The 104,479-nt window shown below is 39.9% G+C and overlaps 5 protein-coding genes across 6 annotated transcripts; all 5 read right to left on the bottom strand.

The window, feature by feature from the left end:
- Positions 1-1,071: 1,071 nt before the first annotated feature.
- On the bottom strand, positions 1,072-31,735 carry plpp2a (phospholipid phosphatase 2a). Its single transcript, XM_033643490.2, has 6 exons — positions 31,402-31,735; positions 7,730-7,881; positions 7,339-7,601; positions 7,102-7,159; positions 5,631-5,807; positions 1,072-3,121 (listed from the first exon to the last, which is right to left on the bottom strand). The coding sequence occupies exons 1-6, from the start codon at positions 31,460-31,462 to the stop codon at positions 2,972-2,974; spliced, it is 861 nt and encodes a 286-aa protein (XP_033499381.1). The 5' UTR covers positions 31,463-31,735; the 3' UTR covers positions 1,072-2,971.
- Positions 31,736-35,249: 3,514 nt separating this feature from the next.
- LOC117266832 (interleukin-6 receptor subunit beta) lies at positions 35,250-66,996 on the bottom strand. Of its 2 annotated transcripts, XM_033642206.2 has the most exons (15): positions 66,871-66,996; positions 61,282-61,428; positions 56,853-57,000; positions 53,878-54,044; positions 53,627-53,790; positions 51,622-51,787; positions 51,143-51,225; positions 50,607-50,838; positions 48,146-48,334; positions 47,560-47,664; positions 43,982-44,128; positions 42,149-42,280; positions 41,959-42,055; positions 41,762-41,843; positions 35,250-39,343 (listed from the first exon to the last, which is right to left on the bottom strand). In XM_033642206.2, exons 2-15 carry the CDS (start codon positions 61,337-61,339, stop codon positions 38,639-38,641), a joined length of 2,475 nt encoding a protein of 824 aa, XP_033498097.2. In that variant the 5' UTR covers positions 61,340-61,428; positions 66,871-66,996; the 3' UTR covers positions 35,250-38,638. The 2 variants fall into 2 exon arrangements, with proteins under 2 accessions (XP_033498097.2, XP_033498098.2); XM_033642207.2 differs by lacking the exons at positions 61,282-61,428; positions 66,871-66,996 and adding an exon at positions 60,874-60,945.
- Positions 66,997-69,865: 2,869 nt separating this feature from the next.
- spmap2 (sperm microtubule associated protein 2) lies at positions 69,866-77,684 on the bottom strand. The gene is made up of 7 exons (XM_033643478.2): positions 77,655-77,684; positions 74,864-74,939; positions 74,719-74,780; positions 74,583-74,640; positions 72,191-72,317; positions 70,258-70,417; positions 69,866-70,183 (listed from the first exon to the last, which is right to left on the bottom strand). Exons 2-7 carry the CDS (start codon positions 74,923-74,925, stop codon positions 69,909-69,911), a joined length of 744 nt encoding a protein of 247 aa, XP_033499369.1. The 5' UTR covers positions 74,926-74,939; positions 77,655-77,684; the 3' UTR covers positions 69,866-69,908.
- A 3,820-nt stretch (positions 77,685-81,504) lies between these two features.
- Positions 81,505-93,422, bottom strand: shda (Src homology 2 domain containing transforming protein D, a). The gene is made up of 8 exons (XM_033643048.2): positions 93,215-93,422; positions 90,665-90,911; positions 90,370-90,471; positions 90,036-90,198; positions 89,263-89,520; positions 87,944-88,109; positions 85,322-85,441; positions 81,505-82,679 (listed from the first exon to the last, which is right to left on the bottom strand). Exons 2-8 carry the CDS (start codon positions 90,905-90,907, stop codon positions 82,493-82,495), a joined length of 1,239 nt encoding a protein of 412 aa, XP_033498939.1. The 5' UTR covers positions 90,908-90,911; positions 93,215-93,422; the 3' UTR covers positions 81,505-82,492.
- Positions 93,423-95,911: 2,489 nt separating this feature from the next.
- yju2 (YJU2 splicing factor homolog) lies at positions 95,912-102,152 on the bottom strand. The gene is made up of 8 exons (XM_033643049.2): positions 102,013-102,152; positions 101,261-101,361; positions 99,312-99,456; positions 99,060-99,194; positions 98,795-98,976; positions 98,266-98,416; positions 96,632-96,803; positions 95,912-96,438 (listed from the first exon to the last, which is right to left on the bottom strand). Exons 1-8 carry the CDS (start codon positions 102,034-102,036, stop codon positions 96,317-96,319), a joined length of 1,032 nt encoding a protein of 343 aa, XP_033498940.1. The 5' UTR covers positions 102,037-102,152; the 3' UTR covers positions 95,912-96,316.
- Between the last annotated feature and the right edge of the window lie 2,327 nt (positions 102,153-104,479).

Raw genomic sequence — 104,479 nt, forward strand, 5'->3', positions numbered from 1 at the left:
CTGTTTGAACAAACTGAACTCAGTCCTCTTAGGGTGTTTTCACACTTGGTCCTTTTTGGCCTTCAAAGAGGACTCAGAGCGTTGACTCAGCATTTTTTGCCCAAATGTGAACACTCAAAGACAGCTCAGCCCCCTTTGAAGTGAACCAGTTCGCTTCAAGTCCGCAGTGCGGTTCACTTAACCTGTGCCTTGTGAACACAAAAAGCTGCGGGTCCGCTTTGCTTTTTGCTATTGTATTGTAGCCCTCCAGGCTTGCCGTAGACAGATCAAACGCTATTCCAGTGGGGCACATAATAAACACAATGGAATCATGGCCACAGGTAACGACCAGTGGATGAGGAGTACTTTGGTGTGATGATGAAACACCTGCACTTCTCTAGATATTGAACAAGGAAAACACTGATACATATCGTATATAGGTTATAGTGTGAACAGAAAGAGGACTGAGGCCCCATCAGAGCTGAGGTGGACCAGAGAGAGAACTGAGTCCTCTTTCAAATTAACTGACAATGTGAATGCATGAAGAACGAACAAGAGTCCCGTTCCTGTTGGTCCACTTTTTGGTCCACTTCAAGAGGACTGAGATCGGTTCATTTAAAAAGGACCAAGTGTGAAAACACCCTTAAAGTGCACCAAAAAGCGTATCAGAAAAAATACAGAAAAAGGACTCAGATCTTTTTGTGTTCACATTGTCAGTTCATTTAAAAGAGGACTCAGTTCTCTTTCTGGTCCACTTCAGCTCTGATGGGGCCTCAGTCCTCTTTCTTCACACTATAGCCTATATATAATATATATAGATATAGTTTTGTTTTTACTTTGACGTGGCACTGCAGTGCAGTTATGAACTTAGAATTGGAGGAAAACCTTAGTGTTTCTGTGCATTGTGGACAGTTGCTGTTTGATGTTTTCCTTGTTCCGTATCTGAAGGAGCGCAGTTGTTTCATCGTCAGACCAAAGTACTCCTCATCCGCTAGTCGTGCTGTCGGTTCCGTTGTGTTTATTATGTGTCCCACTCAAATAGTGTGTGATCTGTCTATGGCAAGCCTGGAGGGCTACAATACAATAGCAAAAGGCAAAGTGGACCCAGAGCGTTTTGTCTTCACAAGTGAACCGCACCATGGACTTGAGGCAAACCGAACTCAGACCATCTCCTGAGGTGACCTGAGTTCGGTTCGGTTCGCTTCAGAAGGGTCTGAGTTCTCTTGGTGTTCACATATGTGCAAAAAATTCTGAGTCATCGCTCTGAGTCCACTTAGAGGGCTAAAAAGGACCAAGTGTGAAAACTCCCTTAGTGACAAGAGAGTCACAAAATAATTGGGTTTTTTTTGCTCACTGTTTTTGTAAGATGTGGCTTCATATTGAGCTTTGTTGATCTTGTTGTTTTGGAGGGAATAGGTTGTGATATTCATGCTAAATTAAAAACTTAAAATACATTAAAAAAAAATAGTTCACCTCTGCTATTTTGAGGTGGAGGTGCATATTTCAAAACCTGACTGAATAAAACCGAAAGTATTTTCATAACTAGATAGTAGTAGGGGCATGTGGCAGAGTGATTTATATCAGTAAATCCCCCCATTGTGAAGCTCACACCTATGACGAGAAAGTAAAATATTCACAACACTCTGATCTAGCTAGTGTGATTACTTTGAACCAATTAAACTTTAAAAAAAAACAAAACTGATGACATTAAAAAAACACCCACCTCTGACGTGGCTGCACAGCCCCATTCCTTTGGCACTGAGGAATCCCACAGCCATCAGCAGCAGGTCCAGACATGAACCCTGTGTCAGTGTGTTTCAGCAAGAACACAGCAAAGAAAACCAAACAAAATAAAATTGAAAGTATTTCCTTGCTTTACCACAAATAGACTTCTTTGCATGTCTTTTTCTTGCTGTAAAAGTAAACACTCGTAGACGACATGCTGGCTAATATTTATAGAGAAAACTACACAGAACAACCGACAGGCTGAAGGAAAGAAATGATTACATTAGGTTACACATGTTATAAAGAGGAAAGGAAGATGTCCAGATTGTTCTTCTACCAACACTAAAGACTAAAAAAAAAAGATGGTTTATGGGATAAAATTGCCTCAGCTTGTCTTTTCTGTCATTTAAGTGAAGTTCGTCTATAAAAAAAAAAAGAAGAAACATTCAGAATGGTGTTGCCAGCTCAGAAAGTTGCACTGTAAAGTAGTGATAATGCATTCTTAAAAAGCTACACATTTATTAGATACAGTAGTAATAAACAAAATAAAAATGTTAGCACTATACAAAATCACGTATATAGTTGCGGCAATCCATTACACATGCATATCTTAAAAACATAAAATACAGATGTCTGCAGATAAAAATGACAAGTGGCTGGAACAGGCAGATACAATCTAACTCCAGTGTAGGTAAAAATAGTCTTCTCTGACTGCAACAAGGTGAAAAACATTCAGCCTCTGATGTTTTGTGACTGTACTCAAGGACAGATGGAAATCTTTGGCTGGTGTTTTTTAAATTTACATATCTCGATCAGTCTTTGCTCACTTTTCCATTAAACTCACAGCATCAGTTCTCCCCCACAAATCTGAAACGTTTCTCTCAAATGCAGCACAGAGTGAAGAAAAACAAAAACATCATAAAAATATACATCATTGCACACTTTCAAACACAACAACACGCTCCACATGAACACAAAATCACAATCAATCACACATATTTTCACAGCACACACACCCTAACTTAAAGACACAGACGGCGGAGCTTCTGTTCCAACAGGTCGAGGGAATCTCTGAGTTTTTATAGCTGTAAAAATGTTGGGAAGCCGTCTCAGAGTGGAGCAGGTCTGGTCTGGATTTCTAGGTAGTGGTTACTGCGTTTTCCTGTACAGGTCACAGGTCCTTTGGTAACGGAGCTGCTGTTAGAGAGCATGTGGGCCCAGGTTAGTAAGAGTAGCTGCTGCTGCTGCTGCTGCTGCTGTGAAGAGCTCATACAGGTCCGGAGTAGTTGTAGTGGTTTCCGTGCTGCGAGTTGTGAGGCTGCGGGTTCGGTTTGCGTTCAAGGTTTTCGATCTCTGGTGGGTCTGCGTGTGTGCAGCGAGGGGGGCGCTGCTTGAAGAAGTCGGACACGTATCGGACCTGAAAGAACAGAAGAAGAGTCCATGAGTATTTTAAGTTAAAATAATGTGCGTGTAGTCATACGTTTTTTGTTGTTCAATCAATCAAACTTCATTTATACAGCACTTTACAAACAAACAGAATGCAACACAAAGTGCTACATGCAGTTTTGGTTATTATTTGTCGTTTGTTTGGATTTATGTTATTTACTTCCCCTTTTGTGCCAGGGAAACAAATAAATCTACATTATTAAAAAATACCTGAACAGTTTTAAATACATTCATTACACTATCTGAGTATGAGCACAAATTCAGTTACACAAATTTATGAAACAACCTCTATCATAACCTTTCATGTGAAGACAATGTTTTAAAAAAATTAACTGCTTCAAAAGCCTTTTAACTATATTTAATCATCATAATTGCCTCTCTAATATCTTTAACATTGCTTTTGAAAACATGCGCTAATTTTTCCTGGATTTATTCAAGTTTCTCGCCATAAACTACATTTTACAAGATTTCATTTGAACACAATAACCAGTTCCTCCAGGATCTCTCGCAAAAAACACCCTCAAATTTGCGGCCAATTTTGTCAAAAATTGCAATAAAAATTGTCGCATTTTTATGTGATTTTTTTGTGGGAAATTTCAGCAAATGACAAAAATTGTGGCTAGTGACAAAAGGAGAAAAAAAGAGATTTTTTTTAAACTACTACCTCCAAAAAATAAGTCATGTAATCACTTGCTATAATAATCATACTGAATATCAGTCCCTCCAGGATCTTGCGACAAAAAAACCTTGAATTTGTGGCCAATTTTGTTAAAAATTGAAAACAAAAATTGTGGCTAGTGACAAAAGGAGGAAAAAAATTGACTTTTTTTAAACTACTACCTCCAAAAAAAATAAGTCATATAATCACTTGCTATGATAATCATACTGAATATTACAAAAATAGCTGCAAGTGTTTTTTATAGTTCTCTTTAGTTTTATTGAATTAGTTTCAAAACATGGACTCCAATAATGCTGCAAAAAATCCTGAGTGAATATTGTAGCTCTCAAACCAGACAATGTGACTGTAAAACAACATGTAAGCTACATCTTCTATAAACATAACATTTTAATACATTCAACACATATTGTATGCATTTAAACAGTGCAAATTCTTATGTCAATACAGAGCGTTTCTCCATACTGTAATGCCATTAGCGCAATTTGATGACGCGTTTGATGACGTTTCAAATGACATCGCATGCGCGACGACTTCCAGTCAGCCGGAAAATGCGGAAAAAATGCAGAAAAGTCGTGGGACTTTTGAAAAATTGCAAGCCCCTGCAAATATTGCGGACTTTCGTTGAGTTTGCGTTAATTATTGCGATTGCAAGATTGCGATTATCTGGAGGGACTGGATAATGTTATAATTTACTTTCAACCAATAATCATTTTTACCCAACAGAGCTTGAACACATCATAACGTCACTCAATGAAACGTCCGTTGTCAGCTCTGGCCACTGTCTGCTAACAGCTAAAGGGAACAAGCTCTCCTCCTGCCAATGTTACCCAGATATGACGCAATAGAAAACATCAGCCACTGCCATCGGCGAATGTCATCTTATTTGCTATTGGCAGTCAACGAGGTGAATATCAGTCAATACCGATGTTTGGCCGATAGATCTGTGCATCCCTACTACTTTCATTGTTCAATAGTCATCTTTTATAAAAAGATGCTAATCTGTTTTTCTGTCTGTTACAGGTTATAACACAGATTCAAAAGCTAAAACATAAAGCTCATTAAAACTTTTTATAGTTGCAGCTCTCAAGTGTTAGGTTGATGTAAGAATTTTCAAATCGGTTTGATATTAAGCCAAACACTGGACCAGAGCAGTATACTGAGTTTTACCACTAGTACCTTTTCTTCCACATTAGTTTCGGTTCTTGAACTGGTTCCTTTTAGGACTCTTGGAACCTTGGTGCTATCTAGCAAATCACCCCGCGTATCCACCAGTTTCACCCACTGATTTTGTCACAGTTCGCTCTTTATGTCAAGAAAAACCTGCTTTTTTTGGTTTCAACTAGTAACCAACATTCCAGGTTTCAAATCAGTTTCTCTTTGGTCAGAGTGCTCTGAATGGTTCAATATTAGGTGCGGGAAACGGAACAGAACCTTTCCCATGTTGGTGAAAAAGGGGAACAGGAGTCACATGACGAAGCTCTATTACTGCCTCCACTGCCAGCTTAGCGGTGAAACAAGGCTCCTCCATTCCATGTTTGTTCACTTTATACAGAATGGTGAGGCGGAATTACTGCACAACATTGAGAGCAGCCTCCTGCTACTAAAGTAGGAAATTTTAGACTTATGGAGTTGACCAAAAAATGCCTTGAGATTCACAATTTGGAGTTTTCTGAGCATGCTGTGAAATCATAGAAACATCCTGCACTTGGGGGCTTTAAGCAGCTGCCACCTTTACCACTCTGAACGTTTGAAATCAGTTTCCTTCTGTACAAATGACACAGAAACACATTATTGTACTCACAGTGAGCACGGCGATGAGAACTCCCTGCAGCAGCCCCACCAGCACGTCACTCCAGTGATGTTTGTAGTCAGACACACGTGTGTATGCTACATACACAGCAAATGCCACCAGGAAGAACTGGATAGTTGGTCGAACCAGTCGCGTCCACTTCCCCTGCATTCGGGCCTGGATGTAGAGCTGCACACAGAAATGCACATTGTTTTTGTTTTGTTTTTTGATGTCAGAAATCTAACCTTTTTGTTTCTGAATTCTGGTGTTTATATGCATCAGCCATTTTTTGAGGCAGGAGTCCCATGTAAAAACATTTTTGGTCTATACCTAAAATGGACACTAGATAATGACATTACATTCTGATGTCATACCATACTACGACTTTTTTGAAAATAGATTTTTATGCCATACTGTACTAAGACTTTTTATGTTATAATATGCTATTTTTTGTCTTTTGTGCCAAACTGTACCATGACATTTTTATGCCATACAATACTATGACATTTTTATGCTGTAATATACAATGACATTTTTATACCATACTATACTATGACTTTAAAAAAAAAACCTAACTTTTTATGCCATACTATGACATTTCTATGCCATAGTATACTATGACATTTCTATGCCATACTATACTATGACATTTCTATGCCATACTATACTATGACATTTTTTTTTATCACATTTTTTTGGACATTTTTTGACATTTTTATACCATACTATACTATGACTTTAAAAAAAAAACTAACTTTTTATGCCATACAATGACATTTCTATGCCATACTATACTATGACATTTTTTTTATCAAATTTTTTGGAACAAGATTGTGTTTCGAGCATTCTCTTGTGCCTTGTTCCCACCTTTTTTCATCTGAATGATATTGCATTATTACAATGGTCTAACAATTTATCACAAACCAAGACTATTAAGTGGTGAAAGTCAAAGAGTGTTGCTGGTGCAACATAACCACTGATGTTAGATCTTAAAGTGGCAGTAAGATCTTACAATGTATGGAAAGGGTCTTATAAAGGTCTTAAAGGTATTAAATTTAACTACAGGACCTCTGATTATTCCCTGACATTTGTGCTATTTGTGGCGAATAACAAATTATGAGGTATTCAAAATATTTTTTTAAAGTAGAGATTTTGTTTTGGCCCCCTCAGTGAACATGCCTCCAAAGAAAGGTCAGAGCTCAGCTACAGAGCAGTGCTATATTTAAAACTGTTAATGTAATGTCTTTGTAAAGTCTTTCAGTGACTCACTCCTGACAAGGATTAAACCGTTAATTCTGTCAACTTCCGGCCATTGTGCAGTGTGTGGTCTTCAAACAATGATGTTTCTAAAGATCTGTCATGCATCTGAGTTGACCATTCTCTGCTGTTTTGAGTCACTTGTGGTTGTCTTTGGTAAGCAGACATTTCACAGCTACAAAAAGTCTTGTGAAAAACAAAACAAAAACGGTGACGACAAACTCACCGACAGAAAAAGCATGCAGTACATCCCAAAGGACGAGTGGCCGGAGTAGAACGACAACCTGAGGAGCAAAACAGAAACAAAGCTCAATTTATGTGCAAAATTCACTTTTCTTTTTTTTTTCTTTTTTTTGGATTTTCAATTAATATGATAATGGAGTGACAAAGAAATGAATTGCATGTTTATGATAGAGCCAATACACCAGTTCTTAAAGACAGTGTGAGAGGCAGTTTGTTTCACCTGGATTCAGTCACATTTCGATGGGAGCCAGTACAGTTGATCTGCAGCATGTACCCATTACAGGTGGCCGGGGCACACACGGCTAAGAAGTTTGGACGAGGACGACCTATAGTAAACTTGGCTATGTCGGTCAATGACTGGCTGACAGCTGCTCCAAACAGGAAGGTGCCCACCACCTTGTAGAGAGCTGACAGGTACTGGTTGAACTGGGAGTTGGAGTGCAGACGATTTGTGTGCACAAGGTACGCCTCTCCTGTGGTGATCTGTGGAGTGGGCAGAGGAGACATAATGAAGGGTTTTCTTGTAGTTTGGGAAAAAAATATTTGGTAAATGTATCTTTTTTATTGCTGTGTAACAACACTACTTAGATAAACAAAATGTTGAAACTAACAATGACGATGGAGCAGGTGATGGTGACTGCAGCCATGCCTCCATGGGAGATGGTGTCTTTCCTGTAGGGATAGTTGATACTCTTATCATCACAGTAGATTCCTCTTTGGTACGGAGTGAACATCAGCGTCAGGATGGCTGAGGGCAAAGCCGCTGGAGGAAGAAAAGATGACTGTATTATGAAGACAAAATCCACTCTATTTCCAAAGAAAGCATAAAAATAATACAATGACCTAATAAAAACTTTCTGACATCATGAACTACAAAACAGTCAGCGAGCCTCAACCTTCACCAAAGCTGTGCAAACAAGCACATATGTGCAGACCTAGATATCCATAAGTATACTGTTTGTTACAGACATTGATGACATGCATGTGCCTGATATTTTACATCCAAGTGAATGTGGAAAGTGATTAAAAGTCTGACTTTGTGGAAATGAGTTTGTGTCTCTTTTTTTTTTAAACATCCAAATTAAAGCATAGTATAATTTTTTTTTTTTTGATAAAAATATCATAAAAGGTCATAGTATAGTGTGTCAAAAAAAAAGTGCTAAAAAAGTCTGAGAATAGTGTGGCGAAAAAATGCGAAAAAGGTCATAGTGATGTGTCAAAAAAGTACAAAAAAAAGTCATAGTATAGTATGTCGAAAAAAGTGCAAAAATATTAATGGTATAGTATGTCAAAAAATCTGCTAAAAAAGTCATAGTATAACATGTCAAAAAGTCATAGTATAGTATGTGGGAAAAAAGTGCAAAAAAAGTAATATCGAAAAAACTGCTAAAAAAGTGTCATAGTATAGTATGTTGAAAAATGGGCTAAAAAACTCAAAGTACTGTATGTCAAAGAAACTGCTAAAAAAGTCATAGCATAGCATGTCGAAAAAAGTCATAGTATGGCATGTCGAAAAAGTGCGAAAAAGGTCATAGTATAGCATGTCAAAAAAAGTCATAGTATAGTATGTTGAAAAAAATGCAAAAAAAAGTCAAAGTATAGTATGTTGAAAAAAAGTGCTAAAAAAAGTCATGGTATAGTATGTTGAAAAAAATGCAAAAAAAAGTCAAAGTATAGCATGTCGAAAAAAAGTCATAGTATTGCATGTCAAAAAAGTGCTAAAAAAAGTCATGGTATAGGGTGTCAAAAAAAGTCATAGTATAGTATGTTGAAAAAATGCAAAAAAAAAGTCAAAGTATAGTATGTCGAAAAAAAGTGCTAAAAAAAGTCATGGTATAGGGTGTCAAAAAAAATATATAGTATGTCGAAAAAGTGTGAAAAAAGTCATACTATAGTATGTCGAAAAATGCAAAAAAAAAAAAAGTCATAGTATAGCATGTTGAAAAAAGTCATAGTACAGCATGTTGAAAAAGTGCTAAAAAAAGTCACAGTATAGCGTGTCAAAAAAAGAAATAGTATAATATGTCGAAAAATGGGCTAAAAAAGTCATGGTATAGTATGTCAAAAAAATGCTAAAAAAGTCATACTTTAGCATGTGGAAAAAAGTCATACTATAGTATGTCGAAAAATGGGCCGAAAAAGTCATGGTATAGCATGTCGGAAAAAGTCATGGTATAGCATGTCGAAAAAAGCCATAGTATAGCATGTCAAAAAAGTCATAGTTTAGATTGTGGAAAAATGGGCTGAAAAAGTCATAGTACAACATGTCGAAAAAAGCCATAGTATAGCATGTCAAAAAAGTGTGAAAAAGTCATAGTTTAGTATGTGGAAAAAGTCATACTATAGTATGTTGAAAAAGTGCGAAAAAAGTCATAGTATAGCATGTCAAAAAAAAGCAATAGTATACTATATCGATAAAGTGCTAAAAAAGTTATAGTATAGTATGTCGAAAAAAGTCATAGTATAGCATGTCGATAAAGTGCTAAAAAAGTAATAGTATAGTATGTCAAAAAAACGGCTCAAAAAAGTCATAGTATGTCAAAAAAACTGCTAAAAAAGTCATAGTATAGTATGTCGAAAAAGGTTATAGTATGACATGTCAAAAAAGTGCGAAAAAAGTCATAGTATAGTATGTTGAAAAAATGCAACAAAAGGTCAAAGTATAGTATGTCGAAAAAACTGCTAAAAAAGTCATAGTATATAGCATGTCGAAAAAAGTCATAGTATAGTATATCAAAAAAGTGCTAAAAAAGTCAAAGTATAGTAAATCAAAAAAAAGTCATAGCATAGCATGTCGAAAAAGTGCTAAAAAAAAAAGTCATAGTATAGCGTGTCAAAAAAAGAAATAGTATAGCATGTCGAAAAATTGGCTAAAAAAGTCATAGTATAGTATGTGGAAAAAGTCATAGTATAGAATGTCGAAAAAGTACGAAAAAAGTCATAATATAGTGTCGAAAAAACTGCTAAAAAAGTCAAAGTATAGTATGTCAAAAAAAAGTGCTAAAAAAGTCATAGTATAGGGTGTCGAAAAAATGCAAAAAAAAGTCAAAGTATAGTATGTCAAAAAAAGTCATAGTATAGCATGTCGAAAAAGTGCTAAAAAAAGGTCACAGTATAGCATGTCAAAAGAAGAAATAGTATAGTATGTCGAAAAAAGGGCTGAAAAAGTCATACTATAGCATGTTGAAAAAAGCCATAGTATAGTATGTCGAAAAAGTGCAAAAAAAGGCATAGTATAGCATGTCGAAAAAAGTCATAGTACAGTATCTCGAAAAAAGTGCTAAAAAAGTCATAGTATAGTATGTTGAAAAAAGTCATAGTATAGCATGTCAAAAAAGTGCAAAAAAAAAGTCATAGTATAGTATGTTGAAAAAAGTGCTAAAAAAGTCATACTATAGTATGTAAGAAAACTGCAAAAAAAGTCATAGTATAGCATGTCGAAAAAAGTCATACTATAGTATGTCGAAAAATGGGCTAAAAAAGTAATGGTATAGTATGTCGAAAAAACTGCTAAAAAAAAGTCAAAGTATAGTATGTCGAAAAAGTGCGAAAAAAGTCATAGTATAGTATGTCGAAAAAACGGCTAAAAAAGTGATAATATTGTGTCGAAAAAAGTCATAGTATAGCATGTTGAAAAAGTGCAAAAAAAAATAGTATAATATGTCGGAAAAAAGTGCTAAAAAAGTCATACTATAGTATGTAAGAAAACTGCTAAAAAAAAGTCAAAGTATAGTATGTCGAAAAGTGCGAAAAAAGTCATAGTATAGTATGTCGAAAAAAGTCATAGTATAGCATGTCGAAAAAAGTCATACTATAGCATGTCGAAAAAATGCAAAAAAAAAGTCATAGTATAGTATGTCGAAAAAAGTCATAGTATAGCATGTTGAAAAAGTGCAAAAAAAGTCATAGTATAGTATGTGGAAAAAAGTGCTAAAAAGTCATACTATAGTATGTAAGAAAACTGCTAAAAAAGTCATAGTATAGTATGTCGAAAAAAGTCATAGTATAGCATGTTGAAAACGTGCGAAAAATAGTCATAGTATATTATATCGAAAAAAGTGCTAAAAAAGTCATACTATAGCATGTAAGAAAACTGCCAAAAAAGTCACAGTATAGCATGTCGAAAAAAGTCATACTATAGTATGTGGGAAAATAGGCTAAAAAAGTAATGGTATAGTATGTTGAAAAAATTGCTAAAAAAATCAAAGTATAGTATGTCGAAAAAAGTCATAGTATAGCATGTCGAAAAAGTGCAAAAAAAGTCATAGTATAGTATGTCGAAAAAAGTGCTAAAAAAGGTGAAAGTATAGTATGTGGAAAATGTCACAGTATAGCATGTCGAAAAATGGGCTAAAAAACTCATACTTTAGTATGTCGAAAAATGGGCCGAAAAAGTCATAGTATAGCATGTCGAAAAAAGTGCTAAAAAAGTCATGGTATATCATGTCGAAAGAAGCTATAGTATAGTATGTCAGAAAACTGCTAAAAAAGTCATAGTACAGTACGTCGAAAAAAGTCATAGTATGGCATGCTGAAAAAGTGCGAAAAAAAGTCACAGTATAGTATGCCAGAACACTGTTAAAAAAGTCATAGTATAGCATGTCGCAAAAAATCATGGTATAGCATGTTGAAAGAACTGCTGAAAAAGTCATAGTATAGCATGTAGAAGAAATGGCAAAAAAGTCATTATAGAATGTCAAAAAAGCTGCAAAAAAAAGTCAAAGGATAGTACGCACAAAAAGTCAGTATTGTATGTCGAAATAAGTGCAGAAAACCCTCATAGTATAGTATATCAAAAGAACTGCTAAAAATGTCATAGCACAGCATGTCAAAAAAAGTCAAAGTATAGTGTGTCAAAAAAAGTTTAGTTGCTCAGAAAACAAAGTTTATTGTCCTCACACAAGTACCTTGGTATATTGATAAATGACAAGCTTTCATCTAAAGTACATATTTGTACTCTAGTTTGGAAGCTTAAAGTGAAGATTGGCTTTCAGTGCTAGGAAAAAACTTTCTGTCTGTGATTGATTACAGTGACATATTGTATATACATTCAACCTCCTCCATTTTACGTAGCCTTAATTCAGTATACCATGAATCTCTACGTTTTATTACAAACGCAAAGTCCCTTACTCATCACTGCATTCTTTATGGTTTGGTGCCTTGGACGTCACTGACCACTCACAGACAGCAGCACTAGTATATTTTTATCTATAAAGCAATATTGAGTAAACGTCCAGCCTGCCTCTGCACCCTCCTGTGTGTCAGCTCTGGTAGTTACCAGCTACGGTCCTCCAGGTGATTGCTTTTCAATGTACCCCAGGTTCTGGGGGAAACTGCATTCTCCTACTATGCATTTTAAATGTGTTTTGATTGGCTGCTACCTCGGCCAGGTTTCTCTTGTAAAAGAGATTTTTTATCTCAATGGGACCTCCTTGTTAAATAAGGGTTAAATTTAAAAAAATGCTTAAAAAGTCATTGTATAGTATGTCGAAAACATTTTGAAAAACGTCATCGTTTAGGATGCCTGACTAGAGTCACTTGTAACAATGTCATAAAAGTCATCGAGTATACTGTCATAAAGTTTTTAAAAATGATAAAATGGTTAAATCTCATAGTAGCCTATCATACTCCATAAGAAATTTCAGAATATTCAATTGAGTCATAATAGAGTATATTGTTTCTGAACATCCAGCCCTAATGATGCCTTCAGAAACATTCTGTACAGACCCTGTACATGACATGAAATGCATGCATTATATTGCAATCATCCATGATCAATCACAATACTTTCACTTTCAATAGCTTACATTTACTACACAACTGCGCTTCTGCATCTGGAAATTCCTCCCAGACCCCTCTGGAGGGTTGGGCCACAGAAGGCGTACATTGAAAATGGTTCCCTCCAACATTAAGCCAGTGATTATGGCTCTGATTTAAGAGCTTTGAAACCTCTGATAAAGGCATTGAAACTGTGATACTGTAGTCTTTAGGAGCCACGCTGTACCAAGTTAAGAGCTGCAGATCCATCCTGAGAATAACTTGAACCTTTCAGTTGTGTGTTGAGAAGTGAACTGTAACACAATGTGGTGCAGCTCAGGAAACAGCTAAGAACACACTGGTGCACTAATCTTTCAGCTTTGGGCAGAAGGCCCAACTCCGCCAAGTAAATTAATTTGTCATCGTAGAGCTCAGTGGCAACAACTTCACCCCCACGCGCTGCGTGTCACTTTATGGAGTGTCGCCATGGAAACGCGCGGGACAGGACGGCCATGACCTTTGACACCGAGGCACCGTTTACACAACGAAGGGCATGGGAGCTGAGGATTGAAGCAGGACACACACTCACATGCATGCAAAGATGTGCAGCCATGCTCATACACACACTGCTGACAGATAAAAGGGGGTCTGTAAGCTACAGAGGTTTAAATAAACCTATGATGACAAATAGTTTGTGTCCTTGTTAAATTTGGTTTAAGAGTTTCTCTGCAAGAGTAAACAAAAGACTCAGAGTTAAGAGCAGAAACACATAAACCTGTCTCTTAAATCTGAGCAGGGACAATAGTCCAATCTACAGGAACCTTTCAGACGACAGCTCTTAAATAGTTTTCCTGTTTTTAAGAGTTCCTTGCCGAACTCCTGAAACTAGCGAGAAATGTTTGTTTTCACAAGCGGGTGCTATACTGTAAATTCACTGGGCAATGCCATAAGAGTGGCTCTCCAAAAACACACTCTTCCTTCCTCCGGATTGTGTGACAGACAGGGCTCAAAGAAACCACATGAGGAGGCACATATACAGAATGGGAAACATGTTCCAGACAGGTAATTTCGGGAAGGTAATTTTAACATGATGCCATGTGTACATATGTGGATGTCTCCTGGTCAAGAACCTGAAGTCTGGAGCGACACTGTGGCATCCTGTCAGGTTTGAACATTTACAGCCAGTGTTGATTTCTCTTCTCTGCTTCCTACTTCTAATGGGGTGGTACATATATAGCTTACTATATGTAGGAGACATCTGGATATTGGGCCGTCGCAGATTGGCATTCTGTTGACCATGGCAGCAAAATCCAACATGGCCGCCACCTGAAAACCATTTAGGCCACAGCTCCACCCAGTTGCTCACCACCTGTTTTGGCCTGGGCCCCCTACTTAGGTCATAAAGACATAGGCAGGCTACGGTGACGAACCTTTAGCCATCAGGTTCACTGAGGCTGGTTCGATGTTATGTTGTGACAGGGTATTCACTCATTGGGCTCCATCCACTGTACCCAAAAAGTCTAGTAGAGGGCTGAGACTGTTGGTGTGTCTCAAATCACATACTTCCGTTAGTATACTTATATGCAGTATACTGTGTGCACTATGTACTCATTGGCGTGGTGCACAAATTTCAACAGGGTAGTGTTGTCTCAAACCAAACACGGCCGTTGTGCACTCACCGGAAATGGCGACCGCATATTAGCTAATCAGCAAACTAGCATTAGCAATTGCATTATCGTTCGTGGTACCAAATCATTACAGACTGCTAAATTAACCCAACAAACATACTGCTGGCTTATACCCGACAAAAGTAAAGTGGTGCTTAGTGCAAAAAACACATGTATTTGTACAATGCAGCGACGTTCACGGTCGCACAGTCCTCGGCTGCTTTTTCCAGTTTGAAAAGTGGTCCCTCCCCTTCCACTACGTAGCCAAGATGGCGACCATTGAGGGCGAGAAGTGTCCATCGTTCCACACTCAACTTCTTGACCGTTTTGAGTGCGCCATCTGGGTACTCATAGTGCACTGCATTTTTCCATACCTCTCAGTGTGAACACACTTATGCACTCAAAATAGCAAGTGTAAGAACAGAAGTACGTGATTTTAGACACAGCATGTGTGATATCGAATGAAGGTTACGATATTGTAACCCCTGTTCTATTTGCCCAGGTGGAGTCCTCTACCTAGGGGCCCTGTCACTCCTACGACACTCACTGAAGAAGGTGTAGGATGTCAGACGCAGGAATCCGCCTCCTTATATACTGTGGAGTCCACACGTATTTTAATCAATCAATCAATCAATCAATTTTATTTATAAAGCCCAATATCACAAATCACAATTTGCCTCACAGGGCTTTACTGCATACGACATCCCTCTGTCCTTTGGACCCTCACAGCAGATAAGGAAAAACGTCCTGATTGGCCGGCTACATTTATGCTTTTCTGAGTGTGCGCATGTGTGCCCACGGTTAGAGGAGTACTACCCAGGATTCTTACTTCACTGGGCATACAATGGCACTCTGGACATGGAGTCACAACATGACAAAAGCTCATCCCTACAACTCAATCTGTGTAAATTAAATTTTTGGGATAGTGGGCAAATTGGTAATATGCAAATTAGAGAGCATAATAAAAATATAATACGATTTAAATGTAAATCATTAATCTGAGTATTCCTATGTGTTTCTAATGCTTAAAAATATGAAACAGAGTTTGCCAAAAGAGGAAAAAAAAAACAAACAAACCCACAACGTAATTTATGGAGTTGCCATGTTGGAAATATGCAAATTAGGGGTCCAGATGCATCCAATCATAACAATAAGCATCCCAGCATAAAACAGACACCAGACTTGCATTTGTAGCTCATCTGGTTCAAAAGTTATGGACAAAACAGTATTCGGGTGGCGGCCATATTGGATTTTGCTGCCATAGTTATCAGAATGCCAATCTGCAACGATCAGGGCTGGACTGATAAACAAACTAAAACTCAGGATAAACCTCCATAAAGCAACACCTGCACAATCTAATGCAGTCCAATTCGAAAACCTTACAACAGCATTATATTTTACAGTTGTCTGTGTTATTGTGCGAAGACTCTTACATTACTTTATTTTTCTATTGACCATCTCTTTAAGCACCCATCAGCCTGCCCCACCCACCCACCACACACTGCCTCAGGAACAGGCTGCAGTACCTACTAAGTGGTATTTATTCCATTTTCTGAACAAGTGCCACTAATGATCTTTGATGACAAGCAGTTTCCTCATTGAGGAGGATTTATTTTCATGAAAGGAAGCCAACCCTTTGCTCTTCACATCTCAGAGTTCATTATTCCAGCAGGTCAAGCGTGCTCTCAGCATCTCTTTGAAGTGAGGCCCAACCATTGTTTATTCTGCAGGGTGCAAGGATAACATTTAGATAAGAGACTGCTGCTTGTTTGACACAAGTCTCTGGTGGCTACACACTGCCAGGGTGGAGATGTGAGTGGATGGAGTTTAGCAAAAAGCCCCTAAACACACACATACATAAATAGGGTAATCATTGCTACGCTTTTTTAACAACAGAATCAGTGAGGAAGTCGAGTCCCCTTCGTATCAAACATGCTCCAACAGCCTCTGGGAGTGGAGCTCATGGAGAGTTCCTATTATCTGAGTGGGACTGACTGTTTTTATCTGCTCTATTATTCCAGAAGGCCTGGTATGTTTTTATAGGCCTGTGCTGGTAGGGCGTCCTCCCCTCCCAGAGGCTGGGTCAAGCTGAGGGGAGAGAGGATCATTCCCCAAATTCATTAAAAAAAAGTCTCTCTTTTCCTTGCCTTACTTTAACTGGTTCTTCCATCTACTGCATACTAGTACTGTTTATTTAAAGTATTTATCATATGTATGTTTGTGTACATGCTTCGGCAACATGTTTTCTGATAAGAGTTCGTAATAAGTCTCACCAATCTGAGATGCATTAGTGTGAAATAACTGATGACATTTTTACTCATTGACTGTATTACTTAGAGAAAACAAAGAACAATGAAGAGAAACAGCTGCCACCAGTAGAAACTGACCAGCAGGAATATGATGAATATGGCTCTGATCACAGAGAAAGTGTTTTAGCAGCTGGAGGCGGCATTTTGTGATTGTTTTTAATGAGAATGAAGCTTTTTGCCAGCAGTTTTTGTGTTGCAATGCGCCTCACGTTTCTGTGCTTGAGGTGCCTGGCGTTTTTGCCAGAGTGGTCTGAACTCTAGTTGAAAAAACATCATCTTTTTTTGTCATCTTTTTTTCCCATTGTCAAATCGGATGATTTAAGAGGCGGCGGGCCTTCTGTGGTTACGATAACAAGTTTACAGTTGGTAAACAATGGAGGAGAAACTGGTGGTAGCCGTTGCTGGATACCCAGAGCTATACGGCCCAATGATAGACAGCAGCTTGTCAAACTGCCTCCGAGTCATCCCTAAAATATGCCTGGAAACGGCCATCGAGGAAGCAAAGCTCCTGGACCAACTGGTAGTACTCCCTGTGATCCAGCCTCTTAAGGTCTCATGTACCCACACAGATCTCTGTTTCCCTGTGCCCAACAAACTATTACAAAACAGGAGATTGATTACATGGGAAGGTTAGTGTAAGGATATGATGGGGTGTTTGCCTGGCAAGAATAAAAAGACGTAGCAAGGTTGTTGTTTTTTATTTGCAGCATTTTTTTGCAGTCTGCAAAACCCTTTCTGTGTGAATGGGGCCTATGAAGCTTACAGAGGGGTGGGAGATGGTGTTAATGCTGGGGTAAGAAGTTTTTTTCGGTGTCACTGGGCAAACATCCCTTTATAAACTGAGCATATAATGATCTAAGAGAAAACTAGACTCCTGCACCTCCTGTTGGTGATGTGTTCCAGATATTAGAAAATCTAGCCCGTGACAAGAGACTTTGGCCAATCACAGGTCATTGCAGACAGAGGGCGTTCCTATTTCCTAAATGCAGATGCTTGTGCTGATTCAATGGTGGACAATCCTGCAGCGAAAGTTGCTATTCCAGCATTGCCAACAACTGTCTATAAAGCAACCGAAAAAAGGAAGACAGACGTTTAAACGAAAGAGTCTAAAAGACAGTCTGACAAACTGAGCATTGCATTAGTTCAGGCAGGACACAATGTCAAGCTCAGCTCACATCCCAGCTACATCAGCTGATCTCAAACAGCCCAATCAACTGATGGAGCAGCTGACGGATGGAAGGGAGTCAGCTGATAGTTCAGAAGAGCCATCAAGGCTTCACCACTACATCAAAGACCCCAAAGATGTTCCCAGCCAGCACCTGCCCCGAAACCATTGGTCAACCCTCAATTGCCTGAGGGCAGGCGTAGGACAGTTCGGGCAGCAATGCAAAAATGGGGTCTCATGGACAGCCCACTGTGAAGGCGGGGATCCACTACGAACTGAGGGACAATAATAACCAGCTGCCCCAAACACCGGCCACCAAACAGTGATCATGGTCTCCTTGAACGATGAAACACTGGACTGGCTTATCTCAACAGAGCTGAAGGTCTAAGGACATACACCAGAAGAGGAAGAAGCTTATAGCTAATCGATTCCTTTCTATGCAACCAATTGAAGAATCTCATTCAGGGCGCCCTATTTAAACTGCTCTGGCCTGCCTACTGTTGCTGCTTCCTCTGCAAACTGCTTTGCAACCCGCCTCCACCCCAGCTCCTCCTTTTCATGCTGTGTCTGACTTATCATGTCATTTCTGTTTGTCACTGATGCTGCTCTGTTCTGTTCCTGGGGGGTCTTTGCTGCTGCTCTCCCTGCCTTAGGCTTTCCATGTAGGCGCATGGAAGGGCAGAGAGGTTTGCTCTCTCTGCCTCAGACTTTCATCGTTTGCACGTGGAAGGGCAGACAGGTGCGCTCTCCTCGCCTTAGGCTTTCTACATAGGCTCGTAGAAGAGGATTTCTGCGTAGGCGTAGGAAAGGCAGAGAGGCCCCAGAACAGAGCCACACCACCAAATATAATACTGCAAATGGAAATAAATTTTTCTTTGACTGAAGTGTTCCTAACTGAAATGCAATAAAATGTGTCAGCAAAGCGATTCAGAGATGGAGAAAAATGCTGCTTATACTTTTCCTAATGATTTCCTCTATAATTGCCTGCTTCCTTCTACCTTTCCTTCCTCCTTTCCTTTCTTCCTCAGATCTGTTCTTACCTTCTTTAACTCATCAGAAAATTCCACCTGAGAGATTTCTACCGAAAAGGAAAACTAAACTTATCTTCTGCACCACCTATATTTCCACTCCTTAGCACATTTCACCCCGAATACCTGTTGTACTATAGGTTCACTTTGACAGGAAGACATTTGTGGTTAAGGGGTGTTTTTATTCTGTGGTTTTGTTACTTTTAAAACAGTACAGAACTGTAACAGCTTGTATCATCCTTATCTGACATTTTACATGTAGCTGTTGAGTTTTTCCCACTATGAACTTTTACAGCTGCAAACAATGTACAAAAGAGTTCAAACATCTCTTTCAAAAGAAGCACACACACACTCTCTCTCACACACACGTGCACACACACAGTTTCTGCTGAGTTTCTGTCTTCAGAAACAAAACGTCCACAGGAGAGATAAAAAAGGAAGAAGGGAAAGTATTGTTTTACGCTTTCACAATCTCTGGCAGAAGCGCACCCCTGATTCCACTTTGAGAAAATAAACATGATGGAATTTGGGATCAGACACAAGTACAACTTCCCCTTGACCTCTGACCCAGCGGGAAGAGGGAAGTGTTCCTGTTATTCAGGCCTCAAGATGAGTCTTCATCTCAATGACTGAGACGTTGATAGGAAACAGGTAACTGTGTTGGGGGGTGGGGGGTGTTTGTTTGAGGTCAAATCTGAGCAGGCGACTGTGAGATTTGTGCGTCTGCAGTTTGTTAGCTAACGCAGATTCGCAACTGGTGTTCCACATCACACCAAGGTGCTCCGAAAACCAATATTTAACTCCTTTTTCTGTTTATTTTGGCTTTATCTTTGGTGCTCATTGCTGTGGGATCTTATCACTGCACCTCCCAGTTTCTGGGATTTTGTTTTAGTTCTGTCAATAATGGCCGTCATTGTTCTCCATTTTTGGGGGATAATCTTCTACTAAAAGAAAAAACTGTTGATGGGAAGAAGGCACATCATTTCCTGTAGAGCTGGGGATTTTTCCTGGGAAAGTCCTACACAACACTGGATCATAAAAAAAGCTTTTCTCTTGGCATAATCATGCTTTGCACTGGGAATCCTGTTTTGTATGAAAAAGCTGAGCGTAACTTCTTTCACCCCTTCTGACCCGCCTTTTGTCTACTCAAGTTGTTTTCTTTTTCTGTATCTCATGTCTTCTGTCTTGGCCTTTCCCATGACTGTTTTGTTATGCCTTAACTATGCACATGGGTACACCTACAATATGCTGCTTTTACTCAAAGTTTGTTATATCAAACTTGTAATTAATTCCAAAGAAAAGGTTGACAAATTGCATCCTGACGTATTTGAAGTCCGTGACAGATGTAACTTTGCAAAAGGTACTCCAGGTCACACCTTTTGGGTTTGTCCTAAGATCGTCTCTTTTTGGCCAGATTTTTCTTGGTATTGTAAAATTCATGATATTCAGATTGAACTTGACCCATTAATTGTCCTGTTTGGTTGTTCTGACGCTTCTCTAGAACTCCACATACTGTACAGAAGACCCTGACGCCTTGTTTCCACTTACGAATGTGACTGGTATCTGTAGGTCCGTAAATATACGGATGATGCCTCTAGTGTCCAAAGCAAGGAGGTGCATTTCTTCACGGATGAACAGAAACTACCTGTAGCCATGGGGTAGAGGCAAATTTTGTCCGTATTTTGCCATCCAGTAGTTTGGAGTATGCCCTTCGAACATTACTGGGACAAAAACAGGACCTGCCAGGTGTTCTGTGAAATATTCAATTGAAAATATATATGAACGGCTGAACGAATCATAATGACGATCTGATTGTATATGTATAACCATATTTTAGCAGAATAACATTACTCAAATTCACAATGTGTTGAAACTAGATAAACAGGTTCTTTTTAATCATACAAACTCACTTGATGATCAACACAGGCAACTGAATTAAAGAAAATAGCCTGTTAGCCAGTTTGCAGCCTGTTAGCTAAGATAGCACACTGTCATACGGTCTCTCCAAAATCTTTTGAGAGTACTTGGGGCCAAATAATAGCGCAGCCTAATTTACAATCTATTAGCTGATTCGCTGCTGTGAGCAGGGGTGTAAATATAGACAGTGCAGGCAGTGTGATTGCACTGGGGCTGCTGAGGTGGAGGGGCCCATAGAGAGAGCAGGCACTTGTAAGTGATTCAGATTGCCACCTTGGAAAAAAAAGACAATGGTGCCATTTGCTATGGATGCCCTCAAAAAGGCAAACCCATCTGTGTCACTGGTCACTAGTCAGTAACTCTCGAAAACAAAATATATGCCTCAATATACTATAAAAACTATTCAGTTAAATGATTAATTTTATTGTCTTTGATATTTTTGTCAGATATGCAGTGATGATTGCTGGGTAATATGTATGTTGATATTATATAATGTCAAGACAAAACATGCACAATAGTGTGCACTAGGGCCCGTCATAACTTTCTTACGTCACTGGCTGTGAGTCACTGTGTTTTGTAATTCTTGGTCATTTTCCTTTTTGTGAATTGAATAGGCCTTTGGTGGTTTTATTTTGTTTGTGTTTTTTTTTGTCTGTGGATCATGTATGTTTGTAAGTTTGTTCGTATACATCATTCTTTGTCATTAAAATGAAATCCATGGAAACTTGTAGTAAGCGATTCTTGAGTATTTGGGGGAACCAGAAACAAGCTATAAATACAACACAGGCGCGCTTTTCGTAGGCATTAGTGTTTTAAATTAAAAGATGTTAGGGAAAATGTATGTTTTTGTGAAGTACTGAGCATATGACTGGATCAATGAGACCTGGATTATACTGCACGAGTTGTGTGAGAGTTTGTAAAAGGATGTTTTGATACAATTTTGCTGTTTTTAAACGTGGACCCCAATGACTTCAATTCATCAGGAATTTTCTCTGTTGTTTGATTATCCGTTCACTGTGGAGGCATGTGAGAAAAACAAAGTTTTCCTCGTGTATTCAACATAACACGGGGTGAGTAACTGATAAATGAATGATCACGTTGTGGGTGAGGTGTTCCTTTAAACGCTAATACTAACTTCTATTGGTTGTGTTGGATTGTACTCCAGCTCGACTGAACCATCTTGCCAAGAACAGGAAATGTCATGTCAAACGTGTTTGTAACTAGATTCCAGTGAATTTGTTGGTGTGCGTCCAGGATCCTTGTCTTTTTATTTTTAAAAACAGCTTATCCAACATTGTGAGTCATGTTCCAAAATTTCCTGTTTCTTATTAAAGTACTGTGCACGCAGGCACGCAGGTCCGATGATTATCTTTCACTTAGTGGTTAATGCAGGTTCTACATTTCTAAACACTTTACACTATTAATGTACTTAAAAGGATTGTGTGGTCGTCTTTGGCGGAGGTATGTTCTCACTGGAGATTTTCTAGTTGGCATTATGCTCCAGCAGTCCACAGTTCAAACAATAAATCCTGCAGAAGCTCACATCGCACTCAAGTGTGCCAACAGTCAAAAATCTGACTTTGACCTTTATTTAAAGAAAACAGAAATACGTCTTCCTCTCTCACATGAAACCACTACAGTACTGAAAAGAGCTTCTGAAACCACGCACACAATAAATTTAACTCCACAGTGCCGTATTCTACAAGAAGCTTAGCCCACAAAAATACACACATGCAACATCTCTCTTTCATTTTCACACAGGAATGTCAGGGAGCAGAAGTCAACAATTCCCACTTGACTTTGACACACATTTGACAGAGGGGATACTGTGTGTGTGTGTGTACACAAGTGTGTGTGTGCGAGACAATAAAACAGTTAGAGGAGCATCTCAAACATGTCAGCAAAATGTTAAACTGGCACATAACTAACATTCAGCAGAGGCAAACAACAACAGCTGTTTTCAGTCACTCGCTGCGTCGCCTCTGCGTCCAAACAGATCGGTTACAAAACTCCGCAGACGTGTCAGTCGAATCCTGAAGCTTGTGTCGACTTGTACGAGTGTGGCTGTATTCATGACTCCACAAGCAACAAACACTTTCATTTCCTCACTGCTGACTCTCACCTAAACAAAGACATGTATTAAGTGTTGTCACTGATCATTGTCAAGTCATTCTATAGATCCAGAACGTGATGTGATTAATTCATAAATCCATAAGATGATCAAAAGGAAACTGAGCTGCAACTTTTTGGATAACTGGTTTGATAATGACTTAAAATCTGTCCTCTGCACTTTTGCTTGGTTTTAACTATGTGCTCTATTTATCACAGGCTTTTAGTTAATCTAATCATTTATCATAGAATCTATCTTAAAATGTTATTTATTCTGTACGCTGCTGCACCTGGGTGATGAAATTCATGTTTTTAACATGTTTCAATGACAATAAACTGACCCTGGAACCTTGATTAATCATGTAAGTCATTTTTAAAATGCAAAAACAGCATAAAATCTCTGGATCTAGCTGTTTTTTGTCTTTGATGATAGTAAACTGACATATTTTTGGATTTTGTTTTGAAAACATTTTAAGATGTCTGCTTGGTCTCTGGAAACTTGTAATGGGCATTTTGCGATTTGCTGGCTACATATAAACTAAAAAATGAATCCATTAATTAAGAAGCTAAACAGTTGATTAACTGAAGCAACCCCTTCATCTGGATTGCACTAACTTTTTTTGGCATTGTTGCAGCCTACAATGCTTGAGTTCATGGCAACATTTTGGAAAAAAAAAAAAAAAAAAATTCATGTTGCTGTGTTTTTATCCACGTTTGGTCGTTTTATAATGCAGAAAATAAAATTGCTAAAAATCTATATTAGGTGAAAAATACATTATTTCTCTAATGCTTAGACAGATGCTGATAACGCTTTAAAGTGGAGACAGTAAATGCTCCATGTGTTAGACTGCAGATTCTAAGAATAAAACTCTACAGTTAACTCTGAGTTCTGTATGTATATGTGGAAGTGAGTCGTCCAAGCTCATCATCTGACTGACGTGAATTTTCAGAATGACTGGTATCTGCTTTAAGTTTTAGGAAGTTACTGACATGCACCTCCCGTATTCCTGACTACAGCTAACAGGAGTTTGGCCCCTGACACGCAGCCTGTGACTTAATATATTTGGAAAGACATTATGTGAATCATTTTTCCTGCTAGATGAGTTTGACCGCAAAACAAAAAGGAGTTACCAGAGTCATAATTAAAAGTGAACAGTGACACTGAAACTGTGATCCGGTGACCTTGAGTGCAGCAGCAGCAGCTGGACTCAGTCTTGCAGACAGGCAGCCAGAAGGACAACAGCTCTTTATTGTCTCGAAATGTACAAACATCAATAAAACGGAGACATACAGCATTTAAACTGTCAAAGTTCAATAGTTTGACATTTTGAAAAATACACTTAAATGCTTTCTAAACAATACCACTCTCATCTCTGTGAGCTGAGCATGAAGCTACTGCTAAGACAAAGTTAACTTTCCATAAAGACTAGAAATGGGGGGGAACAGTTAGCTTAATGATTTCTAAAGCAGGGCTGCTCCCTAATAGTCGACCAAACGTTTTTTGACCAGAACAATGGTCAAAAATAATAATTGTCAAAATAAATCAAAACCTATATGACTGGACCATGTTACGTTACAAACCAATCACAGCCAACAGATATCTTTCCGTAAATATTCAGTCTGATAAACATGGAAAAATTGATAATAGCCCCTAATTTCCAGGGCTGGTACCTGTGGTTATTCCACAGGCTAGTTAATAACATGTCGGGCAGGAAATCCAAAGTGTGGGATCATTTTGAGAAGGTGAAGGACGAACCCAAGGTGATATGTAAACTCATCTTCATTGGTCGACTACAAACATGACGTATCATCTGAAACATGGAAGTAGCTACATGCCCATTAGCCCACAGCGTCATTAACAGGCGGCTCGCTCAGTGTGTGACGTGCACTTGTAGATAAAATATAGCCCTATATTAATGAAGGTTCATTAGTACGGTTTTGTATTTCTCTGTAATGTAGCACAGTGTTAACAATGTTACTGATACTATTCTTTCTCACACCTTCAACTCAAACCAGTAGCCCCTTTTACACTGCCAGATTTTCCGCGAATGTTGGGCCATTTTGCCGGCAAGCTGCAAGCATTTAGACACACAGAGCCGGATTGGCGAGTTGATCCGAGGTGCCCAATTTTCCACCTCGTAGGGTAGTCATATTGGCGGAACCTTTCTAGTTTAAACAGACCGAGGCGGCCTTCCGCAACAGTAGGAGCTGTTGATGACTTGTGGGAGGAGCTGTTGATGACACCGCACGGGCGACCCACTGGCGGTGGATAAACAGGAAACAGCTGATAGCAGGAATTAGCGCGCAGCTAGTAGCAAGAGGGAAACGCAAACCTGACAGACACTGTAAAGATGAGCTTACGAGAGAAATGCTGAAGGACTGACCAGCCGCGGCTTCTCTTCCACATCAGCGTTTACGTCACATGCTGAGCTACACGTTTTGTTACTTGCTCACGCCCCCCATTGCTCCGAAAAAGGCACATTCTGTATAAACAAAAGTAGGTAGGCGGCATTTTGCTGCATTCCCCGATTTTGTTTTTATACTGCCAATGCTGAAGAAGACTGATTGGGCTTTCCTGCAAATTTGCACAATTCCTTTTTAAAAAGGGCTATTGTGTTGTCCCGCCCAAAATATATCATTTAATAATTAAATTAACATCGCAAACATGCTGCGACTAGTCAACTAATGGCCCGAAATGACGACTATTGGTCGACTAGGAACATTCTTATTCGGGGGCAGCCCTAGAGATAGCCCACATGTAGGGAACATTTAAGAAAAGGAGGAGACTGGAGGAGAGTGAACGGAGCAGCCTGTTCTCTTAAAAGTATATTTTTTTACAGTCTTGATAATTTGACTGTGAAATGAAATTGTAGCCCGTATTTCATAACAGTGTAACGACAGACATTCTGCTGGGTGGCATCTGCCTGTTTCAACGTGAGATGTGGGTGTGCAGTCGTGTGTGTGTGTGTGTGTATGTGTGTGTGTGTGTGTGTGTGTCTACACTTGAGACTCCTGTTGTATCTATTGTGTACAGTGATAACAAATAATGGCAGGATGGAGGTTTGACTGCGGAGGGGAAGAGGGAGAAATAAAACACTGAGCAGAATCACGGAATCAGATACAAACTGGACACTCAGCACATTCCTGCCATATCTCTCACACACACGCACACACACACACCTTTTTTAAATGAGCTGGGATCAAACCTGATGACAGTTTACCCTCTACACTCTCAACATGAAAACAAACAAAAAGCAACAGATGAGTAGAAAAATAAAGATGCAGTTATTAACAGAAGGAAATTAAAAAATGATGAAGTGTTAGTTTGTACAGCGAGATTGGTCCGTTATCACACACCTGGTTATGAAAACACACGCAGGCGAGGCAGAAACAGCTTGTGATAAAAATGACACCAGAGCTGGGAAAACAAATAACATGTCGATATGGTGACAAAAGATTAATTTGGTTTATGCAATATGGATAAATTTGTTTTCTAAAGAGTATTTTCCAGGTCTTTTATCATCAACTTATCAGTTAATATTTATTTTCCAAGGAAAACTGTCAAATATTACGTGACTGCAGCCTCTCCGATTAAAAAGATTTGTTGCTTTTTCTTGTTTAAATGACAGTAAACTGGATATCTTTGGGGTTTTGTGTGTGTTTATAGTGTCTGTTGCTTGTATTTTTTCTTTCATCTCTTTGTTTGCACTGGAACTGAGCTACCACGCCGTACCAAAACAATTACCAACAAATATGCTGCGTGGCAATATGATAAAGTATCAAGCATCAACTTTGGTCTTTGTGAAACTGCGACAGAGATTTTCACTATTTTCTGACATTTGTTGCATATCTACTTACAACAATTCCAGACAAACAAACCTTGAATTACTCTACTAGTTGTTCTTGTCCTGCAACTAATGATTATTTTCATTATCAATTAATCTGCAGATTATTTTCGCTATGGTCTGTAAATCAGCAGAAAAATGTGAAAAATGTCCATTGCAGTTTTCTACAGCTTGAGACAGTCTCAGACAAGGAAAAGCAGAAAATTCCAACATTTGAGAGGCAGAAATCATCAAATATTTGACATTGTTGCTTGAAAATTGATGTTAATGAAATAAAAAATGTTGCTTGTTTAGTCGAATTTGGTCACATTCACATTACAAATCATCTTTAGTGTTTCATTAAAACATTAATATGGCAGCAAACCACTATTTGCTATGTAAAGATACAGTGGAGTAAGGCATCCTGAGCAAAGAGAGAAGTCACGCTCCCTCTGTGTGTGTTGTAATCTGAGCTTCTCTGTGGTTTGTTGTGGTAAGCTGGTCCACGTGTGCACTTGCTAGCTCATCGCTGCTGCTTTGCACTGCGCTTACACAGCTCAGTTGGGCTGCTGTGGCTCAGAAGATGGAGTGGGCAGTCCACCAATTGGAAGATCAGGGGTTCAATCTTGAGCTGAGTACTTGAAGTCCGGCTCCTCCAGTCTGGTTCACTCCCTGGACTAGAGGACCCAGAGCTAAAGCATCCTGTTCCAGCTGTGTGTGAGTGTGTTATAAATTGAGTAGCAGGTGTCACCTTGCATGTTACCAGTGTATGTGTGTGAATGGGTGACTTGTAGTGTTAAAAGCGCTTTGAGTGGTCAGAAGACTAAAAAGGATCTGTACAAGTGCAGGTCCAGGTCCAGTTGCTGCTGATGATATCACATTGTACAATGTGACTGTTCAATATCTTACTATATAATGACGAAACTCTGTCTGCCTGTCTGTGTGTCTGTTCCACGTTTTTCTCCTCACTGACTTGGTCAATCCATGTGAAATTTGGCACAGTGGTAGAGGGTCATGGGAGGATGCGAATGAAGCAATATTACATCAATTGGCCAAAGGGGGGCGCTATAGCAACCGATTGAAATTGCAAACTTTGAATGGGCATATCTCATGCCCCGTATGTCATAGAGACATGAAACTTTGCACAGAGATGCCTCTCCTCATGAGGAACAAATTTGCCTCAAGAACCCATAACTTCTGGTTATATACGTAGATTTTCCGCCATTTTGAATTTTTTGACAAACACTTAAAATGGATCTTTTCCTAGGAAGTTTGACCGATCTGCATGAAACTTGGTGAACATAATCTAGGGACCAATATCTAAAGTTCCCTCTTGGCAGAAGTTGGAAAACTTACTAAAACTGAGCTTCTATAAGGCAATGAATATTGCCGAGGGCGTGGCTCATCACATAAAGGTGTATAACATCTCAAGGGTTTCACCGATCACCACGCAACTTTGTAGACATATGACCACACATAATCTGAGGGGACCCCTCCATTATTGACCTGATCAGACAAAATGGGGGCGCTAGAGAGCTAATTTCTTATCTAGGCCTAACCGCCATATTGATTTTTACTAAACTTGGTAGATATGTAGAACAGGACGCCTCAAGGTGACTGGAGAAATTTAACTCTAATTGGCAACTGGGTGGCGCTATTACAACAGAAAAATGCTTAAAAATGGCTAAAATGCGACAGATCGCTGTGGCTCCCCCTGTGGCCAAATGTTTTTTTTTTTTTTTTTTCTAATTTTTGGTATGACTAAGTCATGGTATGGTATGCTGTACATAATCATGGAAACTGTCAGTGTGTCATTCTGTCTGTCCCACGCTTATCCACTCACTGACGTGGTCAATCTATGTGAAACTGCACATAGGCATTGAGGATTGGCATAGGTAGAAGTTGACAAAGCTACCAATCGGTATGGACTAGTTATATTAAATTTGATACTTTAGTTAAATGATCCTGTTATTAATCTGTGTTTTATGGCTGTTGGGAGAAGCTTGCCTTCAGGGCTTAAAGCCAGATAGACCTGAAGTTTTAGAGAAAGGTGATAATTTGGGTTCAAATAAAAAGAATATTTATGTGTTGTTTTTATCTTTCAAGGCCAAAAGTTAAAAAAAGAGGTGGCAACTTCTTCTGTAACTGACTGTGTTAAATGGGCAGATAGTATTGTTTCATATTTTTCACATCGAACTGAAATTGTATCGTGGCATCATTGTACAAAGAATCGATATGATATTGTATTGTGATGAAACTTGTGGTTTACACCCCTAGTACGAGGTGATATACATAAGAATTAATAAATATTTAGAATTACAAAGCCTTCATTGTCATTGTATTGTGCAGGATACAACAAAATTGAGAGTACCACTCCTGGCTGGTGCATATGAATTAAAAAAGACACACTGCATGCAATGTTAAAAACACTGTACTGTCACACTACATCTGACTTTCGGTGCAGATTTGTGGTCCTGTGTGTTCATGTTGTGACACTCTGAACCATCCAAACTTTTCTTGAGGTGAAGCTTTCCATTTTCTGAGCTTGTTATCATGTTTAAAGTTAGCACAGTGGTTTCAGAGCTATGAACAATCCCCACACCAGCTGATCTCGGCTGTGTTCACCTTCACCAAGCTCTTCGCATGTTGTGCTGCTGCAGGTGGTGCGCATGGAGATGTAAAATATTTCTCAGGAAAACGCAAAAGTTTCTCAGGGGACATGTTAACCTTTCTTTGACCTATGTATTTTTCTTTTCTTTCCCATATCCCCTGAGAGGATTTGCACTAACTTCCCCCTATGACTGACTAATATCTTACGGTTCACTTTCACACCCCTGATGCACCTAGATCACAAGGTGATAAATGCATAAACTTGGAACTTAGTCAGCCAGAGAAAGAGTCGACCGAGAAATCTTCAGCTGACAAATCGTTAATCATCACATCTCTGATTTCACAACAGTAATGTTGAACAGTCACTTCATTTTAAGCATTATATCCTGATCAACTAGGAAGAACATGATTTTTTTTTAAAAGTAAATCAGCTAATCACGTCTGAGACATCCTTACCTGACCTTACTGCCAGCTTTAGCCTCAGCAAGGCCAATTATTTCTTTCACTGAGTTCAACCGTAAAGCTTAAAACTCAGTTTTTCATCTCAAAATGGACACACAGGGCGACGACAGTGGACTCGTCATGAGGTGCGCACACTCATGAACAAACACTTTGAGCTTAGAGGGGGTTAAACAGCAGGATGGTCATTATCATTCCTCCCTGTCAGTCACCAGATGGGTCCATAACCTGATGCACACCCACACACACACAACCTTCAGTGTGTCTTTCTGCCCTCACAGCGACTCCACTGCAGGCGATATTTCCATATTTCACTAAAAACCTTTACAGAAAATAAACCCAGTGGGACATGAACATCCCTGACACCCTCCCTTCCTTCTTTATCTCAACCTCTTGGTTTCAAAAGTTGTGAAAAGATGTGACACAAACAGCTGGAAGATGTCAATTCTGTTAATGGTCTTTGTGTCGTCCCCGGAGTCCAGGGGCAAGTCGCGACAAGCTGTTCTGTACAGTAGTCTCACACACATACACACACACAGATAAAGAGACCCCTCTCAGCACACCCACACCTGGTGTCCAGTTTCCAAAACAGGATTTTAGCTGTCTCACACAGAGAGATTCATTGACAATGATCTCTGCTCTTCCTCCCAACTCCATGTTTAAAGAAGAGAGGGGCCACGGGGTGCAGCAGGAAGAAAAATATGCAGAGAAGGCATGAGTGCATCGCAGAGCTTGGAAATTATTCATCGAAAGAAACAAAAGAGACAGCCAGAGATGCGCACACACACACACACACAGCCGAAGTGCGTTCTGTGGCTACTTCCCAACAACAAATTCAGATTGTGGGTACATCATTGCCTCTGCACACCAGAACTGTGAGAGCCAGATAGTGAGGTAAGACAGGAGGTGTCCTATCTCAGCCCCAAATGATTTCAGAGAAGAAGTCAGTGACAGCCAGAGACAAACAGCAGCATTCTTACTCACTGCTGGGAGAGACTGGCCTGTTTGAACAAGATACAGACACATGATGACTTGCAGAGTGTAATCGCACTGCAGAGTGCACAATCACTGCAACTTTGTGCAACACAATAGTATTGTGCAATTTCCCTTTTATAACAGGAGTCAGTAACTTTTATAATCTGGAAGAAAGCGCATGAGGCAACAAGTGGATTATCTGTAATAGATTTATAATCGTGCGTGTGCGCATGTGTGCGTGTGTGTGTGTGTGTGTGTGTGTGTGTGTGTGTGTGTGTGTGTGTTGGGCAATCCCATGCGTCAAAGCTGGGTTTTTTTTAATATCATTTTAGAGTCTTATTTCATATTCAGCCCCACCAAAAATCACACATTAACGCACACCAGATGAGCCCCACAGCCTGAAACTAATCAGATTTTTCAGCCATGTTGTGAGGAAGAGGAGAGAACAAGGTTAGTCACTCACCAACAAAGACACAAAGAATATCCACCACGACCAGGATCAGCTTCTTTCCTTGCTCTGTCATGTTTCCTCCGGTGCCGATTCTCTTTCATAAATAAATCGCGCTTTTTTAAAAAGCAGCAGAGGGCTAAGGTGTGATCTCAGGAGTTACTACAGAGAAGGAAACTATGAGGACAAGCTGACCTGCTTGCTCTTCCGGCTCCGCTCCTCTGTGTACCTGCCTGCCTGTCCGCCTGTCTGTGCGCTGTTTCAGGTGAGCAGCGTTGCGTGGAGCTGCGTCCTGTCTGTCCTGCCCTTTTTACGCACAGGGGGCGCGTCTATCCGCACACACACACACACACACACACACACACAGCGCACTGAAAGAACAGGCTCACAGAGGATTTGGATTCCCGAAATCCTCTCCTTGGACTGGAAGAAAAATCCCCACTTTCTCTCAGCTCCCTCTTTCTGTGCTTCTCCCTCTGAAGTTGGGTAATCAATTCCAAGCTGTGATAAGAAACACGTGGTTAACCTGTGCAAGATGTATAAACATTCACCAGAATACGGAAAATTAAATTGCGTAAAATTTCCTGGCAGAGGACATTTTTGTCATTTATATGGAAACCTCTCTCTGCCTAGAAAAGTTAAAAAACAAAAAAAAAAAAAAAAAAAAAAAAGCAGGTCAGGTTAGGCATTAAGGTAAGGTAAAGGTTGGAAGCACTCATGCTATGTAAAAAAAAAAGATGAATAAATGAAAAAAATATATACATATATACATATAAAAGACCAGATAAAATTAAATAAAAAGATAAATAAATACATAAACAATAATAATAACATGTTAAAAAAAACAAGGCAGAGGCAGTTTTAGAAAATTTTAGACTCACAATCTCAAATTTTTATTTAAAATGATAAACCTTTGGTTTGACTTAGAAAGGTATGAAACTCAGGGGTTTGACATAATATGTTATCTTACTTAAGTATTTTCTTCCTTTCTTTCTTTTTTAAAAAACATTTTTCATTTTTGGAGCTTCTATTATGTGAGCATAAAAAGTGACTAAAGATGCATGCCATTTATCAGTGGAGGTAAAAAACAAAACAACCCCCACTTTCTCCACTTTTTCTTTCTCTGCTTCCCTTTCTAGAGTTGGATAATTTTGACAAATTGGTGCAAAAACGCCAAAATTTATGTAAAGACATTTACCTGAATGCAGAAAACTAAATTGCTTAAAAGTTAGTGGCGTAGAACCTCCACTATGACTTTTTTTGGCCTTTAAATGGAGGCCTTTTTCTGCCTAGAAAAGTAAAAAAAAACAGCTCAAGTTAGGAATTATATGGTAAAGGTAAAAACACTCACAGTATGTAGAAATGAAAAAAGAAAACAGAGAGAGTTAGGTCAAAATTTTAGACTTAAAATAGCTTTGTATCTAAAGGGGCATGCCATTCATCAGTGGAGGCAACTTTATTTTTCTCTGCTTCGCTATAGATTTGGGTAATCAAATCCAGGCAGTCTGTGATCCATCCATCCATCTTTGTCTGGATCAAGGACTTCCTCACTGACCACCCACAAACCGTCAAAATTGCCCCCGCTGCTCCTCCACCCTCACATTCAGCACTGGCTCCCCACAGGGCTGTGTGCTGGGCCCACTCCTCTATGCCTGGTACACTTATAACTGTACACCCAACCACCCCAGCAACACAATCATCAAGTTTACTGACGACACCGTGTTTGGCGTCATGACCAGAGGAGATGAGTCTGCATACAGGGATGAGGTGCTGTCAGTGTGGTGCTCCAGGAAAAACCTCTCACTCAACACCCATAGAACAAAGGAGATGATCATTGATTTTAGGAGGCACAGAGTGGAACCGGTCCCACTTTACATCAACAGGGACCTGGTCAACGGAGACCTCACCGCCCTCCTTGGAGGACATCTCCCGTTCCTAGTGCCTCTGTAGAACCAGGAAAATCATAAAGGACCCCTCCCACCCTAGCCACTCACTGGTCACCAGGAGCATTAAAAGCATAACTAACAGACTTACACACAGTTTCTTCCCCTGGGCCATCAGAGCCCTAAACTCCCATACTTCAAACTGTCCTAATTTTAATTTCCAGTCTGGGTGGCATTAAATACATTAAGTGCAATAACAACATCTGCCTCTTATTATTATTTATTATTGACAAACTGATGCAGGAAAGACAAACATGCATGCATAAACATTCACCAGAATACGGAAAAATGAATTGCTTAACATTTCTGGTGTAGAACCTCCGCTGTATATTATTTTTGTCCTTTATGGAGTGAAAAAACAAATCAAGTTAGCAATTATATGGTAAAGATGAAAACACTCACGGTAGGTTAAAAAAAGAGTGCATGTGTGTGAGAGAGAGAGATATTATGTCAGAATTTTAGATTTAAATTTTTATTTAAAATGTTACACCATTGGTCATTGTATGATTCTTAGACTCACAGTTTTGACTTAGAACATTATCAAAACACTGAAAAACTCAGGAGTTTGACTTAATATGTCATAACTTTATCATACTTAAGTGTTGTCTTTCTTTCTCTTTTCCTTTAAATTTAAGGAAAACTTTAATAAGTTTCCATTATATGGGCATAAAAAAGTGACAGCTCCAAATGTACAGAGGCACATCATTCATCAGGTGAGATAGAAAAAAAATTCCCACTTTCTTTTCACTTTCTCTTTCACTGCTTCACTCTGTAGATTTGGGTAATCAGATCCAACCAGTAAAAAATGACTCACGTGGTTACCTTGTTGGGTAAAGGCATGGCACCACCCATCGGGGAATATGGGCATGAGATAAACCCTCTTGACATACCTCACACCACAGGACAATCTGGAAAGATGATCTTTACGATCACAAAAAAATCTGGGCTTTGTTGGTGATTGTCAGGTGGAGGAATCAGGTGTAGTGTGCACTCGGCATTAGAGAGTAAAAACAGTGTGATAAAAAAGTCCTGAGTTTGACTTATTGGCTATGTTATAATTTTGTCTCACTATGAGTATTTTCATTTTTCATAATCCTAAAGAGGCGTAGTGTTCATGAGCTGAGGAAAAAGTTATTCCAAAATCATACAGTATACGTTGCCTTCAGATTCTCCCCAACAGGAATCAAACTCTTTAACCTGATGGAGTTTTTACCACCAAGTTTTAACTCCATACCAATTTTTTATTTTTTATTTTTTACTTTGAGTGCATCTATTTGTCTTTTTAATGATAGAAACATTATTTCCTCAGGAGCAGCTATCTCAATTTGCATTTATCGATGAGTTGTATGAACCTACAGTAGGCCTGACTGTGTGTCACTCAGGAAACAGCCAGCCAATCAGAAGAGATGCTCATGAATATTAATGAGACAGCCTCAAAATGTCCTGTTCTTGCTAAAGCTCCAGAGAGAAGTGTCGGAGAGGGGATGGAAAACTATATTTAGATGGTTTCTGGTACTTAAAACCACAAATATATCTTATTATGGATATCAGAAACTCAAATAGCACTCCTGAAAAGTGTCAGATGTGGGACCCTTAAATGTTTTTTTCCAGAGAGGACTTGTTGACACGTCACAGCAGGCAAAGCACAAGTGTAAATAACAAAATGAACAGTGGCTGAATTCCATTTATCTGCTTCAGGATCAGGTTCCTGGTATTGTGCGTGCTGGCTCACTGTCACACTGTCTTACCAGGACACGTGAATAGAGTGGAGCCATTGTTAATGTTATTAGCAGCATTTCTGCTTTGTCCTGCAAGTCAAAATGGCTGCCGTGAAAAAGGGCAACCAACATATTGAGTAAACTTTCCAGTCTAAAACACAAGTTATTCAGGACGAATAAGTCACGAATCCAAACATCCACACACAGCATATGTTCTGTTTTATTGTTGAAATGATGGCTCATGCACAGCTTTAAATGCTCTAACACATTGTACAAACTGAGAAGAACTTGAAGTAATCACAGTTACAGCAAACACTGCTACAGAAGTGGCTCATTGTGAGATTAAATTCCAGTCAGCAGCTCTAAACTATAAAACAGGTCTGAATATGAGGTATGTGAGTTTTCAAAACAACATGAGATAACCGACAGAACTCTGAAAAGGTCCAACTGCGAGTGCATAACAGACAAAATATGTAATATGTCGAGGGGAAGTGTTGGGACAAACTGCATAAACAAAGAGAAACAGCTGCCACCAGGAGAAACTGGCCAGCAGGGATATGATGGATAGAAAGAAGATGCACATAACTGGCTCAAATCTAGCAACTCTTTGTTTCCAGTGTTAAATTAGTCACTTCAAAGTTTAAGTTTTCTTTTCACAAAATGATTTGGGGTTTTTTCCTGCACTTAAAATTCATAACCCCATATTTCAACCCCAAAAATGAACCTTTTCAAACATCTTAAAGGAGCAGTTCAGCCGCAAAATGATCATTTGTATATCAATAACTCACCCTGCGTTACACTGAATTTGTGAAGAATACTTTGTTTTTCTCACATGCCTCCACAGTGAACGAAGAATCCAAAAACAGAGGAAATTCTTGATGAATTGGAGTAAATGGGGGCCACGTTTAACAACAGTAAAACTACATGAAAATATGTGTTCACACAACTCCTGCAGTATAATCCAAGTCTCATTTATCCAGTAGTATGCTCAGGACTTCCCTAACAAATGCATTTTGGCTAAAACGTTATCATTTTAGGTCCTGTGTCCAGCTGTAAATGCCCAGCTGGTATTTGTCCCTCCTCCACTGTGATTTAATGGCTTAAGTGACAATGACGAGCATATGGGTGCCCCCGCCTAAGAATTTTCCTAGTCGACCAATAGTCATCATTTAGGGCCATTAGTCGACTAGTCGCCCCCATGTTTACGATATTAATTTCAGTATTAAATTATATATTTTGGGCGGGGCAACACAATGGTTTGAGTTGAAGGTGTGAGAAAGAATAGTATCAGTAATATTGTTAACACTGTGCTACATTACAGAGAAATACAAAACCGTACTAATGAACCTTCATTAACATAGGCCTATATTTTATCTACAAGTGCACGTCACACACTGAGCGAGCCGCCTGTTAATGACGCTGTCAGCAAAGCAGTAAAGTTTTTAAAAGGACTCCTGTCTGACTGCTGAGCGTGGCCTCTTCCTGTGTCTGTCCTTTCAAATTAAATTCCTACATGGTCCAGTCATTTAGGTTTTGATTTTTTTTTTTTTTGGACAAGGTGTAGCTTCTAATAGTTTAGACTAAGCAACCAATGAAATCTTGCCGATTAATGACCTTTCTGGTTGACTAACGTTTGGTCGACTGTTAGGGGGCAGCCATAGACGAGCGCAGTGTTTTTATCCAAAATTTCAACTCTCGATGCTCAGATAAAAACACCTAACCGGCAATGCTTAGTGCAGAATTTACGCCCAGTGCCTAGTCAGGCTGCTGGCGCTTGTAGCACAGCATAAATACATGGTGTTCCCATCGTGACAAATTAAAAATATATGCTGGCCCCAGAAAAAACACTTTGGTTGACATAGCCCCCAAAACACTTCTTCATATGAGTGGCGCACCCGCCAGTGCATAGTTTTGCTGTTGTTAATCAAGTTCCCCCTTTCCTTCAATTCATCAAGAGTTTTTTTTTGTTTTTGGATTTTTCATTCACTGTGGAGGCATGTGAGAAACATTATTTTTTCTTCACAAACTCAAGGTAACACGGGGCGAGTAGCTGATTTACAAATGATCACTTTGTGGGTGAAATATTCTGTTAAATTATTTTTTTTTCTGTATATTAGCACATTCATAAATAAAGGTTCACTGGATAGAAAAATAGAACAGGCATTCCCAAACATCAGTATATATAGTATGTACAGAAGCATTTTAGGTTATTTACATTTCTCAGTATTCAAGTAAAGGCCTAAGCATACTAAACAGTACATGTATCAGCTGCGTAAAGTAGTACAGTGTCAAAAACACATTATAAATTCATCACAATGCATCAAGCATACAAAAATATATCAACCACAAATAATACAGTGTTCGATCAAACATATTCACCCCCCCATTGTAAAGCTTTGTCAAATTCAAACAAAGTGAATGTAATTAATAATTTGATTATTTTGAGAAACATATTGGTATTCTTGCCTAGAGTTTCATGAACAGATTGATACCACTGTCATGGCTGAAGGGAAAATATGGAGCTACAGCCCACAGCTGATTAGCCTAGCTTAGCATAAACACTGGAAGCAAGGGGAAACAGCTATATGAAGGTCAGCTAAAGGCCAGTTCAGACCAAAGACTCACAACGAGACGAGTTGAAACAGGCAACGTCGTTCTGCAACCGGTTCACACCAATGCAACTAGATGAGATGGTGTATCATCTCTATGCAACAACTCTCTGTAACTCCGCTCTGTTTGCAGCTTTTCAGGCTTATTTTGTGGCTGAATATAATTTGTAGCTTCTTAAAATATGAATGCGAATAGTGATAGTGACATACTGGCTACAGCTGCATTTGTAGTTGTGATGGAACAGCGAAAAACAGAAACAAAAAGAGCATGCAAGCGAACACGCCGCCTGCGGTCATTTTGACTTGACCAGAGGACTTCACTACAAGCCGATTGCCTTTTGAAATAGCTGACGTGCTTTGCCCTCGAAAACCACCTGCCGGCGATTTGACCAGCTGAGTTGCAGGTGACACCATCAGTCGGCTTGAGTCGAGCTCAGAATGGCCAGGTCAAACCGCTGCGACTTTTCTCTGCAACATTCTGAAAGGGTTTTGTCTCATGGCGAATCTGTGGTCTGAGCTGGGCTAAATTAGCCCCCGTACCACACTTTAGATTATGTACCACTTTTGATTATTTTTAGCTTCTGACAAAGCCAGGTTAGCTGTTTCTCAGTGTTTCCAGTCTTATGCTACGTTAAGCTAAGCTAAGCTAAGCTATACTAAGCTAAGCAAAGCAAAGCAAAATGGCTGCTGGATCCAGCTCTATACCAAACAGACAGACATAATATTGGTATCGAGCTTCTTGTATATCATTCAGCAAATAAGTGTATTTCTTAAAATGTCCGACTATTCCTTCATTTTTTTGGGGTGGGACACTAAACATTAAAAAAAAGTCAGAAAAAAACCTCTTGATCAAACTGATTTAAAATAATTCTAAAATTTTAGTATGATAGTCAATTTAAAGTTTTGATTAAAAGTCAAAGGGGTGCGCATATTTTCATGGACACTAATAAAACGAATCCAAGTTTTATTTTCCTGCATCAGATTAAACAGAAGGGGAGATGTAAGGATCACACTCCACGGGACAGTAGGAGAAATCCACTAACGCAGAGTGGAGGTAAGGTGAAATCGGTGTCGTAAAAGCGTCACTGGGGCAAGCGAAAGGGTTGTGCTGCAGCGACGGGACGGAGTTACAGAGGCTTTGAGAAAAAGGGTGTTGAGGTGATGTGACCTCAGCTGGGTGAAACAGCGGGGCGGACGACAAATGGGAGAACACAGGACTTTGATGCTGTCTCAGAAAAACATGGAGGGTTTTTAGATCATCTCTTTGGGACAGAGGTGAATCAGATCTGGTGGTGCTCCTGCCCTGCAGAGACACACACGGCTCACTGTTGCCACCTAGCTGCAGCTTATTGTCACTAACAGTGCTGTGCTGCCAGTCATTGGATTGGAGATAGTAGGGGCACAGGTAGGGTGAAGGGACACCATTGAGCGCCTGAGAGAAGACGACATTGGAGTAGATAGAGGAGCAGGAGGCAGTTGAGGCTCTGACATACTTGTTCTCAGATCTTCTAGTATTTTGAGCTGTCTGAGCGCCTGAATCAGGAAGCAGAGACTCGTGGGGAGAGGAATATGTTTCATAACTGAGGTCCTGGTCTGGGTCGAAGTTCTGCAGCTCACTTTCACCAAGCAAAATAACTTCAGAGCATTTGATGTTGGTCTTCTCTATCATTGCAGGCTGCTTCATACTCTGAGGTGGAAAACAAAAATGAAATGTTTAAATTTAGTTTGAGGATATTTTTTGAAGTAGGCTAACACACAGTTTTCCACTTTTCCCCCTTTTAAACATGTAATTACTTATTTTTTTGCCCATTTGGAGGCAGCAGAAATGAGTCGACAACACTGACATATACCTTGTAGTTTTAAGTTTTCACATGCAGGAGATACAGAGAAACATTTTTATTAATTTAGAGTTGTGTCTCTGGCCACCTGGCGAGTCCAGGACACTCTGTTTTAGCTCTGTTTTTGGTCTCTACCAACCCCTGAGGAACATGTCTGTCTCTTTAGCTGCTAAATGCTTCACTGTGTTCACCAGCTAGTTGCTGTGTCTTTCATCTTTCTTTCTGCTGAGCAGGTGGTGTGCATCCATCAAATGTAAATGTGGATTTTATTCAGATTTCCCCAAAATGTTGTTATTTTTGTAAACTGCAAAGTCTTAGGGCTGCTGTGAAGCTGCGCCTACTTAGGGCAACAAAAGAGTTTGTCTTGGGTGCATTAGCGTTCACTTGTTATTATTTTTTGCACTTTGAGCACCCTTCTGTCTGTGCACTGACGTGTGACGTTTTTTATTTTTGCATTGATCACAGTCTGTGGACCTTTTTATGGCTTTCTAGCCCAGTGACATTAGTGTGCGGGTATCTCCTCTACTGTCCTTATCTTTGTAAACTGCCATCAGCAGCTGGTTTCAGTTGAGTGTACTGTTGCCACTTGCAACCCCTACTGATAGATAGATATTTATTGTCATTGCATATAAAAAACACAACAAAATTTTGTTTGCAGCACCAAAAATCAGTATAAAAAGGGCCCGTACACATGCCACCTTTGTGTCCCCAAATCCATAGTTGTCAATGCAAACGTGTGGACGGTATTTAAGGCATGATACACACTTAAAAAAATAACGCTAGGAAGATTATTAGTTTCCAACTCAGGATTCATGGTAAGTCGGCTATGATACAGTGCTGATTATGGTCACTTTGCAAAGTCTGCCTCTGCTCCCTTAAAAGATGGAACAGAGCAGGCACAAGAGAAGCACCCAGTGCCCGATCTTGCATTTTCCAAGCGGTAAAGATGTGGCATGTGTCCCACCCCTCACAGTTCCATAACAGTTGCAGCTTAACTGACATTAGTCGGGTTTCCGTCCAAATGTAGCACAAATTGAACAGATTTTTCAGAAAATTGGCAAAGGAAAATGCAAGCTTATGCGCTTTTCCATCCACTACTATTGTGCGCATATTGGGAGTTGGTTCATTGAGATAAGTAGTGGGTGGTGCTGATTATCCTGTCAGGTGCCACTGCAGAATAAGTGGGTGCAACATGATTACAATATCAAAAGATTGCTGGTCAAACCCAAAACAAAGGAAAACAATAGATGTATAATAACGGAAGGCTCAGTGGACAATAAAAGTAGATAGTTTTAAACAGTTAATATCACAGTTATGTGCTCTTGGATGAGTTTTGGTAACAGCCCTGTGTGCACACATAAGTATGTTAAAAAGTAATTCAGAGACGATGATGAGAGCTTGCAGTGGTCTATGTAATGATGGCACGTCATGACTGTGTGTCATCATTCATTCAGTTGCATTTATGTTTATCGATACTCCTGCTTTTCTGCCTCCAAGTATAAAAATCTTTTTCCAATATTTTGAGTTTTTTTTTTTTGGTGTTTCCACTCAGGTTTTTTTTTAATGTGCAAATTGAATTAATTGTTTTCAGGGTCTTTTGCCTTCGTTACAGGACAACTGGAAAGAGACAGGAAACAGGAAGAGGGAATGGGAATAACACACAGCAAAGGGCTACAGGTTGGAATCAAACCCTGGCTGTTGCAAAGGACTCAGCCTACATAGGGCGCACTTTCTACCTGCTGAGCTAGAAGTCGCCTCCTGCCAGCAGTTTCCTGCTAGAAGAAAAAAGCCCATTGTGGACACTCCGCCTTGTGAAGATGCATGTTTTCTAGATTAATTACTGCGCTTTACTTCGTGTGGGGGCTTAATGTAGATCTTTAATTGGTGATACTTCTTGTCTCTTCTTGTGTAAGGGACAGTGTAACACAATTACCAGTTAGTAATACGTAAACTGGACTGACAAAGGTAAAGACAAAGGTTAAGCAATTTTTACTGTTATTTATAGTATCTCATCTTTTTGTGATTTGATATCACTTTCACCGAATTTGCTGTGTTTTATCTCATAATGTTTTCAGCTGCAGCGGGCTGTAGACTAGTATGAGACGTTTAAGGGCTGAAACTGTGCTTTTGCTGCCATCTAGTGGTGTAAATTTGAACCTTGCTGATTATGGAATTGCCTGATACATGATTGTAACAAGTGTCACTGTTACTGTTAAGTGATAGCCAATGTTTGATTAAGGAGAAAGGTGTGAGGGGTTAAAGGTTACCTCCAGAGTGATTTTTGGGGTCCAGTGTGCCAAGGTGCTGTTAGAAGGATCAGGGACGTTCTGACACAGCGTCTGTTTCACCCTGCGAGGTCATTTACAGAGTGAGGAAAAAAACAGATGTGTAAAAGTAAAATAGTAAAAGCAGGACAGTGAAGTCAGTTTCAATATTTTCACTTGTCACTGATGCAAGATCTTACCTCTTATTCTGGGCAAGGCAGACCATCAGCACCAGCGCCAGTGACGTCAGGATGAGAGGAAGGACGGCATACATCACTATCTTGATTTCCTCGGAGCCTTCACACACAAACGCGCATACACACACATAAAAGTTAAGTCAAAGATATAGCAATATGTTGTTGTGTGTGAGTTTGTGTGTCCTGTCTTCACCTATGTGAACATTAGCGATGGGCCCAGCAGCTCCAGCTCCAGCGTCAGTGTTGGCCTTCATGAAGATGTCGTAGTTACCAGATGGCAGATGTTCCAGAGAGTGACGGAGAGCGTGACCAGGCACAGTCACCCCTGAGTACACGAGAAAAGGCACAACATGGACAAAATGTGATAACGTTTTGTGTCTCGTTATAGTCGTTTTGTGTCTTTTTTGGTCGTTTTGTGTCTTTTTTGGTCATGTTGTGTCTCCTTGTAGTCATTTTGTGTCCTTTATGGTTGTTTCGTGTCTCCTCATTGTCAGTCTGTGTCTTTTTTTGGTTATTTTGTGTTTCCTCCTCGTCATTTTGAATCTTCTTTGGTCATTTTGTGTCTTTTTTGGTCTTTTTGTGTATTTTTTGGTCGTTTTGTGCCTTCTCGTAGTATTTTGTGTCCTTTCTTTGGTCATTTTGTGTCTCCTCGTTGTCAATCTGTATCTATTTTTGGTCATTTTGTGGCTCCTCGTAGTCACTTGGTGTCTTCTTTTGGTCATTTTGTGTCTCCTCGTTGTCAATCTCTGTCTTTTTTTGGTCATTTTGTGTCTTTTTTGGTCGTTTTGTGTCTCCTTGTAGTCATTTTGTGTCCTTTATGGTTGTTTTGTGTGTCATTGTGGTCATTTTGTGTCCTTAATGGTTGTTTTGTGTCTCCTCATTGTCAATCTGTGTCTTTTTTTGGTTATTTTGTGTCTCCTCGTCGTCATTTTGAATCTTCTTTGGTCAATCTGTATCTATTTTTGGTCATTTTTTGTCTCCTTGTAGTCATTTTGTGTCCTTTTTGGTCATTTTGTGTCTCCTCGTTGTCAATCTCTGTCTTTTTTTGGTCATTTTGTGTCTTTTTTTGGTCATTTTGTGTCTCCTCGTAGTCACTTGGTGTCTTCTTTTGGTCATTTTGTGTTCTTTTTGGTCATTTTGTGTCCTTTCTGGTTGTTTTGTGTCTCCTCGCTGTCAATCTGTATCTATTTATGGTCAGTTTGTGTCCTTTTTGGTCATTTCGTATCTCCTCATTGTCAATCTGTCTTTTTTTGGTCATTTTGTGTCTTTTTTTGGTCATTTTGTGGCTCCTCGTAGTCACTTTGTGTCTTCTTTTGGTTGTTTTGTGTCTCCTCGTTGTCAATCTGTGTCTTTTTTGGTCATTTTGTGTCTCCTCGTAGTCATTTTGTGTCTTTTTGTGTTTGTTTTGCCCCTTTTTGTAGTTGTGTCTTTTTGCAGTTCCTTTACATCTCTTTGTGGGTTTTTTGTTTCTTCCTGTTAATTCGAGTGACAATTTGCAGGTGAGAGCACATTTTGGGCCCCTGTGACGGTGCCTATCCACGAACTTACTAGTGCTTTTGACAACCTTTAAAGAGAGTACAGTATGTGTGTATATAAACATTTTTGAAGTAATTTGTGATTGATTTCTGTTTCTGTGGGGTTTTTTTTAACACATTTTTGTATCTCCTTGTGGGCTAGAATTGGTTATTAGATTGAGATTAGGATTTATAAAACAAATGGGAGAGGTTTTATTTTAAGATCAATGTAATGTATTAAATGCATCACAAACATACCAATACATGTGTATGTAACAGGCAAATCAAGGGTGAAGTATCTTTAAAGTCATCTTCAGAGGGAAGTGAAGCAAACAACAGACTCATTCTCACAGACCTAAAATTTAAGTGTCAAGAAAAATGAATAGCTGACAGTAGTTTTTCTCATCATGGCACCTTGAACAGGCCTGTTACAATACAGTGTTTCTTTTTACACATCTGGATTGATATTTGTTTTTGCAGCAGGCTTAAATGTGTGTGCGTGTGTCACTCACTCCTGGCTGGTCGGTTTGCTGTTGTGTAGTAGATTGTGTAGTTGCGGATGAAACCATGAAGCTGCTCTACAGGTACAGGACTCCACTTGAGCTCCACTCTGCTGCCGGAGATCTGCTGCACCACCACTTTAGGACCAGCTGAGGGCGCTATAAAGGAGCAGGGAGGGTGATGAGGATCAACCACAGGATGTGTTGTGAGAAGGAGGCTGACTGTCTGGCAGCATTTCACAAAAACTAATCTGATAAAGTTGTGTTTGCACCATTGTCTGGTCTGGCAAAAGAAGAAAGGAACAATGTTGGCTCACACTTAAACAAAATTAATATCCTTTTCTCACAAACAAGCTGGATCACTGTCATAACTTAATCACCACCGGAGACACAAATCAATAAAATTAAAATTACAGCAGCACCTGGAAATGATTTTCAACCATATGTTTTTGTTTTCTTCCTCTGATGCATGCTTGTTTTAATGTTTTAAAAAGTTTACAGCCACAGTCACATCTGACCGACTTTTGGCACATAATCCGTCGCATTTTGGCAGATGCTCTCATGCATTCTTGGTATCCTTGATTGACACAACACCATCATCAGTCCAAAACTCATCTGAGGCACTCTGACTGTAATTAAAAATGCTTTATTAATACATGGATGAATGAGTTTTGAATAAAATCTTCATCATATATGTAAAATGCATTGGAAAGAGAAGTGCTATTAAAGAGTTCATGTGAGGGTCATGTGACGCAGGTCATATGATAAACTGGTATAGCTCTACTAGACAAAAATACCACACTGACAGAAATTGAAATGAAACAAATTAAGTAATTAACACATTTGGTAACAAGGAAAAAGTTTAAATGCCAAATAAACAACAGTGAAATAAAAGAATAGTTATATATTGTGACACATAAAGTGGCAGAAAATGAAATATATATATATATATACATATATATATATATATATATATATATATATATAAACATGTCATCAGTAATATTGATACTTAAAAGAGGGTGTATAAAAAACCCCAACCTCACCGATACTCACCGTTAGAAACCATGACAACAATACTGCGAGGAAAGTATGATGTAAGAAAAACCCCTCATAAATCACCCTCAATGATACATGTCCAAAAAATATGACAAACAGGCAGTAATATAAGAAGTTAAAAGTTTGCACAACGTGATTTCGCCAAGTAGGGCGTGCTCCTGGATCAACATCCCTCATCGCATTCCTGGACCAACATTGCGGTCAACCAATCACAGCCCTGTGACATCATCAGTGTGCTGCTCCCGTGCTTTTTTCAAAATTTCTTTGTGCTTCCTCTGAGCTAAGCAAGTTTTCCAAATTGGTACAATTGAACAAAAACCTCAATTACACCAAGCGAAATCCATACGAGCTACTGCTGGGTTAGAGAGTTAGCTTGTTAACTAGATAGGCTATGCTAACAAGTATGCTACCATGCTATGCTAACAAGTAAGCTTGACAATAGGCTAGATTATTGTTAAAGACAGATAAAGGATTATATAATTTTTTAGCTGCAAATAGCTGCGATTAAAGCATTTTCTCTCCTTTTTATAGCACATTATGAAAGTTTTTGTTTTGTTTTGTTTCTTCTAAACACTGGATTGTTTGTTTACGTCAGCAATAATGTAGCAGTGATGCTCCTGGATCGGCACAAGGACTGCAGTCCAAGGTTACAGATATGGGGAGAGGTGAGCACAGTGGAGCCATCGATGGAGAGGGAGAAGTTATGGGTGGATATGATAAGAGATTTGGAACTAATGATGACGACTTCTGATTTGTCACAGTTAAGTTTGAGGAATTGGTTTGCAGCTGGGATTTTATTTCAGTGATGCAGTTGGTAAGGGTAGAGTGAACGGCAGGAGTGATGGCTTTAGTGGAGATGTGGAGCTGAATGTCGTCGGCGAAGCAGTGGAATTGAAGTCCATGACGGCGGATTAACTGACCGAGGGGGAGAATGTACAGAATGAAGAGGAGGGGGCCATGAACTGAACCTTGGGGAACACCTTGGCAGAGGGAAGCAGTGGGGGATTTGCAGTTGTTGATGGTAATGTAATGTAATAATGATATCTGTCAGAGAGGGAGGATTTGAGCCAGGATAGAGCAGTGCCGGTGATGTTGAAAGCAGTTTCAAGGCGGGAGAGAAGGATGGAATGGTTAATGGTGTCAAATGCTGCGCTCAGGTCAAGTAGAATGAGCATGTTGAGGTGGCTGGCATCAGAGGAGAGGAGAAGGTAATTTGTGCTAATATTCTAGTCTATTGGCAAGCTTACTTGTTAGGATAGCTACCTAGTTTGCACACTAATTTGCTAATATTCTTGTCTATTGGCAGATTTACTCATTAGTGTAGCCAAAGTAGTTAGCAAGCTAACTTGCTAACCCTGCAGTAGCTCATTAGGTTTTTGTTCAGTGTTTCTGAGGATTTTGTTTTATTGCACTAACTTAAATTTGGAAAACTAGCTTAGCTCAGAAGAAGCACAAAGAAATTTTAAAAGAAGTGCAGGAGCAGCACATTGATGATGGTTGGTTGATTACAATGCGGGTCAAGGAACGCAATGTGGGATGTTGATCCAGGAGCATGTCCTACTTGGCAAAATCACATCGTGCAGCAGTTTGATGGTGTATCAGGTGACATCATTTCAAGTGTTCCTCATGCAATTCAGAGCTGGGATAATCACAACAATGCATTTAAAGATTTACCAAAAAGGAGAGAAATCAGTCTCCTCGTTGAGGCCTGGAGAGGTGGTGGCCCTAAGAGTGATAATCCAAACGGTCTCCCGCTGGAGGAGGCGTTTGAGTCTGCCACCACCCCTTACATGTTTTGGAATAACTCCAATGGCCATGGCTTTCAAAGTGTCTAGGTTAGTATGGGCAGCAGTCTTATAGTGCAGTGCCATGGGGTAGCTGGGAGTCTGAGTCCTGATAGCATTGTTTGTGATAGACAGATGGATCACCTCATGATCACATCATTGGACGAGGTACAACATGAAGTCATTCGCTTTTATTTTAAATCAATAAGCTCCATCGATTGTTCCATTTAAAATCAGCTTTCATTTATCATGTACACATATCAAGAGCCTCTGATGGTGCACTCTGTACAAGCTGCTGCACGGGAGAAGAGATGTTCCTACTCTGGAGGTTATAAGAACAAAGAAGTACAGCAAGAACCAAAGTTATAACAGAGGAAAATAGTATAGCTCACTGATACTATTTCAGACTGTTTTATTTGTTTCGTTTTGATTGATATTGTTTTCTCTGTGTAACAGACCACCGCTGTCCAAAAATTATGAATTGCTCTGGGTGACATGTTCTCATCATCAACAGCAAAAAACAGTCCTTAAGATAACGCACAATTTACTCCTGTGTGAATAACGTTTACCAAAACTACAGTCCCCAGCTATGTTAGGGAAACTACAGAGCCTTTTCGAAAAATAAAAGTATATATTTGTGACATGTCGTTCTTACAGTATGTCTTCAGTAAGAATGCAGCTGTCCTGGTCTGAATCTACTTTTACAACTTGGCATGACACAATGCATATCATACATAGATCACATACCTCCTTGGCGTGTGTAAATTTGCACTGTACTGCTCTGCCCCGTCCCGCGTTCATTGTACAGTGCTTTGACAGTAACAGCATAGCGCTCCATCGGCTTCACTCCCTCTAGAACAACACAAAGATGAAAGTACTTATCAGTATTGGTAATTCTAATTGATTAATCAACATACTGATTGATCACTTCATCGTTTCAGCTCTAAATAGGCAAACAAAGATAATATTTGATATAATAAAGGGGAGCTAATATGCCCATTTTGATGTTCATGTATTCTGGGTTTGCACTGGAACATGTTTACATGCTTAACTGTTTTTAGAAATATTTCATTTTCCTCACACTGTGAAGAAGATGATCATATAACGAAATCCATTACGAACTAACGTCAACTTGTCTTGGAAGTAAAAAAACAGATATTGGAATTGTGTTAGAATGGTCTGAAGCCTGAGGTTTTTGCCTGTTTACATTTATGTTTATCATTTGAAACTTTGGCCATGCTGAAGTTCTGGCATTGCAACATCAAAAATATGAGAGAAAATAAGAAAATGCATAATTAGTCCCTTTAAGCTGTGGCAAGTATTGTTTGATTACCGGTGATGACCAGCCCTGTGCAGGAACTATTCAGCTTTTCCCAGTGTAGGATGCCGCTGTTCTTCTCTCTGACAGCAAACCATTCCACCACAAAGCCACTCGTTGACCAATTGACTGAGGTTGTCCAATTAACATCCAAGCGCGAGTCACCCAGTGGACTTACAGTGATATGACTCGGTGGTGGTGGCTCTGAGGAGAAATGAGGGAGAAAAGGACAAAGAGGAATAAGTTTGTAGGCATGGGATTTGAGAAGTTTAATATTCTGATTTCACTATCTTACTATATAACGACGAAAACTCAGTCTGCCTGTGTGTGTGTCTGTTCCACGTTTTTCTCCTCACTGACTTGGTCAATCCATGTGAAATTTGGCACAGTGGTAGAGGGTCATGGGAGGATGCGAATGAAGCAATATTACATCAATTGGCCAAAGGGGGGCGCTATAGCAACCGACTGAAATTGCAAACTTTGAATGGGCATATGTCATGCCCCGTATGTCATAGAGACATGAAACTTTGCACAGAGATGCCTCTCCTCATGAGGAACAAATTTGCCTCAAGAACCCATAACTTCCGGTTATATAGATTTTAAGCCATTTTGAATTTTTTGACAAACACTTAAAATCGATCTCTTCCTAGGAAGTTTGACCGATCTGCATGAAACTGGGTGAACATAATCTAGGGACCAATATCTAAAGTTCCCTCTTGGCAAAAGTTGGAAAACTTACTAAAACTGAGCTTCTATAAGGCAATGAATATTGCGGAGGGCGTGGCTCATCACATAAAGGTGTATAACATCTCAAGGGTTTCACCGATCACCACGCAACTTTGTTGGCATATGACCACACATAATCTGAGGGGACCCCTCCATTACTGACCCGATCAAACAAAATGGGGGCGCTAGAGAGCTAATTTCTTATCTAGGCCTAACCGCCATATTGATTTTTACTAAACTTGATAGATATGTAGAACAGGACGCCTCAAGGTGACTGGAGGAATTTAACTCTAATTGGCAACAACAGAAAAATGGTTAAAAATGGCTAAAATGCAACCGATCGCTGTGGCTCCCCTTGTGGCCCGATGTTTTTTTGTTTTTTTTTTCTTCTAATTTTTGGTATGACTAAGTTATGGTATGGTGTGCTGTACATAATCACGGAAACTGTCAGTGTGTCATTCTACCAGTGCGCCCCACTTTTAAGTCAATACAACATATAAACACTTTAACTATCTGCCTTTCAACATGTTACCTCAACTACTAATGTACAGTTTTACCCCACTAACTATCCCACTACTGGCAATGGTACTGGTGTACCCTCAATAAAGCAATCGTTTTATCTAATTCACAAAAACAGTCATTGCTCTTCTTAATGGGTTCAGTTGACTATTTAATCTGCAATTTCCTATGACCTGTATCCCAAACACACACCATGTGAAACTGTACATGGGCAACTGTGCACTCAATGGGTATGGACTAGTTTCTTCTATTTAATGCAATAGAAGAAATTATTCATCCCTCTAGTAGAGTCCCAGAGACTTGGAGAGTCCATGCGAAGGAACACTTAAACTATTCGGGTGACTTGAGTTTGAACAAAACCTCATTGAGACACTTTATTGGGTTTCCCTCACTTTGTCACCCACCTGTAAATTGCAGTGAAAACCTGCTTTAAACTGATCAAAGTAACAAAGTTTAGGTGCAGAATTTGAGTCTTAGGTGATGATGTGGCCAAACATTGCTGACTCCACCTTGATGACATCATCTATGGAAGAATTTAAAGGAACAGTGTGTAAGATTTAGGGGAATTTGGTGGCCTCTAGTGGTGAGGATTGCAGATTGCAACCAGCTGAAACTTCTCCCAGTTAGAATTCCTTCTGTGTTGGGGTTTTTACTAGGAGCCTAATTATCTGCAGATGTCTCCTCCTCGCCAAATCAAACAGACCCGGTAATTTAAAGCGATAAAAAACCCAGCATAAAGCAGTTTCAAGTTACAAATCAGTGTTTCTCTGACGCTGTATGGCATGTCGGAGACAACTTGTAGCCTAGCGCCTTCTACTATGTGCTCATCTTTTTTCTTTGGTGACTTAAGATCCAGACGTTCAGGAAGTTTTTACTGGTAGCCGAATTGTCCGCAGAGGTCTCTTCCTCTCCAAGCAAATGGACCATGTGATTTAAACTGGTTAAAACACTGAATAAAGCAGTTTCACGTACATTTTTTTGTTTTTTTTTCTAACAGGGGCAGGAGCATCTAATTACAGTAGCAGATGCGAAAACGCGAATGGCCCTGTCTAGACCTAGTGTTTGGTGACCCACTCCCTATGTAGGTAAAAACGGTTCCTCGTTCCAAGGTAACGAAAACAAAGCGATTCTTATTTTCAGGTGATTATACACTAAAGACAACATACTTACTATATTATATTCCAAGATATCCCCCAAAATCCTCACACTGGACCTTCAAGTGAGACCCTACCTGTCTCAGAAGCTCCACTGAGCCATACTCGCGCTTTTGGTGAGCTCCCTACAGAGGTGGAGGCTGTCAGAGTGCAGGAGCAGCGTCCAGCGGGCAGGAGCAAATTACAGGAAGTACTTGTGTGGTGCAAATTTCCACAGCCCCCAAGATCACTCAGGTCCTGGGCACCTTCTGTCTGACACGTCATGTTGAAGAAGAGAACTCTGCCATTTGCTAGAAAATGAGGCAACGCCTGACAACCACAAGAGAAAACAGGAAGTGAGAAGTGAATGTGACTTTCTGTTTGATGATCAGAATCTGGATAAACATTTAATGAAATTAAATTTTTCCACAGTTTCATTCTTAACTTGAATCAGAGTATGACACCATAAATTAGTCAGTAGTATTTCAGAGAAGCAGAAAAACAAATTAGGGACAGTCAGCGATGAAATGGTGATTAAAAACTAATCACATTCAAAACATATGAAACTGTAAAACTCAAAGTGATGAAAGGAGACACTCATGATGCAGATCCACACACAAGTCAACACACACACCTTCCAGAGCAGTGAGACGAGCCTCCAACCATCCTTGTCTGTTTGTTTCACTTGCCTCCAGAAGGCTGGTGCTGCAGATGGAGCTGGTGGATGGAAGGAGGGGAGAAATGTGAAAAAATAATTTGAGGGAAATACAGTGTTGACGGAATACAACAACAAGGGGGTGGTATGCATACTTTCTGCCAGCAGTACAAAACAGAAAAACATTCAAACTCTCTACAGCACTGGTTATTGCAATGAAAGTTCATATATCTCTTTCTCCATTGCGTCACTAATTGCTGATGTGTGACAACTACCTCCAGGGATGTTAGTAGACATTTAGTGGAATAATTAACAAGCATTGCTGTGGTCTTACAGCTCAGGGTTCTAGGTGCCAACTATTTCGTTTCCAACATTGTTTTTATTTTTATCTTTAAGTACAGTGATTGAGATCTTCAACAAGTGCGATACACAAGTTTGTCAACTGTCTTTTCTCTCACCATCCTCTCCTGTCCTTCCCTGGCAGGCGTTGCTCCACGGGCTCCAGGGACTCTTTGGACTCTGGAACCTGTGACGAAGTCTGACAGTGTATAAAGTGTCAGGCTTGAAGTCACAAACCTCGAACCATGTGTCTCTCCCAATCACATTTTTCACCTGAGCATCGGACTGTATAGGAAAGATAAACAGGACAAAGTAAGGTGGGGCTTAAACCCAACCATGTGTGTTGTTTAAGGAAAAAAATATATATTTTAAAAGAGACTGTTGTGTAAAGTTCCTGTGAAAACAGAAGTGTATTTTGAAAGAAGACAATGCATGTAACAGGCAGAACTTGACACGGTGTCCCAGAACGTCAACCGTTATATCTGGACATGGAGGGTCCGTGAACAAACGTCAATATGTGACGAGGTCAGAGTGAGAGTTTGCTGAATTTAGACCTAATAGCCTGTGTGTCCTTTATGTGAAAAGCACAAATATGTATTGGGCTCCAAACAAATTAACCAAAAAAAAGGCAGCAGCCTGGGTTCGACTCCAGCCTGTGGCCCTTCGCTGCGTGTCACTCCCTCTCTCTCTCCCCTCTCACACTTGTCTGTCCTGTCAGATAAAGGCTAAAAATGCCCCAAAAATATCTTAAAAAAAAAAAAGGCTCTTGATAGCAAAGGCTGCTGACCCATGGTATATAATATGCATGTAGCTATCATGACATCACCCACTGATTTGTGAACTGCTGTTTTGAAGCTTCGAGTTCCACATTTCAGCTGTCGCCATCTTGGTTTTGGAGCCAGAAGTCACTATATTTGGACGACAGGTTGGACCTGTTGAGGGGGGAGGAGTGGATCTGACTCACAGAGTGTGACGCCCTGCAGACAGTCTGTCACTCAAGCGGTCTTTAATGTGCGCAGCTTTAGGCCTTAATAAAATCTAAACAGCTGAGTTAAACTGTTGTCATGAATGAACCATTTTTTTGTACCAGGCTGTAAACATGTTTATTTCTGCTGCAAAGTCGGGGCATTTTAACATGGGGGTCTATTGGGACTAGTCTTGCCACCAGACAATCAGAGATCTCCGCCTTCTGATAGTCTGGGGACACTCCTTTCTAAAGAGTGTTTAACACGCCGGAGAAAAGGGCCGGCAACAAAGCAACGCCTCTTGCACACGCCCTCCCGGAAATGTGCGCTCCCCCTTTTCTCATCCGCAAGGAAACAAACACAGAGAGCTTGAAAATGGATGCCGAGAGATTTAACTCCATTTTATCAAACGTGTACTCAGTCCACAAGATGGTGGAAAGGAAGGACTTACAGCAACTTTGTTTAAAACTTTTAACGCAGTCGGACTATGTTTATGAGCACAAGAGTTCAGCGAACCCTCGAAGGACCGCCCTGCGGATTTACTATTGGTTCTGCAACGTAGGGAGTTTTTTTAAACTCTGAAATTGTATCCGCCCATCTACACACAAAATCAGGGAGAAAGACATCAGCCTTTAGTTAAGAAAAGCCTCTAAAGACTGACTTGTGAGTCTAATGGGGACTGACTCTGTTTTGGAGCCAGGCTGAAGTGCTCATTTGATGACCTGCAGCTTTTAGCAATTCAGCTTTGGCTTAATTTTTCAGCCTCGGAGGTTGCTGCTTGCTCTACGACTGATATCTCCAACACTTGGAAACACACCAAAACAATCGAGACTGATAAACAGGGTGAACTGTCCCTATAACTTGTGAGAAAGCTACACATTTGTCTTTAGTTTTTACAAAGTTTTTCATCTCGAAAGGTGCTACATGGAGCATCTTAATGATAATATCCCTTTAAAGTCAATTTACTAACCAGGCAAGGAAGCCTGGCATGGGATTAAATTTGATCAATTTGGTCTTGAGCCTGAGAATCGGCACCACTGTTGTGGGATATTTTAAAATCTTAAAATGCTACGCCCTGCACTTTTACTTTATGAATGAATGTGCTCCTTCATGGAGATGAATGTGGTTTTGTGTTTGGATGTATTTGGGAGTGACACACCTGCCCCTGTGCTGTGTACTTTATCTGGGACAACAGTTTCCCATCTTTGATTTCAGAGAGAGCCACAGGAAAGACCGACACGGTTCGGTTCCAGGTTACATTCAGGCACTCAGGTCTCCCACTGACTGACTTCACTCTGCTCATGGGTACTGGGGGCAACATCACTGAAAACAACAGGAAGAGAAGAGTGAAAAAAAGGAAGAGAAAAACAATAAAGGTGCAAGCAAGTAAGGGAAGCACAATGCCCTCACCTTCAATACTGCCAGACTGACACCGACGGTTTGATGATATGTTCCGGTTGTGACTGTGTGCCGTGATAGTGATGCAAAAGCAATTCCTCACAGAGTCGCTGTACTGCACTGTGCAGCTGGTTCCAGATGTGCTGCAGGTGAATGTCTTTATAGGTCTGTTCCCTGGTCTGTGCATTCACAAATAAACACACACACACACACACACACACACAAATATAAAAAAACAATGTTCATAATAATGATAATAATAATACATTTTATTTGAAAAGGCACCTTTCAAAACACCCAAGGTCACCGTACAGAGCATATATAACATACAGAGCAAGAAACATGAATTGGTTAACACATTTTTTTTGCTGTAATAAAATCAGTAAGGCTGTGAAACAGGAAGGGAGGGGGGTGCAGAGGGTACAGTCAGTGTTAAAGTGCATAAGCCAGTTTGAACAGGTGGGTTTGAGACAGGATTTGAAAGATGTTTTGCTGTCGGACTGTCAAATGTGTGGAGGTAGGGAGTTCTAGAGCCTGAAGGCAGTGTAGCTGCACCCATGGTGCTGAGGTACTGAGGCGTGAGGTGGGAATGGTCAGGAGAGGGACTCATCTGAGTCCGTCTCTGGGCATAGTCAATAATGAACAAGCAGACATAACACACGAACAGGTACAAAACCATAGGCCCTGACAGCTGCATGCTCTGTCACGCAAATGGATATACAAGCACATGTTTAGGATGCATGCTCACGTCTGCATTAGCAGTCACACAGACAAGCTTGCACACAACACAAGACTGATCAAACACGCTGTGCAGAAATGTCAGACAGAGAGCAGACCATGTCACCTGACAAACATATCGTGAGGTGGAAGCTGTCTGACTCTTATCATCTCAGGGCATCAAACTGCTGTCAAAGCTTTAAATATGAGCGTGAGATTCAAAGCTCATTGTAAACCCAAGTGTTTTGCATATAATATTATTATCAAACAAAAATGCTGGCACAAACACACTAACATGCAAAAACACAACGGTATTTTATTGTTGAGGGTGGCCTTAGCTAACCCACTGTAACTCGTTTTAAATCCATCGTAAGCCCTGATAAACTGCAAATAGCAAAATAAATGTTGGGTTTATTAACAGCATGTTGGAATGGACACAACCTGAATATTGTTTGGATCATTCTTGAGATAAAACAACACTTAGCACACTTTATGTAGAATAAAGCCTTCAAAATTTAAATGGAATTTAAGTTTTGTGGCTCCAGTCATACCAAGAAATCAGCTGAAATGTGTGACAGACTCAGCTTTCCAAGTGTGAAACAAACTCAGCTTACTGCATCAGATATCAAAGACACATCCCTATCAGATAATCTGTTTCCTGCTTCCCAGCCACACACTTCTTTTTCGCTCTATAGAAAGTCTGAACATCACAGGCTACAGACGAGAAATGGAAGCTGTTTTTCACGTTGAGTTTTTACTGTCATAAGCAGAGCAAATTAAAACTGTTAGTCATCCTCTCTCTATCAACCATATCCTCTGCCCCAACTTCTTACTCTAACTTATGCAAAATGATTGGTCGCACAAATTTTGAACAAATTAAGGAACTTCTTAAGGGACAGAACAAAATTTAAGACATCGATATGACGGGTGACAAATGAATAAAACATCATCAAACTGAATAAGAAACTGGTCTGTGGCCTCTCTTGACACATACTAGGGACTATACAAGTCTATTTTAATGTATTTATCCTGGTTCTGTTGTTTCATTTGTTCTGATGGGCCCTTATCAATCCTGCTGCTGCTGGTTCATTTATTCTGGTACCTCTCTCAGTCTTTTTGAGTTTTGTTTTCGTCTGGCTGTTCCGTCCTTGTTTAGTTCTAAATCGACCAGAGAGTAGTCAGATGAAGTGTCATTGTACCTGTGTGTATTTTGCATGCCGTGTTGCTTTGTTAGCGTCTTCAATGAACCAAATCTACTGGCATGGAAGCTAAACAATGTACTGCTGTGGACAGGAGCAGCAGCAAAACTCATTTTAGCCAACTATAAAGCCAACCTAAAAAAATCATTGTCATGGAAAATAATATTATGTACCTTACACACTAACTGATGGAGAGCGGTAGACCAGCAACTCCCATGTCCCACAGAGTTAAATGTCCAATTTTGTCAACTGTGTCTAGTGGCTTTGAGGTTACAGCTTCAGTTCCCCCTTGGAAAGGGCTGTTGAACGGTGAGATAAAGCTGTACGCAAATATAGCATATACTGTACTTAAATTGATTTTTTTTAGGTGGAACTTTTTTTTACAGTGGCTAAAATAACCAGCGTTTGCTCATTGCTGTTTCATTTTATGTATATGACACAGGGTTTTCTGCCCAGAAGGTCTCTCCACAGCCCGTCACTCAAAGCGGCCACGACCTTAATTATGCATCACTTAAAGCCTTGATAAAATTTAAACAGGTGAGTCATATAAGAATTCACCACTGTTAAGTTGTCCTGAATGGCGAAATTAGCTGTCCAGACCAAAACTGTCTTTTGTACCAGCCTGTAAACATGTTTATCTCTGCTGTGAAGTTGGACATTTTAAAGTAAGGGTCAATGGGGATTGACTTGCTTCTGTAGCCAGCCTCAAGTGGCCATTAGAGGAACTGCAGTTTTTGGCACTCCCACGTTGGCTTCATTTTTCAGCCCCAGAGTTTCCTATTTGGTTATTAACCACATCGGACACAATAAGGTAGTCAGAATGTACTGAGAGATGGAAAACATATGGAAATAAATTTATCTATATACTGGCTGAATATCATTCAGGTTGGAGGATGAACTCTATTATTACAAATTTAAAGTTAAACCTTGACTACACAATTAGAAAAATGGCTTTTTTCAGTAAAGGATTGTGAAAGAAAACACCGAAATCACCCAAACAATTTAACAAACTGTATGCTGCATGTGTTTGAGCAAGATTTTTAACACATTAAAAGGAAGGTTTTGCCTTACTCAAACATCAAATCAACATGCAGAGTGTAGCTTGTCGTCAGGGTGTCACCATCCTCCCAGCGGCAAGTGATGTTGGCTCGATGACGGAACACACAGTCAATCAGCTGCGGGGGTTGGGGCTCAGCCATGGAGGTTATAATGCAGAAGGCTGGAGATAGAGAGAGGACGGAGTTAATGGCTTGGAGGGACAGATATGAGTTTGGAGATTCTGGTTTGTCATAAAGCTATAAGTATATTTAAGGGAATGCACAAACAGTGATTTGGAAAAACATCATGCAGAAATACATTTAATGAAAAGGAGAAGGAATATGGGATAGATTGGCCCAAAGTGAAGCTGATCCATGACCCAGCTGTTGCTAAATGTCAGCACTTGCGTCAACCCTTCTTGACAAACTTAAAACCAACCTTAGGTGAATTATATTCGACCAGGCAGGCTGCACATGACTTATCTGGTGTCAAGCATTAATGAACAAGTTGCCATTGCTATTTGGCCTGAGGTTTAAACATAAACCTCAGACAAGACAGCACAAGACCTTTGCCCTGATATGACTTTAAAGACTGGCGTTGCTCTCTCAGCTCTCCCCTAGGTATGTTTGGAGATAATCAACATTTACAGTCTACATAACTTGAGCACATACTTTTTAGTACTTACGTTGGGACCTTTTCAGTGGGAGGAAACATTTCTGGGACATTTGTAGTTTATTTAACTTTAACTGCGTCACAATGCTGCTGGTTCTGGGTTTCATTTGTTCCTAATGGTCAGATTTTGCGATTTATTCCCTTTAATTCTTTTTAAGTGTAAACAGACAAGTTTTTCACTCTACCTTATCATTATGAAGTAAATGTTAATTGCACATTGTAATGGTGATGGCAGTGTAATGGCTCAATTTACAGCACAAAGGAAGGGCCTCAACCATTGTGCAACCAAAAGAAGAAGAGGACAGCACTTTTCTTTTCCCTGGTTGCTATTCCCAGTCACCAGAGAGGATTAATCTAAGTGCTATGCACTTACTAACCTCAGTAGAGCAAAAGACAGACAGTGGGACAACTGAAATTAGTGTGGATAACACAATGTTGTGCGCTGGTTGCTGCTAGGCTCTGAGGAAACGCCAGCATCAGTTTTGGACACTCAGGGATGGCATGTCAGTTTCCACTCATGCATTGTGTCTTTTCAAAATAAACTTTGGTTTTCACAGGAAATGTAGAGTTCTGTCTCACACAGGCTCCGCCCTAAACTAGACTCTGGGTGCTAATAGAACTAGGATTACAATATAGCACCTTTTGTGTTAGTAAACAATTGATGTTTTTTGTTGGGTGGGGCTTAGCAGGAGGCAAAACAATTCTCCACAAACATTAGCAGGCACTAGCTAGTTCTGTTGGCTTGTTTTAGACAATGGAGGAAGATGATACGAGTGGTGCATTCAGAAATACTTATTCTGAGTGTTGGAGCGTACTCTGGCACAAACTAGACTGTTCGTAAATTCGGAGCGCTGTCTGAATGTACCGTTCAGTTATCCAGAGCACTCTCGGACTGACAGACTGCACTCTGGACACTCTGTCTGGGGAAATGGAGCAGCAGAGTGCCGAATGGAGTAAATGTGTGATTAACTTAACCGCTCGTGAGTTCATGTAGAAATATAACGCTCCATTTCTTCGACCAACAGGACTCTCATTTTAGTGTAGGTCGTCAGACTTAATTTCCGAACGCACCCAGTCATGTCATTCACTCTCCGGGACTGTGATTGTTCTCCACACTGGCTGTCTGTTAGCTACAGGATATATTTGAAGATTCTGGAGTTTGTTTACAAAGTGTTAAACAGCCTTGCCCCCTCTTACACTATAGAGCTCCCCTCCCCCTATCACACTATAAAAGAACTGAGATCATCTGATCATAGACTTCTATCTGTCCTGAGATCCAGGACTAAGGGTTAAGGGGACAGGGCTTTCTCTGTCGCTGCCAAAAAGCTCTAGAATTCTCTTCCTCCCGCCATCCGATTCTCCCCCATCGTGGAGATTTTCAAGAATCGTTTGAAAGCACACTTTTATTCTATCGCCTTTAATTGCTCATAGTGTCACTGTCTTTGTTGTTGTTACTGTCACACTGTGGTGACAGTATAAAAAAACACTATACTATAGGTATGATAATAGCAGAAGTGATATGTTAGCATTACTGTTATTATCACCCAAATTTTTGTGTTTCTCTTTTCTCATTTGCTTCTGTTCTTTTTTTTTCCTGTGTGTGCTTGTTACATGCCTGTGTGTTTTGGGATCAACTATGAACTTGGACTTTGGATCAACTTTGTTTGCGTTTAAAGTTCTATATAAAAAAAGTCGACTTGACTTGACATGACCTACTGGTACAGCACAATACATCAGTATGTCTGGTAAATACAACGAAATATAACAAACTGAAATAGTTAAGGCAGGAGGAAATGAAGGCGTTTGATCTGAGTTTGGAGATTGTGTGCAACTGCATGAAACTTAACTTTACTACATGATTGATTTGTCTGTCAAACTTCAATTCAGAATCAAGTATGACCCCAAGATTTTTAACATGAGATTTAACAGAGGCAACCAAGGGGCCAAGATGAGGAGAAAAAACTTCAGTTTTACTCTCATTGAGCTGGAGAGAGTTTGCAGCCATCCAGAATTTGTCATAAAGACAGTTATTAGGGTCAGTTAGTTTGCTGGTGATGTTTGGCTCTAAGGGGAGGTAAATCTATGAGTTGTCGACAAAACAGTGAAAAGATATATTGTGTTTCTGAATAATGTGGCCTAACGGAAGTAAATAAATCGAGAACAGGACTGGACCAAGTATGGAACCTTGGGGTTCACCACAGGAGATGGAAGCTGAGGAAGAAAATGAGTAACTGATTGAGTCAAAGAATGATCTGTTGGATAAATATGAGGAGAACCAGTTTAAAGCAGAACCAGAGACCCCCCATCGATTCCTTTTAAAGAACAAGGTAAACAGATAGGTGATATTTATGAGACCTACTTATGTACTATGTCAAAAAACAGTTAAACCACACCATAAATAGTTGTAGTAGTAACTTGCACCCTGCTTAAGGAAATGATCTACTTTACATAGCGTATCATCACCCCTCTCAGATAATGATATTTATCACTACTGGCCAGGGGCGATTATAGGATCAGAGGTTTAGGGGTGCTGAGCACCCAGAGAGCTGCCCGGCCAGGCAAGATAAATTTCACTGTTTTGTACATTTTAGCTCAATTTCATTCCCACATTTGTGAAAGAAAAGCACAACACTTTTTGGGAAAGTCTGTGACTAAACCATCAAATTTGATAAAGGTTATTTAAATGCTGAGCCACAGCAAAAGAGGAATGGATTGGAATCATAAAAGAAACATATCGTAACCCTAATTTCTGGGGGAAGACAACTCATTTTGATACAGCAGCTCCTCAACATACACATAAACAGTATGTGTGTTTCTGGAGTAAACCAGCCCCCTATAGTGAGTACCAAAAATACCAAAAAATGGACCTTGGACTTATTTTTTGGACTTTTATTTGAAATGCAATGCACAACACGTAACATTAACACATTAACAGCAATGGACTTTTTCAATGTTTGTCTCTGCCTTTTTCCTTCTTGTCTGTATTATATAATACAAATACATAAATAAACATACACTTCAAAAAGAAAAGTGCTTGAAATCTACAAAACAGTCATAATAAATACACACAATAGGAGTTATAATGTTAATGGGCATCCAGTCAGTTAGCTAGTCAGTAGCACCTTGGCTTTAATATTAACACATGCACATGACACAACAGCGAGCTTCTCTCATTCCAATTCAAACAGAGGACAGTGGTACTGACCACCTGTAACGTTTCCTAGCTAGAAAAAACGTCAGCTAACTCCTACCTAACAACATAAACAGTGATCTACGATTAAATGCAGCAAAAATGAGGACTGGTAATGATAATAATGTGTTGGTATTGAGTGGTAGAAGTTAAGAAATGTCCTATTTATCCTGGTTTCAGCCAGGTACTTACACCACAATACTGCATATCACCCACTGTGGAAGGCAGCGTATTGCTCTGTGCAGATAGAGCGCTCAGAGCCCGAGTCGGGGAAAGGTGGGAGGGATGGGGTGGATCAAACCACTTTTGAGGCAAGGGGGGGGGGGCTGCTGTATTTTTGTTGTTAAAATATTACGTTGCAACCAAGTACTGTATGGTTTTGACACTTTTCTAGCTTGTTAAAAAGGGACATACAGTAAAAAAAAATATATATTTTTTCTAATTTTAGGGGTGCTGGGATTCAATTTAGGGGTGCTTCAGCACCCCCAAAAATGGGCTAGAAACTCTATGCTACTGGCACTCACGCAAACATCAGAACGTGTCACACACACACTAACTCTGTCAGTCTGCTCTGGATTTTTAAAAATGAGAGGATGTTACCCAGGGTCAGTCCGGACCCCAGCAGGCAGGTCCACATGACAGCCGGGCTCCACCCCATGGATGCCACCTGGTCTCTACTAGCAGTGAAGTCCTGCTCTCCCACTTCCCCGTCACGCTACCAGAGACTCAGCTCAAGGACACTGCACACTGAACAGTAAAAACAGGAGAGTGTTGAATCTGAAAAAGTCACAGAGTGACAGGATGTCCAGGAATGATTCAGCTGGGGGTTACATTTCATCATTTTACTTGATATAGCTTCCTGTAAAGTAAAACAAGTTTCACTACAACATTTTCATAGCTCTGAGGTCTATAGCCATGTGTTGCCACTTGGCATTGCAACACAGGAAATGTGCCAAACAGTATGAAACACAGCAGTTTGCCCAAGTAGAGACACCGGAGTGTGCGTGTGGTAGGTTTGTGGGTGTAAATTTCTCATGGTCTTGCATCAAAATAATGACAGCAATTCTCTTTGCCCTTTTACCATTAACAGCATATAAACCACACCTGAGTGTGAGAGCTCAGACTCCTCACACTGGTGCAATAAACATGCCCCAGATCAGGTGTGGGAGCCAGAATGTGTGTTTAGTCTGTGCTGTATATTATTTCTTTAGGCTGCACACTTTCTTTTGCTTAATATCCCTTCAGGTATTTGGCACAGGGGTGTGTTTTCACATTGTTTTACCTGTTCATTCACTGGGATGAGGGGATTCAGAAAAAAGCGTGAGTTAGGCCATGATATTTTCTGTTGACCATCACATATAATAAATCTTGCTTTAGTTATTGAAAGCACATGCATCACAGTTAAGAGCCTTCTTCGCCCCCAGAGGTGGGACCAAGTCACTGTTTTGCAAGTCACAAGTGAGTCTCAAGTCTTCCGCTCAAGTCCTAAGTCCCAAGTGAGTCCTAAACTTTGAGTTTTGAGTCCTAAACAAGTCATGATGAGTTTAATGACATTTTAACAACACAGAATATTATATTACATTTACAAAAAATCATTATTGCTTTTCAAAATTTAGTGACTTGTTCAGAAAAGTATGTTAAAACAAATTATCAGGTACACCAGTAAAGATCTCTGCTATAAATCCAATCTTTTTGAAGTTTATAACACTCTGATTGGTGACCCTGGGTGAGAGGGGTTGACTCAGCTCATGGGGCTATTGGTTGTGGTGGCCCTTACATTTTCGGCATTAGTGTAAGAAATATTTTTGATATTTGTTACTTAAAGGAGCAGTGTGTAGGATTCATAGGATTTGGATGCATCTAGCGGTGAGGATTGCAGATTGCAACAAGCTGAATCTTCCTGCCTCAGATCCTTCGGGAGCTTTTTAATAAGTGCCAAATTTTCCACAGAGGTCTTTTCCTCGATTTAAATTGGTAAAAACACCAATGCTGCTTGTCACGGAGGAGCTAATTACTATAATGGCCAATGCAAAAACAGGATTGGCCCCATCTGAGCCAGTGTTGGGTTTCAAATCAAATGAAATCAAGGTTATTTATGTAGCACATTTAAAAACAACCACAGCTGACCAAAGTGCTGTACAAAAAAAAAAGAATGACACACATTGCAGCGTTCTGCACCAACTGCAAGTGAGACAATGACTGGCAGACACCGAGGTACATAGAAGTGCAATTGTCCAGCCTTGAGGTGATTAATGCAGTGGTTACAGTTTTCATGTCATTGAGAGATAATTGCCTTGAGTTTTGCAATGTTTCTAAGTTGGAAATACCAGCTATTTATCAGTGTTGATTTGTTTGTGATGTGATGGAGCTTGAATCCCCCTGCGTTTAACAGAAAATAAATTGGTGTGTCTGCTGCATAACAGTGAAAAGAGACATTGTGCTGGCGGAAAATGGATTCTAATGGAAGCATGCACAGTACAAATAAAATGGGCCCTGGGATAGAACCTTGAGGTACACCGCAAGTGATACGGCCAGATGAGGAGGAGAGGCCACCAATCTTAACAGAGAAAGACCTGTCCAGTAAAAAGGAGGCAAACCACTGTCTGTTTGTTTGTCTGTTTTACGCTACTGTAGAAACATGGCATTGCAACATGGCGATCTCTGCAGATGAGGACCCATTCCTATGGAGATATAAATGGCCCATTCTAAGATAACGCAAAAACAATTCTTATTTTCAGGTGGTTATACACTAAAGAAAACATACTCCCTCCACACTGGACCTTTAAATAAAATTAAAAATCCCACAATATTGTTTTGTATTCATAATTTCACAAGGCAGAAGTACAAAGTAGCCAGCGGAATGGCAACTCTATCATATTAATGGATACTGATGCATCAGCCAGTCAAGGTGATGTTAGTTACATCATTTTATAACATTTCTATAAATTGTTGGGCTCTTTAATCTACAGAAGTAAAATTACAACATTTTCCTTTGAAGTCTAATGAACTCAAGTTACCTTCCACTCGTGTTGTATCACTTGATACCAGTCTTGGTTTTTAAGGTTTAAGGACTCAATCTTGTCTCAGATTTGACCACACTTTTACTCAGCCTGGTCTCGGTCTCAGATAAAGCAGTCTAGGGATTGTATTTTAGGACCAGTCAAGACCACAACTCTGGAGATATCACTAAATTTCCTGTGCAAAAAAAGGAGTGTTGCTCAAAGATGTTTGAGATGATTTCAGCTCACAAAAAACAAAGTAAATTTCCCTCATACTGTTCAAAATCCACCTTTTCAGTGCCTTTTGATTAATTTATTAAGACATTTCTCATGGTATACTTAAACATACATAAAGTATGCCAATGAAGAGGAATGTTCATTTGCTTTCTGTAGGTGTTTTTTATGAGAATGTGGGCCTTTTAGATTAAATTCAGGAGTGCCTATAGTTTGCATGTTCTGCATATTATCAAAAGCGTTTCAACACTGGATTATGGGATTTACACTACATGGTCTAAACCTCTCAAAGTACTGGTCTCAGTTTAGGTGGTCATGACTACAACAAACTGCTCTCCATCACTGATTTTCTTCAGGGCAGCTGGTTTAAATTGCATTAGATTGTAAAGATGTGCCTAAAAAACTATTTGTTCATTATCTTTTCTTAACAGCTAGGGCTGCAAATATGGTTTCAAGTCACTAATCAACTACTTTCTCAATTAATCGATGCATCTTTTAGTCCTTTTTAAATTTTATTATAATAATTATTTTTAAGTCCACTTTTAATTTCAAAGGTCCAGTGTGTAGGATGTAGGGGGATATATTGGCAGAAATTGAATATAATATAATAAGTGTGTTTTCTTTGTGTATATTCACCCGAAAACAAGAATCATTGTGTTTTTGTTAACATAGAATGAGCTGTTTGTATCTCCATAGGAAGCAGATCCATGATGTACCGCCATGTCGTACTGCCATGTCTCTACAGTAGCCCAGAATGGACAAACCAAAGACTGGCTCTAGATAAGGCCATTTGTGTTTTGCACTAGCCATTGCAGTTAGCAGTCCCTCCACAACGAGCAGAGTTAGAAATTAACATGAAACTGCTATATTCACAGGTTGTTTGTTTTGGAGAGGAGGAGACCTCTGTGGATGATTCGACTAGTAAAAACCTTAACGTCTGGATATTAAGTTATAAGAAGCAAAAAGGTGGCTCATCTGCAACGAGCTAAACAGGGTATGAGAAACACTGATTTGTGACGTGAAACCGCTTTATTCAGTGTTTTTACCTGTTTTAATCACTCGGGGTCTCATTTATAAAACTGTGTAGGATCCATTCTAAAAATGAAACCTAAAAATAACGTGCACCAAAAAACTTTCAACAATTTCTACAATCAGGCTTCCGTGTCACCATCTGCATCGCCAATTTCCTGTCTCCAAAATGTTCATAAGCATGGGTCAAAGTTTCTCCCAGCAAGTCTGTTTTTATAGATCCCAACTTTTCTGTGAGAAGTGGCGTATGCCTCTTTCAGGCCTCCTTTTGTGCATACGCAATGTTTATAAATGAGACCCCTTATGGCAAGCCGTTTTAACATTTAATCGCTAAGTTTGACTATCCGGAATTACCATTATAGATATCAACAACATCATTTTGACTAGTAGTAATGTCATTGTGACTAGTATGAATTTTAATTGAAGATATCTATAACGTCACTCTGACTAGTCAAAACTGAATCACAGATATCTATAATGTCACTGACTAGTCAAAACTACAGTTACAGATATCTGTAATTCAGTTTTGACTAGTAAGATTCAAACTATTTTTGCCATTCATGTGTATGGGGTTTGTCATTATAGATATCTACAATGACATTATGACTATCTATAATTCCAGTTTGAGATATCTACGTCATTTTGAATAGTCATAATTCAGTTGCAGATATCTACAACATCATTTTGACTAGTCATAATTCGAATTCAAGATATCTACAACGTCATTCTGACTATCTGAAACTCAATTCAAGATATCTAGAAAGGACCATGTAGATATATTCAACTGATGATAATTAAAGATATCTTGAACTTCAATTATGACTAGTAAAAATTAAATTGTAGATATCTCAAACTGGAATTACAGATATCCACAATTCAGTTACAGATATCCGCAATAAGAATTGCAGATATCCACAACTACATTGGAGATATCTATAATGACAAACCCCATACACATGAATGGCAAAAACAGTTTGAATCTTACTAGTCAAAACTGAATTACAGATATCTTAAATAAGAGTTTTGACTAGGCAAAATTATGTTGCAGATATCAGTAATGAATATCCAGTCTAGCGATTAAATGTTAAAACGGCTTGTCATAGACCCCTTATCTGTTTGGAGAGGAGGAGACCTCTGCAGATAATTCGACTCCCGGTAAAAACCTGCTGAGCAAAGAACACTAAAGGAAATCTAACCCAGAGTTCATGTTTGGCAGATGATTGCAGTCTGCAACCCTCACCTTTGAGATGCTACTAAACCCTGAAGTTGATGAGGTAGTAAAAGGGGGGAATGAGTGAGAACAAGAGGAACAGGCAAGAGAGGAAGAGTCACAGGAGCAAGCAAACAAAAAAAAAACCTCATCATGTTGTCTTTAAATTTCAGAAAATTCCCTTCCCAGGAATCAGGGACCACAGGGTGAGTAGCTGTTGCCTTGTTAACAGCTACTGGGGATCCAGATAAACAATAAACAATTCCAAGTTATCTTCAAATGCTTTTTTTTTATATCCCTGCCAGTCCAAAACACAAATATATTCAGTATACAATCATATAAAACAGAGAACAACAGCAAATCTTCATATTTAAGAGGCTTAGCCCAGCAAACTGTTGGCAGCAAAATACAGTTGATCCATTATCATGTTGCAGAGTAATGCTTGTCAATCGATTAATCTACCAATCCTTTCAACTGTAGCTACTCAAAAACAAACAGAACATATAGGCCTAAGCTACACACCAGGTTATGGTAAAACTAATAAACGTATCCTAAAACAAGCTTAGATATAGACTTGGAAAGAAGTTTTTAATGACATCAATTACCTACTCAACAGCACTTTCCGATTACGCGAGAGTTTCCAGGTAAAGTTTAAAGACAAGGGCGCTAAATAAAACACGAGTGAAAAAGGTTTGAAACGAAATCTCGTCCACTTACCAGTGTGATCTCGGTAAACACGCGTGTCTCGCCGAGTCCGTCAGTTATTGTCAAAGAGCAGCTGCCTCTCAGCCTGTAGTGAAAACATCTGTTCCTCCCTGCTGTTTGTCTGTCAGTGCAGCGGTGCCCCGCGCTTCCAAAACTGAAGCTCGGGGTCCCATTGAGGAGCGTGAAGATCTTTCCCTGAGGTCCGGAGTGAGGATATAATCCCATGACTAGGTTTCACTCTCTCCACCACAGTTCAGACAAAACCTCAAATGATTCACTAATTGATTAATCTGGATTTAGGATCATGTCATAAAAAACATTTACAGGACCTCATTGTCTTTATGGTTCATTTAGCTTTTTGAAATGTATTATTTATATGTCTCTGCAGAGCTGACTAATTGGCTCTGCCTGGTATTAACAATACCTAAAGAGATCAATTAAGAAGAGAAGGGTGTGCGCAGCTGGATGTTTGTTGCAAGATGTCTCAAAGCAATTTTAGCTAATCTCCCCCTCATTATCTGTTTTATTTCATGGTCTGATTGTGACGTTCTTGTAAGTCGGCAGTTCATCCTGATCATAATTTACTAATGGCACACATGGAATATATTAAAAATAAATTGCATAATGCATTCATCAAGGCAATTAACTGATTTTGACTGATGCCTCTAAACCAGTGCTACTCTAACAAACTTGAACTTCAGTATTTTTCAGCTTGGACCTTTATCACCAATGTTTTTGTATCGAAGTGACTAATGGAGACATCACTTTTCAAAGCTGGTCCAGTCCAACCGGTCCCACAGGGCTGCAGCCTGCAGCAAAGAAACAAACAGAAATATAACCACCCGGGGCAATTATCCAGTGTTAATGTACGCCTACTATAAGTTTGTTTTTGGCTCAGATTATTATTATTATGATGTGCCTGACAACATTATGCAAAGCATCCCGACAGAAGTAGACCGCTTTTGATACCAGTCAATCCTTTTTTGTTTAACTGGGAAAAGCCCCGAAATTGTTAGCACCACTGCCACCAGACTCTATTGAATAAACAATCATTTTCAGAGGAGGAACTAAGTGTAAGTCACAAGTAAGTCTCAGTTCTTAACCTTTAAGTCTCAAGTCGCTGTGATGAGAATCAAGCAAGTCAAGTCCCTGCAGTAAGTCAAGCAAGACTCAAGTCCTCAAATCTGCAACCAGAGTCTGGAGGGAACTCATGTGACTTGAGCCCAGGTCAGACCAAAGATTTGCAATGAGACGAGTTGAGACATCCAACTACTTGCAACACGCTGTTCTGCAACGTTCTAAAAACCTGCAGGTTCCCACCAGTGCAACTACATGAGACAGTATATCATCTCTATGCAATATAATTTGTAGCTTCTTTTTAAGATATTTTTGGGCATTTTTAGCCTTTATTTGACAGGACAGACAAGTGTGAAGGGGGAGAGAGAGAGGGAGTGAGATGCAGCAAAGGGCCACAGGCTGGAGTTGAACCCGGGCCGCTGCGGCAACAGCCTTGTACATGGGGCGCCTGCTCTACCACTAAGCCACCGACACCCCATAATTTGTAGCTTCTTAAAATATGAATGAGTCAAGCTCAGAGTGGCCAGCTCACACTGCTGCAACTTTTCTCTGCGACGTTCTAAAATGGTTTCGTCACATCAAGCCGGTTCTCGCTCCGAAGTTGTCAAAATCCGGAGCTTGGGCAGTGACTTGTGGCGTCAGAAACCAATGAAAAAAGGTGTCCTTTCACGTTGGCATGATGCGCAGTCAGTTGCCATTATAGTTTAACAGCACCCCGTGGCGTCACGGGGAAACAGGGTGGGACTAGGATGAAAGTTAAGGTGGCGAAAGTCCGACTGGGGCAGGCAGAAGGGTTGGTGGATGGGTCCAACAAACATCGACCTTCACCCGAGAGAGCGGTGTTCGACGAACGCCAAAGCTAGACCCTGTTCCTCCTTACTTAACCTACATGCATTTGTTGCCTAAACCCAACCATGTGCGTTAGTTGTTGAAAGAAAATAAAATGTCAAAAAAGGCATGGTGACATACCGACATTGTGCATTTATTTTGAAAGAGACTGTATGTAAATGTTAAATTTCCTGTAAAAAAGGGAAGTGTATTTTGAAAAGAGACAATGCATGTAATAGGCAGAACTTGACACGGCATCCCAGAACGTCAACAACCAACACACCCAGGGTACCTTGTACATGGTATATGGATGTGACCATGACCAAACATTGATATGTGACGAGGTCGGAGTGAGAATATGTTGTCTCGTCACGACTCTTTGGTCTGAGCTGGGCTTTAAGTCCCCCACCTTCATTTAAAGTCCACAGGAACAAAATTAAACTTAAAAAAGCCATCTCAGTTTGCCTTTCCACTCTTCCAACCAGCCACTAACTCTGGTTTGGTTGAAATAAACCCTGAATTCACTCAGTTAGATGTGAAAATATGCTGGCTCCATACATGCTGAAATTACTGTTTATTTCAATAGAGTCTGGTGGGTTTGGCTATAGCAATTTTGGGAATGTTTCTGGTCACACAAAAAGGACCTTACTCTTTAACAAAGAGGTCTACCTCTGTAGGGATGCTTTCCATAATGTTGTCAGACACTCAGTGTCTGAGTCTGTCAGTGGCAAAAACAAGCACTTGTAATGGACGTATAGTGGTGGTGTATATTTGCCCCAAGTGGTTTGAACAGCCTGTTTCGGCGCTGCTGGCTGCAGCAGTGGCGCTTAATACTGGACCAAAAATTGTTGTTCCCATTACTCACACAGACACAACAACATGAGGACATGTGGATGTCAAGGTGGAAAAATACCAAAGCTACCCTTTGAATTAAAATCAGCATTATCCTAAAAATATCACAGAAGAAGTGGAAACTGTAGTTTTCAGTAGGTCCAGTGAATCCAGGCTGGCAGGTTAACAATATCATATAGCAGTAGGATGCAGCTGTACTATTTTACCCATGTGTGTATTCCGAGAAAATAAGAGGCCTTTGTCATGATTTTACATGAAAACAACTTTTATTAGAATAAGGAAACAGAGAACAATCAACACCTCTCCTGGGACCAGACCTCACCCTCCTTGTTTGAGCTACATTTGCGAGGCAGAGGCAGAGAGAGCTGTTGTAGCCGAGCCGAGGGGCTGGCAGAGCGGGCTGCTCGGCTAACCACATACGGATCGTATCCCTCAAAAAGAGCCTTCCTTTCTTTGGGACTGGACAGCTCAAGAAGTCTCTGGCTGGCTACGTAGTTCCTCGCCGCTCTGGAGACGGACCAGCACACCGAGCGCTCTCCTTTGAACTTGGAGTGGTCGTGCTTAGGGGCTGAGAGATAAAAGTAATTAGGTCAAATAGCAAGTAACACAATGCCACAGTAGAGCCAAATTTCACAGACTTACCAGCAAGTAGCTCTATGTGTGCTGATGCTTTGCAGGGTATGGGAGTCATGGGTACAGGTTTAGATTTGGGGCCAGAGCCCTCCAGTACAGACCGTCTTTTTGGTTGGGCAAGCTGGCAAATTCGTGAAGTAGGCACAGCAGTCTGCGTCCCTCTGTTCAACTTGAATCACATTTCAGATTATATTTGAATCACATTTCAGATTATATTAAACACACACAGACACAAAAAAGAACAATGCTGACAGTGTTGCTCAAGGGACAGTCAGTCAGACTGTCAGTCAACCACTTTGGTCCAGACTTAAATATTTCTCAACAACTGCTGGGTAGACTGGATGCATTATGAATGAGCTATTTGTGTTCAAGGCAGAATCAAGAAACTTTAATTTAGCCACCTGAAAAAGGCCCACCTATTAAAATCAATATCAGAAAAAGTGTACGAAATCTTTAGAATATTTTCACTGCTTTACCTTTTCGTCAGACAGCCCTTTTTGACTGGGAACCAAACTGAAAGTGAAAGTGGGCAGTGGTTGGCAGTGTCGTCTCACAACAAGAGGGTTCTGGGTTTAAACCCGAGGTGGACAAGCCCTCCAGGGTTTTCTCGGGGTACTCCGGCTTCCTCCCACAGTCCAAAGACATGCAGGTTAATTGGTGACTCTAAATTGGCCGTAGGTGTGAATGTGAGTGTGAATGGTTGTCTGTCTCTATGTGTCAGCCCTGTGATAGTCTGGTGACCTGTCCAGGGTGTACCCTGCCTCTTGCGCAGTGTCAGCTGGTATAGGCTCCAGCCCCCCTGTGACCCCCAACAGGATAAGCGGTTGTGGAAATGATTGAACAAATGACTGAAAAACACAAACTGATTAAGCGATCAAGGGAGCAGTTGACAAACAGCTCCCATGTTCAGTGAGGTAAAAATCCTGATTTTGTCAATGGACTCTGGCTTAGAGGAGAGTATAGACAAGTTGCAATTTCAGGTCAGCTCTCCATTGGAAAGGGAAAGTCTGATGGCAGACTTTGTCCGAAGACATTACATTTCGTCTTTCTTTGCCGGTATGAGGAGAAAGCAACAGTCCTCCTTTTGGATTGCTTCCGTCTTTCCTGTAAAAACTCTTTTCTCTTTCTGGACTGTGAGTGGATCATGGAGATCATTGCTTTGAGGCAAACTGGCACCTCTCCAGCTACCAGTCCACACTCCATATTTGGTCTGTGCTGGGGCTTGAATTGATGACCCTCCAGTTCCCAAGACAAGTCTCTATGGCCTTTGCCAATGCCGCCCCACAGCTGTAAAAAATATTCTGAATATAGCAGACAGTTAAAGTGATGTGGATTATTTTGGGTGGGACTTTTTTAGGTGGCTTAAATATGTTTTGTTGCTGACCCCTGTCCACAGCAGTACCTTACTTAGCTTCCGTGTTGGTACTCCGACTGCAAAACTGGGGGCATGCCGACTGACATCTGTATGCAATACACTGAGCATGGATAAGTATCTTATACAGCACTTCAAAAAATCTGAATTATCCCTTTGACGTTTTAGTTTTAACTTCATGCAGATACTTGAAAGTGAAACTCTTTAGAAGGGTGTATTGCTAAAGGGAGATATATATATATATATGTGTGTGTGTGTGTGTGTGTGTAAAACCAACAAAAACAGCTGCTATCACTTGCTCTATCAGGAAACTACAAAACCACTGAAACCACAGAAAGCAAAACAACAACAAACCTGCTGTATCTATGAAAAGCAACTGACAGACTGAAAGAAAACCTTTAAGTCCTTAAATTTCAGTTGTCAAACTTTCTAAACACCTGACAGCCCGGTCAGACAGCACTAACACAGCTGGCTGTGAAGTTTAAAATACATATTCATGGAATACTGCCAGCTTCCTCATGATCTGCCACACAGCAATGTCTCAGGAAATGGTGTGCGTGCGTTACTCACAGGAACAAGCAGTGGGCGGTCCGGCTGCCAGCCAGCTACATGGGCCCGTGGTTGAGCCAGACTACACAGCCGATCGGATGGAACGGCCCTGAGAGCCCATTCACTCACCTCCCATACAGGAGAAAGTCTGGGGAGGGAAGAATAGACGGGTAAGACAAGGAAGAGGACAAGAAACAAAGAGGAGGATGTTATATGAAAGAATGAATAAGACAAGTGATAATGAAGAGCGTTAGATGTGAGTAGGAGAGGAAAACGTGACTAAAAGAAAAGAGGAAGATGAGGAAAGCGGAAGAAAGGAAAAGGGCAGGAATTTAGATAAGAGCACAAGACACAAGAGGAGGACAGAAAGAAGAGGCAGAAGGAGATGAGTTTAGAAAGATCATAAAGCTGCCCTGTGGAGGTTTCCTGTCAACAAGTTGAGGCCTAACAAACATGATGAATGTTTTTCTCACCTCATCACACCTTTGCAAAGTCAATGAATATAACAACAACAACAACAACAACAACAAATCAACAAAATGAATTGTATCAGACACTCTCAGTGATAGAGTGAATGAGTTTTGAAACTGTCTAAAATATTGGTAAATTGTCATACAAAAGCTGGTATTTAAATGATGGGAGAATCTAAAATAATAGAAGCATGAACAAAATAAAGGCTTGTTACTGATACAGGTTGGAAACCTGAAACGACTGCATTAGAGTCAATGGAGCACAGCTGTGTCGTTGTCCGACCCTGGTCTGAGCCGACCCAATGATACGTTATGATTGGCCAGTCTGCCTCCGGGGGCGGGACTTAGCGAAGGGTCAATTGGACGTTTCCGTTTCCACTCCGATCCTATTTGGCCTGTGTGGACTAACGTTAACCAATTTTGATGCTCCTCAGTCTAAGGCCGTTGCTATGGCGTCCCTAGCAATGGAGCAGCAGAGCAGCGGTGATACCTCAAGAAATAAACACCGCAGAATTTTGTTGATTGACCAATCAAAATCAAGTATTTAAGAGTGCCATGTTACATGCCATGTCTACTATTTGAGAATTACAGAACTACAAGCCAAGTGTCCATTGGGTTCTCCTGGTCGCAGAACACTCTTCTAGGGGTGCAATCATTTTCCTCATTTATCACCATAAACTCAGCCATGTTGCAGTTAAGAGGTAGGTTTTTTCTTACTTTGGTTGCTAAGGTCCTCTATGCAATGGTTTAGGCAATTCCTTAAGTATAAGACCGAGATGAGGAGAAAAACTTAAGGAAATTTTAAGGAGAAGAATTAAGAATGTTTTGTGCAACTGATTTACTAAAAGGAAACCTTAACTCGGATCAAAGCAAAGCCTTAACTTAAGGAGCTTTGTGTAACCGGCCCCAGGAACTTAAGACCTACAGAAATGAATTAGTTTTACAGTTGATACATTTTTTCAGTCAGCAGAAAGGGCAATACGTGTGAGAGACCAACCCAATCACCAAAAATAGTTTCTGAAAAAAACCATAGACATGTTACATTTGTACATTATTTTGTAGCGAATACGTTGAACCTTAACATTTCTCAATACTGTGGTTACATGTGGTTAGGTCTAGGCACAATAACCACTTGATTATGGTTTGGAAAAGATCTTGTTTTCACTTAAAACACCCATGTTTGGTGGCAAAAACATCGCTGGAAAATGCTGCATTGTGTCGCTAAACTCACCCAAGGTCAGTGCCACAAACCAACCTAGTTTCACTCTGAAGACATCGAAATCTAGTGCCTGGGTAGTAACTTGCGAAGTCAGATACTGACGAAAAAAGCCATCCTTAATGTCGGTATGATGTAGCCGGTCGCTGTTATAGTTTAACGGCGCTCAGCGGTGTCAGGGGCAAACGTGGCAGGACAAGAACGAAAGTTAAGGCGGCGAAGTCTGAGAAGGGCAGGTGGAAGGGATGGTAGATGGGTCCAACAAACATCCACTTTGCACTTTCACCCAGGAGCAGAACTTAGTGTCCCAGAACATCAACAACCAACGCACCCAGGGTACCTTTCACATCACATGTGGACGATGACGGTCAAAGATCAAACGTCGATGTGTGACGAGGTTGGAGTGAGAATGTGTTGGGCGAACACTGGTGGAAATGGATCGCCAGAAGACAACCTGTGTTGTTTGTTGGTTTTGGAAAAGTGGTCTTTATCTCGGCAGGCATATTCCCTAGGTAACCATCCCCTCTATCTCTCAATAACAAAGTCAGCTCATAATCACATCACCACAGAGGTGTCGATATGATTTGCATGAAACATGCAAATGTAACACATTCATGGTTTGCATAAATCTACAATGCAAACATTTTCTTCTGGTGACTGGATTGTAAGAACTAATAGTTGGATATTAGTTGTGTTATTCATCAGTAATCGTAGAACTTATACTTACGTGACTTGAGTGTAGAACTTTTTGCTTCTACATAGCTCCGACCAGCGAGGGGTTAACTCTACAAAGAGAAACAATTACACACGGCATCACAGAAAAGCAATACAGGGCAGGTTTGTAAATGAGTTGAGAGTTGTACCAATTTTGGTGGTGGATCCAGTTTTCTCTGGTGGCAGCTGATCCAGCCAATACACAGAACGACTGGGAGATAAAAAAGCAAAGAGGCCTCATCAGAGAAAGATGGAGACTTCGAGTGATACAGATTCGGGTTTGGTTAGGCCTACCGGTCTGGGTGTCTGAGGCGGTTGGGTTTGGGTTGAGCGAGCTTCTGCGTCAGAGTTGACATGGAAACAGATGACGCTGATGGGAGAAACAGAACATGTTGAAATGATCTAGCCAATAATACAATGATAATGTTCTGTTACATACAGCGTGACAAATACTTTAATGCTGCTGGCTTACTTGTACACTTGTAGATATTGTGGGTTATAATGTAACAGGAACATGATGTTAAGCTAGACCTGAAACACTTGACTGATTAATCGACTGACAAAAAATAAATTCAGTACAATTTTGCTGATAGATTAAAGGCCTTCCACTAATTAAAAAAAGTGTTTTGCTTGTTGTCACTTCACTTCACGCTGCAGAATGATGTGGGCCATATGCAAAGTTTGACATTTGAAGGCTGTTTTGTACATTCATCCGCTGCAGGTGGAAAATGTCTCTGTGCTGATTTGTGACATCACATCACAGCTAGTTTGGAAGCCAACTGTGGTTCAATATAAAACTTAGACAAGCAACCTTGAGCGCACACAGAGAGAATAGACTTCTCAGGAAAGTTAGAGACATCATGTCTGGTATGTTTATTCAGATATTCTAGGTTTTTTTTTAAAATTAGGGACAAAAAGTGAATGTAATTTAGAGTAAAAAAAGTTATGCATACTTTTAGACATGCCTTTAATAGCTTAAGGCGTTTATTTATCAAAAAAAATTCAGACCATTAGCTGGTTACAGGTTGTGAAAATGTGCGAATTTGTGTGAAATAAATATGTTTGTGTTTTGAACTGTTGGTCAGACAAAATAAGCAATATCAAGATGTAACCCACTGTGATGGATATATATGCAACCTCCTGACATCTCATAGAATCAGTGAATTGATATACAGTACAGGCCAAAAGTTTGGACACACCTTCTCATTCAATGCGTTTTCTTTATTTTCATGACTATTTACATTGTAGATTCTCACTGGAGGCATCAAAACTATGAATGAACACATGTGGAGTTATGTACTTAACAAAAAAAGGTGAAATAACTGAAAACATGTTTTATATTCTAGTTTCTTCAAAATAGCCACCCTTTGCTCTGATTACTGCTTTGCACACTCTTGGCATTCTTTCGATGAGCTTCAAGAGGTAGTCACCTGAAATGGTTTCCACTTCACAGGTGTGCCTTATCAGGGTTAATTAGTGGAATTTCTTGCTTTATCAATGGGGTTGGGACCATCAGTTGTGTTGTGCAGAAGTCAGGTTAATACACAGCCGACAGCCCTATTGGACAACTGTTAAAATTCATATTATGGCAAGAACCAATCAGCTAACTAAAGAAAAACCAGTGGCCATCATTACTTTAAGAAATGAAGGTCAGTCAGTCCGGAAAATTGCAAAAACTTTAAATGTGTCCCCAAGTGGAGTCGCAAAAACCATTAAGCGCTACAACGAAACTGACACACATGAGGACCGACCCAGGAAAGGAAGACCAAGAGTCACCTCTGCTTCTGAGGATAAGTTCATCCGAGTCACCAGCCTCAGAAATCGCAAGTTAACAGCAGCTCAGATCAGAGACCAGATGAATGCCACACAGAGTTCTAGCAGCAGACCCATCTCTAGAACAACTGTTAAGAGGAGACTGCGCCAATCAGGCCTTCATGGTCAAATAGCTGCTAGGAAACCACTGCTAAGGAGAGGCAACAAGCAGAAGAGATTTGTTTGGGCCAAGAAACACAAGGAATGGACATTAGACCAGTGGAAATCTGTGCTTTGGTCTGATGAGTCCAAATTTGAGATCTTTGGTTCCAACCGCCGTGTCTTTGTGAGACGCAGAAAAGGTGAACGGATGGATTCCACATGCCTGGTTCCCACTGTGAAGCATGGAGGAGGAGGTGTGATGGTGTGGGGGTGTTTTGCTGGTGACACTGTTGGGGATTTATTCAAAATTGAAGGCACACTGAACCAGCATGGCTACCACAGCATCCTGCAGCGACATGCCATCCCATCCGGTTTGCGTTTAGTTGGACGATCATTTATTTTTCAACAGGACAATGACCCCAAACACACCTCCAGGCTGCGTAAGGGCTATTTGACCAAGAAGGAGAGTGATGGAGTACTGCGGCAGATGACCTGGCCTCCACAGTCACCGGACCTGAACCCAATCGAGATGGTTTGGGGTGAGCTGGACCGCAGAGTGAAGGCAAAGGGGCCAACAAGTGCTAAACACCTCTGGGAACTCCTTCAAGACTGTTGGAAAACCATTTCAGGTGACTACCTCTTGAAGCTCATCGAGAGAATGCCAAGAGTGTGCAAAGCAGTAATCAGAGCAAAGGGTGGCTATTTTGAAGAAACTAGAATATAAAACATGTTTTCAGTTATTTCACCTTTTTTTGTTAAGTACATAACTCCACGTGTTCATTCATAGTTTTGATGCCTTCAGTGAGAATCTACAATGTAAATAGTCATGAAAATAAAGAAAAAGCATTGAATGAGAAGGTGTGTCCAAACTTTTGGCCTGTACTGTATATCATACATTTTGAATGTATATTATGATGAAAATAATTATTTGACTACAATGCTACCAAGTATTACACTCTATTGGTGATACGTCTCAAAAAATGTATTACACCCAATAAAAACGTATTCATTTATATCTATTTTCCATTTAATTCTCTCTATATAACTAGTATGAACAGCAGAAATGAACATACAGTCTATGGAAATTAATCTCTAGCTGATGACATTGAAACTGCTGAACACACACAAAAAATATTTATCTTTAATTTAAAACCTTTAAGAAGCTGTTTACCTGTACTGTTCTTGTTCTGTCGTGGTGACACCAACACCTGCTGGTTGCTATGTGATCAGGTGACGCTGGGCGGGTACAGTAACAAAGATCCTTTATTACAGGTTGAGTTGAGATGACCAACTCTGCCTTCATCCGTCGTGCTATGCAGACACGTATCTCTCACTTCATCACTCAACAGGTCTCTTTACTATAGAAGTCGATTTTCGCAAATGTGATGAAAAGTAAAAAAGATCTTGCAAGTCATTATGATGGGAAGCTCCTGAAATAATCACTTCATATCTCATATTATTGATGATAAACTTATTTAAAATAATGACTTACTTGTCTCGAAATAATGTCTCAGTATCTAAAATAGTCTATATGATAACCAATACACATTATTTTAATATACTGTCATGATTTTGAGAAAGCTTCACATTATTTCAAGAAATTAAGTCATAATTTTTGAAATATTAAGTCATTATTTTGAGATACAAAGTAATTATTTTAAGATATGAAGTCATCATTTTTGAAATACTAAGTCATTATTTTGAAAATTAAGTCATTACTTTGAGATTAAGTCATTATTTTTGAATATTAAGTCACCATTTTGAGATACAAAGTCATTGTTTTGAGATATAGTCATTATTTTAGAATACTGAGTCATGACTTCGAGATACAAAGTCATTATTTTAAGATACAAAGTCATTATTTTGAGATATAGTCATTATTTTAGAATACTGAGTCATGACCTCGAGATACAAAGTCATTATTTTAAGATACAAAGTCATTATTTTGAGAAATAGTCATTATTTTAGAATACTGAGTCATGACTTTGAGATACAGTCATTATTTTGAAATATTAAGCCATTATTTTGAGATTTAAAGTCATTATTTTGAATATGGTCTTTGTTTTGAGATAAAAAGTCACTGTTTTGAAATAATAAGTAATCATTTTGAGTTACAAAGTCATTTTGAAAATTAAGTCATTATTTTGAGATGCAAAGTCACAATTTTGAGATATAGTCATTATTTTAAAAAAAATATTTAGTCATTACTTTGAATTACAAAGTCATTTTTTTAAGATACAAAGTCATCATTTTGAGATAGTCATTATTTTAGAATACTGAGTCATGACTTTGAGATACAAAGTCATTATTTTGAAATATTAAGTCATTATTTTGAGATATAGTCATTATTTTAGAATACTGAGTCATGACTTTGAGATAGTCATTATTTTTGAAATATTAAGTCATTATTTTGAGATTTAAAGTCATTATTTTGAATATTGTCTTGAGATAAAAAGTCACTATTTTGAAATAATAAGTCATCATTTGAGTTACAGTCATTTTGAAAATTAAGTCATTTTGAGATGCAAAGTCACAATTTTGAGATATAGTCTTTTTTTAAAAAAAATATTTAGTCATTATTTTGAGTTACAAAGTCATTTTTTTTAAGATACAAAGTCATCATTTTGAGATATAATCATTATTTTTGAGATGCAAAGTCACAATTTTGAGATATAAAGTCATTATTTTAAAATATTAGGTCATTTTGAGATAAAAAAAGTCATTATTTGGAAACATTAAGTCATTGTTTTGAGATATAAAGTCATTATTTTTGTAATATTAGGTGATTATTTTTAGATATTAAGTCAGTTTTTTGAGATAGTTTCTCATTATAATTTACAGGATCTTTTTTTCCCTAATGCGGAAATGGGTTTTCACACTTTTACCATGGTTAAACTTGAATACAACATGGTTTCTGAAAAGAGGAGCAGAGTGAATGCTCTTACTCCTCTCAGGTAATAATGACACTCCTCTAGGGAAGTGTTGGCTGAAATATTAGAGATATATATGATGTAGTAATTCACTCAACCTTTGTACAGAGGATGATAAATACACAGCAAATAAAACATATAGACAAACTTACCAAAGTGCAATTAAAGGAGCGATCAAATGAGCAATAACTAAGATTTTAACACAATAAAAGGACTTAACCTTAAATATCTACACATATATTATCACTTTTTATCGCTTAAATATCACTGGTTTAATATGGTCTTGATTTAAGTTACTATTTTATTTTACTGTAAATCACTTTGCTTTAAAAGTGCTTTACAAAAAGCTATTATGACTGACCTCAGATCCAAACATTCCAGGCACAGGTATGGTCGACGGACTCATTTGAAATGTTAAAATTATCAGGTGATTAAACTATTCTACTGTACTTTATTCCACCCAATCCCATTTTATTAATCACATATTACAAACGGTAGGAAGTTCAAACAGGAGAAGACACACAACAGCAGACATCTCTAATAGACAATGACTTGTGTGGCTGTAAATATTATTTTTTTTTTTTAGCTAGGATTTTGACTAGTTTTTATTTGTTACATTTAGTTTTTCATACAAGGCTGTACAAGAGAGCTGGATGATGAGTAAATGTTCAAGCTCTCGTTCCTAACTTGGCCTGAGAAGATAAACCTCAGTTTAGGTAATCCCAAACTGCAGAAAAAGACCATTCAGGAGCAGCTCCTTTAACTTACCTTCAATTCCCTGACCTTTACTTACCTCACTTAGTTCAGTGCAGAACATGAGTTCAAGGGTAACTTCAGTGTTTTCAACCTGGACCCTATATTCTCATGTTTTTGTGTCTGGGTGACTGATGGGAACAACGATTTTTGAAAGCGGTCCAGTATTGATTGAGAGTGCCGCAGCTGGCAGCCGCAATACAGGGTGTAATATAACCACTTGGGGCATTTGTGCACCATCAATATACGTCCCCTTAAAGGGTTTGGTTTTGCCACTGACAGGCTCAGATTATTATTCTAAGTGTCTAACAACATTATGGAAAGGAATCCTGCGGACATAGACCTTTTGTTAAAGAGTAAGATCCCCGAACCAGCCCCAAAATCACAATCACCAAACCCACCAGACTCCATATAAATAAATAGTCATTTAACATGTATAGAGTCAGCATATTTTCACATTAACTGGGTGAATTAAGGATTTATTTAAACAGAATCAGAGTTTGTGATTGTTGGAAACCTGAAAAGGCAACTCAAGATGGTTTTAGTTTGTTTTGTTTCTGTCAACTTTGAATCAAGTGTGTTTTATGATGATATAATTACTACAGAGCAGTTTCTACTCCGAGCTCCGAGTAGAAACACTGCTCCTTCATGTTGAAAGGGGTAAGTTGAGGTGGTTGGGGCATCTGATCAGGATGCCTCCTGGGCACCTCCCATTAGAGGTGTTCTAGGCACATCCAACTGGTGGGAGGCCCCAGGGCAGACCCAGAACACACTGGAGGGACTATATATCTTGTCTAGCCTGGGCACGCCTTGGGGTCCCCCAGGAGGAGCTGGAAAGCGTTGCTGAGGAGAGGGACGTCTGGAATACTTTGCTCTGCCTGCTGCCCCTGCGACCTGGCTTCGGATAAGCTGTTGAAAATGGATGGATGGATGGAAATCACTTTTTACTTAAATGGAGTCTGGTAGCTTTGGCGATAGTGATTTGGGGGCTGTTTCCTGTTAAACAAAAAGGATCTTACTCTTAAATATAAAGGCCAGTCTCTGTGAGGACCCTTTCCATATCATCAGACACTTATCAGTGGCAAAGGCAAGTACTTTGTGTGGATATGAATTGACTGTATGCTACACCCTGAGTGCTTACATTGCAGCCTGTTTTGCGGGTGCCAGCTGCAGCCCTCTTGCTCAATACTGGCCCAATTTCAAAAACTGTTGTTTCCATTACTTGCTTGGACACAAAACTTGGAAAATAGGGACCAGGTTGAAAAAACACAAAAGTTACCCTTTAAGCCCAATGTAGCCCATTTAAAATTTATGCAAAATTAAACAACGCACAGACTATTTAAAAACAGACAACACCTTTATTTTCAACAGACATTTAAAATCTTATAAAACAGCACAGTAAATAATCTACCAAAGCTTCTTTAATAGTCATGATCACAAAGCCACGAGCTTTCAATATAATACTGTAGTTATTACTCTCTAAACTAGTATTGCAGGAGTCTGTTACTGTGTGAAGTTAACGAGTCATGTCTGTCGCTCTGTGTTGTTCACACATAACATGAGCTGAGGAGAACACTGCAGGGCACGCAGCTATGTAACATTCACAGGCCAGGGTTACATATGTAGTGTTTGGTTGATATTGTAAACAACACTTAAAGGGGTAATGACAGTGTTGTTTGCGGTTACAGCACTTTTTCATCAGCATTTTATACTGTCTACAGCTAGTATAAATCCCCACGCCCTATATTCATCTTTTTTTTTTTTTTTTGTCACTTGAAAAATAAAAAATCACATGAAAATAACTGCTGCCTTGGCTGGAAACTTAAGATGACTGGCATAAACTGAGAATAAACACCACTATTATCCTTTAAACGACCCGGCGGTACAGTCTATCTCTGCTCTACAGTAAAAGAGAAAAATCTCCATGCAATAATCTGTAGATTCTACTGTCTTGAGACGCCTCAAGACATGAGTTTGTTTTTTTTATCTTTTACCTAAAAGTACTCAGCTACCACTCTTTATATCAATGATGGCTGATTTTCAGGAGTCCATGATATTCAAAAAAATACAGGGATTTCAGTGACAATACCAGTTCACAGGCGAATATTTATGGAGGCACTGAGCTCTCGTATTTTGAAGCTGCCAGTGTAGTTACTGGGGTTATGGTTGACGGGAAAGATGGCACCAAAAAGTCCAATCTCTTGCGGGCAGTGCAGGTAGAATGGCGATGAAAAGGCAGGTAGGAAAATAGGAAGGTAATAGGTAAATATTGAGTATATATTGTGTTCAGTAGCACCAGGAGAAAGAGTGTGTGAGTGTGTCAGTGTCAGAGGGTCTGCACGATGACAGGATACAGCAGGGACATGTGCTCAGCTCCTCTGATAGGCAGCTTGTGTGTGGTGTAGTAGTGGATGACCTCGGGGATGGTGGCGAAGGGAGGGCTGTTCTCCCCGAGCACGTATAGCCCGTCTGCAGACTGAGTGAACTTCATGTGCATGAAGCCCTTACAGCTCCTGACAGAGAGAGACGGAACATGGAAAGAGTTATTGTTGCTTGTTAAAACACAACAAAACTTAATGTGCATCTAAGGGAATCCTGAAGCTGTTTCTGATACGCTAAAAGACAAAAACACCCAAGTATCCTGCAGGGAAATTGTTGCAGTGAGGGAGTAACCACATCTAGAGGAAACATGTCATGCTATGCTTCTGAAAACAATTAGACAATGCAATCTTTTCTGGGAATTGATGTTGAGAAATGGTGAAAGTTGGTACCACTAATTTGTATAAAAACATTCATCCATCCAATCTATCTTCCTGAGTTCATAATCTGGTGAATTACAATGTGTTAAACTTTATAATCAAAGACAAAGACACAGCAAAAACAAAGCACAGTCATAGAAAGTAGGAAGTGGAGACAACCGAGAGAACTGTCATGTGAACCTTAAATAGCATCTCTGATCATCAATTGGTTGTTATTTCGTTCAATTTTAGAACGTTGTCATGATGATATTCTGCGCAGGAGTTGCCAGTTTTATCCCACCACATTGTGACTCTTTGATTAGAGCCTGCTTATTATAGAACTGTGACTGTATTTCTCTATTGAGCAATCTGCTAAATTTGAAAGTGAACATGATTCATTTTCACAATTCACAAACTCAAGAATAAAAGCTATCACTTTTTTAGAACTTGAAATTAATCCTGCTGGGGCATCCATGTGGTTCAAGCCTAGGTCACATTACGCGATTTTCACTGCGATTATGATGTCGCAGAGGATCTTGAGAGCCACCTTGTGTCGGAGGTGAGTTGGCAGATAGTCTGCCACGACGAGTCCTCACGTGTGAACAAGCCTACGAGCAAGTCGCCCCCTCGTCTGTGACTGGGACTGGATATCTGGCATGCTAGAAAACTGGAGAAGTGTGACATGACTGACAAAGAGCTTCAGCCAATACGTCCCACGTCAGCATGCAGGAGGACGGAGGAAATGTGAGGAGGACAAGCCGCAGGGTTGCCACTTGCCAGGTCCGCTTATTAGCCGCGACTTTGGGCTTGTTTCTAAAGTGGAGTTGCTTATTTGGACTTGCTCTCTAAACGCCACCTTCCTCTATATATATACGTCTAATAAGTTATTTAAACACATGATAGCCGCTTCTTCTGGGCTTGTTTCCATAGCCCTGGTTGCTTGTTTCTCTCCCAAGATCTGGCAACACTGACAAGCTGGCAAGCAACAACAACAATGGCGTCGTCCACAGGATCACGGGGAGCGCGTTGTGTTTGGACCCAGGCCCTGGAGGCAGATCTGATTTGACACTGGGAAGAATATCCATGCCTTTACGATGTGTCGTCTCCAAGTCTGGTGACGTCACTGTGAAATCCGGGGCTCTGTCTGTGAGCGCTCGGTGGAGAAGTCTTGAGGTGTGCACACAGGTTGTAACCCAGTTGGCGAGACTACCGCTGACAGAAACATGTCGCCAGGTATGAACACTCAAAAGATTAGGATAGTCTCCGCGACGCAAAATCAGGGTGAAAATCGTGTAATGTGAACTAGGGTTTAGGGTGCTTTGACACTTGCCCTGTTTGGTTTGATTCAATCAAACTCAAGTTCATTTGCTCCCTAAGTGCGGTTCTTTTGGGCAGGTGTGAACACAGCAATCGCACTCGGGTGAGCACCAAAACAACCGGACCTAGACCTTCTTGAAGAGATGCTCTCGGCAAACAAACTCATTTTGAAATGCTGTTTGTTCATGTTAACATGTAAAGCACTTTGAGTTGCACTTGCTGTATGAACTATGCTGTACAAATATTATTAGTATTATTATTATGACGACTACTGGAGACATAAAAGACTGGATTAGCTATGTGGTTTATCCGCAGAGATATTAGAATCATTGTGTTTTTTGTGTTATTAAACATCACACAGATGCATTCACTGACACTCCTTGAACTATTCCTGCATCGTTTATTTGTTTACTTGATTCTGGTTGGCTACACAAGAGCTTTCAGTAAAATCCCTGTACTACTTCAAACGAGTACGGATGTGAGGTTGGGAGCAATTCCCAGCATGCAGACGATCACTTGCAAAACAGCTGCTTTGATGCCGATTATTCACACGTGACGCAGACACACTCACAGAGAGGCGAGGGGGGATGGGGGAAAGACAGACCGACTCAGATCAGGCTGTGACTGGGTGGGAAGAGAGATAATGGGGAAATGTTGAACAATTAAAAGTTGCCTCGGGGCTCAAGTGTGAGAGGATGCTCTCATCACCCACAGACCATAACGACACCCAAATGAGGCAAAAACGGGATCAGATCATTTGGAAACAACACAGTACAGTGCGTTATAGTGGGGTGAAATCCCCTTTAAGAGAGTGTAATGATGTTTCACATTAAGACAGCGTGAGCAGTTTTGGATTAAGTACATCGTGCAATAAAGCATGAAGGGAAAGCAGTTAAAATTCTGCTACAACTGGCACAAGGATGGGACAGGCCCAGAATGTTCGGTAAATAAATCTTTGCCCCATGTTGGCTGAGTCCTCAGCAGCGACCTGGGTTCTTTGCTGCATGTTGTCCCCTCTCCCTCTCCCGTCCTATCTAATAAAGGCAAAGAAAAACCAAAAAATCTGTGAAATGCAGCTGAGTGTGGGCACGAGTGTCTACCTGAGTGAGAGCGAGTAGTCGTTCCGGCAGGTCTGGCTGTTCCTCACCAAGTAGGAGCTCTCCTTGCACAGAGTCAGGAGACTCTCTGCCTCTGAGCGGCTCAGGGCTCCATGGTACCACCTGCAGGTGACAGAGAGGAAACATGACAACAGAAGAGTTTAACTTAAACTCATGTGGTGTAATTACGGACTGTCTCGAACTGTAGTTTATTTACTCCACACTAGAGCCACAACGGTTAATCAATTAGTTGTCAACTATTACATGAATCACTGACTAATTTGCCAGTTGATTCAATTGTTTGAGAAATTCTCTGATTCCAGCTTCTTATATGTGAATATTTTCTAAATTTCTTTACTCCGTTATGACAGTAGACTGAAGATCTTTGGGTTGTGGACAAAACAAGACATTCAAGGACGTCATCTCAGGCTTTGGGAAACACTTACTTACATTCTTCACCATTTTCTGACATTTTATAAACCAAACAACTAATCGATTAATCGAGAAGAAAATCAACAGATTAATCAACAATAAAAATAATCGTTAGTTGCAGCCCTACTCTATACCAAATGTGTGGACATTTATCGCTGAAACACACCACAACCTGCAAGTTTAATTCACCACTAAATTTTACTTGCATTCGAAAAACACTGCCCGAAACAACTAACCAATCAGAGTGTCAAGCAGGATTAAAGATTGTGATGTCATCTTAATACATTGCTATCTACCCAAATGAAAATGGCAATAGAGAAATGGCAACAAGCATCATAAGATAAAAGCATTTGTATTAGTTATTGTAAGTTGACCTACATGAAAAAAAACAACTCTTAAATTAACATATTTCTTTGATCAGTGTGAAAAATAATTAACTGCTCCTCACAAGGGAAAAAACAACCAACCCTACCAACAAGAGGCTGAATTAATTAATGCCAGTTAATATAAAGCTTAATTAATGAGGCAAAACAAAATGGCAAATCTGTCTGATAATCAGACTTAAATGTGTTCTAATGTTCACACCAAACACAATGCAAATTTTTGCGTTGCGTTGCTCGCTTCATACGCATGAAATCGCTGCATCTATGAGCACATTTCCTCTGGAGCCTATCCCCGCTGACATTGGGCGAGAGGCAGGGTACACCCTGGACAGGTCATCAGACTATCACAGGGCTGACACATAGAGACAGACAACCATTCACACTCACATTCACACCTACGGACAATTTAGAGTCACCAATTAACCTGCATGTCTGGAGTACCCGGAGAAAACCCACGCTGACACAGAGAGAACATGCAAACTCTGCACAGAAGGGCTCCCCCACCCTGGGTTCAAACCAGTAATCCTCTTGCTGTGAGGCAACAATGCTAACCACCGAACCACTGTGCCCCCTGCACGTTTGGTGTGCAATGCTTAGCTTTTAGCAGTGTGGAAAAACGTGACTACAGGGAGTGAATGTGGTGATCAGTGTATACAGTTCATGTGTATTCCCTCAATTCCTTCTGCAACGGTTTTGCCTTGAGACTTGTGCCCATGCAAGTCAGTTTCCTTTCATTTCAATAATGCTTACAGTCAATTTCTATAATGAAGAAAACAGATTAATAACTAATACTGCATATTAAGAGTAAATGAAGGTGACAGTAGCCTAAATGGTAATTGCTTTTTCTTCAATCATTGTATTGTTTTGGAAAACCATGAGAGAGAGTTATTGTGATTAAAAAAAATACTTAAGTCAGGGGACACATAATTAGACACTAAATGAAATACAACAACATGAATTGCTGCCTTTATACCTGTATGTGCAATCCCACAAGAAATTAAACCCGACTTTGTGTTGTGGTCAATATCAGACTGGAAAGTAATTTCGTCTGTACGCTCAATTGTCAAATACAAAACAATCATTAAAATTCAATTTGTCCCAAAAGAGCTTAATAACACATTACCACATTTTCTAATGACACGCGCAGTACAGTAAAAACATGGGAAGGAAATTATGATTATTCGTTTTCATCCAAACATTCCCATTATACTGTTGTGTTGTTTCAATTAAGCCAGAGACATTTCCTCAGCAGCATGTTTGCTTGTTGTTACCTCATAGTTTCTGCTGACAAATGAATGTAATACAGTTCATAATGTTTCTAAAATGCTTCAAAATATGCTAATGACCATCTCAGATTTGTGTATGTGTAATTACTTGATACTAATATTCCAATATTGCAAAAGTTTCTTACAGTTTAAAAAATGGCAACCAATATCTGTTAAAAACTCTGCTGGTCTTATTATTACGATTCATGTATATTTGATATTTAATTTAATTTATTTTATAGTTTTTTAAAAATAATTTCATTCTATTTTAACTGAATTAGGTTTTTCCATTGTATTCTGTTTTTACATGTTGTTCACACGCATTTCTTGACGTTACGTAAAGCACTTTAAATTGCCCCTGTGCTTTAAAAGGTGCTATGCAGATCAACTTCCCATGCCTTATCTTGCTGTTGATAATGGGGGTAGGCAGGCCTGTTAGCCTTGGATGCGATGTGAAATTGAAAGTTGTTGCGAGGACGATAATCACAGCTATCATAGGAAATCAGGGAATACCATTTGAAACACCACTGCAGATGTCCACTTACACTTGTCTCTCCAGTGGCAGAGATGGATCCACTCGCTCTCCAAGGAGAGGAGGAGTGTCACCAACCAGACGGAGTGTAGTTGAGTCGGCTGTGGTCGATGTCTTGGCGAGCCTGGTCTGCTCTGTGTGAGCTCGTGAGCGCTCCCGTTCTGCTCCTTCAAACTGAACTATAGCCAGAAAGAAAGATACAGAAGGTTAGTTTAAAAAAAATACACATTCAAGGCTAGGGCTGCCCCCTAATAGTTGACCAGAATGGTCATTAGTTGACAAGATTTCATTGGTTGCTTAGTTGCAGGAGGGAAAAAAAAAGTAAAGGCAAATCTTTACTAGGAGCTGCACCTCGTCAAAAATAAATCAAAACCTGTATGACTGGACCATGTGAGAATTTAATTTGAAAGGACAGACACAGGAAGTGACCACGCTCAGCAGTCAGACAGGAGTCACGTTACAAACCAATCACAGCCAACAGATATCTTTCCATTCTTCTGTAAATACTGTCTGATAAATACGGAAAAGTTGATCATGTTAGTGCAGGGCTACCCAGAGCTTTACATCTGTCCCACGGACAATAGGCCTACACACTTATAAACAGCACCTGGAAGATCAACTCTGCACTCAAGAATTCAGGTAAATAGGCTATACAGTGCCTGTTAAGGTTGCTTAGCAACCTCAGACACAACCTGCTGCAGCGCTCTCAAAAGCTGGCACAGAAAAAGGCACAAGAGCAGCGCCCAGAGCCCAACCTCGCATTTTCCAGGCAGTTAAAGACGCGGCATGTGTTCGGTCCCTAATTTCCAGGGCTGGTACCTGCGGTTATTCCACAGGCTAGTTAATAACATGTCGGGCAGGAAATCCAAAGTGTGGGATCATTTTGAGAAGGTGAAGGACGAACTCAAGGTGATATGTAAACTCATCTTCATTGGTCGACTACAAACGTGACGTATCATCTGAAACATGGAAGTAGCTACATGCCCATTAGCCCACAGCGTCATTAACAGGCGGCTCGCTCAGTGTGTGACGTGCACTTGTAGATAAAATATAGCCCTATATTAATGAAGGTTCATTAGTACGGTTTTGTATTTCTCTGTAATGTAGCACAGTGTTAACAATATTACTGATACTATACTTTCTCACACCTTCAACTCAAATCACTGTGTTGCCCCGCCCAAAATATATCATTTAATAATGAAATTAATATCGTAAACATGCGGGCGACTAGTCGACTAATGGCCCTAAATGACGACTATTGGTCGACTAGGAAAATTCTTAGTTGGGGCAGCCCTATCCAAGACACATTTGAAATGTATATACTCAATTTACCTGCTAAAGCTTTAGAGATGTTGTCCTTCTTCCACTCCCATGGCTGGTCGTATTCATCAGCTGGCCGCTCATCATCCTGAGGCAGCCTGCTCTCCCTGCTGTCTATCTGGGCGAGTCCTCCCTCAACCCTCTGTGTTAGCTGCTGTGCTGCTGGAGCAGCTCGGTGGTGGTGACGAGTCCTCTCCTCGTATGGGTTATCGTATAACTGGCTGCCATCTCCGCTCCCAGCCCTGTTAGTCATCATGCTGTGCTGCAGTTCTGCACAGTGAACAGAGAGTTAATGATTTTGTGTGTAATTTAAAGTCACAAGCAGGCAAACACTGTCATTATGTTGATCTAAATTTGCCTACAACTGAAAATATGGAGCCTGTGTTTAACATCCTTGTCTGTTATCTCCTTTGTTCTATCCATGTAGATGCTTGTGTCAGTTAAATCATTTTCAGTTGCTGCTCTTTAACTCAGCCAAAAAATAATTCCCCACCCTAAATTCCAATGAGGGGAAGCAGTGCTGCTGATGCCAGATGATGATGACTCATATCCTTCCAATCTCTAGTCAAGACGAACAGTTAATATTGCTGGTATACTTCTGGCTGCATCCAGATGACAATATGTACTAGACAGTAATTAAACTTTTCCAAAGATGTGAAAAAAAATGATGATGATGATATTGCTTTGGTGTAGCTGGGCCTCGACTGTTAATTATGCTCTTAATATAATACCTTTTTATTATGTGATCAAATAACCAGTGAGAGAAAAAGGATCTAAGAACAAACCTGAGATAATCCGCTGAGCCTCAAATGGCTCCATGTAGCTGCAGCAATCTGTTGGTGCAGATTTGGGCTCCCAGTTTGGTCTGCCTCTCGGGTCTGGACGGACATCAAATGGATCAGAGTAGTCTGTGTCAGCGTCCAACGCTGCTGGGGCAGAGGGAACGACCTTGGTGGGGACAGAGGCACAAAGAGCATCTCACAAAAAGGAAGCTGGGAATATAACTGTTGCGTGTGAGAGAAGGCGAGCAAGCAAATGAGATAAAGACAAAGCAAAGGATGGAGAAAATAGGGGAGGAATGCTAAAAGGAAGATTGAGCAGAACACAAACAGTTCTTACAGGTTCTTCTTGAACAGTCACAGGACTCAGTGGGACTTTACAGCGGCCGAACTCCTGAGAATCCACTTTAATTAGCCTGTGCTTGGGAGACACCAGTTTCACCTGGAATTTAACACATGTAAACAAAACTTTCAGTGTTTAAAAAACACCTCAATTTGCTCAATTTCAACAGGAGGTCTAAGAGAAAAGACTACACAATATCCAAGAGTACATATATCTAGCAAGACCTGTTACACAATTAAAAAAAACAACACAAAAATACACATACATGACTGTTAAAACATGCATGTCATACCTCAACACCATTAGGCAGCACTGAACCAAATGCAGGGAAAGAAGGGAGGCTCACTGTAGCACTACAGGGGCTGAAACCATTCTGATGCTCCTTATCAGAGTGTTGATACGGGTCTTCAAAATCTAGCTCCTTCTGAGCTCTGTAGGCCCTCAAGATCTCACTCTCACTGTAGTCTGGCCTCGGGGGCTGCGGAGGGTCACGCCTGGTGCCAAAGTTTAGGTAGTCCTTGAGCCACTTTGCCATGGATCTGAGAATGAAGAGGCAAACAGATTGCTTAGAATAATTTAGTGATGAAATGACATGTCAAAAAGAAAGTTTCCACATTTCAGTAATTAGAGATTCAGTATGCAAGATTTAAGGGGATTTGGTGGCATCTACTGGTGAGATTTGCAGACTGCAACCAGCTGAAACTTCTGCTTAGATTTCCTTCAGTGTTCATTGTTCAGGATATTTTTACTGGGAGCTGAATAATGTGCAAATGTCTCCTCCTCTCCAAAACAAAAGGACCAGGTGATTAAAACTGGTTAAAACACTGAATAAAGCAGTTTCACATTGAAAAATGTTTCTCTGACACTGCTTGCTGTAGAGGGGCTGTTAAGTACAGTGGGTGATGCAAGAACACAAATGGCCCTATCTACAGCCAGTGTCTGGTTTGTCCGTTGGGCTACTCCAGAAACATGGCTGCCAGACATGGCGATCTCCATGGAGGAGGATCTGCTCCCTATGTAGATATAAACTGCTTATACTAAGGTAACAAATAGGGGTGTGCTGTATCATCTCGTTCATGATAATACCTGTATAATTTTTAATATCATATGAAAAATTCATTATTACTGACAAAAAGAGGAGCAGCTTCAGCAGTGTGGAATAAACTGTGGCGTCCTGAATGTTTTATGAACAGCCCCGGACTTCTCAGACTCTTTTAGTAAGTTACGGCTCAGAGGGAACTCATTCAGCGGCTCCTCTGGCAACAGCACAGCGTTTCTGCTTCTCTTCTCTCACCGTACGCACACGGGGATCTGTGTGGTCAAGTGATTTTGTCATAAACCTTTGGTAATGTAAACCTACGTGATGCTTGCGACTTGACAAAAAATTACATCAATGTGAATGTGGTTACAGTGTAATGACTAGAGTAGAAATGGCAGAGCATAAAGGTCCAGGTGGAAAACCCCAACTCAGTCATTTAGGATTTTGCTAAAAGAAGGAAATCACCTGTTGATTTATAGATATAGATCCCAGGGGACATTTTTGTATTTGGGAGCTGTTTAAATGTGTCATTTGTGGTAGATTTTATTTTGTTGAACTTTTAATATTGTATACAGAATCTGAATTACTGTTGCTGTTCACAAACTAAAGAAATGTGAGATCATTTTTGTTTAGTTTTTGCTGAATATCTGAAGGCAGACTGTTAGATTATTTTTTTACTAATTTGTCATATTGCGAAGAATATCGTTATTGCAAAAATACCCTGAAATATCGTTATATCATTTTAGGGTCATATCACCCACGCCTAGTAACAAATACACAACACTTCTTTCAGGTGATTACATACTAAATAAATCATAGGCTAATATACTATAATATATAATAATCCATTTCTGCCAATATATCACCCTTAATCCTACACACTGGACCTTTAACTAAATAGTTCTTGGTTAGTTTTGTTTCTTGTGTTGCTGTAACACTATCAGCGCATCAATAAAATCTTATCTTATTCATGCCAAACATCAGCTTCACACCTGTTAAAGGTTTTAAATATTATTAATTAGATATATCGGGGTTTTTATAGCATTTATATAGACTGACTTTTTTTACACCAACTTTATTTGCAAACGACCAGAAAGCTTCACAACACAACAAGGCTTCTTGTTGATCTAACTGTTCTAATGAATTAAGTTAACACCGTTACATAACGTTGCAGCACTGAGAAAAATCACCGCAATACCAGCCAAATGGTACATCTGTGACCTTGGGTTGAGCTAAAAAAAAAAAAAAAAAACTTTAAAGAAATGCAGGCTAATTCTAACCATGAGGATTGTGTTTAGGTTGGCATCAATGAACTTGGCTGGAGTTAAAAGCCCTGAGGAACTGACCATGCCCTGAGGAAGAAAGGTATTATCAATCAACAGGTCCAGCAATAATAGGTTTTCTAGTGTCTCATGGTTTTCAATGAAAAATAAAACAGAGTGGGCTTTGTTAACAAAGGTCAACTAGCCAGCTTGCTAAGTCGGCAAATCATTGGCACCATTAACAATAGCTAGTTAGCATCGGGGGGTAAATTAGGGGGTTTCATTAAATCACGTTTTAATAATAATAAAATAAAGACAGCGTTTCTTTCAAAATCACCAGCACTAAGCTAAATAGCATAGCAACACTGCTACTATGTTATTCCTTTTAAAAAGTAAAGGGTTAAAGTAATGTGAGTCGCACAACTGCTGTGACCGCTCTGTAAATCTGCCAAAGCTAAGTTAGCTAAGTTAGCTGGATAGCAGCTAACCTCGAAGCGTCTCAACCGTTAACTAACCGCTAACGTTTCTTCTCAACGCTCACCCTCTTTCTTTGCATTGACGGCTTCCCGTTCCAGTTATGTCTTCCTGGTTACCATCCGGCGTGTCGTTTTACCGTTATCAGGCCTAAAAATAAATCATTGTTATCCGTGAAATCCGTCCTGCTCCCGAGCCAAGCAGGTCAGTCAGCTAATGTTAGCAGCAGGACCACCAGACGAGACCGTGGAGCAGACTGTCTCCGCCGACACAACACTCACTGGCACGGCGGACTGCCTTAAAGGGGAGGAGAGGGGGATTTAAAGTTAGTCGACATTAAAGCTTCAGAGACAGAGTGGGCATTATGATTGTTGGTAAATCCACACATATAATCATTTGTCTCACATATGCAGGTACACTAATGGACAGTGTTTGTGTACTATTAAAAGCATGTATATTTTTTAACCAGTTCTTGTCTACCTTTAAGATTTAAGTGTCTTCTTGTGGTTAAAGCTGCCATATATTTTTAATATCAAATGCCACATTTTCACTCGACACCTTATGTGTTATGGCAACATTTAAAATATGAATATTGATGCTCACATAATGTGCATCAGGGGTGTAAATATAGACAGTGCAGGCATTGTGGTTGCACTGGGGCCTAGGAGGCAGGGAGGTCAAAAGAGAGAGTGGGCCCGCCAACAATGTGTTGGGTGGAGAATGGGCCCTTAGATAGATAGATAGATAGATAGATAGATGGATACTTTACTCATCAAATTCTTGTATCCAGTAGCTCACATAAACAAAACATGATCACATGAAGACGCTGGAGGGATTACATGTCTCATCTGGCCTTGGGGCCCCCCAGGAGAAGCTGGAGAGCCTTGCTGGGGAGAGGGACGTCTGAGGTGCTTTGGACGGCCTGCTGTCCCCACGACCTAGCCCCGGATAAGCGAATGAAAATGGATGGATGGACATAAAGTCACATAAAAACCACCACAACAATAAATAAGTTGCCAATAGAAATAAATAAATTAAAAAGTCCCTGAGTCTCTAAGTGACTATTTATTAATTAACTGGCTTGAGTCCAATGAGGGTAAGTAGTGGGGTGTGGGGGGAGATTATGATGAGTCACTTCCACTGACTGAGGTGTAATTGAGTCTGATGGCTGTGGGGAGGAATGATGTCCTGAAGCGATGAGTCCTGCAAAGCAAGGCAATAAAGCTGATCACTACAGCTGCTTCTCTGTGCTGCCATGATGATGCGGAGAGGGTGGCTGCAGCTGCGCCTTGCTCCATGTGCGTCTCTCCACCACAGAGTCAGTGCCTTAGAAGTGTGCCTGTGTTCAAAGAGCAACTCTGATTAAATTAAGAACAGTGCCATTTGCTATATATGCCCTTGAAAAAGGCAAACTCATCTCTGTCATGTAAAAGCATCCATAACAAAATTATATGCTTATTCTGTAACTATAAATCAACAATTAAAATTGTTAAATGAATGAGTTCTTAAGTTCTTATTTTCTTTGGTATGTTATATACAAATATGCAGTGATGATTGTTGGGTAATATGTATGTTGATGTTATCCAGTGTCAAGTCTCTGATCATGTGACAGGGAAAATATATACATTTAGCGTGCACTAGGGCCCGTCGCAGCTTCCTTATGCCACTGCTGTGTATTATGGTGGCCCTGAGGGTCAAAACACAATATTTCATAAAACACATTTCACAAAACATTTCAGAAAACTACATTTTATAAAAACACTGGAAACACATTTTTACAAATGTTGCAGTATTTTGTGAAATGTTATATGAAATTTGGTTTTGTTTGTGAAGTGTGTTTTTTTTCTTTACCCTCAGGGCCACCATAGTGCTTAAACTAAACCAGGTGTGTGTTGCATTGTGCACAGAAAAAGTAGTGATTAGAATATGATTGGAAACATTCATTCATCTTCCGTAACCACTTATCCTGTTGGGTGTCGCCAGGGGCTGGAGCCTATCCCAGCTGACTCTTGGCGAGAGGCGGGGTACACCCTGGACAGGTCACCAGACTATCACAGGGCTGACACATAGAGACAACCATTCACCTGCATGTCTTTGGACTGTGGGAGGAAGCTGGAGTAAACCCACACTGGCGCAGGAAGACAAATGGGCTCCCCCACCCCAGGTTTCGAACCAGGAACCCTCTTGATGTGAGGCGACAATGCTTAACATAAACAGAGAAAGGTAAGATGGGGTTCATGTAAATGTTAATGTTAGTTAAGACTGTTAAAAAATTATGAATGCAAAATTTGATCAGCTCCATACCAACAAAGAAAACTCCATCTGATGATGAAACACTGTGCAATATGATCAGAACTCCAGAAGAAGTGGACCTTGAGCTGACATTTTGTCACCTGCTGTTTCCCAGATCAAACTTTAAGCTATCATAATATTGTCACACAGATATCTTATCAATATTACTGTATATAAATTTCAGTATATCTCCCACTTCTAACAGCAACCAGACATTATCACGACATTCACTTCTGCCAAATGTCCAAACAAATGTTAAATTTCATAATATCAACACTAAGAATTCAATGAAATAGCATGGCAAGTTTGAAGTTAAGATTTGCTTGTATTCCAGCTTTTCTGATCTACATAAATTTGTACCTTTATGGGCAGACAGACATTTGACAGCACAGAAATATGAACACTAATTTTTCTGGTCCCACATTACCATTTAAGACACCAAAAAGGAGCCACTGCAAGATGTGAAAGCATGTCAAGGACCAAGAGACAAAGAGATTTTAATAAACACTAAAATATACACTTGGTACTTTCCCAGGAAAAATCTGAGTCACAAAATTCAAACATTAACATTTTTTCTATTAAATCCTCAGTAACAACACAAACCATGAACCAGTGGCTCAGCTGAGGGAGATTATTTTGGTTTTACTGGGTTTTGGATAGCGGACGATACAATTCCTGCTCACCAACAAACTGACTTATCACCAGTCGCCTCTTTGCAGAAAGGTTTTGATAGGACAGACCCACAAACTGGTTTACAAGTGATTTTGATTTCTGTGCAGCAATACAAAACGGTCCATATAATTATATTCCTTTATGCATCATTTATATAATTATGTGTCAGTCACTCAAATCAAAAACCATCCGGAGCATCTTCTATTCATTCACTGTCATTGCTGTCACTGTCTGAATACGCCCCCAGCAGGCTGAGAGATGACGACTCATTTTGCGTGGTGACGGGCTGAGACGCATTCTTGGAGTCAGCTGCGGATGCCTTTGAATCTGTGAAACAAGACAAGTGATGATTATGACTTCCAAATCATATGCAGGATTTTGATTGAGGATGTGAGCAAGCAGTAAAAGAAAAAATATGTGCGCTAATGAAAACACGAGGGAGGAAATAAATTAAAGACATTAACTAATGTCAGGCTATACTATACCTTCATATCAGCTGTAAGAGATACTGATGTAATACCTGTTTGTGACGTGGGAGCAGCAGCGGCCGCCACTGGACTGGGTTTGTTGACTGCAGCTGTTGGTTTCTTTCGTACGACCAGGGACCCCAGTGCCCTTTTACCGCCCAGCGTCCCCACACTCCTCTCCCAGCTCTCCACCTTGGCCCTCTTCACTCCACTGGCTGAGGTTCCCTGTGGAAACACAGCATGACACAATCCACTATTTTGAGAATGTAGTTGAAGATCTATTCATTACTGAAAAGTCTGTGTCATCCAAGAGTGACAAAAAAAAACAACTAAAATAATGGTCAAAGTTGTTAAATTGATATTTAAGATGTGTTGATGGATTCACATCGTCAGCTCATGCTCATGCAAGTAACATAACACGTAAATATTCCACCTTAAAAGTCGCCGGCAGTCGGCCAAGTGCATTAGGTTATGTTTTTCTCAGACTACAGCTGCTGTGAGAGGCAGCAAAACATCCTGTCTTTTTATAGTTATAGTTTACTAATAAAACTCTCCACGGTATGAACAGTGGTTACATGAGCCTCAAAACCAGCCACAACTCAGCCCTGAGCAGAGTGACTGTCCTCTATTGACCAATCAACAGTATGCAGTGTTCACAGCTCCACCTTTTAGTACCAGATCTGTGTGCTAGGTACCCCAACAGAGGGGGGACCAGCTTTGCATGAAATCTGTTCTGCATCTTTTAAGCAACAGCCATTCAATGTATTTGCCAACTCTAATTCCTTCACTACACAGCAGCTTTCATTGTTAGGGATCAAGTCTGCCATTCTGACCTGAGATTTAAATGCCTGGGATTTATAGGAAACAATGCTTGCATTCAATCATCTCATCTCATTAACATGACCTGTAGTGTTTACTATTCACTCTCCCAAACCCACAGTATCAGAGTGATATTAAAAGAGCATTTCACCCACAAAATGATCATTGGTTACTCAACTAATCACTTTGGTTACATGAAATTTAAAAATTGGTCATCCGCCAAACAGAAGATCAGCAGTCCAGTCCAAATGTTGAAATGTCCTTGTGCAAGATACTGAACCCCAAATTACTCCCAATGGCTGTTCCATCAGAGTGTCAGTGTGTGTGCGTGGTTACTGAGTAGCAGGTGGCCCCATGTATGACAGCCTCAGCAACCAGTGTGTGAATGGGTGAATGTGACATGTAGTGTAAAGGCGCTTTGAGTGGTTGGGAGACTAGAAAGGTGGTACACAAGTGTAGTCCATTTATCATTTACCATTTTGGAAGTACAGCTTGGATTATACTGCACGGGTTGCGTGAGAGTTTAACAGATGTATTGACATGGTTTAGCTGTTGTCAAACACGTCCAGTCTTCTTCAGAAATTCAAGATAATGCAGCATGACTAACTGATATACAGCTGCTCATTTTATGCGTGAAATATTCCTTTAAGTAACAAACCAAATATTTTCTACCGCTGCTCATTTTAAAAGCGTTCAACTGGTGAAACATGGGGTGACTTTTATGGTGAGGCAGTCACTGAAAGCAACAGGACTGACATGTCAAGGTTTTCAACTTTAAATATGTTAAAGTAAACCCTGACAAGTATTTGCAAATGTTCCTGCACTGAATAAGGGACTCACTTTGTTGTATGTGAGTGGTCAAACGTACCTGTGTGTCTGTGGGTTTGACAGCAGTGAGGATGTCTGTTGGTTTGTCTGTGCTGGGTTGCTTTGACTGCGAGCTGCTGCTCTCCTCCTCCTTGTCTGAATCAGAGTCAGAATCTCTGAGTCTTTTCACCAGGGCACGATCCAACATCTCTCTGTGAAACAACAGACGCATTCAGTTTTAACAGAGTTTTTGAGTATTGCTCAGTTCCCACTGATTATATGAAGAATACACATGACAAATAAAAGCTTCACTCATAACACTGACATTTGAATTCCACATCAAAATTCGATTGCGGCACAGCTTTTTTTTTAATTTCTATTCATTCTGTTTGAACCCGGTATCTGCACAGTTGCAGATAAAGTTGAGGCTACACTAACATTAGCCATTGAGATTAACAGACTGACTGCCTGGGATTGTTTCTGACTCGTGATCTAAACGTTTACTCCAGAGCGCTGTAGAGTCCAAAGTCAAAATTTGTTGCCACACACCTGTTTTAACGGGATGCTCTAGTCAAAGCATCTTCACTCACTTTGTCTCTCGCTCATCCTCTTCTCTCTCCCTTTCCCTTTCTCTCTTCTCCAGCTCTCTGTACCGGTCGATCATTCCCTCAAAGTCCACCTGAGCCTGCCTCTGGTTCAGCTCCTTCAGCTCCTGGAGGTTCTCCAGAACCTCCATCTCCATCTTGGAATCCTTTGTGCGGTTCTCCAACACCTGGTGGAAAATTGGGAAACCATCAACTCTTCATTCCTGTTTCCAATTAAAATAATAACAGTACATTACACGTGGACACAGACCTTCATAGGGTTGTTCAGTTCCTCTTCTTCCCTCTCCTGTTGGATTCTCTTCTCTTCTTCCTCAATCAGTTTCTCTGCCTGGAAGTTTCGTGTTGCACCGTGCTCCATGGCATAGTCTGTGTTCTCTGGGTCGGTCTTTAGTCACACCATGAAATGAGAAAGAGTGAGAAACACTTTCGTGTATAATGCTGGAAGAGATGAGTCTCATTTCAGAAAATATCACATAGATAATCCGTGATTAAATTATCTCACCTTGAATGTAATCTCAGCAAGGCATCGAGTACATTTGATATAGAAACGGAAAATAGGAAGTCCCATGTACAGCTCATTCTGAACTGTCTCTTTGCGAGCGTTGAACTTCTTCCCCTTATAGATGTACTCGCCACATGTTTTACACCTGCAAACAACCAGAGAGACAATGCTGATGACACCACAGGACTGAAGAGTTCTTGTCTCGAAGACCTAACCTCAGTTCTACTGGAAATACAACCAAAATCTAAGAAATGAGTTTTTGCCTCAAATCAAACAAGCCAGCAAAGATTCCTGCTTTGACTGACAGGCAGAGACATTATTGATTCACAAAGAGAGCTCAACAGAGTCTCACTTTCTCAGACAACTTCAAAATACAGAGATAGCATTTACTAGTTTAATTTCACAGTGCCTTCATATACAGCATCTCGTCCATGTTAGAATGTTATGGAAATACAACCAAATCAATGAACTGTCAACTGAAGTATAAAAAAATTACCAGTTGCAACGTCCTTTCACTCCACTGGGTTTTTAAAACAATATTTAGAATTAGTCAGACCACTAGGGCAGGGTATCGGTACTAAACACCTTTAAGGTATCAACCAACATAACCCAGTACCAGGTAGTATTGAAACTTCTCCAGCCAGCCTTATTTGCTCCTTTTTGCACCCAGATCTACAATAAAATGACTATTAGACTATTTGCTCGCAGCCATCGCCACAAGCTTTCTTCAGTTTATTACAATGTGTGATTGGCCCACTACCAAAGCAGCTACAACCCACACAGTCTCTGGTGTGGTGAAGTCAAGAGTAGTGTATTTGACAGAGTTGACAGTTCAGCGTGCTGAGATGCCACCAAAATGTTCAGAAGTATGGCAAAAGTAAGCCTGTGGCATCTGGTGGCATTTTACACAACTGAAAGCATCTATTCACATGATGGGTATCAAAGGAAGTAGGGAAAAAAGGTATCAGATAAAGTACTCTTTTGGTAGTGATATCACTTTAAGGGTACTGTTATTACCTCCACCAAGGAGGTTATGTTTTCGCCGGCGCTGGTCTGTTTGTCTGCAAAATAACTCAAAAAGTTCTGAATGGATTTTGATGAAAATTTCAGGAAGGGCTGATAATGGCACAAGGAACAGATGATAAAATTTTGGTGGTGATCGGCTGAAGCAAAGTGGATAAAATTATTAAAACGGTGGGAAATCTGAGCTGCTTGGCAGAGGTCTGCACTCTCTGAGTGCTCTTGTTGGTACTGATATCATGATTTTTTTTAAACAATACCCAGCCCTACAGATCAATATCTCGGCATGGCTGATCTATTGACCAGTTTTAGCTTATCACAGATCTATCAGAATCTCTGTACTTGTTCACTGATGAATAACAAGAAATTGCAATACAATAATGACAAAGACATGGTTGAGATCATTTAGAAGTTGTGTCTTGTTTTGATTTTTTTTGAATACTCTTATATCTTTCTATATTGACATTAGCCTCAAAAATCAAGTTTTGGTGGAGGTCTATCCAGAACTCTACCATCGCACCTGGGACCATAACTTCATATGTTCGCATTTTAAGGTTGAACTGTGAAAATGATTGACTGACTAGCGCACAATGAAGGCAGCAACTGAAATAATCAAACAACTGCCTCACACAGCTCACCATCTTTTCTAACACCTGGTTTCTGAGAGAAGGACAGCTCCCTGAGTGGAGGGACAGACCATTTCAGTGACAGGCAGCCTAGTGATCAAGAATAGCAGATTCTGCTCTTTAAAACTTGCCACACTTCTCCTCTAAAGGACTGCTCAATTCAATTAAGCCTCTGAGCAGGCAGACTACTGTCACTTTGTCCTGAGATCCTGGATGTAAATATGTGACAGCTGCACTATGCTGTTGTAATGTAATGAAACTTCATCCTCAGCCACACTAGCTGTGTGACAATAAAAGACATACCTCATGTTGAATGGAGCCATCAATCGGACCACATACTGACGATCTTTAGGGAGTTTAAGTTTTGGGATTTTGGATGGATCAAAATCCGGGGGGTAATATTTCTGTGGAAGAAAAAACACAGATGTGAATAACTGCAAAGCTGGACCTTGTAAAAATAATAATAGTAATAACAGAGACATAATCAGCTTTATTGGCCAGATAAGTGTGTACTTGTTACACTTAATTCACAGACATAACAGCTAAAAACAAAGACAAAACAACTGAACCAGGTAAACATAAACAACAACACAATTAAATGTAAAGAATGCTGGAATAAATATGATGTTATTAATGCAACAGATTGATTTAAATACACGAGGAAGCTAGAATTGGCAGTACAAAGCCTGCTTATATTCATATGGCATGTCATTATTGATATTTACATATTAAAAACAGGTTGTTTAAATTATACAGTGATACAACCCACAAGTGCAGTGAAGCACAGTGGATGTTGGTGTTACAAGGTGAACATTATATGACAGATGTTAACTATTCGTGACAATGTGTTAGTAGTAAATATTGTTTTCTACATACAGAAATCGTGGCTAACACTTAACGTACTTTAGACGTCGCAGTTGAATGAAACAAACGTACTAGCACCACACTTAGCTTCAAAGCTAGCTAGCTAGCTAGCTAACGTTAGCCTGCTCGGGTTCTTAAAGCTCATACGGCTAACTGTTTCAAAAAAAGAGGCACATTGTTCTTATACTTACATTTAATACTTTTCTCTCGGACATTGTTGTTTGTGCCGGAAACCAGACGTGGAGAAAGAAACGCTAAAATAGTAACACTGAGAGCTGTTCCCACAACACTGCTAACCGCGTGTTAGCTTCACCGTACACTTCCGGTTGCCTTCCTATTATTTCCCGAGCGTCAGAGCACTTTAAAGTGTGCTGCTGCCCCCCTGCGGCAGGGGTGAGTACTTACAATAACACACGAGAAAGGACAATGATGAAATCAGACAAATAGAGACAATTATAGGGAGGTGAAAATAAACTGTGTATTATTACAAGTATTTACTTGTCTCTGAGAAGCTCTCCTTTGTCAGGTTCAAGTTAATAGGCCACTGATTTACAGTTTCTCCTCTGATTCTCCCCTCTTAGATGACACTGAGAATGGTTGACCATCAGTGTTGGAGAGTTACATGTAGGCTGATTAAATTACAAACTAAATGTAATAGGAATCTGTTATGGTTACTGAGAAAAAATATGTAATTACACTACAGTTACTAATCAAAATGTTGGTGATTACAAAGGGGTTACATCCAGATATATCCTTTTTAGTATCTTTGTTTCTTTTCCTTGTACAGAAATGCTGTCTTTTAGCATGACGTACATCCAGACATTTTTCAGCTTTACTGCCAATTTTAAAAAGATATGTTTTTTTTTTAAAAAAAAAGTAATCAAATGTAATAATAACTCACATTTTTTGATGTAGTAATTGATGCAGGACAACACCTGTTCCACTCAGCTTGGTCTTGGCAAGGTGCTGGACACATCAATAAGTACAAACTGGTAGAAAAAGATTTCCGTACACTCACATCTATGCAGTGTTTCACTTTATTGTTGAGTTTTCGGCCTAATTGACCGTCATCAGAGCTAAAGTTTTGTCCCTACATGTATGAGAAACTCTTTTGAGGTGAAGATGGACTTACTCCATTTCTTTAGAAAGATTAAACTGAAACATGTGTTTGGCAACTCTGATACAAAGGTCTGAAAACCTGTATTTAAGCCTAAAAGCACATTTATGCCTATAACCACAAATCCCTCTATCCAAACTTTTGGTAAGTTAGTTGAGCAAGAAGCCCTTGACTTATTGAAATATAAACCCGCTCATGCTCTGATGAAGTAATTACAATAGCTGCATAATGTATTACATTTTGACAGGGTAACTAGTCATCTGTAACTTCTCACATTTTAAAGTAACCCTCCCAACACTGTTGACCATACTACCACCCCATGGCCTAATATTCCTCTATGAGCGGCTGTGGAAAGCAATGGAATATTAAAGTACAGACTCTTTGGGATGTAATCTAAGAGGAAAAGAATCACACTGAAACTCAAAGTCTATGTTTGTTAATTGTTTAATTATTTTGATTCCCACCAGCTCAACAGCGACTCTTTCTGTGGTCCATTAAAACAAATATTAATATGGCAGTTTCAAGTATTATATATGTACAAACAAGAGAAAACACATGCATATATATACATATACTCGTGTTAAATAAGACAAAAGTATATTTTAGTAATCTTTATTCATTCCATATGTCCATGTAAATTACTGTATTTTCACTGATCATGTCAATAACTGAGCATTTTAACCAATTAATAACTTACAGCAAAGTTCCAGCAGCTAAGGCTTTATCTGCATATTCTGACACACTTCATTAAACCAACATCACATGTACATGGAGTGAAATATTACAATTCAATGTGTCGTTTTTAATGGCTACTACTGTTGAATGGACAGATGCCTTGTGCATATTTTCAAACACTTTTATTTGTGATAAATTGTGCTGAAAGTCACACTAATACACACACATTTCAGAATATTCATTTATTTGAAAGTGTATGAATATGTTGAAATGATACAGGCTATTTGTAATTTTAGAGTAAATAACACCAGAATTCCTGAAGTTACTGGAAGATATAAAGGGCTGGACAGAAACCAGAGGATCTGCGACCTCTGTGGTGATAATGACGTGGGAGATGAGCATCATATTTTGTTTGAATGTGCAAATGTGAGCTTAATGACTTACAGAAAAAGTTTAAATTAATTTTGTTATTACAATCAGATAACCCAAAAGTCATTTGTAAACTAGGTGCTTTTTTGAAGAATGTCCTTCCTCTGTTTAAGTAACACTGGCTGTACTTTAGCCACACCATGTGACATGGTCGTGAGTCAAATAAATGAAAATAAAAAGATGACATATTAAGTTCAATATTGTGCCAAACACTCCAAAACCAGACTTTTAAACATACACTTTTCTATTGCATTTATTGAGCCTGGATGAGTCACAGGCTTTATATATATTGACCACAGCTCCTCATTCCTGCCTCAGCCTTGTCTCTTTAGGAGACAGTGGAGGAGATCGTGATCAACGTGATGGTGGAGGAATGGCCTCTCAGGGGTAATGTGAATTGTCAGTGACATGGGGTCACTGACACACACACACACACC

The sequence above is a fragment of the Epinephelus lanceolatus genome, chromosome 15 (assembly GCF_041903045.1).
Source record: "Epinephelus lanceolatus isolate andai-2023 chromosome 15, ASM4190304v1, whole genome shotgun sequence".
NCBI lineage: Eukaryota > Metazoa > Chordata > Actinopteri > Perciformes > Serranidae > Epinephelus > Epinephelus lanceolatus.

Bases quoted from the DNA above. Each gene is read 5' to 3' on its own strand.
- plpp2a (XM_033643490.2), bottom strand. From the start codon at position 31,462: ATGACAGAGCAAGGAAAGAAGCTGATCCTGGTCGTGGTGGATATTCTT. The intron at 5,808-7,101 runs GTGAGTTTGTCG...TTCTGTGTGCAG, and splicing joins ACTGCATGCTTTTTCTGTCG to CTCTACATCCAGGCCCGAAT. The intron at 3,122-5,630 runs GTGAGTACAATA...CTGTTCTTTCAG, and splicing joins TTCTCATCGCCGTGCTCACT to GTCCGATACGTGTCCGACTT.
- LOC117266832 (XM_033642206.2), bottom strand. From the start codon at position 61,339: ATGGGGTGGAGCCCGGCTGTCATGTGGACCTGCCTGCTGGGGTCCGGA. The intron at 54,045-56,852 runs GTAAGGCAAAAC...GTGAATGCACAG, and splicing joins CATGTTGATTTGATGTTTGA to ACCAGGGAACAGACCTATAA. The intron at 44,129-47,559 runs GTATGTGATCTA...GCTCCTTTATAG, and splicing joins AATTTACACACGCCAAGGAG to CGCCCTCAGCTGGTCCTAAA.
- spmap2 (XM_033643478.2), bottom strand. From the start codon at position 74,925: ATGTCAACTCTGACGCAGAAGCTCGCTCAACCCAAACCCAACCGCCTC. The intron at 72,318-74,582 runs GTAAGTATAAGT...TTCCCTCCCCAG, and splicing joins AAGTTCTACACTCAAGTCAC to ACTTTCTCCTGTATGGGAGG. The intron at 70,184-70,257 runs GTAAGTCTGTGA...TTTATCTCTCAG, and splicing joins ACACATAGAGCTACTTGCTG to CCCCTAAGCACGACCACTCC.
- shda (XM_033643048.2), bottom strand. From the start codon at position 90,907: ATGGCAAAGTGGCTCAAGGACTACCTAAACTTTGGCACCAGGCGTGAC. The intron at 88,110-89,262 runs GTAAATTGAGTA...TTCTGGCTATAG, and splicing joins CATCTCTAAAGCTTTAGCAG to TTCAGTTTGAAGGAGCAGAA. The intron at 82,680-85,321 runs GTAGACACTCGT...TCTCTCTGTCAG, and splicing joins GACTACTCGCTCTCACTCAG to GAGCTGTAAGGGCTTCATGC.
- yju2 (XM_033643049.2), bottom strand. From the start codon at position 102,036: ATGTCCGAGAGAAAAGTATTAAAT. The intron at 101,362-102,012 runs GTAAGTATAAGA...TTTCTTCCACAG, and splicing joins CCGAGAGAAAAGTATTAAAT to AAATATTACCCCCCGGATTT. The intron at 98,977-99,059 runs GTCTGTGTCCAC...ATTTTCCACCAG, and splicing joins AACTGAACAACCCTATGAAG to GTGTTGGAGAACCGCACAAA.